The following is a 144,179-nucleotide window of genomic DNA, read 5'->3' as shown; positions in this document are numbered from 1 at the left end:
CTTCTGATGGTAGCTATCATATATGTCTTACCTACAGTAATCACATGATGTGTTCTGATGTGATTACTGTAGGTAAGACATATATGATAGCTTCTGATGTAATTACTGTAGGTAAGACATATATGATAGCTTCTGATGGTAGCTATCATATATGTCTTACCTACATATATGATAGCTTCTGATGTGATTACTGTAGGTAAGACATATATGACAGCTTCTGATGTGATTACTGTAGGTAAGACATATATGATAGCTTCTGATGTGATTACTGTAGGTAAGACATATATGACAGCTTCTGATGTGATTACTGTAGGTAAGACATATATGATAGCTTCTGATGTGATTACTGTAGGTAAGACATATATGATAGCTTCTGATGTGATTACTGTAGGTAAGACATATATGACAGCTTCTGATGTGATTACTGTAGGTAAGACATATATGATAGCTTCTGATGTGATTACTGTAGGTAAGACATATATGATAGCTTCTGATGTGATTACTGTAGGTAAGACATATATGATAGCTTCTGATGTGATTACTGTAGGTAAGACATATATGATGTGTTCTGATGTGATTACTGTAGGTAAGACATATATGATGTGTTCTGATGTGATTACTGTAGGTAAGACATATATGATAGCTTCTGATGTGATTACTGTAGGTAAGACATATATGATAGCTTCTGATGTGATTACTGTAGGTAAGACATATATGATGTGTTCTGATGTAATTACTGTAGGTAAGACATATATGATGTGTTCTGATGTGATTACTGTAGGTAAGCCATATATGACAGCTTCTGATGTGATTACTGTAGGTAAGACATATATGATAGCTTCTGATGTGATTACTGTAGGTAAGACATATATGATGTGTTCTGATGTGATTACTGTAGGTAAGACATATATGATGCTTCTGATGTGATTACTGTAGGTAAGACATATATGATGCTTCTGATGTGATTACTGTAGGTAAGACATATATGATAGCTTCTGATGTGATTACTGTAGGTAAGACATATATGATGTGTTCTGATGTAATTACTGTAGGTAAGACATATATGATGTGTTCTGATGTGATTACTGTAGGTAAGACATATATGATGTGTTCTGATGTGATTACTGTAGGTAAGACATATATGACAGCTTCTGATGTGATTACTGTAGGTAAGACATATATGACAGCTTCTGATGTGATTACTGTAGGTAAGACATAAATGATGTGTTCTGATGTGATTACTGTAGGTAAGATATATATGACAGCTTCTGATGTGATTACTGTAGGTAAGACATATATGACAGCTTCTGATGTGATTACTGAAGGTAAGACATATATGACAGCTTCTGATGTGATTACTGTAGGTAAGACAAATATGATGCTTCTGATGTGATTACTGTAGGTAAGACATATATGATGTGTTCTGATGTGATTACTGTAGGTAAGACATATATGATAGTTTCTGATGTGATTACTGTAGGTAAGACATATATGACAGCTTCTGATGTGATTACTGTAGGTAAGACATATATGATAGCTTCTGATGTGATTACTGTAGGTAAGACATATATGATGTGTTCTGATGTAATTACTGTAGGTAAGACATATATGATAGTTTCTGATGTAGTTACTGTAGGTAAGACATATATGATGTGTTCTGATGTGATTACTGTAGGTAAGACATATATGATAGCTTCTGATGTGATTACTGTAGGTAAGACATATATGATGTGTTCTGATGTAATTACTGTAGGTAAGACATATATGATGTGTTCTGATGTGATTACTGTAGGTAAGACATATATGATGTGTTCTGATGTGATTACTGTACGTAAGACATATATGATGCTTCTGATGTGATTATTGTAGGTAAGACATATATGATAGCTTCTGATGTGATTACTGTAGGTAAGACATATATGACAGCTTCTGATGTGATTACTGTAGGTAAGACATATATGATGCTTCTGATGTGATTACTGTAGGTAAGACATATATGATAGTTTCTGATGTAATTACTGTAGGTAAGACATATATGATAGTTTCTGATGTGATTACTGTAGGTAAGACATATATGATAGCTTCTGATGTGATTACTGTAGGTAAGACATATATGATAGTTTCTGATGTGATTACTGTAGGTAAGACATATATGATGTGTTCTGATGTAATTACTGTAGGTAAGACATATATGATGTGTTCTGATGTAATTACTGTAGGTAAGACATATATGATGTGTTCTGATGTGATTACTGTAGTTAAGACATATATGATGTGTTCTGATGTGATTACTGTAGGTAAGACATATATGATAGTTTCTGATGGGATTACTGTAGGTAAGACATATATGATGTGTTCTGATGTGATTACTGTAGGTAAGACATATATGACAGCTTCTGATGTGATTACTGTAGGTAAGACATATATGATGTGTTCTGAAGTAATTACTGTAGGTAAGACATATATGACAGCTTCTGATGTGATTACTGTAGGTAAGACATATATGATAGTTTCTGATGTGATTACTGTAGGTAAGACATATATGATAGCTTCTGATGTGATTACTGTAGGTAAGACATATATGATGTGTTCTGATGTGATTACTGTAGGTAAGACATATATGATAGCTTCTGATGTGATTACTGTAGGTAAGACATATATGATAGCTGCTGATGTAATTATTGTAGGTAAGACATATATGATAGCTTCTGATGTGATTACTGTAGGTAAGACATATATGATAGCTTCTGATGTGATTACTGTAGGTAAGACATATATGATGTGTTCTGATGTGATTACTGTAGGTAAGACATATATGATAGCTTCTGATGTGATTACTGTAGGTAAGACATATATGACAGCTTCTGATGTGATTACTGTAGGTAAGACATATATGATAGCTTCTGATGTGATTATTGTAGGTAAGACATATATGATGTGTTCTGATGTGATTACTGTAGGTAAGACATATATGACAGCTTCTGATATGATTACTGTAGGTGAGACATATATGATGTGTTCTGATGTGATTACTGTAGGTAAGACATATATGATGTGTTCTGATGTGATTACTGTAGGTAAGACATATATGATGCTTCTGATGTGATTACTGTAGGTAAGACATATATGATGTGTTCTGATGTGATTACTGTAGGTAAGACATATATGATGCTTCTGATGTGATTACTGTAGGTAAGACATATATGATGCTTCTGATGTGATTACTGTAGGTAAGACATATATGATAGCTTCTGATGTTATTACTGTAGGTAAGACATATATGATGTGTTCTGATGTGATTACTGTAGGTAAGACATATATGACAGCTTCTGATGTGATTACTGTAGGTAAGACATATATGATAGCTTCTGATGTGATTACTGTAGGTAAGACATATATGATGTGTTCTGATGTGATTACTGTAGGTAAGACATATATGATGTGTTCTGATGTAATTACTGTAGGTAAGACATATATGACAGCTTCTGATGTGATTACTGTAGGTAAGACATATATGATGTGTTCTGATGTGATTACTGTAGGTAAGACATATATGATAGCTTCTGATGTGATTACTGTAGGTAAGACATATATGACAGCTTCTGATGTGATTACTGTAGGTAAGACATATATGATAGCTTCTGATGTGATTACTGTAGGTAAGACATATATGATAGCTTCTGATGTGATTACTGTAGGTAAGACATATATGATAGCTTCTGATGTGATTACTGTAGATAAGACATATATGACAGCTTCTGATGTGATTACTGTAGGTAAGACATATATGATAGCTTCTGATGTGATTACTGTAGGTAAGACATATATGATAGCTTCTGATGTGATTACTGTAGGTAAGACATATATGATAGCTTCTGATGTGATTACTGTAGGTAAGACATATATGATGTGTTCTGATGTGATTACTGTAGGTAAGACATATATGATGTGTTCTGATGTGATTACTGTAGGTAAGACATATATGATGTGTTCTGATGTAATTACTGTAGGTAAGACATATATGATAGCTTCTGATGTGATTACTGTAGGTAAGACATATATGATGTGTTCTGATGTGATTACTGTAGGTAAGATATATATGACAGCTTCTGATGTGATTACTGTAGGTAAGACATATATGACAGCTTCTGATGTAATTACTGTAGGTAAGACATATATGACAGCTTCTGATGTGATTACTGTAGGTACGACATATATGATGCTTCTGATGTGATTACTGTAGGTAAGACATATATGATGTGTTCTGATGTGATTACTGTAGGTAAGACATATATGATAGTTTCTGATGTGATTACTGTAGGTAAGACATATATGACAGCTTCTGATGTGATTACTGTAGGTAAGACATATATGATAGTTTCTGATGTGATTACTGTAGGTAAGACATATATGATAGCTTCTGATGTGATTACTGTAGGTAAGACATATATGATGTGTTCTGATGTAATTACTGTAGGTAAGACATATATGATAGTTTCTGATGTAGTTACTGTAGGTAAGACATATATGATGTGTTCTGATGTGATTACTGTAGGTAAGACATATATGATGTGTTCTGATGTAATTACTGTAGGTAAGACATATATGATAGTTTCTGATGTAGTTACTGTAGGTAAGACATATATGATGTGTTCTGATGTGATTACTGTAGGTAAGACATATATGATGAGGCCTGCGGGTGTCGCTGTTGGACAGTGTTTTCTCTACTTCCTGTTGGCCTTCTGTAGCAAATTGTAGCTCCGTGTAGCTGTTTTTATTTTATTTTTTTCTCTACAATCTTTATCTTACTATCACTCTCTGTTTTTTAAAGTGGTAAAATATAACTTAATTCACACCATATTTCTGATATTATCGATCAATCTTATCAGATTAACTTTGATCGTTCACTTTTATTTTATTTACGTGAGTGCAGTACACCTGCAAAGCGTTAGCACTCGTTAGCTTGTCATTAGCGTTTTCATTCGAACCTATCGCTGTTTTCTTTTCTCCTCTCCCTCGCTCCAGTTTTTCACAAGTTCATCAAACAACCGCAGTATAGAAGTTTCATCAAGCACGGTGAGTAATGGCTTCTCCTATCATTGTTTCTTGCACCTCTTGCCACATGTACAGTTTATCTATCTCTGTCGCTGATGAGGGATTCACATGTGATAAATGCAGGGAAATAGTTAGGCTGACAGAGAAGATTTCAGAATTAAAGACACGCATCCAAACTTTAATTGAGGACAGTAAGAATGTTAGGGCTCTAGATACGGCTTTGGATGCGTCTAGCTCAGGGATTCCTGTACATTGTTCGGTTCCGGAAACAGAGCCCCTGCAGCAGGGCAACTGGGTGACGGTGAGGCAGCGTAGTCGTGGGTCAAAACACCGCTCTTCTGTTCCGATCAAAACATTAAACACGTTCTCCCCACTCAGTGATGCACCCACTGAGAAACCTGATGAAAGTGCTCTATTTAATTATTGGTGATTCTATTGTACGGAACGTGAATATAGAGACACCAGCCACCATAGTCAAATGTTTACCGGGAGCCAGAGCGCCTGACATCTTGGCAAATTTAAAAGTGCTGGCTAATGCTAAACGTAAATACAGTAAGATTGTTATTCATGCCGGCGCTAATGATGTTCGACTTCGCCAGTCGGAGATCACTAAAAATAACATTAAAGAGGTGTGTGAACTTGCAAGCACGATGTCAGACACTGTAATATGCTCTGGTCCCCTCCCTGCTTACCGTGGTGATGAGATGCATAGCAGATTGTCATCACTCAATGGCTGGATGTCTAAGTGGTGCCCACAGAATAACATAGGTTTCATAGACAATTGGACGAGCTTTTGGGGCAGACCTGACCTGTTTAAAAGAGATGGTCTTCATCCCTCCTGGGGTGGCGCCACTCTTCTCTCTAGAAATATGGCAAATAGTCTTAGTGTTTATACTTGACTAACTGGGGCCCAGGTCAGGAAGCAGACAGACTGGCTAAACCTACCGTCTGCTAGCTGCCTCCCGTCACAGAGGTCAGTTAATTCTCAGCACATAGAGACTTTTTCACCTAGATATCACACTATAGAGACTGTGTCTGTTCCCCGAACTAGAAAATACAAAAAACGTCCAAACCAAGTTAAGATTAACAATTTAATTGAGTTTCAACAAATAAAAAACAGAAGCAATATGGATAAACAAATGATAAAGCTTGGCTTATTGAATATCAGATCCCTTTCTACGAAAACACTTTTTGTAAATAATATGATCAATGATCATAATATAGATGTACTCTGTTTGACAGAAACCTGGCTAAAACCTGATGATTACATTATTTTAAATGAGTCCACCCCCCAAGATTACTGTTATAAACATGAGCCACGTCTAAAAGGCAAAGGTGGAGGTGTTGCTTCAATTTATAACAACGTTTTCAGGATTTCTCAGAGGGCAGGCTTCAAGTATAACTCATTTGAAGTAATGGTACTTCATATAACATTATCCAAAGAAACAAATGTTAATGATAAATCCCCTGTTATGTTTGTACTGGCTATTGTATACAGGCCACCAGGGCACCATACAGACTTTATTAAAGAGTTTGGTGATTTTACATCCGAGTTAGTTCTGGCTGCAGATAAAGTTTTAATAGTTGGTGATTTTAATATCCATGTTGATAATGAAAACGATGCATTGGGATCAGCATTTATAGACATTCTGAACTCTATTGGTGTTAGACAACACGTTTCAGGACCTACTCATTGTCGAAATCATACTCTAGATTTAATACTGTCACATGGAATTGATGTTGATAGTGTTGAAATTATTCAGCCAAGTGATGATATCTCAGATCATTATTTAGTTCTTTGCAAAATTCATATAGCCAAAATTGTAAATTCTACTTCTTGTTACAAGTATGGAAGAACCATCACTTCTAACACAAAAGACTGCTTTTTAAGTTATCTTCCTGATGTATCCAAATTCCTTAGCATATCCAAAACCTCAGAACAACTTGATGATGTAACAGAAACTATGGACTCTCTCTTTTCTAGCACTTTAAATAAAGTTGCTCCTTTACGCTTAAGGAAGGTTAAGGAAAACAGTTTGAAACCATGGTATAATGAGCATACTCGCACCCTAAAGAGAGCAGCCCGAAAAATGGAGCGCAGCTGGAGGAAAACAAAACTAGAGTTATTTCGTATTGCTTGGCGGGAAAGTAACATATCCTACAGAAAAGCATTAAAAACTGCTAGATCCGATTACTTTTCTTCTCTTTTAGAAGAAAACAAACATAACCCCAGGTATTTATTCAATACAGTGGCTAAATTAACGAAAAATAAAGCCTCAACAAGTGTTGACATTTCCCAACACCACAGCAGTAATGACTTTATGAACTACTTTACTTCTAAAATCAATACTATTAGAGATAAAATTGCAACCATTCAGCCGTCAGCTACAGTATCACATCAGACAGTGCACTATAGATCCCCTGAGGAACAGTTCCACTCATTCTCTACTATAGGAGAGGAAGAATTGTATAAACTTGTTAAATCATCTAAACCAACAACATGTATATTAGACCCTATACCATCTAAGCTCCTGAAAGAGGTGCTTCCAGAAGTCATAGATCCTCTTCTGACTATTATTAATTCCTCATTGTCATTAGGACATGTCCCCAAAACCTTCAAACTGGCTGTTATTAAGCCTCTCATCAAAAAACCACAACTTGACCCCAAAGAACTAGTTAATTATAGACCAATCTCGAATCTCCCTTTTCTGTCCAAGATACTAGAAAAGGTGGTATCCACACAATTATATTCCTTCTTAGAGAAAAATGGTATATGTGAGGATTTCCAGTCAGGATTTAGACCGTATCATAGTACTGAGACTGCTCTTCTTAGAGTTACAAATGATCTGCTCTTATCATCTGATCGTGGGTGTATCTCTCTATTAGTTTTATTGGATCTTAGTGCTGCGTTTGACACAATTGACCACAACATTCTTTTGCATAGACTTGAATACTTTGTTGGCATCAGTGGAAGTGCATTAGCATGGTTTAAATCGTACTTATATGACCGCCATCAGTTCGTAGCAGTGAATGAAGATGTATCCTATCGATCACAAGTGCAGTATGGAGTACCTCAAGGCTCAGTACTAGGGCCGCTACTCTTCACGCTTTATATGTTACCCTTGGGAGATATCATCAGGAAACATGGTGTTAGCTTTCACTGTTATGCTGATGATACTCAGCTCTATATTTCTTCGCAGCCCGGTGAAACACACCAATTTGAAAAACTAATGGATTGCATAGTCGATATAAAAAACTGGATGACGAGTAATTTCTTACTGCTAAATTCTGAAAAAACAGAGGTGTTAATTATAGGACCTAAAAACTCTGCTTGTAATAACCTGGAACACTGTCTAAGACTTGATGGTTGCTCTGTCAATTCTTCATCATCAGTTAGGAACCTAGGTGTGCTACTTGATCGCAATCTTTCCTTAGAAAGCCACGTTTCTAGCATTTGTAAAACTGCATTTTTCCATCTCAAAAATATATCTAAATTACGGCCTATGCTCTCAATGTCAAATGCAGAAATGTTAATCCATGCATTTATGACCTCAAGGTTAGATTATTGTAATGCTTTATTGGGTGGTTGTTCTGCACGCTTAGTAAACAAACTACAGCTAGTCCAAAATGCAGCAGCAAGAGTTCTTACTAGAACCAGGAAGTATGACCATATTAGCCCGGTCCTGTCAACACTGCACTGGCTCCCTATCAAGCATCGCATAGATTTTAAAATATTGCTTATTACTTATAAAGCCCTGAATGGTTTAGCACCTCAGTATTTGAATGAGCTCCTTTTACATTATAATCCTCTACGTCCGCTACGTTCTCAAAACTCAGGCAATTTGATAATACCTAGAATATCAAAATCAACTGCAGGCGGCAGATCCTTTTCCTATTTGGCGCCCAAACTCTGGAATAACCTACCTAACATTGTTCGGGAGGCAGACACACTCTTGCAGTTTAAATCTAGATTAAAGACCCATCTCTTTAACCTGGCATACACATAACATACTAATATGCTTTTATTATCCAAATACGTTAAAGGATTTTTAGGCTGCATTAATTAGGTAAACCGGAACCGGAAACACTTCCCATAACAACCTATGTACTTGCTACATCATTAGAAGAATGGCATCTACGCTAATATTTGTCTGTTTCTCTCTTGTTCCGAGGTCACCGTGGCCACTAGATCCAGTCTGTGTCCAGATCAGAGGACAGTATCCAGACCAGATGGTGGATCAGCACCTAGAAAGGACCTCTACATCCCTGAAAGACAGCGGAGACCAGGACAACTAGAGCCCCAGATACAGATCCCCTGTAAAGACCTTGTCTCAGAGGAGCACCAGGACAAGACCACAGGAAACAGATGATTCTTCTGCACAATCTGACTTTGCTGCAGCCTGGAATTGAACTACTGGTTTCGTCTGGTCAGAGGAGAACTGGCCCCCCAACTGAGCCTGGTTTCTCCCAAGGTTTTTTTCTCCATTCTGTCACCGATGGAGTTTCGGTTCCTTGCCGCTGTCGCCTCTGGCTTGCTTAGTTGGGGACACTTCATCTACAGCGATATCGTTGACTTGATTGCAAATAAATGCACAGACACTATTTAACTGAACAGAGATGACATAACTGAATTCAATGATGAACTGCCTTTAACTATCATTTTGCATTATTGACACTGTTTTCCTAATGAATGTTGTTCAGTTGCTTTGACGCAATGTATTTTGTTTAAAGCGCTATATAAATAAAGGTGACATTGCCATTGATGTGTTCTGATGTGATTACTGTAGGTAAGACATATATGATGTGTTCTGATGTAATTACTGTAGGTAAGACATATATGATGTGTTCTGATGTGATTACTGTAGGTAAGACATATATGATGTGTTCTGATGTGATTACTGTACGTAAGACATATATGATGCTTCTGATGTGATTACTGTAGGTAAGACATATATGATAGCTTCTGATGTGATTACTGTAGGTAAGACATATATGACAGCTTCTGATGTGATTACTGTAGGTAAGACATATATGATGCTTCTGATGTGATTACTGTAGGTAAGACATATATGATAGTTTCTGATGTAATTACTGTAGGTAAGACATATATGATAGTTTCTGATGTGATTACTGTAGGTAAGACATATATGATGTGTTCTGATGTGATTACTGTAGGTAAGACATATATGATAGCTTCTGATGTGATTACTGTAGGTAAGACATATATGATAGTTTCTGATGTGATTACTGTAGGTAAGACATATATGATGTGTTCTGATGTGATTACTGTAGGTAAGACATATATGACAGCTTCTGATGTGATTACTGTAGGTAAGACATATATGATAGTTTCTGATGTGATTACTGTAGGTAAGACATATATGATGTGTTCTGATGTGATTACTGTAGGTAAGACATATATGATAGTTTCTGATGTAATTACTGTAGGTAAGACATATATGACAGCTTCTGATGTGATTACTGTAGGTAAGACATATATGATGTGTTCTGATGTGATTACTGTAGGTAAGACATATATGATAGCTTCTGATGTGATTACTGTAGGTAAGACATATATGATAGTTTCTGATGTGATTACTGTAGGTAAGACATATATGATGTGTTCTGATGTGATTACTGTAGGTAAGACATATATGACAGCTTCTGATGTGATTACTGTAGGTAAGACATATATGATAGTTTCTGATGTGATTACTGTAGGTAAGACATATATGATGTGTTCTGATGTGATTACTGTAGGTAAGACATATATGATAGCTTCTGATGTGATTACTGTAGGTAAGACATATATGATAGTTTCTGATGTGATTACTGTAGGTAAGACATATATGATGTGTTCTGATGTGATTACTGTAGGTAAGACATATATGATAGCTTCTGATGTGATTACTGTAGGTAAGACATATATGATGTGTTCTGATGTGATTACTGTAGGTAAGACATATATGATGTGTTCTGATGTGATTACTGTAGGTAAGACATATATGATGTGTTTTGATGTGATTACTGTAGGTAAGACATATATGATAGCTTCTGATGTGATTACTGTAGGTAAGACATATATGACAGCTTCTGATGTGATTACTGTAAGTAAGACATATATGATAGCTTCTGATGTGATTACTGTAGGTAAGACATATATGATGTGTTCTGATGTGATTACTGTAGGTAAGACATATATGATGTGTTCTGATGTGATTACTGTAGGTAAGACATATGATGTGTTTTGATGTGATTACTGTAGGTAAGACATATATGATAGCTTCTGATGTGATTACTGTAGGTAAGACATATATGATGTGTTCTGTTGTGATTGCTGTAGGTAAGACATATATGATAGTTTCTGATGTGATTACTGTAGGTAAGACATATATGACAGCTTCTGATGTGATTACTGTAGGTAAGACATATATGATAGCTTCTGATGTGATTACTGTAGGTAAGACATATATGACAGCTTCTGATGTGATTACTGTAGGTAAGACATATATGATAGCTTCTGATGTGATTACTGTAGGTAAGACATATATGATGTGTTCTGATGTAATTACTGTAGGTAAGACATATATGATAGTTTCTGATGTAGTTACTGTAGGTAAGACATATATGATGTGTTCTGATGTGATTACTGTAGGTAAGACATATATGATGTGTTCTGATGTGATTACTGTAGGTAAGACATATATGATGTGTTCTGATGTAATTACTGTAGGTAAGACATATATGATGTGTTCTGATGTGATTACTGTAGGTAAGACATATATGATAGCTTCTGATGTGATTACTGTAGGTAAGACATATATGATGTGTTCTGATGTAATTACTGTAGGTAAGACATATATGATAGCTTCTGATGTGATTACTGTAGGTAAGACATATATGATGTGTTCTGATGTAATTACTGTAGGTAAGACATATATGATAGTTTCTGATGTAATTACTGTAGGTAAGACATATATGACAGCTTCTGATGTGATTACTGTAGGTAAGACATATATGATAGCTTCTGATGTGATTACTGTAGGTAAGACATATATGATGCTTCTGATGTGATTACTGTAGGTAAGACATATATGATAGTTTCTGATGTGATTACTGTAGGTAAGACATATATGATAGCTTCTGATGTGATTACTGTAGGTAAGACATATATGATAGCTTCTGATGTGATTACTGTAGGTAAGACATATATGACAGCTTCTGATGTGATTACTGTAGGTAAGACATATATGATAGCTTCTGATGTGATTACTGTAGGTAAGACATATATGACAGCTTCTGATGTGATTACTGTAGGTAAGACATATATGACAGCTTCTGATGTGATTACTGTAGGTAAGACATATATGATAGTTTCTGATGTGATTACTGTAGGTAAGACATATATGATAGCTTCTGATGTGATTACTGTAGGTAAGACATATATGATAGCTTCTGATGTGATTACTGTAGGTAAGACATATATGATAGCTTCTGATGTGATTACTGTAGGTAAGACATATATGATAGCTTCTGATGTGATTACTGTAGGTAAGACATATATGATAGCTTCTGATGTGATTACTGTAGGTAAGACATATATGATAGCTTCTGATGTGATTACTGTAGGTAAGACATATATGAATGCTTCTGATGTGATTACTGTAGGTAAGACATATATGATAGCTTCTGATGTGATTACTGTAGGTAAGACATATATGATAGCTTCTGATGTGATTACTGTAGGTAAGACATATATGATGTGTTCTGATGTAATTACTGTAGGTAAGACATATATGATAGCTTCTGATGTGATTACTGTAGGTAAGACATATATGATAGCTTCTGATGTGATTACTGTAGGTAAGACATATATGATAGCTTCTGATGTGATTACTGTAGGTAAGACATATATGACAGCTTCTGATGTGATTACTGTAGGTAAGACATATATGACAGCTTCTGATGTGATTACTGTAGGTAAGACATATATGTGTTTCTGATGTGATTACTGTAGGTAAGACATATATGATGTGTTCTGATGTAATTACTGTAGGTAAGACATATATGATAGCTTCTGATGTGATTACTGTAGGTAAGACATATATGATGTGTTCTGATGTAATTACTGTAGGTAAGACATATATGATGTGTTCTGATGTGATTACTGTAGGTAAGACATATATGATAGCTTCTGATGTGATTACTGTAGGTAAGACATATATGATGTGTTCTGATGTAATTACTGTAGGTAAGACATATATGATGTGTTCTGATGTGATTACTGTAGGTAAGACATATATGATGTGTTCTGATGTAATTACTGTAGGTAAGACATATATGATAGTTTCTGATGTGATTACTGTAGGTAAGACATTTATGATAGTTTCTGATGTGATTACTGTATGTAAGACATATATGATGTGTTCTGATGTGATTACTGTATGTAAGACATATATGATAGCTTCTGATGTGATTACTGTAGGTAAGACATATATGATAGCTTCTGATGTGATTACTGTAGGTAAGACATATATGACAGCTTCTGATGTGATTACTGTAGGTAAGACATATATGATAGCTTCTGATGTGATTACTGTAGGTAAGACATATATGACAGCTTCTGATGTAATTACTGTAGGTAAGACATATATGATAGCTTCTGATGTGATTACTGTAGGTAAGACATATATGATAGCTTCTGATGTGATTACTGTAGGTAAGACATATATGATAGCTTCTGATGTGATTACTGTAGGTAAGACATATATGATAGCTTCTGATATGATTACTGTAGGTAAGACATATATGATGCTTCTGATGTGATTACTGTAGGTAAGACATATATGATAGCTTCTGATGTGATTACTGTAGGTAAGACATATATGATGTGTTCTGATGTGATTACTGTAGGTAAGACATTTATGATGTGTTCTGATGTGATTACTGTAGGTAAGACATATATGATGTGTTCTGATGTGATAACTGTAGGTAAGACATATATGATAGCTTCTGATGTAATTACTGTAGGTAAGACATATATGATGTGTTCTGATGTGATTACTGTAGGTAAGACATATATGATGTGTTCTGATGTGATTACTGTAGGTAAGACATATGATAGCTTCTGATGTGATTACTGTAGGTAAGACATATATGATAGCTTCTGATGTGATTACTGTAGGTAAGACATATATGATAGCTTCTGATGTAATTACTGTAGGTAAGACATATATGATGTGTTCTGATGTGATTACTGTAGGTAAGACATATATGACAGCTTCTGATGTGATTACTGTAGGTAAGACATATATGATGTGTTCTGATGTGATTACTGTAGGTAAGACATATATGACAGCTTCTGATGTAATTACTGTAGGTAAGACATATATGACAGCTTCTGATGTGATTACTGTAGGTAAGACATATATGATGTGTTCTGATGTGATTACTGTAGGTAAGACATATATGATAGTTTCTGATGTGATTACTGTAGTTAAGACATATATGATAGCTTTTGATGTGATTACTGTAGGTAAGACATATATGATAGTTTCTGATGTAATTACTGTAGGTAAGACATATATGATAGTTTCTGATGTGATTACTGTAGGTAAGACATATATGATAGCTTCTGATGTGATTACTGTAGGTAAGACATATATGACAGCTTCTGATGTGATTACTGTAGGTAAGACATATATGATGCTTCTGATGTAATTACTGTAGGTAAGACATATATGATAGCTTCTGATGTGATTACTGTAGGTAAGACATATATGATAGTTTCTGATGTGATTACTGTAGGTAAGACATATATGATAGTTTCTGATGTGATTACTGTAGGTAAGACATATATGATAGCTTCTGATGTGATTACTGTAGGTAAGACATATATGACAGATTCTGATGTGATTACTGTAGGTAAGACATATATGATAGCTTCTGATGTGATTACTGTAGGTAAGACATATATGACAGCTTCTGATGTGATTACTGTAGGTAAGACATATATGATAGCTTCTGATGTGATTACTGTAGGTAAGACATATATGACAGCTTCTGATGTGATTACTGTAGGTAAGACATGTATGATAGCTTCTGATGTGATTACTGTAGGTAAGACATATATGACAGCTTCTGATGTAATTACTGTAGTAAGACATATATGATAGCTTCTGATGTGATTACTGTAGGTAAGACATATATGATAGCTTCTGATGTGATTACTGTAGGTAAGACATATATGATGTGTTCTGATGTGATTACTGTAGGTAAGACATATATGATAGCTTCTGATGTGATTACTGTAGGTAAGACATATATGATAGCTTCTGATGTAATTACTGTAGGTAAGACATATATGATGTGTTCTGATGTGATTACTGTAGGTAAGACATATATGATGTGTTCTGATGTGATTACTGTAGGTAAGACATATATGATAGCTTCTGATGTAATTACTGTAGGTAAGACATATATGATGTGTTCTGATGTGATTACTGTAGGTAAGACATATATGACAGCTTCTGATGTGATTACTGTAGGTAAGACATATATGATGTGTTCTGATGTGATTACTGTAGGTAAGACATATATGATAGTTTCTGATGTAATTACTGTAGGTAAGACATATATGACAGCTTCTGATGTAAATACTGTAGGTAAGACATATATGATAGCTTCTGATGTGATTACTGTAGGTAAGACATATATGATGTGTTCTGATGTGATTACTGTAGGTAAGACATATATGATAGCTTCTGATGTAAATACTGTAGGTAAGACATATATGATAGCTTCTGATGTGATTACTGTAGGTAAGACATATATGATGTGTTCTGATGTGATTACTGTAGGTAAGACATATATGATGTGTTCTGATGTGATTACTGTAGGTAAGACATATATGATAGTTTCTGATGTGATTACTGTAGGTAAGACATATATGATAGCTTTTGATGTGATTACTGTAGGTAAGACATATATGATAGTTTCTGATGTAATTACTGTAGGTAAGACATATATGATAGCTTCTGATGTGATTACTGTAGGTAAGACATATATGATAGCTTCTGATGTGATTACTGTAGGTAAGACATATATGATAGCTTCTGATGTGATTACTGTAGGTAAGACATATATGATAGCTTCTGATGTGATTACTGTAGGTAAGACATATATGATAGCTTCTGATGTGATTACTGTAGGTAAGACATATATGATAGCTTCTGATGTAATTACTGTAGGTAAGACATATATGATAGCTTCTGATGTGATTACTGTAGGTAAGACATATATGATAGTTTCTGATGTAATTACTGTAGGTAAGACATATATGATAGCTTCTGATGTGATTACTGTAGGTAAGACATATATGATAGCTTCTGATGTGATTACTGTAGGTAAGACATATATGATAGCTTCTGATGTGATTACTGTAGGTAAGACATATATGATAGCTTCTGATGTGATTACTGTAGGTAAGACATATATGATAGCTTCTGATGTAATTACTGTAGGTAAGACATATATGATGTGTTCTGATGTGATTACTGTAGGTAAGACATATATGACAGCTTCTGATGTGATTACTGTAGGTAAGACATATATGATGTGTTCTGATGTGATTACTGTAGGTAAGACATATATGATAGTTTCTGATGTGATTACTGTAGGTAAGACATATATGATGTGTTCTGATGTGATTACTGTAGGTAAGACATATATGATAGTTTCTGATGTAATTACTGTAGGTAAGACATATATGACAGCTTCTGATGTAAATACTGTAGGTAAGACATATATGATAGCTTCTGATGTGATTACTGTAGGTAAGACATATATGATGTGTTCTGATGTGATTACTGTAGGTAAGACATATATGATAGCTTCTGATGTAAATACTGTAGGTAAGACATATATGATAGCTTCTGATGTGATTACTGTAGGTAAGACATATATGATGTGTTCTGATGTGATTACTGTAGGTAAGACATATATGATGTGTTCTGATGTGATTACTGTAGGTAAGACATATATGATAGTTTCTGATGTGATTACTGTAGGTAAGACATATATGATAGCTTTTGATGTGATTGCTGTAGGTAAGACATATATGATAGCTTCTGATGTGATTACTGTAGGTAAGACATATATGATAGCTTCTGATGTGATTACTGTAGGTAAGACATATATGATAGTTTCTGATGTAATTACTGTAGGTAAGACATATATGATAGTTTCTGATGTGATTACTGTAGGTAAGACATATATGATAGCTTTTGATGTGATTACTGTAGGTAAGACATATATGATAGCTTTTGATGTGATTACTGTAGGTAAGACATATATGATAGTTTCTGATGTGATTACTGTAGGTAAGACATATATGATAGCTTTTGATGTGATTACTGTAGGTAAGACATATATGATAGTTTCTGATGTGATTACTGTAGGTAAGACATATATGATAGCTTCTGATGTGATTACTGTAGGCAAGACATATATGATAGTTTCTGATGTGATTACTGTAGGTAAGACATATATGATAGCTTTTGATGTGATTACTGTAGGTAAGACATATATGATAGTTTCTGATGTAAATACTGTAGGTAAGACATATATGATAGCTTCTGATGTGATTACTGTAGGTAAGACATATATGATGTGTTCTGATGTGATTACTGTAGGTAAGACATATATGATAGCTTCTGATGTGATTACTGTAGGTAAGACATATATGATAGCTTCTGATGTGATTACTGTAGGTAAGACATATATGATAGCTTCTGATGTAATTACTGTAGGTAAGACATATATGATAGTTTCTGATGTGATTACTGTAGGTAAGACATATATGATAGCTTTTGATGTGATTACTGTAGGTAAGACATATATGATAGTTTCTGATGTAATTACTGTAGGTAAGACATATATGATAGCTTCTGATGTGATTACTGTAGGTAAGACATATATGACAGCTTCTGATGTGATTACTGTAGGTAAGACATATATGATGCTTCTGATGTAATTACTGTAGGTAAGACATATATGATAGCTTCTGATGTTATTACTGTAGGTAAGACATATATGATAGTTTCTGATGTAATTACTGTAGGTAAGACATATATGATAGTTTCTGATGTGATTACTGTAGGTAAGACATATATGACAGCTTCTGATGTGATTACTGTAGGTAAGACATATATGATAGCTTCTGATGTGATTACTGTAGGTAAGACATATATAATGTGTTCTGATGTCATTACTGTAGGTAAGACATATATGATAGTTTCTGATGTAATTACTGTAGGTAAGACATATATGATAGTTTCTGATGTGATTACTGTAGGTAAGACATATATGATAGCTTCTGATGTGATTACTGTAGGTAAGACATATATGATGTGTTCTGATGTGATTACTGTAGGTAAGACATATATGATAGCTTCTGATGTGATTACTGTAGGTAAGACATATATGATAGTTTCTGATGTGATTACTGTAGGTAAGACATATATGATGTGTTCTGATGTGATTACTGTAGGTAAGACATATATGACAGCTTCTGATGTGATTACTGTAGGTAAGACATATATGATGTGTTCTGATGTGTTCTGCAGAGAGCTTTAGTTGAGTTGGACTGCAGGCTAGTGTTGTGTTGCCATCTATTGGAGTAAAAGCTCATCTTATCTGCAGCAGAAGAATCACGCATGTGATGTGATCGTGAGGGAAACAAAAGACGTTTAGAAATAGAAGTGAGTTGATCTTTTTGGATAAGCAGTTTATAATTAAGTGTTGTCTAAGAAAATGTATTTGTAAAACGCTACATTAGCAAATTCAGTTTTTCGACAGATACTATTTAAGGAGTGGAATTAAATGCTAAAACATTTGACAGCTATTATATATGTTATACAGTATGCTATATGTAGATTTAGACTTATTGACGTAAATCTAAATATGAGAAATATGTCACTGGAGTATATTTAAGCACCTCAACAATCAAAATATAACAAAAAATATAATGAAATAATAATACATTTTAAATACAATAATTAACTGAGCATTATTAATTTCATAAATAGTTATCTTTAAATATATGGCTTGTATATTCTAAATAAATTATAATGATAATAAAATATGAACCTATTCTCTATGGTGTCAGATTTATATTGTTTACATGTATATGGCACACAATAAGCAAACAGCAACTTTCTTCTTCTAGTCTATACTGTAGGGGGCACTGCCTCCATACTAATATGCATCATGGCTAATTACCTAGCTTCATTAATTAGACTGAAGCTGGCAAGAGCAGTCAGACAGCAGTCCTGTGTTTGTGTCTGTACTGCGTATTACTTACTGTATTCGACTGTCTGACAAAATATCACAATCAAAAAAATGTAAAATCATAAGATTTATGAGGGGAAAAAACAATATGTAGAAACTGTATTTCAACCCTCGATATTATGGGTTCCTTCCATTTACAATGTAATGACTGAATGGTAAGTAATGTAATATATCAATGATGTGTAACTTCTCACCTGTGCTAATTATTTAATCAGAAATAAATATTTACTCATATAACAATTAAAAGCTATATAATAGTTAAAGCAAGACAGAATAAGATTTTTGTTTTGTTTTTTAAATTTTTCTTCCTTTTTTCAGACTAGTATACACATTTCAGTGTTTATTATCTGTAGATATATATATATATATATATATATATATATATATATATATATATATATATATATATATATATATATATATATATAAAGGCTGTTTTCTTAAAATTAGTTTGTTTTCTCCATTTTAGCAGAACTTACATTCACTAAACTTTACCGTTTTATTCCTAACTATATCTTATCTTATCTATATTCTGTACATATATTCTAAAACATTTTATTTCTAAAAAAAAAAAATGGTGAAAATTGACATTATCTTCTGATGCATGGAGTAAAAAAGAAAAAAAAATCCCCTCTGTGAAAGCCTTTAAGTCTACACACACATTATTAACCTGTTTTAATTCGATCTTCAGATTACCGTTCTGAACGTTTATGCAAATTAGTGCATATGTAATGAGAAACTGCCTCATTTGCATATTTAAAGAAATATTTCAGAAACAACAGAACAAATCAATTGTCTAACTGTTTTTAATCGACTGGAGAAAGTGTAGTGATATCTATTTATTAAAGTCCTATAGTCTATCTCCTTAAAATTAATATTTGTTTTTAAGAAAATAACTGGACATTTTGAATGTTTACCATTACATAATGCATCTTTTCACACAGAAATAATGTATTTAGTCAGTAGTAAGAAAGGATTCGCAGCTGGAGAGAGAGATATCAAAACCTGACACTTCCCCTCGGCCAAGCGGCCAGTGGCTTGATTTCTAAATTGACTGGCGTGTGATTGGTGCAGTCCATTTAAAGGCACAACGGGCCGCCCGGATCGATCCCTCTCCCAGCTGCCTTTTATTTCAATCATACGCTGATAGAGGCCTGACATTAATTGGTGAAAGATGTGCAATTATCTATGTGTTTGGGTAGGGCAGTTCTGGCTGAAGACTGCTTACAGCAGGGACAATGGCTCTGAAAGAGGCCAGACAGATAGACACCAAATTACCCATGAAGAGAAACAAGAGCACGCTCTGAGTGGACTCTATATTGATGGCTACTTTACTACAGCTGTATTATAAGTATATTATTACACTCACAGACAGCATGAGATAGATGAAAAACACGAATAGTTCAACAACTGGCAGTGAGAGGTTTCTGGAGCGGCTCTGAAACATCTCCAAATCAGCTGGACCATTTAGGGATGGAGTCTCTCTTCTCCCGGGAGTGTAGCTTGTGACAGCTCGTCGGCCATACTGTTTAGCAGTTCTGGAATGTGAATGGCACGAAGTGACCTCACAATCTTCTGACTCCAAAGGAGGAGGTAGCGGACGAGTTGTGACATGTGACGGGAATGTAGACCACCTTGTCGGTTGATGTACACAATGGTCGCAGTGTTGTCCGTTCGCAACCATCAGGTACTTGCCTTGTAAGCACCCTTTGAGACAGTTCAAGGCAAGGTGCACTGCTTACAACTATAAGCAATTGACATGACAGTGCAGTTGGGGGCCTGTCCACACCCCTGACACTGCATGCCCATTGTACATGCCCCCCCCCAGCTGGTGGTGGAGGCATCCGTGTAAACCACAACATGCCTGGAGACCTGTTCTAGGGGCACTTCCGCCCAGAGGAACGTAAGGTCTGACCACGGGGTGAAGGTTTGGCGACAGGCTAATGTAACTTGGTAACCTGGTGAGTGCAGCCCTACAATGCCCACCCCGGGACTCGGCCATGAAGCCAGTGCTGAAGCGGTCTCATATGAAGCAGCCCCATTGGCATAACTGCCGATGCAGCTGCCATTTGCGCCAGAAGCATCTGAAACTTTCCTGCCATTCAATGAATTCAAGTAGTTCAATAAGAACTGTGCATGTTCCTCTGTGAGGCATGCTGTCTGTTCGATAGAATCAAACTCCAAACCAAGAAGAGAGATCCTCTGTGTCGGCGAGAATTTGCTCTTTTCCCAGTTTACCTCAAGACCCAATTGTCTGAGGTGCCAGAGCACCAGGTCCCTGTGCTCACACAACTGAACCCGAGATTGAGATAGTATAAGCCAATTGTTGAGATAGTTGAGGATGCGAACACCCTGCTCTTTTAGGGGAACAAGAGCCCCCTCTGTGACTTTTTTGAGGCAAGGGGGAGACAGGGACAGCCCGAAGAGCAAGACCTTGTACTGATATGCACGTCCATTGAACGCGAAAAGCAGAAATGGTTTGTGGCGCGGAAGGATTGACACATGAAAATAAGTGTCCTTCAAATCAATCACTGCAAACCAATATCTCTGTCAACATCTTGAACACTTACCAGCGAAGGGCCTAGTTCAAGACACGCAGGTCCAAGATGATCCACAGAACCCATTGAAAATGGGTGCCTTCACCATCCCCCAAAGAGCAGCTACCTCCCTCTCTCAGTTGCTCGTCCCTGGGCCTCTTGCTCTTCCTCTCACGACCAGGTTTGACGGGGGCAAGATGGGTGGGGTGGACTGCCTAGCCATGGCTTCACTTGCTAGAGGTGGCTGAGGATGTGGCGCTGGAGCAGGGGCGGATGCAGGGGGTCACCATCTGTGACTAGCAGTCTGGGGAGCTGCGGCCTGTGTACGGGTGGAGGCAGCAGCTGGTGTGATAAACCGCCTCAGTCTGCTTTTGTGGAGCGGAGAGCTGCTGTAACATTTCACATTACAGTACTAAGAAGCTGGGGTGTAAAATAAACGAAATGTCATGAAAATGAAATCTTATCCAATATATAATATATATTTGTAACCTTAGGTTACATTTTGACAGAGAGAAATCCATCATCACGTGTGCATCAAAATGATAACAACACTGATGCAATTTATAATAGTAAAAGAGCAGTCAAATACAGCAGTGGCACTATGTTTTAATTTGTAACTACTTGAGTAATACAAGATATGTGCAGGTTCAACGTTACCTAGTTATTACCCACTTATTACTATTAATTACAATATAAGTATGTACACCATTGCAAGAGCTGTGCCAAGTGTGCAACTGCACAGAGTCTCGTGCTTCTATAGGGCCTCGCTCTTGGTGTATTTTATGTTGTTTATGTCAATTTTTTTTTTCTGTTTTTCCACCCATTTTCTCCTTTGAAAGACTAAAATAGTTATAGCTGATAGACAGTATAAGACTTTTTTACGCCCCTGGGGCCGGGCTTCGGGCTAATTTTCACGCCAAAGTTCAGATGTGGGCCAGGCCTCAGGCCTGTTTTAGGCTTCTCCTTATTTTTATATTTTAGACATCCATCAGTTAGAAATGAAAACAATTGCCGTGCTGGTGGAAACAACACAAGAGCGTGCTACTGCGACTGACAAGAGCGGCTGGACTGTGTTTATTGTCCGGCAGCAGCAGCACAGCTGAACAGTTCTAAGTTCTAATACAAGCACTAGACTTAAGCTTGCCACTAAGCATCTGCAAAAGTAATTACCATAAATGTGTCAGGGGAAAAGAGGAAGGTAATATTTAAATCATTTACTAATAAATAGTGTTTTCTGATTCGGTGTCGCAACAATGAAGTTGCTGATCCTGACTCTCCATCTCTTCATTAGACATGCCTTTAGAGAGAAGTTCATCTTTACGGATTATGTTTATAAAGAAAAAGGTTTTGTTTTTGATCTGTTTTATTTTGTTAAGTAGTCATTTAAGGCTTTCTATAGATATATTTATCATGTCTGTGAGGCATGTATTCACTGAGTTTCTGTTCATTTTTGTGAAGCGCTCCTGCCAAAGACAAGACGGCAGAAAGCGCATCATGTTTGTTTTCTTTATTTTATAAAAGCGCAACATTTTGTTGATATTGTGAGTGCACACAAATAAAAGTAGATGCTTTACAGTTACGAATGATGCATTGCTCTTACCTTTATGTGCAAAAATAACGGCATATCCACTGAAAAAAAAATGCTAGTGGTTGCGCTGGTGCCTCCATGTCCTGTAAAGCGTGCATTAGCTTGCACTCTCCGCACAAACTATTGGATATTGCGCACATTTATCTAGGTTTAACGTTTAAACATGCTTGAACTGTTTTATATCTATACATTTTATTTTAGGCAAGTCGTGATGATTTGAGAAGGTTAAATTGATCAAATATAGGTTCACTGTCTGGCGTTGGCTGCTTAAAAAAGCAAAAACGGATATTTAATGAACAAAAAAAAATGCTCCAAAAGTTTTTCTAAATTAACTTAAAGATAAACAAAATGAAATATGTTCACTTTGGACTCGGGCCAGTAATTCTGATAAGCTGTCATTCAGGGGCCGGTCTATGGTCTGAGCATCTCGGGCTTAAATTTGAAGCCCGTGCAGAGCTCTAGGCTGGTCTGCTTCCGTGGACCAACAGCGCACATCAAAATGATGTAGACAGCCAGTCAAATCAAAGAATGCAGGTCTTACTGTCAATGTCACAATGCAACTAGAGTTCGTGGAAAGATGTAAGTAGTACTGTATTAGAAAACTGTTTTACGATAAAAATGTTCAGCGACCGACAGTAACAGACTATCTAGTGATGCAAACTACTCAATTTTTTATGAAATTTTGCTGTTTTGAATTGAAAATATGCGATCATGATTCATGTAGCCTAAATCATAAATTAATGTGGCAAGAGACGTTTTCATTTTTGACTATTGACAAGAGTGAATGTGCACATTTTAAAATACAATTTCATTTTGAAATAGTGTAAATTGATTACTACTTCATATGAAGAGTTCAGATGCAAAAGTCTCTAAGTGCCGTTTGAAAGTTTTTAAGGCTCCCATTTGTATGTTCAGTCATTTAATTTTAATGGCAATGAATAGTTTTTTTTTAATTCACACTGCAGTAAAATAACTGAACATAAACATAGGAGCATGAGAAAAGGATCATTTTGGAATAAAATTTTGGATGTTACTTAGAGGCTTTTGCATCTGAACTCTTCATATATAACTACAAACCTAGAACTTTTAGCATTCTTATTTGCTTAATTAGTTGCTTTTTTATTATTATTATATTATCATCATTAATATAATTATTATGCAGTAGATCCTTATGAGTGTGTGCGTGACCCTGATTCGTGGCAAGCATGTCAGTGAGCACGGCATCACAATCAATCAGATGCTTGTTAAACTTGCATTTAACACACACACACACACACACACACACACAGTTGAAGGGCCTACCACGTCAACTTTGCACAGAGCCTCGCACTCGCCTTGTGATGGCCCTGTATACAGTACATGCAGACAGGACTGTAAATGAATGCTACCAAAATTGCAATCAGTATTGCAGTAATGTGTTTTTTTGTTATACCTATTATTAATTTTAGATGTTGTGTTTATGTGTATCTGTTATGCATGTTTAATTGTACCTTTCTTGTGGTCTCATTTATGATTCATTACCTGATGATTACCTGCTAAATATAAATACATACACACATATTTGTTAAATATGTCATGTATTTTTCAATTGAATTGTGAATTTATATGTGCACACTAAATCTGAGTGTACACAAAATGTTAGTGTGATCACATTGCAATGCTTCTTTAAAATGTCAGTTTAAAAATGTTGTATAAACATTTTAAAATTTCTACATCTATATATCTCATCTATAGGTCTAACTATAAAGGTTGTAAAATCAAATGTTATCTCACTAAAAACAACATTCCCTGAAAATGTTCCCGTGAGCCGATGTTTGTTGCATGTTTCTGGCTGTTATTTTGTGGCTGTCATCCACAGAGCATGTCTACGACAGACAATTCCCACATCTGTACTGAGCCAACCTATAATCAGCATTATATTATTTTTTTTTAATGCACACTGAAATATCACTGAAAATAATACCAGGAACATACATCAAGAACATAAACCAGGTCAATTTCACCACCAATCTCACAATGTTGCTGTCACAGTGTCTGGGTTGTGTTCCCTGGGTTTCCACTAGGTGTCCTCAGTTCCCACAGTGTTTATCATTTATCACTTCCTGTCTCCTTATTTGGTCACCTTCCTCCTTGTTTAGTTAATTGATTGTTCCCCACCTGTCTCCTGTTTCCCCATCATCCTTTTGTGTATTTATACCTGGTCTGTCTGAGTCTTAGTCACGGAGTCCTTGTTTAATGTTAAATGTTAATTCATGTCCGTCAATGCCTTGCCTTGCCTTGCCTTGCCTTGCCTTGCCTTGCCTTGCCTTGCCTTGCCTTGCCTTGCCTTGCCTTGCCTTGCCTTGCCTTGCCTTGCCTTGCCTTGCCTATGTTATGTTTGGATTTACCGGTTTTGACCCTGCCTGGACTGTGTATTCTCTTTGGATTTCCCTTTATTAAAGACGTACTCGCAATTGGTTCTCTCTCCTGTGTTTTCCATAACACCGAACGATGACAGAAGGACTCCGTCACTGCAAGAGCCAGCGGTATGTCGGCTTATGTCTCCTCCCCAGCCACAGTGCGGGAGAGGAGTGGATTTGAAGGAACTCGCCTGGTGGTTTTCCGGGGAACCAGAGGAGGTCGCCGAGGAGGGAGTGGTCGAGAGGATACTCAGCACCGCTCTCAACCAGGGCCGCCCTTCGACCCGGGGCTCGTGTGGGATGGATTAGAGCCACCGTCTCACCATGGCGGACGGAGAGGAGAGAGGAAGCGCACGTCCACCACAGTGGCGTCACTGCCCATGATGGCCGCTAGTCCAGCGCCACGAGGCAGGATGGACGCCAACACAGCACCACAACCCAAGGCGATCACGAGTCCAGCGCCACGGTGCAAGATGGCCGCCAGCTCAGCGCCAACGCCCAAGAGGGCCGCTGACTCATTCTTGGACTATTTCGCTACGCTGTCCAAGATCCTAGAGATTCCCAAGACGGTTGACGTCATGGCTGCTGAGCCAGCGCCACAGCACAAGATGGCCGCCAGCCCAGAGCTACAGCACAAGATGGCCGCCAGCCCAGAGCCACAGCTCAAGATGGCCGCCAGCCCAGCGCCACAGCACAAGATGGCCGCCAGCCCAGCGCCACAGCACAAGATGGCCGCCAGCCCAGCGCCACAGCACAAGATGGCCGCCAGCCCAGCGCCACAGCACAAGATGGCCGCCAGCTTGCAACCACAGCACAAGATGGCCGACTCAACGCCTGAGTCTCCAGACAAGGTGTCACCGACTCGCCAAAATAGAGGGCGGAGGAGGAGGAGACAGGCGTCTACCGTTCCTCAAAGCCCAGAGGACGTTCCCGAGGCGGTGCCCGATGCTGTTCCGGAGACCGAGGCGGTGCCCGATGCTGTTCCGGAGGCCGAGGCGGTGCCCGATGCTGTTCCGGAGGCCGAGGCGGTGCCCGATGCTGTTCCGGAGGCCGAGGCGGTGCCCGATGCTGTTCCGGAGGCCGAGGCGGTGCCCGATGCTGTTCCGGAGGCCGAGGCGGTGCCCGATGCGGTTCCGGAGGCCGAGGCGGTGCCCGATGCCGAGGCGGTTCCCGATGCTGTTCCGGAGGCCGAGGCGGTGCCCGATGCTGTTCCGGAGGCCGAGGCGGTGCCCGATGCTGTTCCGGAGGCCGAGGCGGTGCACGATGCTGTTCCGGAGGCCGAGGCGGTGCACGATGCTGTTCCGGAGGCCGAGGCGGTGCCCGATGCCGAGGCGGGACCCGATGCTGTTCCGGAGGCCGAGGCGGGGCCCGATGCTGTTCCGGAGGCCGAGGCGGTGCCCGATGCTGTTCCGGAGGCCGAGGCGGGGCCCGATGCTGTTCCGGAGGCCGAGGCGGGGCCCGATGCTGTTCCGGAGGCCGAGGCGGTGCCCGATGCGGTTCCGGAGGCCGAGGCGGTGCCCGATGCCGAGGCGGTGCCCGATGCTGTTCCGGAGGCCGAGGCGGTGCCCGATGCTGTTCCGGAGGCCGAGGCGGTGCCCGATGCTGTTCCGGAGGCCGAGGCGGTGCCCGATGCTGTTCCCGATGCGGTGCCCGAGGCCGCTCCCGAGGCCGTGACCGAGGCAGTGCCCGAGTCCGTTCCAGAGGCGGTGCCCGAAGCCGAGGCGTCTCAAGTCTCCACAGGCAGTCCAGAGTCGAGTCAGGTTCCAGTTGACCCTCCAGAGGCGAGTCAGGGGCCAGTGAACTCTCCATAGTCGAGTCAGGTGCCAGTGACCTCTCCAGAGTCAGGGCCAGTCACCGTTGAACTTTCAGAGTTAAGTCAAGTCACTGGGTGGTCTGCTGCTCCGCCCTGTTGGACTCCGGCATCGACCACAGGGGCGTGGTGGTCATCCGCTCCACCCTGGAGGACTCTGGCCTTGACCACAAGGGTGTGGTGGTCTTCCGCTCCGCCCTGGGGGGCTTCCGCTCCGACCACACGGACGTGGTGGTCTTCCGTTCCGCCCTGGGGGGCGTTTGCCCTGACTACACGGTTGTGGTGGTCTTCCGCTCCGCCCTGGAGGACTCTGGCCTTGACCACAAGGGTGTGGTGGTCTTCTGCTCCGCCCTGGGGGGCTTCATGTTGTTTTTTTTTCTCCTTTTGTTTTTGTGTTAATGTCGGTCCCTGTTCCTTTCTGTTAGTCTGGCCCTCCGTCCCTCTCCCTGAGCCTCCACCTGTCCGCCTCCCTCCTGGTCTCTGTTTTGTGTCTGTCTTGGAGCGTCTGGGAGCCGCTCCTTAGTAAGGGGGTACTGTCACAGTGTCTGGGTTGTGTTCCCTGGGTTTCCACTAGGTATCCTCAGGTCCCACAGTGTTTATCATTTATCACTTCCTGTCTCCTTATTTGGTCACCTTCCTCCTTGTTTAGTTAATTGATTGTTCCCCACCTGTCTCCTGGTTCCCCATCATCCTTTTGTGTATTTATACCTGGTCTGTCTGAGTCTTAGTCACGGAGTCCTTGTTTAATGTTAAATGTTAATTCATGTCCGTCAATGCCTTGCCTTGCCTTGCCTTGCCTTGTTTATGTTATGTTTGGATTTACCGGTTTTGACCCTGCCTGGACTGTGTATTCTCTTTGGATTTCCCTTTATTAAAGACGTACTCGCAATTGGTTCTCTCTCCTGTGTTTTCCATAACACCGAACGTGACAGTTGCAGAAATAAAACCTGACCAGCTTTACTAGCATGTTCTAGTACTCATATTTCCTGACAAGAGCGGCCTTGAAAGTCCATTTGCAGTCACGCAGCTGAGACTTTAGCGCATGTTAGGGTCAGTCAGCATATCTTATGGTTCTGTTTGCAATTTTAGTCACTTAGTCGCAGCAAACTTGGTTAAAATCTTATTTCTCGCGGCGTTAATGAAACATCACAGCTGAAGAATTGAATTTTTTGTGGCGAGGAAGATAAATTTGAACTGCTAAAACCAGTAAATTTAATATGAAACTGCCGTAGCAAATGTGTATTAGCCTACACATTAGCCTGCTAACTGCTCGCTATCACTGGTCCTGTATTTCACGTATCAGGTGAACCTGAAAAACCAAGACTGACCTCCTAATTCTGCAGTGTCTCCTGGACGTCCGGTAATTTCAGCACTAAAGCCCTCATTTACATTTGAAGATAACAGAGAGGTTAGACTTCAGTGGGTCTTTGGCCCTATTAATTACAGCTTTCCAGGTGGAAGCACTACTTCTGGGCTTAAATGCAGGGTTAGGGTCCTCTTTGCAGGGGTTTGTCTATAAATCGTTTTAATTTCTGGTTTTAAGGCAAGTAGGTGCTCGAGACGCCATGCCCGGAGAGCTCTGAGAGAGACAGAGTGCTCTCAGATTAGTCCTCCATCAGTGATCCTGTAGTCTAATCGCACAGGCTCCTCTGATTGCTCCTGCTAACCCACACCGATCGTTTCGGTACATTGGACTAGAGTCTGTGTTTGATGAAATGAAGAACGCTAGCTTACATGTTGTTATGCCAAAATTATATCTTGCTTTCTAAAAACAAAGCCTGCTTTTAGGATCAGTAATATTTTTGCATTGTGACATTGTTATAATATTGTAACTAATATATATATAACCATACATTCTTTCTTTCTTTCTTTTCTTTTAAACGCCATACCAGCTTCTAAGGCTATATTCATGGCAAGAATAAAGCGCAATCAATCAAAGGAAGATTAGAAAATTTTTGTTTAAAATGTTTTTCTTCTAGAAATATTAGAACCATGTTCGGATGTAGTGTCTTGCCTCAAGTAGATTTCCCCCACATTACATTAAATGTAAATTCCATCAAAATGTATTACTTTGCACTACATGATAACATTCTAAACTTTAAATCACTGCTACAATGTAAAACTGACCCAAAACCGCCCTTTCAAGCTACTATATTTGATATAGTTAACCCATTATTAGATTAACATACTTCATAGGAGAATCAGAATAAAGTGGCCTGGGGGTCAGACGGTTGAACCCAATATGGACTGCGAGGCGATGGGTCCTGTGTAAATAGACTGTGATCAGCAGCAGTTGACTGGCCGTGGCTCATTGGGCTGTAATAGGTGGTCAGCGCCGCCCACTCCCTCCTTTAGCAGCCCATTAAGGCATTGGCAATGACGCCCCTGAGGGGGATGCGTTCGTGACACATGATTGAGACACACTTATCCGATGAACCTCCACCGGGTGACACATGATTACACACGTTAAGGCATGCAGCACTCATTCATCAGATTGTATTAGTGTACTGATGAATCACATATGGGGAATGCCTTCTTAGCAGCTGAAAATGAATGAAACACTTTTATGTCGAGAAGTGTGTTCAGCTGAAATGTAATTTATACGTAAAAAAATAATATTCCAGTTAAATATAAGTCTGTCAAACACCAAAAGCAGTCATTTTAACCCATAACTCAGTTTGTAAAAAAAAAAAAAAAACATTTAACAAATATGAAACATATTTGAAACAGATATTTCAAACATTGTACAAAAGGAATATTCCAGTTAAATACATTGACTTGCATTGCAAGGGCATTTCTATACACGTTTGTTTTGAACATTTTTAAGCATGAAATGAAGAGTAAAGGCATTGTAACCCTGTATCAATGCGGATTGCATAATTCCTGCTATAATGCACACATGAATGATCCCAGAATGCATTCTGTACAGAATGAGCAGTAAATGATGCACTCCTATGTCTCCAGTCTCCTATGGGCGGCCCGACGCGGGAGACGCTTATGCTTGGGTGGCGGTAGAGAGTCGACTTATTTAATATAGTCTATTCAGACTCAGATTGAATTTTGCCCAGTTTTTGTTCCAGTGCAAATTCTGACATTTCAATATACAGTCTCATTTAAATATGCCGCAGTTTGTCTATTGTTAAGAGAGGCGCGAGAGCAAAACTACCGCTATGAAACTTGGCTAATAAAAATAAATGTAGTGAAAACTTTTGCCAATGAAAAGGTGAATGATGAATGGTGTGCATATGCATTAAGCATTGTTCAGTGCCATTTAATGTTATAAATATGTAATAAGCACTGTCAATCTCAAACTCCCAAAGAACAAAAAAAAACTTTATAGTTAGAATTCAGGGTCGTTTGGGAATTCATTCTCGAAATGAAACCACTAAACCGAAAACAAAAGTCCTACTTAATAACTAAACAAGAAATGTTTGATTTCCCAACAACCCGTGTAAACTTTCCAATACTAATTGTTAAGTATTTTACGACTAATCTTAGTGAAGAAGACATTTTTGCGAGTCGGTAGCACTGAAATACCATAAGTATGTTAACTTCAGTGAAATAATCAACATATTGATTTGTAATTTGACAGATTGTGGTAAAAGCCCTTGAAATAAGAGGTTACCCGCTCTGCCCTCTACAGCCAAGTGAAGGCTCCCCACACTCCTGAGCCCAGCCATAAATCACTGCTCATCTTAAAAAAAAAAAAAACTCATTTACATTTTGGCGCGAACTGACAGGAATCATCAGGAGAAGAAATCCCGAGGGACTCACCTTCCGGGAATATTCCACCATGAAGCAGCAGGAGCAAAAAAATGAAGAACAGCTCCCTCCGTAAGGCTCAAGTCCTCTTAGATTCCCACATGTTTAATAACGGTTTCCAGCTGAAAGCGTGCGTCCTCCTTCGCCGACTCGCCCCGCGTCCGTACCACGTTGAAGACTGGATCTGCTCTCCCCACAAAACAAACACACGCAGGTTTTTTAGCACTGTAACCCTGAGTCAGGCCTGCCTTTGAAATGCTCTCTAGCCCACAACACAGACGACTTTCATTATCTGCCGAGTAGCAGCAAGGCCTAGCTTTAAAAGCTACTGATTTCTTTTTTCCTTTAGCCTCCCACACAAAGGAAGGGCAGTTTGTAAATTACTTGCTCGTTTCAGCCCAACAAAAGGTACTTTCATTGAAACTCCCCCCTCCATTTGATTTTGCTCAAATTTGATTACAAGGATTGAAAACGGAGAAGAAAAAGAGGAAATAGAAAGAAAAAAAAACAGATGGCGTCTGCATTCAGCGCCTTGAATGGCTTTATCTGGGTGCCTTTTTAAACTGTGGCAATCCACAAGCATTTCGGTCGGCTTCAGAAAAGATCTTGACAAAAAGGATCGGTTTGCCATTTCTCGTACGGAAAAGCGCAAAGAAAAGCCTTTTCTCCCTCTTCCCTCCTTTTCTTCTACACCACAGCCCGCCTGGATCAAAATAATGGAGATTAGGTATTTCATTAGAAATTATAGCTGGATATGGAGTAGGCTGTCATATTAATAGCAACCTGCCTGTGGCCCTTCACCATGTGCAATTCACCTAGACAATAGACTGAGGGAGACCATATATTGAACCTCTGATTCAAGCCTGATCAATTTTCCATCATCAAGACGTTTAACAAAGACGTCGCATGCGGCTGGCCCATCGAGAGCCCCCTCCTTGCCAAAATAGTTCAAACTAAACTAAACACACATTCTCCGCCACAAAAAGAAGCATTCTTTCTGCAGAGAAAGGAAAGCGTCGTGGGCTATAATTCCATTTCTATGGCCCAATGGGCATTTCAGCATGCACTTGTTTTCAGCTGTAGATAATTACAGGCTGTGGCAGACGGAAAAATAAGTGGGATTAACCAGAGCGCTGGGCTGCATTATTCTGCATTTGTGTTGAGCAGAGGATGGTTGCACACTTGAATACGGAGGGCTGGTGGCTACAAGACCGGCAAAACGCACCACTGATAACAGGAACGTTCAAAACCATATTTGGCAGGTGCTTTTATCTGGGGTGACCGAGATGTCCATCTTATCAACATGTGTGTCCACTGGGAATCAAACCCAAGAACTTGCAGTTGCAAGCACCAAGGAAACAATTATTTGGTTACTTCAAGGGTAGTTTCGTTGCAAATCATCTAAAACATTCAAACTTTACCAAGAGTTCGTTCATCTGTACTCACAACCAATGGGAAAACAGAGAGTTTCCAAGTTAGTATTACTTGCAGCATGTTTTGCAGAAACCAGCTGGAATGCTATTGATGTTTCTGATATAGTAGTTTTGGTGGCTTTATAGCAGGAATATACATGGTTACATGATGTTCTGAAGTAATAACAATAAAAATGAACTGGGTCATGCAAAAGCAAATGAGATCACGGCACATATTAGGCTTTTTGGTGGGGTGTGGTAATACTGATTTTGAGGGACGATAATTGCAACAGAATATGTTATATGTGCGATATATGTGCTTGTAGAGACATTTCTGCAACATCGATATTACGTGTATTATTGCACATTTCGAGGCAATGAAATGTCCATCAAGTGGCACTAAAATGTGCCTTCAGTTTTCTCTGAAACAGATATATGTGATCGTGGCAACGTTATCTTCCTTCAACACAGGTTTGAACTGTTTTGTTAAGCCATGGTTTCATGGGATTCGTACCAGAGCACTTCACCTCACAAGTGCAACGCTGGATCATGTGAGTACCGATCAAACCTGCTGCGTTAGCAAACCCATCCATACGAAGCTCCATACATGACGCGGACATTCAGAACATCAGTTCTCAAATCTCGCAGCATGTTAAAATAGTTTTGAGGTCATAACATAATATTGTGAAAGGAATTAGGTTTTCTTAATCAAATCTCTAGCCCTGTAAATCATACTTTGTGAAAAGGAATAAAAGTTGTTTGTTTTAATGCTTCTAGTGTCCATTTCAGCTAACTGCAGTGATATATACGAATACAGTAGATACATTTTTTGAGTTCTGCAGAAATCTAGCTTGATAAAAATCTAATTGATAAAAACAACCATTGTGAGTGATGCCACTTTATAGTAGTGAAAACACCTAATCATTTGAGCGAAAAGTGCTCATATAAATAAAAATAAAAAACTGCAGCGGCTTGTCTTCCAAAGCATGGGAGTATGTTACATTAATGCTTCAAAGATGTGAGCATTTCACTTGTTTAATAAGTGTTTAATTTCATGTGACCAGTATGTTGAGTCGAACTGCTATATTCGTAACAGAAATATGATAAATTAATTGAAGTAATCAACAAATTAATATCAAAATAGTTGTTAACTGCGACCCTAGACTGAGGTGCAATGTTAATTTGTGGTCACATTTACCGTTGCTTGGTGAAATTAAGAGCGCAACACAGCTGACAACAGAGGGGGTTTTTTATTTTTTTGTCAGATCACAAAACTTTGCAGAAATTTAGTAGCAATGCTACTAATTTAACAACATTTTTTCAGAAGTGTGACAGCTGTCAAAACAAAGCAGCTTTTTCCACTTAAAAAAACGATATTGTCTTTTCAGCTAGTAGAGATGTAGCACTTCAAAACGCTACATCAATGGTTTAAATCTGATATTGTTTTGCACATATAGCTTTAGAGCTGCACAAAGCAGTAATAATTCATTCTAGTGAATCAGTTAGCAGACATTGCCTCTTAAAGTAGCTTCTTCTTTTAAACTTGTTTTTCTAAAAAGCAATTTGACAAATTATTGTGCAGTTTGTAACATTAAAAAAATATAAGCAGAATATAACTGGACGGATCTATATTTCCCCTCTAAGTAGCATTAGTATAGCTAGATACTTTTTGCTAGCAGCTAGTCGTGTAGCTAACTACTTTTCTAAAAAGTAGTTTGACAAAATAATTAAATTATTAGCAGTTTGTAACTTGACAAATTATGAGTGGCCCATCAGTGTAGCTAGTATTATAGCTAAGTAGTTTTCTAAATGACAGCTTGACAAATTCAACAAATCTTGATTAGCTTGTAGCCCGACAAGCTCCAGTTTCAACGTAGCTTCCACAACACTGACAAAATGATGATTTTTCTTACTTGTCATCACTTGAAAAACCCGATATACAGCAACGCAAAGAGAGAAGTACAGGGCCAGTGATCAGCCAGTGAGAGGAACATCCACGTGACACTTCCTGTTTGACAGGGCTGAATCAACGGCTGATTCAATAGGACACCTGAACGACGCTCACTTACAGAAGGTCGCGCTGGCAAACACTGAGCAAAGCGAATGCGGCAAATTGAATTCCTATAATTACAGACTTTTGCCTTCGTCGCCATTAGCACGAGCTTTTGATAAGCTGAATGGAAAAAGGTCCAATTTCATTGGCCGGCATTCTCATTTGGATTCTTTTCAAATCGTACGAGCCACAAATGTGTCATTCTGAGGAACAGCTGTTCGGATGTTGTTCAGATATGTTCTAGCACATGACGGAGAGTGTGACAGATACGACTGCGGTATAAGGACCTGGAAAGAGTGGCTCAGTTTGAATTTTTCAGTGGAGTGGAACAATGTCAGTTTCAAAACAATGAACCAATCAGATGAATCTGGGGGCGGGGCAAACATAATTGCACATGGATAGATGGTTTGAATGTTTATCTGCCTTATGTTCTGTTGAGCTTCATCTAATAGTTTTTGATCACAAGTAGAGGTACGCGTCCTGTATGAACGCCCCCTTGAGGTGTGGACCCACTTATCGACCCATTCTGTTTGGGAAATTTTTACAGGCAAATTCCAGTCGGGAAAATTGACATGTTTGGGACTTTTTGGATAAAGGACTTTTTTGCCAGCAAAATTTTGGCGAAATTCATAAATGTGTCCGTACCTTTAGACTGACGTAGTTAGTTTATTAAAAGTCTCACTAACTTGATCATGATGTCATTGTGTGAACTACAGGGGGTCGGAGGCTTAAACTTCCCCAATATAAGTCAAAATGTAAGTTTGAGAGGTACTTATTAAACAGTTTTAATTCAACACAACACATACACGTTTCACTATTTTTTCCCAACATTTCTGTACTGACATGTTTTACTAGTCATTCGGTGCACATGTTTTCACAAATGCTGCTGTTGTTAATGGAAGTAGCCACTAAACAGTACCGTTTCCATTACGTTATCAGTATCGAGCTGTATTTTCTAAACATTTGTACCGTCATTATTTAGCAATCTGTTGTAGGATTGCATATCCCAACTTGGCTGTATTACAAGTTTCTTAAAAAAATAATAATAATTTAACGCTTGTTTAACCTTTGTCATTTTGAGCCATTAACACAGAATTGAGTCGTCAGAAATACTGGTTAACCTAGAAATTATTTATTTATACTTTTGAGACAATTTTCTCCTTTAGGGTCATGAACATATGACCTATACATATAAATATATTTTCTTATGTCAGGTTCTCAACTACATTCTGAAGGTACTTACATTTACAGGTATGCATTTGGCAATGCTTTTATCTGAAGATAAAATTTAAATTAAAATTATAATAATAATTTAAAAAAATGTATTTAATTTTAAACCAAAAATTTTAAACACAGTTTTAAAAATCAAATGGTCTCATGCTTATTTTTGTTGTAACATAATATGATTCTTATTCATATTTTTTGCTAGCTAGCTCTAAAGGTCTTACGAATGACCTACAAGTGTGTGTGTATATATATATATATATATATATATATATATATATATATATATATATATATATATATATATATTAAAAAGACAGTTCACCAAAAAAAAAATATATATATGTATGGTTATATGTATGTTTTTATCTTGTTATGTGTGAAATTATTTGATAAATGTCCTATCTACTGACACACTGTCTATCTTATAAGTCTGATATGAGGATATGAAGTTTATTTAACACAAACAGCATGTATCTCATTATTGTGCATGATTTATCAGTTCTAAAACTGACAAGCTGAAACTCTCATTTTGAAGAGAGTCCCTCACAAAATCTTGAAAAACTACATAAATATGTGAATTAAGTGTCACATATTTGAAATCTCAGTCATTTTGTCTCTTTAGATTAAAAAAGCTGCACTTCTAATATTAATTTGACTAGGTGATAGTGTTATTTTTTTTCTGCCAGCTTCAAGTAAAGGCACTTAATCGTAGTATTATATAAAGGGATTATTGAAGCACATTACGCTGCTGCAGAGAAATCAGCAAATTTGATTTAAATATTTCCTGTTTCCATTTGCGCACACGTGGCAGTAAAATTCAGCATAATGTGAGCCTGACGTGTGTGTAAGAGTTTCTCATGACCTGAGGTTCAGCCATTATCTGTGTAAAGAGAGACTCTCCGATCTATAACACAGACAGCAGACGTTGACGTGCTGGACTCCTTCCTCCTCAGACCGGCTTCAGAAAACTCACTGAAGTAATGACCTACACTTCACAACTTAATGTAATGTTCTATGGCTTTGCCAAAATTTGCCATCAGTTTTTTTATTTGTATTATTATTTCATGTAGATAAAACGATTTATTACACCTTTATAACTTTTTTCAAGATGCAAGCAATAATAATAATAAAATCACTTGTAAAGTTGTAAACTCATACATTCATAGCTCCATACTAATACATATTGTCAAAATATTTATAAAAATATCAAATTATATATATATATATATCCACATGCATATAGAGACGAGAGAAAGAAAAATGTGTTTAAATAGAGTTGAGCATTAAACATAACCCTATGTTTAGTCTTTTGCATTCCTTGTGAAGCTGAAATATATATATATATATATATATATATATATATATATTCCTAACTGTGCACCAAAAACTGCTATTCTGTCCTTTTTAGTCAAATTACAGAACCAAATATACTGATACCTAACCCTCACTTTACTCCTAACCAGATCTAAGTTCTGATCTGAATAACTGTCTGTGATTTGAGAGTTAATAAACCCCGTCGCCAAACTTCCACAAGTAAACACGCGTGCAAACAGCAAGGCCTTAAAGATGTCCTCCGAAGCGAAAAGCATTTCCAGAAAAGCTCCCCACAGCAAGAGCCTTGGGCAAACGGCAAATAAACACCTCGCGTCCCCAAAGTCACATCGTCAAGCCCAATTATCAAAGTGTGCATCATAAACAAGCCCAGAACTTTTGATTTGCACTCCATTCAGGCGGCTCCCCGGCAGGAATAGCCTTTGATATTAAAGCAAATAATTATCCAAACAAACAACAAACATACAAAAAAAGATCCCCAAATACCTTGAGATGCCTAAAGGAAGCCTGGGGCCGGAGAGATGGGGCGATACATTTCTTCCTCTCATTCTCAGCAGCTTCCTCTCTCTGCGGCAGAAAGCAAATGCTTTGAGACTCGGTGGCATATTTAATCAGAAGCAAGCTGTTTGCACTATCAGTGTGAGAATCTACCTCGCCAATCTCTCCCGAGTCAATCTTCCCCATCTCTGATTTTCTTTTATATTTATGCTGGAATATTTAATTGTAGACAAAAGGTTACTCGGGCTGCATTCACTGCACACAGGCAGAATAATCTGCTTTAAAAGGCTTGACATTTCAGGCTTTTGAAAAAGGCTGGAAAAAAAAATTATATCCCCGCTTTTGTTAATCAATGAAGTAGAACTCTCCTGAACAAAAGAATTTAATTGCTTGGTTGGTTTAATAAAACCAACAGAAATGGCTGCTTCCTCTGGGCTTTTTGTGTGGAGATGCAGTGCATGCACCCTCCACTGTAATTCCATGTGATTTGGGGGCAAAACTCTCATTGGTGTTGGCTTTTGCAATCCCTTTGAAGCTCCAGCCGGCATGCCAGGAGTTTGCAGGGGACGCGTTTGTCATTAGATGTGACTTTCGCCCCATCCACTACAATTTACAATTTCTATACTGTCCTTTGCTGGAGAAAAAGCACTGTAATTATGCAAATGATGGGGGAAATAATTAAGACCTTCAACCGTTTATTTGTTGCTGGAGTGAAATCCATCCCAATGGGAAGAACCCTCTGAGTTTTGTCTTGTGTTTACTGCGAATTTCCTGGATAAACCTACAGTTGATCATTTCCAGGAATAACTTTAAATGAAATTATATTTTCTGTGGAAGCACGTTCCAACCACATTGAAGGGGGTAATAAATGGTTTGGTAAATTATCGTTATAATATTAAAGCTCAAAGTTATGAGCCATGACTATGAGATAAAAAGTGAACATTATGACACACGAAGCCATAAATATGGCAAAAAAAGTCTAAATTATGACAACAAAAACAATTATGACATATATCGAAGTCAGAATTATGAAAATTAAAGTATCTCATAATTATGAAATAAAACGTCGAAAATATGAGTCATGATTATGAGATAAGAAAAAGTGAAAATTGTGATATACTAAGTCAAAATTATGAGATAAAACGTCAAAATGATGAGATGCTAAGTCAATTAAGACATAAAAGGTTTAAACTATGAGTCATGATTATGACATAAAACGCAATAGTGACATAAGTCAAAACTATGATATACTAAATCATAATTATGAGATAAAGTCATCATTTTAACCAAAAGTCAAAATTATGACAAACAATTACGACATATGAATTATGGGTCAGGCTTATTAAATGATAGTTTAAAAAAAGTTGTATTCCCATTATTGTTTTTATTATTTTCATGGGTATGTCACAAACACGCCAGGTTCCACCTCCACACAATCACGGCGCACACCCTCACCTGAATACTAATCATCACCACCTGATCCGCATCACCTACCATCCACCACAGCACCTCAAAAGCCACACACACGCACCCAGTCATTGTCCGGTCACGTTCGCGACAAGATCATTCCTGCGCTAACTATTAGGACTAACTCCTCTTTACCTTCTCTCCAAGGATAACCTCCGAAGACTCTCCTTCCATCTTCTCTCCAAGGATTACCTCCAAGATCCTCCTAAAACCCCACGGTGCGTGTGTGTGGTCCCCTCCTTCCCGGCACAGATCCCAACACCCAACCACTCCTCACTTGCCGCTCCTCTGCTTGTGTCCATTCAATAAATACCATCTTTCATCTGTTACTCCTCTGTCTCTGAGTGATCCGTAACAGATGACCGGACCAGCACCGAGAGACACAAGCATGAGCCTCACGGATCCGTTCCAAGAATTAGTTTATGCACTCCGCCGTACACTAATGTCAGCACCTGCATCACCACCACCAGCGAGCACTTCCGCGGATCCCATCATCCCTCCTTCACCAGCCGTGCACGCCAGTCCCATGGCACGGCCAGCGCCCTACTCTGGTTCGGCGTAGGAATGCAGCGGATTCTTGCTTCAGTGTTCACTGGTCCTGGAGATGCAACCACTCTCTTACCCTACGGATCGAGCTAAGGTAGCTTTCATTATCTCCCAGTTACAAGGCAAGGCTTTACAATGGGCAGATTCTCTCTGGACCCAGAATAATCCTGTAACCCAGTCATATTCTAGCTTCATCGAACATTTCCGGGAAGTTTTCGGCAAACCTGCCTGGGACTCCTCAATAGGTGAGAGATTATACAACTTGAAACAAGGGAATATGTCTGTCAATGATTATGCCTTGCAGTTCAGAACTCTGGCGGCCTCTAGTGGGTGGAACGAACAGGCCCTTCTCACTACCTATCGCCAAGGATTGGAGCCCAGAGTGCGGTTGCATCTCGCTGCATGCGAGGATACCATCGGCCTCGAGCGATTCATCCAGCTGTCCATCCGCTTCGCCACTCGTATGCAGTCATGCTTAGAAGAGCATCAGGGCCAGGCGCATTCCTCCTCTCCGCTCTGCCGACCAGAGAACGTCAGCTCCCCAGAACCAGCCAGCGAGCCCATGCTCGTGGACTCCTACCGCCTCACTATGGCGGAGCATCAAAGACGGCTGGCCCAGAATCTCTGTCTGTACATGGGACTGTGCTATAGATCTGCTGCCGGGTGAACCAGTGCCTAGGGGACGGATCTATACCCTAGAACATCTCCGTGGTGCCACTGTATTCTCCAAGTTGGACCTCCGCAGCGCGTATAACCTCATCCGGATACGCGAGGGGGACGAGTGGAACACCACCTTCATCACCCCTACTGGCCACTACGAGTACTGCGTGATGCCGTATGGGCTAGTAAACGCCCCCTCCGTATTCCAGGATTTCATGCATGAGGTGCTCCGGGATTTCCTCCATCAATTCGTCCTAGTGTACATCGACGACATCTTGATATACTCCCGGAGCCAGGCCGAACATCGACGCCACGTTGCGGAGGTCTTGCAACGCCTGAGGGACTTCCAGCTCTACCTAAAGGCAGAGAAGTGCTCATTCCATCAGCCCTCAGTGCAGTTCCTTGGCTATACCATCGACCGCAGTGGCATCCGGATGGATGAGGGGAAGGTAAGCGCCGTCCGGGATTGGCCCATTCCTACCACCATCAAGGAACTACAGCGATTCCTTGGCTTTGCAAACTTTTACAGACGATTCATTCAGAACTTTAGTACCATCACCAGTCCTCTAACCAACCTCCTTCGTCAGAAGCCCAAGTCCCTGTCATGGACTCCTGCCGCCACCGAAGCATTCCAGGCCCTGAAGCTGGCCTTTACGACTGCCCCACTCCTCGTGCATCCTAACCCTGATTTACCTTTCGTCGTGGAGGTGGACGCCTCTACCACCGGAGTGGGTGCGGTCCTGTCTCAGCAGCAGGGGACGCCCAGCCGTCTCCATCCATGTGCCTTTTTCTCCAGGAAGCTCAATCCGGTGGAGGTAATCTACGACATTGGCAACAGGGAGCTACTTGCCATCAAGCTTGCCCTGGAGGAGTGGAGACATTTGCTGGAGGGAGCCAAACACCCCTTTCAAGTTCTCACTGACCATAAAAATCTGGAATACCTTAGGGCAGCCAAGAGACTCAACCCCAGACAAGCCCGCTGGGCGCTATTCTTCACCCGCTTCCAGTTCTCCATCACTTACCGCCTTGGGGCGAAGAATGTTAAGGCCGATGCTCTGTCCAGATGCTACTCACCCGAAGAGAGGTCTGAGAACCCCGAACCCATCTTCCCAGACAAGGTTATAGTTGCCCCTATCACTTGGTCTGCTGAAACCCTACCTCCAGCCAAAACTCCTACCAACGCTCCGCCGGGTTGCCCACCAGGACACCAGTACAATCCCTAGGACACGTCACACTCCTCTCATCCACGCCACCCATACATCACTTGGCACTGGTCACCCGGGGGTCAATGAAACCCTCTCGTTGCTACGGGAACGCTTCTGGTGGCCCAACATGGCCTCGGATGTCAGAAGGTACGTGAGTGGATGTAACAGCTGCGCCATGTCCAAGAGTCCTCGCCATCTACCATCTGGCAAACTCCATCCTCTGCCCATCCCCAACCGCCCGTGGTCACACCTGGGAGTGGATTTCATGACCGACCTTCCTCCCTCTGATAATAACACATGTATTCTGATTGTTGTAGATAGATTTTCTTAGGCATGTCGTCTTCTTCCTCTGAAGGGTCTCCCCACTGCCATGGAAATGGCAGAACTGATGTTTAACCATGTCTTCAGGTACTTCGGCATTCCAGAGGACATAGTGTCGGATCGGGGCCCCCAATTCGTCTCCCGGGTATGGAAAGCATTTCACTCCCTCCTAGGTGTGGCCATCAGCCTGTCCTCCGGCTACCACCCGCAGTCCAACGGGCAGATGGAAAGGAAGGTCCAGGAGATCGGACGCTTCCTCCGTACCTTCTGTCACGGCCACCAGAACTCCTGGAACCAATTCCTGGGGTGGGCCGAGTACGCACAGAACTCCCTCCGTCAACCCACCACCGGGCTCACACCCTTCCAATGCGTACTCGGCTACCAGCCACCCCTGTTTCCCTGGTCTGGAGAGCCCTCTGACGTTCCCGCGGTCGACTATTGGTTCCGGGAGAGCGAGAGGGTCTGGGACGTGGCCCATCACCAACTACAACGGGCGCTCCGTAGACGCAGGACGGCAGCCGACCTTCGCCGTTCCGAGGCTCCCCAGTACCAACCCGGTCAGAAGGTCTGGCTGTCTACCCGGGACATCCGTCTGCGTCTACCCTGCCGCAAGCTTAGTCCCAGATTCATTGGCCCGTTCACTATCACTCAGCAGATCAATCCGGTCACCTACAAACTGCAACTTCCTCCCGAGTACCGGATTCACCCCACTTTCCATGTCTCACTCCTGAAACCTCACCATCCTTCTGTTCTTCCCTCCACAGAACCTGGCGAGATGGAAGCCCCCCCTCCTCTCCTCCTAGATGGCGGCGCAGCCTACTCGGTCAAGGACATCCTGGACTCCCGGCGGCGTGGTGGGCAGCTGGAGTATCTAGTGGACTGGGAAGGATACGGTACAGAGGAACGCTCCTGGGTCCCACGCAACAACATCTTGGACCCCTCCTTGCTGGATACCTTCCACTCAAGACACCCCAACCGACCAGCTCCCAGGGGTAGAGGACGCCCACCACGACGTCGGGGTCCCCGGCCCTCAGGAGCGGGCCCTGGGGAGGGGGGTACTGTCACAAACACGCCAGGTTCCACCTCCACACAATCACGGCGCACACCCTCACCTGAATACTAATCATCACCACCTGATCCGCATCACCTATCATCCACCACAGCACCACAAAAGCCACACACACGCACCCAGTCATTGTCCGGTCACGTTCGCAACCAGATCATTCCTGCGCTAACTATTAGGACTAACTCCTCTTTACCTTCTCTCCAAGGATAACCTCCGAAGACTCTTCTTCCATCTTCTCTCCAAGGATTACCACCAGGATCCTCCTAAAGCCCCACGGTGCGTGTGTGTGGTCCCCTCCTTCCCGGCACGGATCCCAACACCCATCCACTCCTCACTTCCCGCTCCTCTGCTTGTGTCCATTCAATAAATACCATCTTTCATCTGTTACTCCTCTGTCTCTGAGTGATCCGTAACAGAGCAACACTGTAATATCTATATTATGTTACTAAAATTATAATAAAAAATAAATAAATCAGTGTAAGTTACAGTAGACTAAGTACAACAAACAGTACCATGATGTAGAAATACTTTACAATTATGTTTATATATATATATATATTTTTTTTTTTTTACTGAAAAAAAAAAAGTTAATTTTAAGTTAATTTTATTTATTTATTTACTTATTTTAAGCTTTGACAACAAGTTTGGCTCTTTGCATCAGTGTAAATAGACACTGCCTAACTGTGCATCTGAGACATCTGAGAAACTGTCACGAAAATATAATATATCATGTCTTTTATATACTTTCATATTGATTTAGGGGGAAATATAACCGTTGACATATGGCACTCGGTCATAACGTTTGATTTTGTGTGTTTAAATGATTTCACTCATTTAGGGGCTGGTTGCATAAAAGATAGTCATCTTTTTTTTAAGGCTGGTCATATGTATTTAATTTTGTTACATACAAGCGTAGATAAGTCTATGTTGAACTAAAAAAATAAAAAAATAAAATAAGTCCGATTACCACTTGGCTAACTGCTAGTTGGTCAGATTAGTTTGTATTAAACACATTGGCTTAGTTTTTGAAAATAGGCCCAGGTCATATAGAAAGTCTAGGCTTATATTCTATTATCTTTAGTTTACATGTAATGTGTTTCTATACAAACAAGTTTCCATTTTTTAAACACAGCTGTTCATTAATTATTTCCATCAGATAGTTGTCACTGTTACTATCATGAGACCAAGGAGCTCTACAAAAAACTTGTGACATGGGCTGTGTTCGAAATGCCATACTATCATACTACTCTTACTATTTATGCAGTATCCAGTGTGTATGTTGTGCATATTATGCACATGTTTTTTTTTTTTTTTTTTGTATGCATGGATTACCTGGACGACCAGAATCTGCTAGATATAACTCAAGTACAATGAAACCTTCTGTGTTCATAATGGCATACTACCACACAACTCCTACTATACTGAAGTACAGTATATACTGTGAATAGTAAGTGAATGTTCTGTATGCATGGAATGCCCGGATTACCTAAATTTGCTGAAATTAGATGTACAGTACGCATCTGAAGACACTGCATGGAATACTGTTTCACAGAATGCAATGCGCTCATGTGATGTTTTAGGAGATAAAATGTACTTTAATCTCTGCGGCACGTTTCCGATCAAGTCAGATGACATTTCCTTTATCATAACGTTTTATACAGTACAGATTGTTTCAAAGACTTTAAATAATAATATTACAGCAATATAATATATACATATAATATATAAAAAACAGAATTCGATTCCACTGTCAAGCAGCTCTAAAAAGAAACGGCGTGTATTTACTTTAAGGTAAAAGACTCATTCTTCTTCTTTTCCCATTACTTAGCAGATCAGAAAGGCATTTATTTTCAATAAAAATTAAGTAAATATTTCAAAAGTGGAGATAAAATGCCTCATTAATAATACAGCGTTATGTATGCTTAGCTGTAGTTAGGTTTTTGTCCCATTAAAGTGGCATTTATCTAATAAAATCTATGGTTTCAGTATGTTATTGCGTAGCCTACTGTTTTATAATGCAGGCCTACTACAGTACTGATGTATAAATATCTGCCTGTTGCTAAAGAAAATGCTGCTATAACAGAATGTATCATGATTTCAGTTAGTGTAGAATATATTACTTTTTCCACTGCCAAAAATATCATTGTTCAGTTAAAGAGAGCTCAGTTCTGTCCAATATGTAAAGTTAATCAATTATGAAATGAGTTAAGTTGGGCAATATGGCATTATTTGGTACTATGAAGCCTTATGAGCCTTTGTGAAAAGAAGGGTTGGCACATTTGTTTGTAAGATAATATTTCATGTGACAACACTTAAACATACTACTCTGAAACATCTGCTGCTTATTGTATACTGTTTGACACGCTTCCTTAAAAAATAGTAGGGCAGTATGCACTGTGTACTTGGTAGTAAGCAGTAAGTATGGCATTTCATACACAGCCACATGAGCAGCCATGCTTTTGCGCCTGACGATTAGACGTCAGCAGAGACATTCTCTGACGTCAGTTAGTTCGGGCTTTGCGACGTGCTGGCTCGTTTTGCGGCAGCAGGTCGCTCTATGAAGTTCAGAAGTCACCATAACAACAACAACACGTGAGCCTGACATTTAGCATTCAGATATGAATAAAGTTATGATTATAGACGATCACAACACAGGACCTTAGCAGAGGAAAGCAGAGAAAATGGTAAGTGTTTCCTCTTTCACTTTAACCCAATGTGACGCGATTTTTTATGCTTTTATCAAGCAGTTTAAAAGCAAAAGGGACATAGCATTAGCATATTGCTAACTGATAGTGACATACAGTGCTGTTTTAGATTGACAGCCTGAGCAAATCATCCATGTTTATAGATATTTGACATATGAATATATTCCACGTCTGTTTATTTAACATAGAATATTTTTACACTATAGAACATAAAGCTTCAAGTGAAACTTGTGCAATCTTAAATGGGTTAATATTGTATGCTACTGTCAGATATGATTATGATATATATATACAAACCGGATTCCAAAAAAGTTGGGACACTTTACAAATTGTGAGTAAAAAAGTAATGGAATAATTTACTAATCTTTTTTACTAAATTTACTAAATAAAATTTATATTTTATTCACAATAGAATATAGATAACATATCAAATGTTGAAAGTGAGACATTTTGAAATGTCATGCCAAATATTGGCTCATTTTGGATTTCATGAGAGCTACACATTCCAAAAAAGTTGTGACAGGTGGCAATCAGAGGCCGGAAAAGTTTAAATGTACATATAAGGAACAGCCTGGGGAACAATTTGCAACTTATTAGGTCAATTGGCAACATGATTGGGTATAAAAAGAGCCTCTCAGAGTGGCAGTGTCTCTCAGAAGTCAAAATGGGCAGAGGATCACCAATTCCCCCAATGCTGCGGCGAAACATAGTGGAGCAATATCAAAAAGGAGTTTCTCAGAGAAAAATAGTTTGAAGTTATCATCATCTACAGTGCATAATATCATCCAAAGATTCAGAGATTCTGGAACAATCTCGTAAGGGTCAAGGCCAGAAAACCATACTGGATGCCCGTGATCTTCAGCCCTTAGACGGCTCTACATCACATACAGGAATGATACTGTAATGGAAATCATAACATGGGCTCAGGAATACTTCCAGAGAACATTGTCGGTGAACACAATCCACCATGCCATTCGCCATCGCCAGCTAAAACTCTATAGATCAAAAAAGAAGCAATATCTAAACATGATCCAGAAGCGCAGGCGTTTTCTCAGGGCCAAGGCTCATTTAAAATGGACTGTGGCAAAGTGGAAAACTGTTCTGTGGTCAGACGAATCAAAATTTGAAGTTCTTTTTGGAAAACTGGGACACCATGTCATCCGACTAAAGAGGACAAGGACAACCCAAGTTGTTATCAGCGCTCAGTTCAGAAGCCTGCATTTCTGCTGGTATGGGGTTGCATGAATGCATGTGGCATGGGCAGCTTACACATCTGGAAAGGCACCATCAATGCTGAAAGGTATATCCAAGTTCCAACCATATCCAACATATGCTCCCATCCAGACGTAGTCTCTTTCAGGGAAGACCTTGCATTTTCCATCATGACAATGCCAGGCCACATACTGCATCAATTACAACATCATGTCTGCGTAGAAGAAGGATCCGGGTACTGAAATGACAAGCCTGCAGTCCAGATCTTTCACCCATAGAAAACATTTGATGCATCATAAAGAGGAAGATGTGACAAAGAAGACCTAAGACAGCTGAGCAACTAGAAGCCTGTATTAGACAAGAATGGGACAACATTCCTATTCCTAAACTTGAGCAACTTGTCTCCCCAGTCCCCAGACGTTTGCAGACTGTTTTTGAGATGTGTCGATGCCATGAAATTTAAAATCAACTTATGTTTCCCTTAAAATGATAAAAAAAAATTCAGTTTAAAAATTTTATATGTCATCTGTGTTGTATTCTGAATAAAATACCGAAATTTGAAACTTACTCATGATTGTATTCTGTTTTAATTCACAATTTGTACAGTGTCCCAACTTTTTTGGAATCAGGTTTGTAATCAATGCTGTTGATGAGAAATAGTCTGTATATAAGTAATGTGTTATGATTGACATGTAAGATGTGTGGTTGCGTTAAATAATGCAAATTGCCTCTCAATTAATGCAAATTGCACAATCAAGGGTTATTGTTTTGTGTATTTTAGGCCAGTACCATGGTGGCCGTGGGCATTACCCTAGCAGCAGCAGGGTTTGCAGGTAAGAATCCAGTACAATATGATAAATCTGCACAGGAACATGACACATTCCACATCTGCTGATTAATTATGCCTGATTGTTTTCTAATGGCCCATTTTTTACAGGTCGCTATGCAATGCAAGCCATGAAACATATGGAGCCGCAAGTGAAACAAGCTCTGGAGGCATCCAAATCTGCAAGTTATATTCTTCCTATACTATAATCCATACTTTATCTTAATAAACTCAGACAATTTTATTTTAACAGACACAGTTTACATGTGTGTGACAGGCATTTGGTAGCGGATACTACAGAGGTGGATTTGAACCAAAGATGACCAGGAGAGAAGCTTCTCTTATTCTTGGTGTCAGGTAGTCTGTTTTCACAAATTATGTCTTTGTCAATGAAAAAGAAATATCATGTTATACACTAAAACTGCTCATTTCACTGCATCTTTCTTTGTATGAACAGGTCTGTATGTTATGGCAGTAGTGAGGACCCCACTATTCTCATAGAACTCATTTCATCATAATTTCATAGTACTTCTAGGATTATTAGAACTTCACATTTATTATTATAGTTAACGTCTTCGGTGTGAATGAGCCTTTAATCTGCTTTCTAAACATGTTTACGTAAATAGTAATCTAATACATATTAAGTATCATAAGATTAAAGGAAATGTACAAAGCTTGACCCATGTGTATTTCTTAACAGTTTTCATTCTCTTGTTTAGTCCTACCGCTAACAAAAACAAGATCAGAGACGCACACAGAAAACTGATGATATTAAACCATCCTGACCGAGGTGAGACCACGTTTCGTAAAATGCATTACATACAAAACTCTGCAGGATCTGAGTTCCTCTGAGCTGTCAGTGTATGTGTTTCTTCGGCAGGCGGAGCCCCATATCTGGCGGCAAAAATCAACGAGGCTAAAGATTTACTTGACGAACAGATGAAGAAATAGATCTTCGTCACATGTTTGAATGAGCCCTGTCTGATGCACTTGAATTCTTACATGATCATTAAACACCATGTTGTCCTCTAGATCTGACCTCTTGTATGAAAATGAATCAATTTGGACCACTGCTGAATGTGGCAAAAAACTGATTCATTACCTGTTAATTGTTGCAAAATCTGCATTGGGAATCTTTTGCCCTCATGCAAAATTCTCAACACCGTTCAGATTCCCCAAATAATTTCAGAAGTTACCACACCTTTACACAAAGGAAAGCTGAAAGATTCAGGAGCCTTGTTTGAACAAGAAAGACCAAAACAACTGATACACCAACTTTGGCTGGAAGATCAAATGTTTATTTATGAACTACCTGCATACAAAACATATTGCACATCAAACAACCAGAATGATCTTAAAAAAAAAAACAAGGACTAAAGAACGTAGTTTACAGAACAAAACATCTGAAAATTGAGCTTTCAGTAGCCCAGATTTGTAATCTGTGTGCTAAGAAGTTCAATGCAGTTTAGTGTTAAAAACCACTGCGTTGTTAACTTTAAATACTGTACAGTTAAAAATAAATAAACCAAAAAAAACCGTCTTGGTTGCCACCATTACAACAACCCAACAGTCAAAAGATGAACCCAATGCAATCATTCAGGAAGTGTTGTACATACAGCATTTAAAATGGACAGTTAGCAGACCAGTTTCCAGACTAACATTATTCTAAAGGTCAAGAAATTACTTCAGTGCAAAACCTCCTTGTTTCCCCATAACCCCTCGTGAAGAAGTGGTTGCATATTAAAAACGTAACAAAAAGCAGCTAAGGATGTCTGCAAATCTTTCTGTATTCAGACAAGTGTTTTTTTTTCAGTTTGTTTGCTCTATAGCCAGCCAACAAAATGTTGAAACTATGCTCTGAAGGCACAACATCCGATCAGGAATACAGGTGTGACGTAAGTTTATTTTTTTCATTGTAATTATCTGTTCCATAGTGAAGGAACTGAAAAGTGCAATCGAGAATGTGGAAGTCCGTACGTCTATCTTTGGCAAGCTTGTACAAGCACTATTGTAAAACTGTAAAGGTTATGAGTTTGGAGAAATGAAGCGAACGGATTAGGAGACTCCGTTGACGACGGCTGGCTTGGCTTTGGGTGTCTTCTCAGCAGAAGCTCGCGGCATTTTGCTCTGATCGTCTGCTTTGGTGGGGCCGTTGCTCACGGCTTCAGCGGGGCTGTGCTCCGATATGAGCTCCACTTGACCCTGTGGATGACACAAAACATTTCAACATGTTCATTTGAAAACTAGTCGCTCAGATGCATAAAAGAAGAAATCTAGAGTCACCATGTGGTTTTTGTTCTTCCTCAGATCTCTCGCGTTTCTCTGTCTGCTCTCAGATTCGGCTCGTGATATGTAGTCAGCCACAGTAACTGCAAAAGACATCAGTAATTTCATTAACCAAAGAGCTTTATAGTTCTAAAATGAAATAGCTTTGCGTGAGGAACAGACCAAAAGTCAAGCTCTGAAAATGTTCCTCTGCCGGAGCTCTCAGATCTACCCATCTATCTGATAGCGGGACGCAAGAAAGCTAACCATGATCCGACACGTGAAGTTTGAGTATGTGCACGAACAACAGAGATATGAGAGCTGCGGCGGAGAGGAGGATTCAGCTGGACGATCACTCTCTGTTCAGGGTTCGGAACGACACGTCAGTAAATAAACATCAGAATCCTCCTTTGAGTTAAAGACTGACATGTGTTTACTCAAAGCATGCAAATCAATGCCTAGAGTATTAAAAACAATGTCATTTACAATTGTGAAACCAGTTTAAATTCATAAGCTCCAGATGAACGTAAACTCAGTTTTTGGATGTTATTTCATGCAAATGCCAGTTATCAGTGTAACAGACCACTGAAAAGAACTTCATTCAGGAGAAAACTTGATTTATTTGCCACATGATGTTGTGATCTGGATTGTTTGATGGTGTGGCTTTAGTTTGAAGTCCTGATGTTATTCCAGGCGATTAGTGCCATGCAGTTTGGATTAAGTGTAAGTGTGAGCGTGAGTGTGAAGTGACATTCAGCCAAGTATGGTGACCCATACTCAGAATTCGTGCTCTGCATTTAACCCATCAGAAGTGCACACACACTGTGAACACACACCCGGAGCAGTGGGCAGCCATTTATGCTGCGGCGCCCAAGGAGCAGTTGGGGGTTCGGTGTCTTGCTCAAGGGCACCTCAGTCGTGGTATTCCCGGCCTGAGACTCAAACCCACAACCTTAGGGTTAAGAGTCAAACTCTCTAACCACTAGGCCATGACTTCCCCACTAACACTCGCTCGAACACAAACCCTGTGTTAATTCCTACCGGTGCTCGGCTGTCTCTCTTCAGGAGGCTGGAGATGGCGGCGGCTACGATTGTGCCGCTGGGGTTTAGCTTCAGCATCATCTACAAGAGACCAGTGAAAAGCCTGACCTTAAATACCCACAGTCGTTTTGGAAAAAGCCTTGAGCTAATTGCAATTTGTGGAATTGGTCATGTTATCAACTCCAACTAATCGAAGAAGTCCTATGAGAAAGTGTTGAGGAGCGCCTGACCCGATCAGCTTATCTAAATATGTAAATAAGAGATTCATTGTGCATCACTGCAGGATTTTTAAGCTCAAATTTAAGAGTTTTTAAGACCTGCACAAATGAAATGAATACCATTTGAACAGGGTAGGACAATGTCTATCTTCACATATTAAACTGTGAAATGTTCCCATTTACAGCTCTGCGTGTTTGCAGGGTACATGGATCGAGTTTCACATCGATCTGAATAAAAACAACCTCGATACTAAGTGAATGTATTGCAGTTGAATGTTTCTAGACTTTATTTGAGACGGTAAGATGCAGTGAAGCGGGTCGTACCGAGGCCGTTCTCGCTGAGGGAGGCGTTGTCAGACTCGCTCATGCCATCCATGACTGTGCTGTCTTCATCTGTGCGGCGGCGACGAGAGCGCCTGCGACGGCTGGGGTTCACCTGGGACTCACTGCCATCTGTGTCTGCGGTCTGATCCGTCTCGGTGTTGTCCAGCAGACTGTACGGGTTTCCATCTGGATCCTTCAGGACTGACAGGAAACACAACAACTATAATTAATACTTACTGTGCAATGCAACATGCAAGGAACAAACCTTTTTTTTTTCTTCTTCCATGTGATATATGTGGCTCTGTAATGTCTGAGTAGAAATTTGTCATGCACAGAGACCTTGCACACTGAGTGCGATGCGTATTAATGAATACGTTACAAAAAAAACACAAAACAATACAAAATGTCTTTAAGTATTGAGGATGATTTTTTTTGTCCTCTCTCTTCTTAAGAGAAAAAGAAAGAGCATCCACTCCTGCGATTGTTTAGAGAGGAAGGAGAGTTCCACCTCCAAGAAGAGAGGGATTATCCAGACCGATTAAAGTTTACTTTCGAATGTCAGTGGCTCAGTTTGATGTTTTGCTAGCGATACTGGAGACACATATTAAAAAGAAGACCACCAATTTCTGTGAATCAATTGGTCCTAAACAGAGACTGGCAGTTTGTCTAAGGTACGAATTGCAGGAATCTGAGCACTGGCGATTCATTCACCACCATTGCCAGCAGTTTTACGCTGGCTGAGTTGTTGAAACGTCTCTCACAATGCGTTTTTATACAGTCTATGGTTTTTACGGATGCGAAAAACGAAGAAAATCGAACCCGTTCCGAATTTTATTTTTTTGACGGACGAAAGTTTCGGAGGCAGTGTCCAATCGTGATTGACATAACGTGAGGTCGAATTTATTTTTTGACGTGCGAAAATTTAGCATGCGAATTTCGGTAAATTCTTAAATGTCAAAGTTGAATGAATATTCGATTAGACCGATAAATAGATTCCAGAAAAAATTAAAAATGAAAGGAGAATGCAGAATTTTGGGTAACATGGAATATCGGACGTAACAAAGCTCTAAAATCTATGCTGGTGAATCACGTGTTCCTGATGAAGGGCAGAAAGGGGACCAGTATACCTGAGCTGATGGAGTCGGACGGCCCTCTTCCTGATCCGCGTCCCCTGCCCCCAGGTCCTCTGCGTCCCCGTCCCTCTCCCGGTCTCCTCCGGCTCTCCCTCTGCTGTCTGGGGATGTGCTCGGCCTCCTCTCCTGCCATGGACCAGTCGCTCAGCTCCTCCCTGCGCTCCGAGTCCGTCTCCGAGGCGTACGAGTGCTCGGAGTTAGTGCCTGCAGAACAGCTTTCACTGAATCTATGACTTCCTCTAAATGTGTGCTGAAGCTTGACCTGGACGTGTTTATTTAGAGAGGTTCACCGTACCGTAGCCGGACATGTGTGCGGGCCCCCGGCGGCCACGGCCCCTGCTGGAGTACGAGCGGTTGATGTGGGTGCTGCTCTCTTCAGCGTTGGGGCGGTTTGGGACAGGCCTGTAGCCCATCCCGATCTGACGCAGCTGCTCGTCAATCTGCAGCCGCTCAAGCCGCAGCTGCTCCACCTCCTGCACCACAGACAAGCGCTTCAGCTCCTCCAACACTTTCAGCACTGCGCGGACAGCCTTCTCATACTCACGTTCAGATAAGATATATGGTACTCCAGCAGGGCCTGAACATTGCTGATGCTCTCCTTCGTTCCAACAAATGTAAATGGCACCATTCCCTAAGAACAACAATACATTATTGTATTTATATATATATATAGATCTGGCTTCTTCTTTGTGCTACTGTCAGATGTCTTACTTCCTGTCGTGGGAGTTTGTTGTCGTTGTCTCCTACGATGCGTACTCTCACTACACCAGATTTATCCACAATCTCCTGGATAACCTTGCCACTTTTTCCAATAACCTTCCCTACAAAGAGAAATGATTTGTCAGCATAATTTTGAAAGTTAAAGTTAACATGATAAAAAAAAATAAACTGACTCTATTTGAATGCTTTTGTGTTCTCACAAACCTTGAGAAACTTTGTGCTTCCCTCACTAATCATTTACATTATCTTTTTTAAGATGATCACGTTCCCACCTCATATTATAAAAAGTTACGTTTTGCGAGTGAACTCCTGTGTAGAAATTCAATTAAACTTATTTTAGAAATTTAAACTTTAAATGAAAACTTGAATGAGAATTTTTACCTTGACAACGAACCAAAACAAATTTGTTGAAATACATATATAAAATTAAAATAAAAGAATCCGGTTGCGAACAATTTCCTGTTGCACTAAAATGTTGTTACTGGTAAATAAAAAACAACAACTTTCAAAATAAATTCTGTCATATACATAAAATACAATAGAGTGAAGTAAAATATAAACATCATATGAAAAACTGATGAAATGAAAAACTAAAAAAATCATTTAATAAATTGGAAACTATCTGAAATAAGTTTGTTGAAATATTAAAATTACTAAATCTGAAATAAGAATAAACACAAATCTAAAGCTTAAACTAGAATTAAACCAAAAACTGAAAAATCTAAAGCTAAAAGCATTAATAAATACTACGTACTATATAAATCTAAAACAAGGGAAGTGCACTCTAAATTATTTTACATTCATTTTAAGCTTTGTACAATTTGTTTAAAAAAAAATACAATAAAAAATGCATACCAACAAGATTGCGAGGAATCTGCACTGCATCTTCCAGAAACTCCAGATAATTCCTTGCTTTCTGTACCGCCTCAGCAGTCTGCGATGAGACATTGAAGAGTGCATGGTATCCGTTAGACAGCGCCTGTATAGCGTGATGAGTGTGTGTGCAGGGGGCGGACGCACCTCTCCGTACACCCTGAAGGTGCGCGTGTCCTCGTCCAGCTCGACGGCGGTAACTCCAGGCACCTTTCGGGCCTGCTGAATGTTACTGCCATGGCTTCCGATGGCCAGACCCATGAGGTCCTCTCTCACGGTGAACTCCTCCTGAAACGCCGAGGCCAGCTGCTTCGTACTCTACAAACACAGAGCTTGTCACGTTTGAAAGAGTAAATCAAAGTTCACTTTCAACCCTGGTTTAATACTTCCAGTTGCACACTGCATGGTTATTATTATTAGGTTTCACTAAAATCATAAAAACACAAACTTTGTAACATTAACTGACTAAATAAATAACCGAGCAGTATCCATGTACCTCCAGATGTTTGGTGGCCTCCTGGTTGCGGGACATGAGCAGGAGTTTGGTGCGGATGCTGCGTAAGTGCATGTCACTCAGCAGAGAGACGCGCTTGACAGTGGCTTCACTCATGGACTACAGGTGTTTGGGGAACAGTGTTGGTTAAGCTTTCGTCAGGTTTAAACCTACTCTCAGAAGTGCAGAGGTTAACTGGGACTCACCAACACAACCAGTTCACTTTGCTCCGGGCTGTAAACGATCCGAATGGCTCCGACCGCCTTTTTGAAGTCCTTGTGGGCTTGTTCGTTCTCACATCTAACACGAGCCAAGAAGAAACCAGCTCATGGGTTTAATCAACGCTCTCGCGATTATAAATGTGTTACGTTCACACCAAAATGTAATGTGAAAAGATGTTTACACAAAAGATAAGCACATTTCACACCCAAATTGTCATTGATATACAGTGGTGACCCTCATTACTGAAATAGTCTTTTTACGTGAATTTATTATTATTATTTTATTTATCATTTATGATCAAATACATTTAAAATCCAATTCTTATGATTAAATGTGTGAAATTGTGGGGAAATTATGCATGTGTACATATATATATATATAGTTTGTTATATATTTTATTAACTTTTTAATATTTTTCTATTTTTTATATATATTTTATTAACTTTCTTTTTAGGAAAACTTGAAAACAACTGGAAATTAAAAAAAAAAAAATCTAATTCGAACATTTACAAATTCAAATAATTTGTTTTTAAATATTTGTGTTACATTTTTTAAATTTTATTTGAAAATATTTATTATTATTACTATAGTTTCATATTTTGACATACATTTTATTAACTTTTTAAAAATAAAACTGGAAAATAACTGGACATGAATAAAAAAAATTAAAAAAAAAGAATTAAACGGAAATTAAAGCCAATTCAAAAAAAAATAACAACATTTGAATAATAACAAAAAATAATAATCCAAAAGTTATGCGATAAAAAACAAACACACCAAATACAAATGCCAGCTTCTATTTTGTTTAGATATTAATAGTAGTATTAGTAGTTATTTATTATTTATTTGTAATGCCATGTCAGCATCTAATGCTATCTTCATGACAAAAACCGAATTGGTATAATACAAGAGTTTTTGTTTAGATATTACGTAAACATCAATATCCCAGGATGCACCTCAGTAGGTATGATATGGTTGTGCTAGTGTGAATGATTGCTGGTCTTCAACACCAGTGATGTGTCCGTTCTGAGGCTGTACTCACGCTGCTCTGAGATCATCTGGGACAGGAACGCTGCACTTGAAGAACGTGTTCTCCGTCACAGCTTTACTGCGGTTGACCGGGCGGAGGCGCTCGAACGTCACAATCTCGTTGTAGGTAGCGTCACACGCCACGTACTCGATAACGTAGAACTGCAGGAAGCAGAAGTGAAAGTGAACTCAGATCTCTTCAGAGGAAACGGAGAGTTTAGCGCGAGACACTTACGGCTCCTTTCATCATGCGCACTTTGGCCAGCCACCAGCCGCAGGGCTCCTGCTCGTTCGCTCGCGACAGAATCTGAACGCAGAACAACACGTGTTAAGAGCTTCGAGGCTGTACGGGGCTCTAACAGAAGCACGTCTGACTTCACCTCCACTTCCTCTCCCTCGCTGATCTCCTTCTTGCCGTCAGCAGGAGGAGGTAACCGCACATCGCTGAAGGGAACTTGTCTTTCAGGCTGCCAGCTGAGAAAAACATTGATATAATGATGCTCGTCTACCAAAGCGCATTACGAAAGCTATGTCATGATTGGAAACAATTAGCTTCTACTCACTTATTCTCAAACGAAACGGAGAGCGAGTCATCGTGAACGTCTTTGACAAAGCCCTGGAATAACGAGATTTATATAAAAAAATATATGTATAACTTATTTATTGGTTATTTAGATTTTTTGTTTTGTTTTATTAAAAGTGGATCTACTAATGCTATTAAACAAGTTGTGAATTTTGCAGTGCAAACAGGGTTACAATCGTTAACTAAAACTGGGGGGAAAAAGTGATATTTGAATTAAAGCTGAATTCAAATAAAGTATAAAAATTAGTCAGAAAAAAAAAATAAAGAAACGATGCCTTGGTACCTAACTGAAAAAAAGTGTAAATATAAAATGTATTTAAAAAAGAAATTATATACAAAACTAAAATAAAAATAAATTCAAAACATCAATAAAAACTATAATAGCATTTAAATAATAATAAAATAACAAAAGACTAAGCTCTATTGAATAGAATTTGCTAATACAAATATATTATGAAATTGCGGTTTGAAATAGTGTTAACTAAAACTTCAAAATACTGTTATTAAAGCTGGAATAAATATAATTCTTTCACAAAATAAACAAATAAGTAAATAAATGTTCACATGGCAGCTAACGGAAATTATTAATTAAAAATAATTTTCATTTATAAAGAAAACTCAATCAAGTTTCAATTTCAAATTATTTCAAAATAACAATAATATTTGAAAAATACTAAAATAACACTTGTCCAAAAGTTAAGAGATTCAAAAGAGCAAACACTACAATATAAATATTTTTTTTTAAAGTATAACAAATTTATAATACAAATTGCAAAAATGTATAAAGCAAACAAACACTGTAAACTTTTCCAACACTATATTAAAAAAAAAAAAAAAACACTTTCTAATTGTGTTTTCGCAGCTGAACTTTTCAATGAATAAAGTTATTTGAAGTGTGGTTAAACATAAAACTCATTTTGTCATAATGGCAATAATAGTATTCTTTCTGATGAATAAAACATTAAAACAATATTTCAAAAAGGAGTGTTGTTTTGTTCGGTGGGATCGATCAAATATAAACTCAGTGTATGATATACAAATAAACTCTCTAAACCTCCTCTCAAAATAGAGCGGTGTTAAAATATCTTCTGATGGACAGAGAACAGCTGACATGAGCTGAGATAAACCTGAGCGAATAACTGAAGGATGAGATGGAGAGGGAATAATAACTTCAGTTAGACTCTCCAGAGCCACTATAGAGATATACTCTAGGCAGAAAGCTATAGACTCATGTATACATGTTAAAACTACACTACCACACACTGCTTGGATGTTTCTTGAGAGAAACTCAATCTGGACTGGGAATACAAGATCTGATCATTTCTGACCACACCTTAAATTATGAATATGGGCTTCCTGGCATCTTTTAGTTCAGCTGAACCCACACATCCATCTCATTTGTTCAGATAAACAGATTATTTTCATTATAAATGGCTCTGAATAGTTAACAGATCATAATGTGCTTCACTATAATGATAGTAAAACCAACGAATATGACCGAGAGCATGCTTGAAATGAACAACAACGCCTAATTACTGATTTTGATATTAGTGTTTAAGTAGTATTGTCTTTTATCTAAGCATTCATTATGGTTTTGTTCATATAAATCGCTGAAAGACGATTATAACCGAGCGCCCGACTGAATAATATTCAACACTTAGTTAGCAGATAAACAAACTGAAACCAAAAGTCAGTTACTCTAAACTTAAAACTCAGTTTCTCCTAATGCAAACCACTTTTGTATTTGAAGTCGAAGTTAAACAAACGTTAGCATTATTCTTGTGCATTGTTTTTGTTATTTATATACCATCCTCGCGCTGCTGCTAACCGGCTAACGGCTAACAGCCACCAAGTCGAGTATGTTACTATTTATATGCGTCGAAAGTAACGCAAAGATGTGGCTCGATTTCCAATATTTTCTGCAAGGTTTTATCATCCTCGCTGTCTTAAGAAATGAATGCGTGTGCACAGTAAAAGATAATGGAGTAAAGTATTTACCTTATAATAAGCTCCATTGGAGCCACGGACCTCCACCGTCAGTTCCTCCATGTTGAGCTCGAAAAGGATGCTGGGTACAGTTCTAGAACTCTGCTGGGCTCAGGAGTGAACCCTGCGGAACTCCTTCATACTACATACAGTATTTTAACCTGAGATGATGTATTGTAAAGAACTATAAACAAACGTATGCTATATATCAGTATTTTTATTTTTTTACTTAACTCAAGTATAAATGTTTCTGTTGACTTTTACTTTTACTTTCACTACACAAACAGCTTATGTGATTTGTTTTGTGAATCGCAAATCTGAATCCAAGACAAAAGGGTTGAGGGGAATCCAAACAAAATATACTTAAACTTTAGCCTGTGTTTTGTATGTGTGTGTGTGTGTGTGTGTGTCTGTGTATATATTAGGGGTGTAACGGTAAGCAAAAATCAGGTTCGGTAAGTACCTCGGTTTTAAAGTCACGGTTCAGTTCATTTTCGGTACAGTAAGGGAAAGAAATGCAAACATTAAACTGCAGGTTGTTTATTACTATAAACATTTTTTTAACAATTTTTTACACTTTTTTAAAATACTTTTTTAAATAAAATAAATAATAAAATATAATTTATAATAAAATAAAAAAAGAATAAGAAATAAAATACTGCTGCAAAGTTCTCCACTAAATAAAATACTCTCAGTCTCAAACCAATATCACATAATAAAATATTATGAAAAATATAAATAAATAACTATGATTACAGTGCAGCATTACCAATCCCAGCTTGTAGGCCTGCTCATATTAAAAAAATATATAACTTTTCCAAAGTGTAAAGTGCAGCATGAACGGTTTCAGTTTTTAGACCTGCTCAGATTTCGTTATTGCGTTGGACCGATCGGAATTAAGAGCAAAGGTCTGTTTAAATGCCGATATATATATATATATATATATATATATATATATATATATATATATATATATATATATATATATATATATATATATAAATTATAATATTTATTGATTATATAATTATGGATTTTTTTAAAGCTTAAGCATTATACATTATGAAAAAGTTAATTCATTTTCATTGAACCTCTGAAAACCGTTCATATTTGTAATATTTAGCATATAGCGGGCAGATTACTTACAGTATTAAATCGACAATTTTAAGACATGTAAATCAGTGAAGACTAGAAAATATCTGCAAATAACACTTGAAAAATCATTTAACCTGAAACAGATAAATTAACACTCACTTTTCTTCAAACATATTGCACTAATAAACAAAGTGTATATGTGGCACATGCATAAAAAAAGACAAATTACTGACAGTATAACAATGAAACAATTGCAAAGAATTGGCCAAGGTGTTCTCCTGTTTAAGTGCATTGTTTAGTGTTTTCATGGTGTTCTGGGTGGCTGCTATGGCATTACTAAACATGTGTTAAGGTGTTCCCAGTGTTTTTAGTTCATTGTTATGTGGTTGCATTAATGTGATGAGTCACATGCTGGAGTTTAACACTTATGGTCAGGCATTTGTTCAGATCACTCAGCTATCTGCAGTAGTAATAGTGTTGCTTACCTTATCAAGCACTCTTAACTATAAATCCAGCAGCTGCAATGCAAACTGGGAAAACATGCATCGCTCTAGACTTATACATATAAAATGAAGCAGAGGCATGCTACCATATTTTATTCGCCAATTATTTTTTCCCATGGGCTACTATAAATATATCCCCATGACTGTATCATTACATTTACTGGTGCATATGAATTTTACTAATTAGTAATTAAAAGTCTATTATATACACTTTTTTTCACACATTTACATCATGCATTATATATTTAAATAATCACTTAAAATTTTCTCAATATTGTTATTTTAATTATCAAATTATATTATAAAGAGAATACCAGTAACCAAAGCAACCAAATTCTTCAACCAAATATTCAGTTTTCTGAATATGACACATTTAAAGTTATTAAATATAACTTTGAATGTCACTTTATTACATCAAAATTATAAACACTATCCCTTCTTTCTACTTTTTATTTTTCTTTATTATTTCTTTAATTTATATATTTTAAATTGTGGCTGGTACAAAACTGCTATGCTATGACAAATTCACCAATAAAAAGCTATAAAAATTGCAAACCATGCATTCAGAATTTCAGAAATTCATGTTGACTTGTTTGTTAACTTTTTTATTTATAAAAAAAAAAAAAAAAAAAAAAAAAAACCTGCCTTTCACTAACAGAATGAGATCACAAAATTAAGTGCAAGAAGTTGAAAAAATAAGGCAAATCTGATACTGACATCTAGTGGTGAAATACCAATAATTTCATTGAGATATTCTCACACTGTACACTGATTTTAGCCACTAATATTAGATAAAAATAAATAAATAAATAAAACCTTTTCAAGCAAAACAATGGCCTCTTAATATAATACTATATTAGTTGTTTAATAATATGTAGTTACATACATTTATATTAATGTCTGTTACTGTATATTTACTAGAAATTATATTTAAACAATTATCATAAATATAAAATAATATAAATCGTAGTCTTGTAGTCTGTTCAAACACTTGAATTGGCAAAGTCACATTAAACTAAAGTTAGCCGCATGTTTTATTTACACAACACTCGTCCATTATAGATTGATATTCATATTTAATATGCATTAAGCATTTACATGCATTAACATGTTTGGGTGCCCAAAGCTCAGGCAAATTTCTTCAGCAAATGTTATTCATCATGAGCGCTTCATGTTTTTCTGGGAATAAATATTTGGGGCAAGGGTTCCTGCAATCACTCTCACCCCACATGTGTAAAATCTGCAGGCAATATAACCCACAGTGTGTCCCGCAGCAAACGTCTGACGGGCTTCTCCATATAAGCGTTTATGGTCTGACTGATAGTATAGCCCGTGTTCAGACTTAAACCAGTTTACCAATTCCATTATGCTAAGCCCGAGCACTCTCACCGCTGATGAATGATTATAAAAATACATAATCTCCAGAGGTACCATCATTGCACTACTACAGGGAAATTTCATTCATTCTATCCAATTTTTCCCTTATTTAAAAAAGAAATTACTGGCCCCCAGTAATCAGATATACAGGCGGGCTGTTTCTGGAGTTAAGCCCAACTTCTATTAGGATTTCGTCTTCTCTCATTTTTAGCAAACACGTACACACCGAGATACTCGAGGGCTCATTTGGACAGGCCCCTTCCTTAGTTTCAATGTTTTTAATGCATTTATATGATGAAATCCATCTTTAATACTTGAGTTAGAATGCTGATTGTCTCGGATGCTAACACAATTCATACACTAGCTATATATTACTTTTTTTTACACACGTCTTTCCATGTGAAAATGAAGTATAGTTGACAGAATTGCTAGTATTTTAAAAGGTTTCATTAACATTAATTAACTAGTTAACATGAACTAAGAATGAATAAGCATTCATAAATCTTAGATAATGTTCATTTTAACATTTTAACTGTTAATATTAATAATAGTAATGCACAGTGAACATGAACATTTTTGTTAACTAACATCAATAAAGGTTGATAAATGTTAATACATTAACAAATGAGACCTTAACGTAATAATATATATGATTATTGCAATTAAATATCAATTTATATACAATGCAACTTAAGAGTTCTTTTTTGTTTTGGCTCACTTAAGTAGGACTTGAGCATATCTTTGTACACAATTATTTATAATAATTTCTATAGTCTTGGGTATATTGGTTATATTGTCTTGGAAATATGGATAAAACTTGTACTGCTGAATGCACTGACAGGCATTTATGGTAAAAATAATTTTAACATACTGTAATGTAATTTCTATCAAAGTTGTACATCATGCATTGTACTTACAATTTGCAATGATGGAGTTGCAATTTAGTACATTTAAAATATATTAACTTTAAATGTAATATCAAATAACAATAGATTTAAAATTTGAATCAAGTACTTCACATGTTAGTCAACACATCAAAATAAGTGTACTTCTTTAAAGCACCACAAAATATAATTAAAACAATGATTTAAAGTGTACTTTTCATTTTAGTGCACTTAATGTACTTAAGTGTGTAAAAAAAAAAGAAAAAAGAAACACTAACCCCCGGTTTCACAGACCAGGCTCAAGTCTAGTTCCAGACTAAAATGTAAGTCTGAGCGGTTTCAACTAAAAGAAACTTGCACTGATTGATCTTAAAATAGGTCAGCACCCTTGTTTCGTCTCAAGATGCACACCAGTAATGTGTTTTTTATTTTATTATTATTTTTTTTAAGGCACGTTTATAAACATTACTTAAATGTCTTAATTAAACTATGGCCTAATCCAGGCTTAGTCTAAGCCCTGTCTTTGAAACCAGGCCTAAATCACTTAAGTGGGCTTTTATTTTATTAATATTATATTAACTGCAAGTACAGTTTTTAAATATATATATATATACACACACACACTCACCTAAAGGATTATTAGGAACACCTGTTCAATTTCTCATTATTGCAATTATCTAATCAACCATCACATGGCAGTTGCTTCAATGCATTTAGGGTTGTGGTCCTGGTCAAGACAATCTCCTGATCTCCAAACTGAATGTCAGAATGGGAAAGAAAGGGGATTTAAGCAATTTTGAGCGTGGCATGGTTGTTGGTGCCAGACGGGCCGGTCTGAAATATTTCACAATCTGCTCAGTTACTGGGATTTTCACGCACAACCATTTCTAGGGTTTACAAAGAATGGCGTGAAAAGGGAAAAACATCCAGTGTGTGGCAGTCCTGTGGGCGAAAATGCCTTGTTGATGCTAGAGGTGAGAGGAGAATGGGCCGACTGATTCAAGCTGATAGAAGAGCAACTTTGACTGAAATAACCACTCGTTACAACCGAGGTATGCAGCAAAGCATTTGAGAAGCCACAACACGCACAACCTTGAGGCGGATGGGCTACAACAGCAGAAGACCCCACCGTGTACCACTCATCTCCAAATAGGAAAAAGAGGCTACAATTTGCACGAGCTCACCAAATTTGGACAGTTGAAGACTGGAAAAATGTTGCCTGGTCTGATGAGTCTCGATTTCTGTTGAGACATTCAGATGGCAGAGTCAGAATTTGGCGTAAACCGAATGAGAACATGGATCCATCATGCCTTGTTACCACTGTGCAGGCTGGTGGTGGTGGTGTAATGGTGTGGGGGATGTTTTCTTGGCACACTTTAGGACCCTTAGTGCCAATTGGGCATCGTTTAAATGCCACAGCCTACCTGAGCATTGTTTCTGACCATGTCCATCCCTCTATGACCACCATGTACACATCCTCTGATGGCTACTTCCAGCAGGATAATGCACCATGTCACAAAACTCTACACAAATGACCCCCACAGTCACCAGATCTCAACCCAATAGAGCATCTTTGGGATGTGGTGGAACGGGAGCTTCGTGCCCAGGATGTGCATCCCACAAATCTCCATCAACTGCAAGATGCTATCCTATCAATATGGGCCAACATTTCTAAATAATGCTTTCAGCAACTTGTTGAATCAATGCCACGTAGAATTAAGGCAGTTCTGAAGGCGAAAGGGGGTCAAACACAGTATTAGTATGGTGTTCCTAATAATCCTTTAGGTGAGTATATATATACTTTTAAGATTTCAAGTACATCATAAGTGCACGTTAAAGGGTTCATCTGCTCAGTATCTGTCAGAAAGTTGGAGACTGTTTAATACAAATAAAAAAATTTTCTATCATTATTAAATAATCTCAGTTTATATTTTCTCAGATTTCCATTCTGTGACACTCTGGTTTGGTGTCATAAAGTTTGTAAACATCAGTGTTTTGAGCTAGACCCATATAGTGCACGTAACTCTTCTAAAATCCTCCTGAATGAAAAATTATAACTATCTTCTCATAATCAGACAAAACTGAAGAGGCTGACACGGGAGCGAGTGTATCTATTAGTTTGCGCCCCGCACATGTCCAATTTCTCTTCAATCTGTGTTGCTTTTTTTAAGCTATAATTGAAAATTAGCCGTACATCTTTTTTTTTGGAGAAGGGTAATTTATCACGGCCCATTGTTCCTCCATGACACTTTAGCCCTGCCACTAACAAGGCTTCGGGAGACAGCGGATCTGCTGTACGGATGGATTTTTTACTGCTTTGTTGCTAATTGTGGCCTCCTTTCTATTGAATGGTGAGTCGAGTAAAAGAGCTTGTTGGCTCGATGCAGTGGAGCTCTCTGGCCCTCTCAGACTATTATCACAGATACTCTTGATCTTTTCAAAAGCAGGAAATATATTTTTTTCCCTCCTGTACAGGAAAAAATGTAATTTGCAATGCATCCATTAGTTCTTCATTAAAGCAAGATTAAATTGCACTGCAAATCACATCTGCCTTTGGATGATTAAAGGGTGGCATTTTATAGGCCAAAACTAATTACTAGTCCAAATGAATGAGAGAAAAAAAAAACAGGCATGTTTTTACATTAGATAGTGTGGTTTGTAATTAGATTGAAGCTAATTCCACTATTTCATCTCTTTTAATGAGATGAGCCTGTCCTCATCTTTCCCCTCATTCTTGTCAACCGGCACTATAATGGCTCCAAATGTATAATTTTGATAATACAGAGAGTTTATAATAATGAAATTTCCAAGTAACCTGCTACAAGTGACTGTTCCATCCTGTATTCAATTATTATACAAGGAGGTGGTGAACTGATGTCTAAAAAGAACGATTTCTGAGTCCCAGTTTTACGAGGAGTCTTCATCAGTCTGTAAGTTTGTATTGAGTCATGATATGTGCTTGTTATGATGCACTTGGTGGTGCTAGGGCACTGATATTAGTTCATAAGGTGTTCAGAGTGGTTGCTAGCATTTGCAAGTTCATGCGTTGCTTCGTGGTTACTAAGGTGTTCTGTGTGGTTGCTAGGGTGTTGCTAAGTTTGTATGGTATCCCGGGTGGTTGCTAGGCTGTTGTTATGCTCAAGTGTTTTTGAGTGGTTACTAAGGTGTTCTGTGTGGTTTCTAGGGTGCTGCTAAGCGGTTGTTATTGTGTTTAGGGTGGTTGCTAGGACTTTGCTATAATCAACAGTTTTAATCAACGAACTAGAAAAAACTAAAAACGTCCAAACCAAGTTAAGATTAACAATTTAATTGAGGTTCAACAAATAAAAAACAGAAGCAATATGGATAAACAAAAATAAAAATCTTTTATTAAGTCTTTAATAAAAATACTGATCATAATATAGATGTACTCTGTTTGACAGAAACCTGGCTAAAACCTGATGATTACATTATTTTAAATGAGTCCACCCCCCAAGATTACTGTTATAAACATGAGCCGCATTTAAAAGGCAAAGGTGGAGGTGTTGCTTCAATTTATAACAACGTTTTCAGGATCTCTCAGAGAGCAGGCTTCAAGTATAACTCGTTTGAAGTAATGGTGCTTCATATAACATTATCCAGAGAAACAAATGTTAATGATAAATCCTCTGTTATGTTTGTACTGGCTACTGTATACAGGCCACCAGGGCACCATACAGACTTTATTAAAGAGTTTGGTGATTTTACATCCGAGTTAGTTCTGGCTGCAGATAAAGTTTTAATAGTTGGTGATTTTAATATCCATGTTGATAATGAAAACGATGCATTGGGATCAGCATTTATAGACATTCTGAACTCTATTGGTGTTAGACAACAAGTTTCAGGACCTACTCATTGTCGAAATCATACTCTAGATTTAATACTGTCACATGGAATTGATGTTGATGGTGTTGAAATTATTCAGCCAAGTGATGATATCTCAGATCATTATTTAGTTCTTTGCAAAATTCATATAGCCAAAATTGTAAATTCTACTTCTTGTTACAAGTATGGAAGAACCATCACTTCTAACACAAAAGACTGCTTTTTAAGTTATCTTCCTGATGTATCCAAGTTCCTTAGCATATCCAAAACTTCAGAACTTGATGATGTAACCGAAACTATGGACTCTCTCTTTTCTAGCACTTTAAATACAGTTGCTCCTTTACGCTTAAGGAAGGTTAAGGAAAACAGTTTGACACCATGGTATAATGAGCATACTCGCACCCTAAAGAGAGCAGCCCGAAAAATGGAGCGCAGCTGGAGGAAAACAAAACTAGAGTTATTTTCGTATTGCTTGGTGGGAAAGTAACCTATCCTACAGAAAAGCATTAAAAACTGCTAGATCCGATTACTTTTCTTCTCTTTTAGAAGAAAACAAACATAACCCCAGGTATTTATTCAATACAGTGGCTAAATTAACGAAAAATAAAGCCTCAACAAGTGTTGACATTTCCCAACATCACAGCAGTAATGACTTTATGAACTACTTTACTTCTAAAATCGATACTATTAGAGATAAAATTGTAACCATTCAGCCGTCAGCTACAGTATCACATCAGACAGTGCACTATAGACCCCCTGAGGAACAGTTCCACTCATTCTCTACTATAGGAGAGGAAGAATTGTATAAACTTGTTACATCATCTAAACCAACAACATGTATGTTAGACCCTATACCATCTAAGCTCCTACAAGAGGTGCTTCCAGAAGTCATAGATCCTCTTCTGACTATTATTAATTCCTCATTGTCATTAGGATATGTCCCCAAAACCTTCAAACTGGCTGTTATTAAGCCTCTCATCAAAAAACCACAGCTTGACCCCAAAGAACTAGTTAATTATAGACCAATCTCGAATCTCCCTTTTCTGTCCAAGATAAAAGGTGGTATCCTCACAATTATATTCCTTCTTAGAGAAAAATGGTATATGTGAGGATTTCCAGTCAGGATTTAGACCGTATCATAGTACTGAGACTGCTCTCCTTAGAGTTACAAATGATCTGCTCTTATCATCTGATCGTGGGTGTATCACTCTATTAGTTTTATTGGATCTTAGTGCTGCGTTTGACACAACTGACCACAACATTCTTTTGCATAGACTTGAATACTTTGTTGGCATCAGTGGAAGTGCATTAGCATGGTTTAAATCATACTTATATGACCGCCATCAGTTCGTAGCAGTGAATAAAGATGTATCCTATCGATCACAAGTGCAGTATGGAGTACCTCAAGGCTCAGTACTAGGGCCGCTACTCTTCACGCTTTATATGTTACCCTTGGGAGATATCATCAGGAAACATGGTGTTAGCTTTCACTGTTATGCTGATGATACTCAACTCTATATTTCTTCGCAGCCCGGTGAAACACACCAATTTGAAAAACTAAAGGATTGCATAGTCGATATAAAAAACTGGATGACGAGTAATTTCTTACTGCTAAATTCTGAAAAAACAGAGGTGTTAATTATAGGACCTAAAAACTCCGCTTGTAATAACCTAGAACACTGTCTAAGACTTGATGGTTGCTCTGTCAATTCTTCATCATCAGTTAGGAACCTAGGTGTGCTATTTGATCGCAATCTTTTCTTAGAAAGCCACGTTTCTAGCATTTGTAAAACTGCATTTTTCCATCTCAAAAATATATCTAAATTACAGCCTATGCTCTCAATGTCAAATGCAGAAATGTTAATCCATGCATTTATGACCTCAAGGTTAAATTATTGTAATGCTTTATTGGGTGGTTGTTCTGCACGCTTAGTAAACAAACTACAGCTAGTCCAAAATGCAGCAGCAAGAGTTCTTACTAGAACCAGGAAGTATGACCATATTAGCCCGGTCCTGTCAACACTGCACTGGCTCCCTATCAAGCATCGTATAGATTTTAAAATATTGCTTATTACCTATAAAGCCCTGAATGGTTTAGCACCTCAGTATTTGAATGAGCTCCTTTTACATTATAATCCTCTACGTCCGCTACGTTCTCAAAACTCAGGCAATTTGATAATACCTAGAATATCAAAATAAACTGCGCGCGGCAGATCCTTTTCCTATTTGGCGCCTAAACTCTGGAATAACCTACCTAACATTGTTCGGGAGGCAGACACACTCTTGCAGTTTAAATCTAGATTAAAGACCCATCTCTTTAACCTGGCATACACATAACATACTAATATGCTTTTATTATCTAAATCCGTTAAAGTATTTTTAGGCTGCATTAATTAGGTAAACCGGAACCGGAAACACTTCCCATAACACCCTATGTACTTGCTACATCATTAGAAGAATGGCATCTACGCTAATATTTGTCTGTTTCTCTCTTGTTCCGAGGTCACCGTGGCCACTAGATCCAGTCTGTGTCCAGATCAGAGGGTCACTGCAGTCACCCAGATCCAGTACGTATCCAGACCAGATGGTGGATCAGCACCTAGAAAGGACCTCTACATCCCTGAAAGACAGTGGAGACCAGGACAACTAGAGCCCCAGATACAGATCCCCTGTAAAGACCTTGTCTCAAAGGAGCACCAGGACAAGACCACAGGAAACAGATGATTCTACTGCACAATCTGACTTTGCTGCAGCCTGGAATTGAACTACTGGTTTCGTCTGGTCAGAGGAGAACTGGCCCCCCAACTGAGCCTGGTTTCTCCCAAGGTTTTTTTTCTCCATTCTGTCACCGATGGAGTTTCGGTTCCTTGCCGCTGTCGCCTCTGGCTTGCTTAGTTGGGGACACTTCATCTACAGCGATATCGTTGACTTGATTGCAAATAAATGCACAGACACTATTTAATTGAACAGAGATGACATAACTGAATTCAATGATGAACTGCCTTTAACTATCATTTTTTCATTATTGACACTGTTTTCCTAATGAATGTTGTTCAGTTGCTTTGACGCAATGTATTTTGTTTAAAGCGCTATATAAATAAAGGTGACTTTGACTTTAACAGTTGCCAAGGTGCTCTGTGTGGTTGCTAGGGAGTAGCTAAGTTGTTAGGGTGTTCCAGGTGGTTGTTAGGCTTTGCTGTGTGGTTTCTAAGTGTGTGTGGGTCGCTTTTCTAGCAATGATAAGTGGTTGTTACAGACTTCGTAGTGGTTGCTAGGATATTAGTAGATGGTTGTTATGGTGTTCAGAGTGGTTGCTAGGCTAAAGCTGTGCTAAAGTTCACAACACTGCAGTGACGCTGCTGGAGTGTTATCTCTGTTATTTGGCGCACCAGAAAACACGTCAGCAGTGTCACTGCGGAGTCGTGAACTCTCTCACAACAGACACGGAAGAGAAGACAATGCTGAATAAAGTCGTCGTTTTTGCTATTTTTGGACCAAAATGTATTTTCGATGCTTCAAAATATTCTAACTGACCCTCTGATGTTACATGGACTACTTTGATGATGTTTTTCTTACCTTTCTGGACATAGACAGCAGTGTTGGGGAAAGTTACTTTTAAAAGTAATGCCTTACAATATTGCGTTACTCCCTAAAAAAGTAACTAAATACGTTACTTAGTTACTTTTTATGGAAAGTAATGTGTTACATTACTTTTGCGTTACTTTCACGTTACTTTTTAAATATGAGCAGGGCTTGATTGTTTTTAATATAAGAAGTTCTATTTACAGCAAATGTAAAAGCCCTTTCACACCAAAAAGTGTAATGAATAAACCTCAGGCTGAAGGAAAAGTCAATTCACGTCTGTACAGTAGAACACAGGAGAAGAAGGTTCAACACTCTTCAGCAATAAAAAAAAAAACAATGAAGCACAATTGTTAGTTTATCTTAAGTCATTTTTTAATTATTAGTATGGTTGAACTGGATCATTAAAGGTCAGCAGCAAAGACACTGTTAATAAAATGGGAATAGATACATGTGTTATTTAATATATTTAGTTATTGCAGGTTTGCGTCATATTCTGAGTTTGCATTTCACTGTTTTGATTAATTTTGATGAATAATAAATCTGTTTTGTTTTTTGTTTTGTGAGTGGGATGAATTAATGCACATTCACATTTAGTCTAGAACTAAAGTAACATGTTCACACAGCGCACACAACGCCTCTGTACTTCCGATTTCTCCCAATATGGGAACAGGAGGCTTGTCAGTCAAAAAATGGGAATACAAAGTAACTGGCGTTACTTTTTTGAAAAAGTAACTCAGATATTTTCTTGTAAATTAAAAAGTAATGCGTTTACTTTACTTTACTTGAAAAAAGTAATCTGATTACATAACTCGCATTACTTGTAATGCATTACCCCCAACAGTGATGGACAGTATACCGTACACACAGCTTCAATGGAGGGACTGAGAGCTCTCGGACTAAATCTAAAATATCTTAAACTGTGTTCAGAAGATAAATGGAGGTCTTACTGGTTTGGAACGACATGAGGGTGAGTTATTAATGACATAAATATGATTATTGGGTGAACTAACCCTTTAATTATTTACTTTTTATGGAAAGAAATGCATTATGCTACTTCCATGTTACTTTTTTAAATATGAGTAGGGCTTGATTGTTTTTAATATAAGAAGTTCTAAGAAGTTCTATTTATAGTAAATGTAAAAGCCCTGTCATGCCAAAAGTGTAATGAATAAACCTCAGGCTGAAGGAAACATAAATTCACATCTGTAGAGTAAAACACATGTTCAACACTCTTCAGCAATAAAAAACCACACACACACACACAAAGTAATTTTTGCTTATTAGTATGGTTGAACTGGATCATCAAAGGTCAGCAGACAAATTAACATATTTAATTTAATTCACTGTTTTAATTCATTTTAATGAATACTAAATCTGTTTATTTTATTTTATTATTTATTTATTTTTGCTAGTGTGTTGAATTAATGCACATTCACATTTAGTCTAGAACTACATCATGTTCACACAACACACACAACGCCTCTGTACTTCTGATTTCTCCCGATATGGGGACAGGAGACTTGTCAGTCAGTGAATGGGAAAACAGAAACAACTGGTGTTACTTTTTTGAAAAAATAAATACATATATTTTCTTTTAAATTAAAAGGTAATGCATTACTTCACTAGTTACTTGAAAAAAGTAATATGATTATGTAACTCGCGTTACTTGTAACGCATTACCCCCAACACAGCTGCTGCGTGATTACTAAGGTTTTCTGGGTGGCTGCTAGGAAGTCGCTAAGTGTTAGTTATGGTGTTTGGGGTGGTTGCTAAGGCGTCCTGGTTGGTTGCTAAGGTAGTTATCAAGATGTGCAGGGTGGTTTCTTGCGTGATTTGCTATGCATTTGTTAAAGTGTGTAGGTTAGTTCCTATAATGTGGCTAAATAGTTGCTAGGGGTTGATAAGAGGTTGTTATGGCATTATTGGTGGCTTCTAGGGCTTTGTTATTGGTCAGGTTGTTCTGATTGCTAGGGCAGTGCTGGATGGTTACTTTTTTGGAGGGGGGTGGAGTATCCCATTAAGTGTTTGATCAGATAAAACACCTAATACATAAAAATACTACTTTCTAACTTACAGTACCAGCACTAAATATTGATAACATAATCTACATTGATCTAATTGATTAATTTGCTATTTTTGTGGAATAAAAATGTACTAACTCAAGCAAAATTCATCACAGTAATGATTACTGTGGGAAAGAGTTGACTTTCCCCAAATGTATAAACATGGCAGTTTTCCAGCAAGGTCCAGACTACCTTTCCTTGCAAAAAATATATGCAGTAGCACTAATTTTTAGAGCCGGAATCAGCCCATTTCTGCTGAAGTGAGATTTTGTGCCACCGTCCGCAGTTGTTCCAGGAATTCAAACCTCATAAGGTTTCAGCAGGAGCTTATGCTAAGCTTGTTAGTGTTTCTGATGCCACGTGTGACAGCGCCACAGAATTACCATAAATCAGCAGAATTAAACTATGATCTTCAACAGCATGTTTCAAACTGGCCAACACAAGTTTGCAATATGCTGCACAGAATATTATGATAACAAACCATTCTAAATACCCATAATCTGCTTATGTCCCAGGTTCATATATATGTATATATATATATATATATATATATATATATATATATTCCGAAGTAGCACTTTTCTCCATCCCACACATGTTCCCGCACAACATCAACAGACGGAAACATTCGCATTTGATATAAAAACAAGTTTTTAGATGGCACAGTTTCAATGTTGACACAGATGAGATAATGCATAATGTAATAGGAATGTTACTGCTGGCCGAGGTTCAAATTTGCATGTCTTTTGGAGGCGGCATTCAAATAATGATACAAAGGACATCCTGCATTTCATCAGATGTGAATTCTAATGTCGCTTTAACTCAGAGCAAATGATTCTGTGCTGTAATAAGAAGCTTTCAGAATTATGTTGGGGGGGGCAGAAAATTGCAAGTACCTGGCACTTTTATCTTTGAATTCACTTGTGCACAAGCCAAAAAAAAAAAACCTTTCTTTGGTTACATTCCATCAGTATGAGTAATAACATTGTGAAAATTGTATGCATGCTAATGATAAACAGAAATCCACCTACTTTTCGATAAAATTAGTTTAATTTTCCCATGCCCAGTGCTAGCTGGCCTTTCATAAATTACTTATGCACATCTATTATTAAAAAGGGGAAATCAAATTAGAAAGTGTTCATATCTCTTCACTGGATTTAACCAAGGCCGGTCCCAGCAACCAGAGTCAGCACTTTTTCTCTATCCTGTCTCGAGAATTCTGCTCTCTTGAAATTCCCATCCGCGTGTTTGAGTATTTCTATAGTGCTGTTGTAGACTCAGAGACTCTGGGTTTGCCAAATTAACCCAAATCTTTTCTAGGGCATGAGTGTAATGCAATTCACAGGCTTTTCTAAGCTTGTATATTCAAATGCGTTTGAATACATGGGATGGCGCAGTACCAAATGTCAACTCTCAGAAAAGCATGTTCGGCGCTAATCGTGTTGTATCATCAGTTATTGCCACAACAACAAGCCTAGAGACACGGCGCACAAGGATGGCACAATATCCACTCATTTGAATAGTGATTTGTTGCAAGTGAATTTGCTTACTGTAATTTTTCTTAAGTTGGATTGGATGTTTTTTTTTTGCATTGTTTAAACTAAAATGTCTGAACGTAGCCTTTTGAAAGTGCCGAGTAAAATAGTGTTTAAAGTCACTTCCACCACATAATTTCATTAAATACAACAGTCCTACATCGCTTGGGATGTGGTGGAAATGACAGAATTTCATGGTTACGTGTTAAAACATTTATTCCCGCTCTAATGCCTCGCCTCATAGGTTTACATTTAGGCCTACATTACTGTAAATATGTATTTTATTTTCTATTCTGCAGTCTTTGCATCACTGATATATTAAGCTTACCTTGTATTCAACCCAGAACATTTCTGTAAATAGCCTAAATAGTTTTTGTAAGGTGGGGCGGCAGTAACCGTTGCTGTTCGAAATTTCGCGGGCGATTTGAATTCAATTAAACCTTTTGAATGGTTTCGCGTGAGGGCGAAAAACCAATTCCCTGGCGTGATTTCATTCATGTTATAGTTGGTCACGCGAATTCGGACTCTGACCAATAGAAAGCTGTTTCTTTGGTCTAAAAGTTACTTCTGTGCGATGTGCTTCAGTAAAATTTGGACTGTTTTTTGCCTCGAAATTTCGCGTTGGTACCATGGTTGGTACGTGTGACTGCACCTAGGTCACAGCCACATGTTCTTATGAAAATAAATGATTAAACAAAAATACAAACACACAAGGATTGGATGGGCTACAGCTGGAAGATTACAATTATTTATTGTTATTCTAATGAAGGTCTATTCCTTTAAAGGAATTGTGCAAGAAGTTTAAAGAGTCTGTTATGTTCTAATTATTCAAAAACTTAAGGCACTGGTAGGACTTTATGTTCATTTTCGAACATGAAGTCATGCTCCAAGAACTCAATACTTCCTTTAGCTCAACCAAAAGATGTATTTTTCCTGTTTCGGCTTGAATTGAAAGCCTCTTCATAGTCAGCATGTTCCTCAGTCTGATTATCCCTTCAGAGAATAGCTTCGTGCAAACCAAATTTCTCCCCTGAAAGAGCCTGGCCAGTTTTCCATCACTGAGTGGCACAGAGGGATGATGGGTAATTCCTGGCTGGAAAATCTGCCATTTCATCAAACGCAGTCATGTCTGTCCTAAGCCCACAGCCATTATTACCACTTACTCAAGGACAAGTGGACCTTCAGGGCCACACATCTTCTATCTGTATAGGTATATGTGTGCGTGTATTGATTATATATTGCGTATAATTGAAAAAAAAAAAAATCTCTATACACTTTAACCATATTTCAAAAACAACAAAATTATGCAATTACATACAAAGATATACTAAAGTGGGTAAAACGTACTCTAAAGTCCATCTAGCTGCTAGCATGGGCTACAAATTGTAGTCCATTACTGATTCCAAATTACATGACAACACATTGTAGTGAGTAACGTAATCCATTACAAATTTCAGGTTATGTAATCAGACTACTTTTAGATTACTTTCCACCTAACTCATTTACTACATAAATTTGAAAAGGATACCATATAATGTACCATATTGATTTAAAATACAATTAGAATGAAAATATATTCAATTTGTTGTTAGTGACAACATGAAGTGCATTAAACATAAAGGCTTCCCAAACCGTTCATGAAGGAACTGCAGGGAGTTTGTGAGTTTAATAGAAATCTAACACTTAGCTAAATCATAATGTAAGATTAAACGAAATAATTTTAAAATATCAAAACAAAACACTGACTAAAAAGATGAAATATTTTAGTTGTTTATCTGCAGGTCATATGACCATTAACCAACATCAGAGAATCGTGAACACGCAGATGTGTTCCCTTAAATTCTCAGTAAATATATTGGGTGCGAGGCTCGGCTGACAAAGAGTTTGGAATTCCCTGCTTTATGGAAATAAGAAATAGTCGTGCATTTTAATGTGTTTCAAAGACAAAAGCCTTTCAAAGACAGACACTTTTGGGAATATCATAATCATGTAATCAAAAGTAACTAATGAATCTACTCTATCAAGTATTTTATTTTGTCAATGAATAAAATCAAACTTTGATAGTCTTTTTCTTTGTTTCTCGCTTCATTGAAAATGACCTGCGTGTGTTGTATCTTGACCTTAATGGTCTGTGTTTCAGCTAATGTAAGGCTGAATTATTATAATATTATGTATGAGGCAAAAGGACATTAAAAGTCCATTACAGAGGAAGCCCAGTATTATACTGCCCTCTGATGGACTGCACAATCAATTTGAAAAAAAAAAGTGACTTTCCTATTAATATTTCTTATGTACGGTAGCAATATCTAAAACATGAATCCAATAAATACATCAACTATATGACTATTCATAGTACTTTCTTTAAACTCTCCATCTTTAATGTTTTTAGATGTTTGTACGTGTTTTTTTCACACACAAGCATGGATTTTAATACATTTTAGTTATTTTTTTTTAATCATTGAACCTTAAGTTGTTCAGCTTGACCAGAGCATATTTCTCCAAGTCTGCATTACATTTAAGTGTGCAAAGTCCAAAAACTTGAATGTGGCTATTAGTTGATGATTTGGCTTTCTGAAACCCTGCTGGAAGACCACTTTGCATTCATAACCTTTAATACACAGGGTTTCAACAGACAAAGAGCAAACCATGACCATTACATTCATTTATTTGAACACTGACATTATACTGAATGCAAATTATAACACCGAGGCATCATCCACCTCACAAATTTTGGCTTTGCTTGGCAGTTTTTATAGGCAGGCTCTCTCCCAAATTATGAAAATAAACAGTTCTGATCAAGTTCATCATTAACTATCATATATATTTCAATCACTATACTTGAGGGTTAAACCTGCTAGTTCTAGTAATGAAAGCACTACTAGTGTTACTCCTCACAGCCACGAAGAGCAACTCTTACTTCTTCAGCTTTTTTTCCTTCTCAAATTCAGCAATTTGACTGAAAATGTTAAACAAGTCGGAAGGGACATCTTTTTTCAGGGTTACACCTGAAGACTTCCCGCGGTCTTCTTGATCTTGACTATTTCTCTCCGCTCGATCCATCTTTTCATTCCCGCCTCGTTCCGATTCACAACGTTTTCTGCCTTGCAAGGAAAATTCCTTGGAGTGTCGATCAGATTTGAGGGAATATTCGGACTGGGTTGAGGAGGAAGAATCCCTCCGGTTTCTGTGTTGATCTGTAGCTTGGCCGTTCACTTCAGGACGTCCCAGTCTAGACTCTTCAGGCTGGGCTCCATACTTGACGTTCTCCAGGCTTCTGTCGATAGCATCATCTAACCTACCTCTGCCGTCTTCGTGTCGGCTTTTGCCCCAAGACGGTTCTCCTTCGCTGATGAGTTTGCTTATGGATTGCTTCTGGTTGATGTATGAAGCGGACGTGTTAGCAGGAGCTGGAAACCAATCATCTTCCACCGTTTTATCGCTACAAGACGACTCTCTCCTCTTGTGTTTCTTACTGCTGTGAGATGAGCGCCGGCGTTTGTGTTTCCGTTTCTTCGATTTTTTGCGACTCGATGCAGGCGAGTCTTCGCTCGTAGTTGAGGACGTATCAGAGGATGTAGAGGAAGAGGTCGACCGCTTCCTTTTCTTCTTCATTCTAGATGGAAGCAAACATCACACTGAAACGAGCAGGGCACTGTGAGCACCCATCAGAAAATGGGGCAGGATAAAACCATAAAATAGAAGAGTTCTTACCTTGTTTTGATGGAAGAAATACTCTAGATTTCAGTGGTCACATACACACTGCAACGTTTGTGTGACTGATTTTATAAATCAAGGCTAGGCAATATAGTTTAACACTTTCAGGCTTTCTGTGTTCTTTTCTTTTATTATGAAACTTGTACCCATATTCAAGTGTTGACATATATATATATAAACTATATTATAAACTAACGCACCAAGTAAGAATTATTTTTCTTTTTGCTAAAAAGCAGTCTCTGTTCTTGCAATGCATGATCAGATTTATACCAAAACATATTCTGGGGGCCATGGAAATTTTGGGGAAAATTATAAAAAATGCGGGCGGTGACTGAAAACAACGCTCACAGGGAAAGAATAAATAAAATTTTTATTATTTTTCAATTTTGATGATATTCAATATATGTATCTCAATATTTATTTATGTTACATTTATGTTTATAGTAATGCACAACAAGTGATGCACCAAAATCTTTCACTAAACAAAAGTTTCACTGAATTTGGGTAATTACACTTTATAATATTCACAGTTCTGTATTCTCAGTTGATAAATTAAACTATTTGCATTAAATTAGCCAAAGAGCCTTTTAATATTTCAGCCGAACAAATTTTTTACATTACTACTATAGAATGTTTTTTTTTTTTTTTTACTCTTAGCAAAGTGTGAAACAAATCAAATATTGCCCAACCCCATCTTAAAAGTTGTTAACTGCTGATATGTCGTCTGCTGCTTTAAATGCTTAAGCTCTTTTCAATAGTATGTTTTAATGCTTGGTGTGAACAGGCCTTTACTACCTGCTTTCTGTAAATAAATGAAGTGTGTACACAACTTTATTTAGCTGCAGTGTGTATGGGACCAAAGATGTGCTTAACAGGAATAAAAAGGTGAAGAAACCAGTGCGGTTGACGTTACCTTCTCTCTTCTTTTAGGATCTTACGCAATTTCTCTGCGCTTGTTTCCACAGTCTTAGTTTTTTCCTGCTCTTTGGCAGCTTCCTGTTCTTTCAGTTTAAGCGATTTCTTTAAAGCAGTTCATTGACATGGTAAAATTTGAATAATTTTCAGGAAAATCAATCAAGCATGCATGCGTGCAGGCATGAGCAATTTTGTTGCCGTTTTCACACCCCAGGCATCAGGATGTTAAAGCAATGGAAAAAATGTGAGACAACATGTTATATTTAGCAATGATCATGAGATGAAATTACCGTTGTACCAGGAACAGAATACAAACCAAAAGTGGAGGGGTTTTATTTCCACATGGGGCATTTTTGTCAACCCAGTGCAATGAGTGTTAAAGGTCCCATCAGTCAGGTTTCACAGATCCAAGATCAGATAGACACATAAATAACAAAAACACTTCATCAGTACTCCAATAACTGTCAGTTAAAAACTACTTTTTGAGAGTAAAAAACGGCAGACTTGATTTATGAACAGTGCACAAAAAACGAATCGCTGCTGAATATTAACTCACCCTCAGGTCATCCAAGATGTAGATGAGTTTGTTTCTTCATCAGATTTGGAGAAATGTAGCATTACATCACTGGCTCACCAGTGGGTGCCGTCAGAATGAGAGTCCAAACAGATGATAAAAACACCACAATAATCCACAAGTGATCCACACCACTCCAGTCCATAGGTTGATGTCTTCTGAAGACAAAAGCTGCGTGTTTGTAGAAATCAAGTCCTTCATTAAGACTGATAGAAAAATACAAGTCTATAATCCATAATAAAGCTTCCTCTAGTGAAAAATTTCCTGTTGTGTCTCGCAATCAAAATCCAACCCTCATATTTGTTTAGAGCTGTTTTGGCTTGTAAACATTGCTTGATTTCTCTCCTGTTAATTGATGCACTGGAGTGGTGTGGATTACTTGTTGATTGATGTTTTTATCTCATTCTGACGATACCCATTCACTGCAGTGGATCCATTGGTGAACAAGTGATGCAATGCTACATTTCCCCAAATCTGATGAAGAAACAAAAGTCATCTTAGACCGCTTGAGGGCGAGTAAGGACTCAGCAAATTTTCATTTTGAGCTGAATTGTTCCTTTAAAACATGACACATCTGTGTACACGAAACACTGAGGCTACTATTCTGACTAAATTCGCAGTAGCAGCCAACCATGTATTCATGACAGGCAGGTTTATCCAGCTCACCTGGATACGTAACTGAAGTTTCGCCAAGGCTTCTGAAGCCTCTTGAAACGTGTCGTCTAACACGGTGGCTCTTTTGTAGAGACCCTCAGCAGTCACCAACTTTTCTTCCTCTTCAAGTCTAAGCAGAAGAAAAAAAAAACTGAGTTAAAGGCATACAAAACTATTATAAAACAGCCAATTCACCTCTGCACAAGAGCTGAATTTGACATTAATGACTCTTCCTATCTACAAGATCTATTATATTGTATTGATATTCTTGAAGGTTCATGCAGTACACGTGTTGTTGTTGTTACCACATTGTTAAATGGCGTTTTAGTAGCATTCATTTTGGATATTTATAGGTGATTTCTAGGGTGCTTTGGGTAGTTGCCCAAGTTTCTATGATGTGCTGGGCTCTAAAGCTGCACTCACATTGTAACGTTTAAAGGGGTCATATGTTGTGTTTTTGGTGTAATGAAATGTGTTTGTGGTTTAAGGTTAAAAAAGAACATTATTTTCCACATACTGTACATTGGTTCTCGTCTATGCCCCACCTTTCTGAAATGTATTGGTTTTTTCAAAAGCTCATCGTTCTGAAAAGTGAGGTGTGCTCTGATTGGCCAGCTCTCCAATGCGTTGTGATTGGCTGAATACCTCAAGTGTGTGATCGAAATGCTAAGCCCCTAACCATACTGTGATGCTCTGTCCCGGTGTTATAACAAATAATGCTACATATCAGATTATGATATGGGTTTAGTGGGAGAAGGGTGGTTTAGGGGGTTAAGATGGGTGGGTTTAGGGGTGTAGATGGGTGGGTTTAGGGGGAGAAGGCTGGGTTTAGGGGTGGAGATGGGTGATTGAGGGGGAGAAGGGTGGGTTTAGGGGTGGGGAGAAGGGTGGGTTTAGGGGTGGAGACGGGGGTTTAGGTGGGTTAAGGGATTGAGATGGGTGGGTTTAGGGGAGAAGGGTGGGTTTATGGGCGGAGACGGTTGGGTTTAGGGGTGGAGACAGGTGGGTTTAGGTGGGTTAAGGGGTTGAGTCAAGTGGGTTTAGGGGGAGACGGGTGGGTTTAGGTGGGTTAAGGGGTGGAGATGGGTGGGTTTAGGGGGAGAAGGGTGGGTTTATGGGCGGAGACGGTTGGGTTTAGGTGGGTTAATGGGTCGAGACGGGTGGGTTTAGGGGGAGACGGGTGGGTTTAGGTGGGTTAAGGGGTTGAGACGGGTGGGTTTAGGGGTGGAGATGGGTGATTGAGGGGGAGAAGGGTGGGTTTAGGTGGGTTTAGGGGTGGAGACAGGTGGGTTTAGGGGGAGAAGGCTGATTTAGGGGTGGAGATGGGTGATTGAGGGGGAGAAGGGTGGGTTTAGGGGTGTAGATGAGTGGGTTTAGGGGGAGAAGGCTGGGTTTAGGGGTGGACACGGGTGGGTTTAGGGATTGAGACGGGTGGGTTAAGGGGTGAAGACGGGTGGGTTAAGGGGTGAAGAAGGGTGGGTTAAGGAGTGAAGACAGGTGGGTTTAGGGGTGAAGACAGGTGGGTTTAGGGGTGAAGACAGGTGGGTTTAGGGGTGAAGACAGGTGGGTTTAGGGGTGAAGACAGGTGGGTTTAGGGGTGAAGACAAGTGGGTTTAGGGGTGAAGACAAGTGGGTTTAGGGGCGGAGACGGTTGGGTTGGTTTAGGTGGGTTAAGGGGTTGAGACGCGTGGGTTTACGGGTGGGTTTAGGGGGAGAAGGCTGGTTTAGGGGTGGAGATGGGTGATTGAGGGGAGAAGGCTGGGTTTAGGGGTGTAGATGGGTGGGTTTAGGGATTGAGACGGGTGGGTTAAGGGGTGAAGAAAGGTGGGTTAAGGGGTGGGGTGGGTTTTGGGGTGAAGACAGGTGGGTTTTGGGGTGAAGAGAGGTGGGTTTAGGGGGAGAAGGGTGGGTTTATGGGCGGAGACGGTTGGGTTTAGGTGGGTTAATGGGTCGAGACGGGTGGGTTTAGGTGGGTTAAGGGGTTGAGACGGTGGGTTTAGGGGTGGAGATGGGTGATTGAGGGGGAGAAGGGTGGGTTTAGGGGTGGAGACAGGTGGGTTTAGGGGGAGAAGGCTGATTTAGGGGTGGAGATGGGTGATTGAGGGGGTGAAGGGTGGGTTTAGTGGTGTAGATGAGTGGGTTTAGGGGGAGAAGGCTGGGTTTAGGGGTGGACACGGGTGGGTTTAGGGATTGAGACTGGTGGGTTAAGGGGTGAAGACGGGTGGGTTAAGGGGTGAAGAAGGGTGGGTTAAGGAGTGAAGACAGGTGGGTTTAGGGGTGAAGACAGGTGGGTTTAGGGGTGAAGACAGGTGGGTTTAGGGGTGAAGACAGGTGGGTTTAGGGGTGAAGACAGGTGGGTTTAGGGGTGAAGACAGGTGGGTTTAGGGGTGAAGACAGGTGGGTTTAGGGGTGAAGACAGGTGGGTTTATGGGCGGAGACGGTTGGGTTGGTTTAGGTGGGTTAAGGGGTTGAGACGCGTGGGTTTACGGGTGGGTTTAGGGGGAGAAGGCTGGTTTAGGGGTGGAGATGGGTGATTGAGGGGAGAAGGCTGGGTTTAGGGGTGTAGATGGGTGGGTTTAGGGATTGAGACGGGTGGGTTAAGGGGTGAAGAAAGGTGGGTTAAGGGGTGGGGTGGGTTTTGGGGTTAAGACAGGTGGGTTTTGGGGTGAAGAGAGGTGGGTTTAGGGGGAGAAGGGTGGGTTTATGGGCAGAGACGGTTGGGTTTAGGGGAGAAGGGTGGGTTAAGGGGTGTAGATGGGTGGGTTTAGGTGGGTTAAGGGGCGGAGACGGGTAGGTTTAGGGGTGGAGACGGGTGGGTCTAGAGGTGGAGACGGGTGGGTTTAGAGGTGGAGACGGGTGGGTTTAGGGGGAGAATGCTGGGTTTAGGGGTGCAGATGGCTGATTGAGGGGGAGAAGGGTGGGTTTAGGGTTGGAGATGGGTGGGTTTAGGGGTGGAGATGGATGGGTTTAGTGGGAGAAGGGTGGTTTAGGGGGTTAAGGGGTTGAGACGGGTGGATTAAGGGGTGGAGATGGGTGGGTTTAGGGGGAGAAGTCTGGGTTTAGGGGTGGAGATGGGTGATTGAGGGGGAGAAGAGTGGGTTTAGGGGTGGGGAGAAGGGTGGGTTTAGGGGTGGGGAGAAGGGTGGGTTTAGGTGGGTTAAGGGATTGAGACAGGTGGGTTTAGGGGGAGAAGGGTGGGTTTATGGGCGGAGACGGTTGGGTTTAGGGGTGGAGACAGGTGGGTTTAGGTGGGTTAAGGGGTTGAGACAAGTGGGTTTAGGGGTGGAGACGGGTGGGTTTAGGGGTGGAGATGGGTGGGTTTAGGGGTGGAGATGGGTGATTGAGGGGGAGAAGGGTGGGTTTAGGGGTGGAGAAAGGTGGGTTTAGGGGGAGAAGGGTGGGTTTAGGGGTGGAGATGCGTGATTGGGGGGGAGAAGGGTGGGTTTAGGGGTGAAGATGCGTGATTGAGGGGGAGAAGGGTGGGTTTAGGTGGGTTAATTGTAAATTGTAAATGCAGCTTAAATCGGGGGAAAGTCACTGCAACGCATTTTGGCACATGTAAGCATTAAATTAATTTCTACCGGAGAACCAGAAGAAGCAAAACTATTTCTAGATAACATACTGTCCTCCTCTTTCCACCAGTGTCTGGCAGAGGTATTTCTTAGCATTCCTGTGTGTGGGGCAGTTCTCCAACGCCAGTTCAAAGTCATCGATAGCTTTTATCAAGCTTCCTTTGGTTGCATATCTACAAAAAAAAAAAAAAAATTAAAACTGCTCCAGTAATTATGTAACAAGCTAGAACAATAAACATGTAAATATTACTCCTGTATAATAATATATATATATTATATATATATATATATATTATATATATATATATATATATATATATATATATATATATATATGAACAAGTTTTTATCATGACTCACAGAGCTCCACGTGCCACAAGAGCCTCCACATTGTTTGTGTCGATCTCTAAGGCCTTGTTGTACTCATTCATTGCTTCTACATGACGACCCGATTTGAAATGGTCAACACCAGCTTTAACACTGTAATGATATATATAGAATTCATGAAGTCCCTATTAGTTTACCAGTCTTAGGGGCAATGCATTACAAGTAATGCAAGTTATGTAGTCAGATTACTTTTTCAAGTAACGCATTAAAAATTTACAATTAAATATCGGAGTTAGCTTTTCAAATATGTAACGTCAGTTACTATGTTTGCCCATTTATTGTTATCGTTTATTATTATCTCCTGTCCTCATGTTTAGAAAAATTGGGAGAAAGTGCAAAGGTATAGGCACTTCCATCAGCTGGAGCTTTAATTCATTTCATTTTTTTCATTGTAATGCACTACTTTTAAAAGTAACTTTCCCCAACATGGTATCTTATAAAAGTGCTAGTTTATGATAGTTTGATAGTTATTTAGTGTATATATAGCAGATATATTTATTAAATGAGTTATTACAGCATCCACAAAAAAGAAAAGGAACAATGTAAAAAATGTGAAGAAATGTTGGTTTTTCAAAAGCATTTTCAAGAAACATTTACTTGAATAACTCTTAAATGTCAAATAACTTCCTTGCAGCTAAAAAGCATGAGTGCACACATCGTAATCATTCAAATTATTAATATTTATCCTCCTGGCAATTTGAATGTAATGAATGTAAATTCAGAAATGAAAAACACGACATTAAGAACCTCTGAATGCATTTTAAAATAAAACAATAATTAAAAATTGTGCTGATTTAATGGAACACAAGGGAAAATGTGCTTAATACAAACCATTTCAAGGCCCAGGACACCGACTGTTTCTTCCGAATAGCTGTTGCAAAATCATCTTCCTTGAAGCGTTTACTGTATATACACACACACAAAAAATGCAATTTAAATTAAAAAAAAAAAAAAACACCACCATGAAAACTGGGAAGCAAATAACAGCCACAGTACCTCTGCAAGCCCCTCATGAGTGAAGGAGTTTGTGTATCACTTATTCCCAGCTTCCCAAGGAGAAAGTGCACATTTAAAGGGTTGGACAAACCAAGAGAGCTCTCCAAGAGCTTCTCATACGTCTGGCTGCTGTCTGCGACCACCTTTTCACCACGGCTGAACGAGCGGAGGAAATGATCAACAACAGGAAGTCTGAGACGAACCAGTCAATATTCATTTTCTTGTCTTTACGTACATATAATGAAGAGGAAGATCTTCTTTGCTTATGACTCCCAGCTTAACTTTATCCAAGTGAAGAGCCAGTGAGGATGAAAACAGTGATAAGGTCAGCTTCTCGTGATAGCGGTCAATGTCCTTCACCCCAGCTGTGCCACAAAACATCCCTTTATTAAATCTAATCATTTTACGAGCAATATATAGACATTCATTTTTTAAAGAGCTAAAAGAAGGCTCATACCTCGAATCAAATCCCCAATTTGGTAGTAAGACAGAGGATCATCGTGATTTCCAGTAGAAGGAACTTCTCTTAATGGACAGAGGGCCTTTAAATGGATAACATTTATTTTTAGAATCTTAACTAAAATGAAAAGCATTTTAAAAATAGAGTTTAACATTTCTTTAAACCATCTTATATCGTTATATGAATGAATGAACAATTAAAATACAAACAATAAAATAATTATGATAAAGGTCAAAGATGAAAATGGTTTATTTTTTATGTGCATCAGAACGTGTCCTTTTTTTCCCCCTAGAAGGAAATCATAACTCGTACATTTTACAATATTTGCGGAAGAATTGTTTTTGAAGTCTAGCAATAGTTCATATAACAATAAATCTTTTCAGGCATATTTAGATCAAGAACCATTAGACGACATTAAACAACAATTTTTCAGGATCACAGAATTTAGTATGATCATTTATATATTTATATATATTTATCAACCATAACTCCTTCAAAAACAGCTAGAAACCTTGGAGTTATGATTGATGATCAGCTGACTTTCTCAGACCACATTGCTAAAACTGTCAGATCCTGCAGATTTGCTTTATTCAACATCAAGAAGATCAAGCCCTTTCTTTGGGAACATGCTGCACAACTCCTTGTTCAAGTCCTTGTTCTGTCCAGGCTGGACTATTGCAATGCCCTCTTGGCAGGTCTTCCAGCCAATTCTATCAAACCTTTACAATTAATCCAGAACACGGCAGCAAGATTAATTTTTAATGAGCCAAAGAGGGTACATGTCACACCTCTGTTTATCAATTTGCACTGGCTACCAATAGCTGCTCGCATAAAATTCAAGGCATTGATGTTTGCCTACAAAACTACCAATGGCTCTGCACCCATTTACCTAAATTTGTTACTTCAGACTTATGTGCCCTCTAGAAACTTGCGTTCTGCAAGTGAAGTGATATATATATACACATACGTACACTTCGGAGGGAAATAAATAACTTTGATCCCACCTTTATCTCCAGATCCTCGATATCTCGCTCCAGTCCTCCAGCAGTGCAGAGAAGAGTTACGAACAAGCCGAAGTCTCGCACTGAATTGATTCTTCCGATAAGCATGTCTCCTCGCTCCACGTCCCTGTAGAAGAGCTCACGTCTCTCCTCAAAACACACCCCCATGAACTGCTCCAGCGGAGGCATGACGGCGTACGCCTCTGAAACAACACATGCATTATTAGAAGAGTTCAGCATTTAATCGCCCGCATGCCATTCCCATTCACTTTCAGGAAACGGGATGTTCTTCAAAAAAACCTTTTGTGATGGGTTTGGAGCAACATGATTGCATGATACAATAAGACTTTGAATTTCATGAGAAATGAATGAGGCAGTTCACCTCCAGGTTCCTCCTGCCATTCATCTGCAGGTGTAGAGGTTTTCCATGATGCTGCAAACAGAAGATCAGCTTTCCTTGCTATGAACTGCTCCAGAACAGGACTCACTTCTTCTTTATCCCTGTTTCAAACCAATGTCATAACGCTCATTTATTGTCCATAGTAGCGATGCACCATATATCGGCCACCATATCGATATTGGCCGATAAATGTACATTTTCCTTTTACCATTATCAAACCGACAAGAGAATTTGGCCGATATCTTAGAGCCGATAAATAATGCATTATTTCCTGCAGAGACACTTCAGATGCTCACTGTTCACCATGATGGTTTTTAATTGCTTGAAATATCATTGGAAACACTTCAAAAATTAAAAATGGGTGAACTGCAACATGTGCAGGGCAAGTCTGTAATATTATAATGAGATTATTAGCTACTGTAAAATAATGTAATGGAATCTTTGTTCGCCCGTGTTTCAGTGCGCATCCACAACAGATCCTCACGACTAGCACAGTTAAGTTCGCTTGTGCATTTACAGTATTTTGAGCAATTGTACATTGTAATATTGTGTTTATCTTATGCATATAAATCAGATTTTTCTTATATAGAATGCGTTTGGTTAAGCTATGAGGGTTAATCAGTTTGCTGGTGATCATCTTTAGCTCAGCGCACGCAGCTCAAACAGCAGCTTACAACATTAATAACTATGATTGAGATTGTTATATATATATATAACATTATAATGAGCCGCAACAGAAGTTATACATTCTGATTAGCATGCAACTTAGTTTGAGTTCACGTGTGCATTTGGTCTTTTTGTACGTATATAAGTTGTAATATTATATTTATGTTGTATAAATATCTGAATATATGATGCATTTTCCTGTGTTAAATAAGATGGCAGCACTTCAGTTTACCAGTGTTCGTTCAGCTCTTCAGCTTCAGCACACACAGCTTGTGCACAACAGCAATGCACAACATTAATATGTATAATTGGGAATGTCATCAACATAATATTATAAAGGGAATATTACCGTAATAAAAAAAGTTGTGAATTATTTGGGTTTATATGCCGTGTTACAGCACGCTCAGAGCCCGAACATAGTGAAAACAATGAGAATAAACCTTATTTGTGCTGAAAAGGTTGTTCAGTGCATAAAATAAAGCTGCTCTTTTGTTTAATTGATAAAGTGTTACTGAAGTGAAACAGTTTTATTTGGGATAAAGGCCTATAATTCATTGTAGGCTATAATAAACCTGTTTTAAAAGACATTTTTAATACATTTTCATTGCGGAGTATCCTAAGCTAATAGCCTGATTTTTAATTTTATCATGTCTGTTACGCGGTGATGCGCTATGAAATTTTTGCGAAGCAAATTAATTGTAATATAAATTTAATAATAAAAGTAACCCAATAATAATAGCCTAAAAAACAACAGGTCTACATTAAATGGATTAATTTATACTCTTAATAATGACGATATTTAATGCTTTTGACAATATCTCTGGCTGTAGTCCATACATGCTGGACCTCTTCCAACACCATCGTCTTATTGCCTTAAATTAAAAGAATTAAAAAAACGTATAGTAATGTTGTCCAGTAACTTGTTTCCATTAAGCATTATTTTAGTTATTTGTAAGGCTGCTTTATGATTGATTTATGTTGAAGTGTTTAATGCCTTTTAAATGATGAGACTTTTTAGGTAATTAGGCGGTCAAAATTATGTAAAAATGTGGATTTAGATTTATCGGCCAACATATCAGTTATCGTCTTTCATATTTAAAGAATTATCGTATCGGTGCATCCCTACTCAATACATTATCAAAATACGATATGAATTATATTCTCACTTGACAAAATGGTCCATGGAAGCCTTTTACCACTCCGGCATTAAATAAATAAATAAAAACAACTTTTAATCTCACAATTCAGACTCTTTTCTCTCAGTTCTCAGATATAAACAGTGTACTGCAAGAAATGCACTCTATAAACACTTCTGAGAAGAAACGGTGTGGAAAAGAACAGCGCAAACATTCTGTTAAATATCTCCACAGACAAAGTCAGTCTGTAGCCACTTGCAGGCGAGTAATTCAAGCAAAAACTAATAAAATAAGTGTTGCTGGCTATTTAAAGGATATCTGTCAACACAAACATGACGGATAAAAATACTAATGCGCGTGCAACTATTACCAGATCGTCTCTTACCTTTGATTGATAGTTTTGGAGAGATCAGCAGCCACATGTTTAAAGTCTGGGTTCTCGCTTTGCTCGCACTTTAACAGTGACAGCAGACTGTCCCCATGATAGGACACAGACTGTCGGAGTAGATCTCTCTCCATCATCAGTGTCTCCAACAACACATACTCACACTCGACGTGTGCAGGACGATACTACACCAGCACTGCTCTCGATTCAAACAAGACGTGAAGTACCTGCTTAACTAGGTAACTAAATCATCAGCTAAGATCGCGAACATTCGCTGAGACTCGAGAAGTTATAAAAGTGTGTGAATTTGAGCAGAAATGGCTGCAGCTGCAAACGTGCTCGTGCCAGAAGCGAGACGTGGAAACCGGAAGTGAACCGGAAGAACGGCTTGACTCTAACCATTTTTGGGCATCCTTAAAAATTATGTGTGTTAAATTCGTCGACAATGCATTAACGCTGTTTGTTTTTGGTGGACGGAAGCATTCGCCAAACAAGCGGCGGTAGTTAACGTGAAACGTTTAGTTGTTGAACTCGGCGATTAAAAAAATAATTTAAAAAAATAATCAAACATCAGGTCCGGTGGTTTTCAAAATAAAGGTCATCATACAATAGCAACAAAATAGTTCACGCTTGCACACACACACACACACACACACACACACACACAACATACATCTTATATTATTGAGAAGGACATTGCATGACATCCTTTGATTTTCTGTCAGGTTAATGATATTTTCTTTCAGCTTACCCATCACAGAAACAACCCTTATGAAAATTAACCATGGTTTTACTACAAATAAAACCAAAAAACCATGGTTACTATAGTTAAACCATGGTAATCACAAATTAACCATGGTTTTGCTATATTAACCATAGTTTAACCATGGTATATGTAGTAAATCTGTGGTTATACAAATGGCAGTCAATACGCCAAAAAACCATGGGTTACTACAGTTTTACTATAATAAAACCATGGTTATTTTTCCTAAGGGAATATATACATATTATTGTCTTAAAACATAATTAAGACTTTAGAAACTCTCTCTCTCTTTAAAATATAAATAAAAAAAAAGTTATGAATGTTTTGTGGAGCGATGTGACCAAACTGCAACTTCTGGACCCATGGATCTGCGTTATTGTCTGGTAAATTAAAGGTAAAGCTTATAAACAGGAGAACAGCATCCATGGTCAAACATTGAGGGGGACCAGTCAGGGGGGGTGTTTTACTGGTGCAGGACGTGAAAATCATGACTTTATGACATTGTGGATTCATTGAACTATCAGACCATTTTGGCAAGAACTGTGATGCCTTTAGTGCGAAGAACACATCCAAATCTACTTCTGCTTGGCTCAGGGATCAGTCATAGAATGTACTCGAGTGCCCTGTTCAGTCTCCAGATTGAACTCTCATTGAAAACATTTGGTTAGATTTGAAAAAAGCAGTGACACTATGAAAACCAAAGATTAAAAGCTTTTTCAGGTGAGGAATGGGCAGTAAAGAGGTGACCAAAGCTTCTGAGCACTTATAGTTTTAAACAATAAAATATTCTGCACAAAATTATCATTATTAAGTCAAGTCAAGTCACCTTTATTTATATAGCGCTTTAAACAAAATACATTGCGTCAAAGCAACGGAACAACATTCATTAGGAAAACAGTGTCAATAATGCAAAATGAGAGTTAAAGGCAGTTCATCATTGAATTCAGTGATGTCATCTCTGTTCAGTTAAATAGTGTCTGTGCATTTATTTGCAATCAAGTCAACGATATCACTGTAGATGAAGTGTCCCCAACTAAGCAAGCCAGAGGCGGCAGCGGCAAGGAACCAAAACTCCATCGGTGACAGAATGGAGAAAAAAACCTTGGGAGAAACCAGGCTCAGTTGGGGGGCCAGTTCTCATCTGACCAATTATTAATCAATGTTACATTCTCAAAATCAATCAAATGTGTTTGTTCACCTTTGTTGAATTGTTTTTTTTTTTTTTTTATAAAATTCTGTTCTCTGCAGATCAAGGGGGTTGGATAATGTTATTATATATATATATATATATATATATATATATATATATATATATATATATATATATATATGTAACAGCAATTGTGATCAACTTAGTTTATAATATGCCAAATTCCATCTTCTAATATCAAAGGTACTTGCTGGGAATCTGTAACAATGAAGAAGCTTATTTATAACAGAAAACAATAGTCAGCTGGCTCTCTGTGTCTGCAGAAAGCATGCATTGACAGAGTCTGGAATGCAGGATCCACCCGTGACCCAGAATCTCATTCATTCTATCAACAGAAACACAAAGCACTGATACATTTTTAATATTCACACAAACCAGGAAATAAAGTGGTTTCTCCACTCCTGAACAGGTTATCAACACTCTACAACAATTTTATATTTATTAGCAGTGGTAAATTATATACATACATACATGCAAACATACATACATATGTGTATATATAACTAATAAAAAAATTGATATTTGAAATGGTAATATGCATGGGCATCTCTGTTTGGGTTATGAGGGCACTTCTCTGTTCTTTGCCATAAAGGAGGTGTGATGTTGTTGTAATCAAGAGCAGTCAGAGAAAGTGTTACGTTGTTTCAGGAAATTAAGAGTTACATTGGTGGGTGGAGATTAAAAGGCAGTATTTTAATCTTGCATTACTCATGTTAGGTTACCTCTCAGAATTCACTTTCCTGGCATTAGGTTCGGTAGCAAAAAAACTTGAAAGATGTTTGGATTTATTATATTTATTGGATTGGCTTTACTGATTGGTAGATCAATACCAACAGGTAAGATGTCTATTTAAAGCAAAAATATTTGTATGTAAGTATGTGATGTACACTGAAAAAAAAAACCTGTTGGATTAACATAAAAAAAATATGTACATCGGTTGCACATAATAAAGTTAGGTTTACGCAACATGATTTATACATGTTAAAGCTATATAATTTGTGCTTGTTAAACGAACATGATTTTTATATGTTCAAGATACATAATTTGTGCTTGTTAAATAAACATGATTTATATATGTTCAAGATACATAATTTGGGCATGTTAAATAAACGATTTATATATGTTCAAGATACATAATTTGGGCATGTTAAATAAACATGATTTTCATATTTTTCCATTCATATATAAATAAAACTAACCTGATTAGGTTTTAGAATACTATAAGCTGACTTTAATCTATAAATGTATTTTTTACATCCACTAGTTTTAAGTACATTAACAACATTACTGTACAGCTTAAAAGCAGTAAGACAAGCAAACACGTTTCTTAAATCAAATCGCTGTATTCTTTTTTAAAGTTAAATTTTTTTACACTAAGTGCTATTAGAACATTTTTGAAGTTAAAAATAGCTTAGATTCCATGAACAAATGTCAATGAACAATGACAGCACATCAGTACTCATTTAATTTACTCATAACTTTAAGTCAAAGACAAGGCACTGTCAAACACGTTGTGTAAAAGTTTAACAGTAATGACCATTCCTACAGTAAACTGCAACAAAACAAACATAAAGACAAATACACCGTCAAACAGGTGTAGAGGAAAAGTATCAGTATCAAGTAGTCAAAAACATACCTTGACATTTTTGTTTTCAATTTTAAAATCATAAGTCAAATTGATGCATTTCTTTGAACAGTACAACTCATTTTTATGTATGTCCTACAGAAGTGAACAGTATCAAGTAGTCTAAAACATAACATTTTTGTTTTCAATTTTAAAATCATATGAGATGTCAAATTGATGCATTTCTTTGAACAGTACAATTCATTTTTATGTATGTCCTACAGAAGTGAACAGTATCAAGTAGTCAAAAGCATACCTTGACTCCTATCAGAGTGTCCTTTTAACCAATAGACCATGGAAACAGCTCACTCATAGAGTCTGTTTCTGAGAACTTGTGCTTTCTTAGATAGAGTGGAGCCATCCAGCTCCATGACTATCTTCTGCAGTACCTCAAATGTACTTTTCATTTCAGGTGGGTAGTTCAGATTCAAGGCATACATAAGGCCAAAAAGCATTGCTGTAGCTAATGCAAAGTTGTCTAAGCCTTGTAAGATGTTCTGGCCTTCCAGGACAATCCCGATGTCGTCTGATCTGTCACGCAATTTGAGAATGTATATTCCCACTGTGGTCTCCTCTGTTGATTTTTGGAAGTCTTCGTCACCATCCTGCAGAATGCACAGACAAAATAAGATTCGACAGAACACCGGGCACTGCTCTAGTAACATTCAAACAAATGCAATTTCAATAATTTAATAATGTAGATATCATGAAAAATTTGAACTTGTTCATAACCATACAAGACCAAGAAAGACAGATGACTGATTACAGATTACTGATAGACCTCAGTTCTAGGATTGTGGATGGTAGTCCTACAAGTTTAGATCCAAGATATCCAATTGTGCAGTGGTCAGCAACCTTACCGCAGGCAGATGGATAATCACAGAATGGTTTGTTGGATCTGTCCTTTCTGAAACTTTATTAGTATCTTTTGCACCTAACTTAATAAAACATGCTATTTGACGATGTGGAATAATTCTCAAAATATACGTCCATATGCAATAGGGGTGTCGAAATTAATTGTTTCTACGATGCATCGCGATGCAGACAAGGACGATTTGGTATCAGTTCAGTAACAGACCATAACCAATAATAATGTACCGACGTGCTTTGTCGCGGTAGCATACAATAGCAGAGGGAGTTGAGACGCGAGTAATTAAAGCAACAATGTGTAATAGTTTAAGTTGATTTTTTTTTGCCAAAAAAACTTTGTTCTTCCAAAATTGTTCTCATTAATGTGTAATCACTTCAAACAACTAATTAAGTATTCTCGTAAACGTATAAGTTGCCATTTAAAATACATACGAGTGAATCGTTCGAATGGCCAAAGAGGGACATACCTCGAAATTCAACCTTTGTGTGCATCTCTAATGGTAACGTAATACACTGATGAATGAGCACTGTTTTTAAACGAAAATTTATTTTAAAACAACATTTATTTGACCAAATTTAATTTCCTAATGGCATAAACAGGCTTTACACCCTTGAAACTTAAACTGCAATGTACCTGTCTATGTCACTGCAACTTCCTGAACAGGTGAACACAAGCACACACAAATCACTTTGTGAAGTAAAATTGAAAATTGAGGATGCAATTGAACTAACCTTGTGTGTATTTGACCGTATTAGCACAATAAAGACTCGAAAGATAACTTAGTCAAGTATCCAGGCGCTATTAGACAGGCTTTTAGTGCGTGAGCTTCACACGTTAGAACAGTGCATCAGTGCGCAAATTAAATGTTTAACTGACAAGGCATTAAAGCACATGCAAATTATGAACTTTTGTGAACTGCAGTGTCCCGTTCCTCTGCGTTAACATTTAATGTGAATATACGTTGTGTTGTTCAGTATGTTGGGACAGAGGCGCCAGCATGCACGACACTACGATATTTCTTCAGAAGCAGATTGTGGAGACATTTTAATCATCCACGATCAAAAATTGTCATATTGCACACCCCTAGTTCAGCTTAACATTAAATCTTGTAGGCTCTTTAATAAGCCAGAGTATCCTAATTGGGGCTTAGACTTCGAACTTCGTTATTCGAATATAATTCGAATATTTAAAAAAATTATGATATTTGAACGAATATTAGGCAGCCTTTAATATTCAAACCTTTTATGGGCATTATTTTATGTAAATGTGTTTGCTTGTAAACGTTGTTTTCGATTCAGATTGCGAGGCTTTTTCACGCATGGTGAAGTTGTGAATCGCGAGCTCATTAGCAAGGCTATTATTGGCCATCTGGGCTCCAGTAGGTGACGTGAAGCCTTGTTTATACTTTCGCCTAGATCTGCAGACTGCGGCGCGCACCGTCTATGGCGCGCACCTCCACAAACAGACGAGACATTAGCGCCTATTTTGTATATATATATATATATATATATATATATATATATATAAAAAAACAAACAATGGTCGCGCACCAGCGCCTACGACAATCGCGTCTGACGAGGAGTTCGAAATCTACTCTTGGTAATTGCTGTCAGATCGCTGAACAATGTGTCAGTAATGGCCTCTATGGTAATGGCTGGCTGGTAGAATATGTGAGGGAAACAATCTGTTAATGGGCCATAATGGCTGGTGGGATGTGCTTGTTTTGAGGTCTACCGAATAGGACATAACTTTATTTATTTTGTCTTTTCAGTAGCCTACTTAGCCTGACTGGCTTATTTTATTTATTTTTGATAAGAATAGTGGATAAAACCTGTCGAAAGCATACTGTTTGTGTTTAATCCAGGGTCTGATTTTTTATCAAAATAAATAAAAAAAACAGTCGTGACTGTGTTAGAAGGCATTTTAATGGTCAAAATATTATTAATAAATATTCAAATATATTCGGATATTCGTTTTAATATACAAACGAACTTCGAATATGATTTTTGGGCAAAAGTCAAAGCCCTAATCATAATATGGATAGTGTTCTCCATAAGGCCTGTTTTTAAAGGCCTATTAAATTGTAAAAATATTTGTAGTGCTTTTTTATTTGATTCTCAATTAAAACCACAATCTATAGCATTACTGTAAATAAAATGTAGTATTACTTGTTTGAGGAAAAAAAAAAAACAGAGCATTGACATTCAACAGAGCACTTAAGTATAACTTATTAATCCTGATCGGAACATCCCTACTTGCAATGGTTAATAAAAGTAATAACGTGTTATCTGTGGTATATTTTCACAGCAAATTCAGTCATTTTAAACCGTGAAAAAAAAATCCTGTGAAAGGGACTGATCAATTATCTAACTAGCAGGTTGATTAATGAGCTTTTTTTTTTTTTAAGATAAATTGAACTTACCACATACTCTTTCACTAAATTGTCTGGGTCCTCGTTGAGGTATACGCAGAGCCCCTTGATAATACACTCTCGGCCTATATCGACATCATCATCCTGGCCATGGGTGACAAGCAGAGCAGAGGTTTTTTTAATACATTTTTACCCCCACTGATCTATATAAATGACTGGATTGCTCATGGAATCCTAAACTCAAAAAAAGCACGAGGTTAAGCCACCCGAAGTGTTCGAGTGGCCATATTGCTATTCCCAACTGACTTAATATGCTTTTACGTACAACCTAGTCTTACAACTGGGTGTGCATCCAGATGGTGCAACCAGCCCCAGTTCTCTATTATATATCAGTGTTTTCCCCAATAAAATGTGTATACACAAACCAAATCCTGACATACTTGAGCCATGGGTTCCATGATGGTCTGCAATCTTCTTCCCATCTGCCCTCCTCGCTTTTGAAAGACTTTTAGAAGTTTGTCAGACAGCAAATCGATTTGTGACAAAAATCTGGACTGTAGGGATATGGTGGTAATACGCTTAAATTCAGCATTTATCTGAAAAGAGAATAAATAAATAAATGCATTTCAAAATACAGTTGAAACGCAATTTGTAAAGCTATACACTGAAAAAGGGTTAAAAACTATTAGCATTAACAGTTTTCATTAAAGACATACCTCGCTTACATCAAAAAGAGCTGGCCATCTTGCCCTGAAGTCTTGGATCATGGGTGTGTCACGAACCACCTCAAATCTTCTACATGAAAATGTCTTGTCCATTTTTATCCCAATCACCTTCCTGTTGTTGGTTTTCTTCACATCTGAAAGAAGCGCCACTCTCAGATTCTCAAGGCTCTCATCAGATTCTCCAGTGGGATGAGGGGGGCAGTAGTTAACTTCCGATCGCCGTGGTCTTTTGATGGCAGAAGCAGCACTTGTTTTGCCCTCTGGCTTATGCTTAACAGAGTTTACAACTACCTCAGGGCATCCCAGTTTCCTCAAGTGAGTGCGGTAAATTGCAAGTTTATTCTTTAAGCTAGCTTTCCAACCAGCATATCCTGTCAGGGAGCCTTTTTCGGTTAAACAAGGATGTTTCGAGGTGAGGGCCTCCCCAACGGCGTTAAACTCTTTATCAGTGACATAAACTTTATATTTCACAATTTCTTGAACCAGGCCTTCAAGAATGTTCGACTTCAGTTTAGGATCGGGAATAAGAAATGTACCCTTCTCTTTGTATGCTGCATTGCCTCGCTCAAGTTTCAGCTCTGCATCAAAGGACAACTGAGGGACACGGAAGACAGTGGGCCAAAATTGTCTAGAACTGGATGTCTCTAACTCTGTTGTGGAGAGTGTGTCAGTTTCAAGGCACATACTAGACATGGATAAGGATTCATCCAAAGAGGGATGGCAGAAAGCAGTCTCTGAAGTTGAAGGGATATCAGCACACTGTGGAGCTGAGGCCTCTGTCATGGGAATAATTCTGATTGTTCCTCTGTCCTGAACTTCATCAATTGAAATGAGGTTCATGAACTCGTTTCCAAATAGTGCATCCATAAACTGAAGCCTAAAGTTAGTTTTAACGCCACATTGTCTTTGTACCTCTGTAACAAGTTCACTGAGAGAACCTGGAAGTCCATTTTGAAAGTTCATTCTTTGACTGCTGTTGTCTCCAAGGATCACTTTAAGAATGGCTGGGGCCGTCATTGTCTGTCTCAATCTGTGAAGATGGAAAAAGATTTAGGTTTTAAATTTTTTTTTTTGCATATATATATATATATTTATCACAGTGCATGTGTCGTCACTTCCAATGGCGAATAGTAGGGTAAACGGACTTCTGGTCTAGTCTGTAGCAATGGTGGCGAGCACAGCGAGGAATTGTTGTGTTCCTAAATGTTGTAATAGTTCTACAAAACAGCCATATCTCAGTTTGCATTCTTTTCCGACTGATGAAAAAGCGAAGAAAATGTGGATTCATGCTATTCGGCGGGATGAAGGCAAACGTTTTGCAGTTTTAAAAGGGAGTACGTATGCGGGCAACACTTCACAAAATCTGACTACTCGTCAACAGCCAATCGTAAGTCGGATTCTGTGAAGTGTTGCCCGCAACCGAAAACAAACTATTACAACATTTAGGAATGCAACAACAATTCCTCACTGTACTCGCTGCCATTGCTACATTGCGACTAGACCGTAAGTCGGTTTACGCTACTATTCGCCGTTGGAAGTGACGACGCACACTGTGATAAAGGCCTATTAATTTGTTGATCTTCATTTTTTCTTCTAATGTTAACATGTATGTAGAGATAGCAGGTTTGTCAATTCAAATAACTAAGCTATATAGAACGGGAAATCAAACAGTAATAATTTTAGGACTGCAACTAATGATTATTTTCATTATCAATTAAACTGATTATTATTTTACCAATTTGTTGTTTACTACCAAAGAGGTCAAATATTGTGGGGGAAAACCCCTATATCTTTTTTTTTCTTTCTTAAAACCATTAAAACAATACCATTTACATCCAAACAGATGACTAGTTGTAGCTCTACATCATTTCAAATTCAACCTGAAAATTTACATTGGTGCCTGAAAAAGACAAAAAACATGGCCCACATGGAAGTTAGTAAATTAAAGTTAAATTGATTTGTTACACAATAACTCCTAAATTCAATATGCAACAACAAATATACTGAGAATATAAAGTGGCATGCTCATACAAGTCTAGCAAGTCAATGACAGACTAAGACAGAGCCCTTGAAATTAGTTGTCAGCATGCACACTATGACTTTGTATCTCTTCAAGGCCAAACTTAACCAACATATTGCATGCATATACCAAAAATACATGAAAACAAATTAATTGCCACTAGGTTAATTAACCAACCTTTTAAGAGGATATGCCTTTTCAAGGTCACCATACGGTCTGATCCCACCATGTAATCGGCCAATCGATAGGTGTCAGTGAGTTCACTGAGTGCCAAAAGCTTGACTTCTCTTGAAGGCGACAGGTTCAGTTCAAAGGCTCTATAGTGTTCATTGTACCACCCCAACAGCACTTTCACGATGAAGAACAAGTTCTCATTGATGATACACATCTGAATAATTTCAGCAAATTCCGCTAAGCCACTTGCTGATCCATGAGCAACTATCATACCTTTGCTGTAGGTTATGCCACAAATTTTTGCATTCTTTGCAAGATGCACTTCACATGTATTAGGGCATTTAGACTTAATAGCCAAAGCCACTTCATCTTTCAGCACATCAACTGGGACTGTGGACACATTAGGTACATCTAGGCTAGATTTACCATAGGATGGTGAGTTGATGTGGAAAGCGATCATCAGCTGATGTTTTGAAGCCAAAGTCAAAGGTATATTCTTGAAGCAACTGGTGTGTTTCACAATCTTCTTAAAGAAACCATGCTTGGCTTCGAATCGCATTGTCCAGACAGCCGTTAGAGGGCCAAAATACCTTAACATCTGAGGGTAGTGTTCAAGATAGTGGTGTTTTGGTAGAAGTCTCACATCAGGGAACAGCTCTAAGTACCTCTGTCGGTGTTCCACTATTTTACTTTCAAGGTATGAGATGGATTCATCGTTATGCACAGGAGCAACTACTAGCTCAACAATATCTTTTAAATCCATCAATACAAGCCATGCTGGTTCATTTTCTGGCACACAATGTCCATGTCCGCATGAGCGCGAAAATGACGTCATTGCAGTGTGGCCGTTTGTTTTTGTGTGTGTGTAACAGCGCGCGCGCCTCCGCATCCGAAGATGCACAACTTTGAGCCGAATCTGCCCGAGCAGACGGATATTAGTAAATCTCATCACACCGGCACCCAGTTTGCACATCTAAATCAGTTGCTTATATTTACAAAAATGAGCCTACAATAGCATTATAAGCCTTTTTAATTAACATATTAATAAAAACGTTCACGAAACTTAACGAAATGTTTAGTGAAATAAGAAAACATTTAACAGATTGTTATTAGCTGTACATGTTCTCATATCCATATATTTTGTTCTACTAATAATCTCAAGGTTTACTGGGTTTTACTTTTGCACGATTCTTTTCTAGTGTGATATTTGTGGATGTACTAAAATAAACATTGTCACGCGTGTTCTTACTTCTCACCGCACCGCTGATTCCTGGTGGTTTAGAGGACAATTACTTGAGTTGCCCCCTGTCGTTTCAAAGAATAGTACAATGGCGAGCGTGTCAATGCCTTGTCCGTTTGGGGAAATGCACGCGCAGTCAGCGGAGGCTCGGGCTGCGGTGCCAGGCGAAAATATAAACAAGGCTTCATGCAGCACGCCCACTCACAGCTGCGCCTCTGCTACCGCGGGCGTGTTTTTCCACATTCAAATATTAATTTTCACCTTTGAAATTCAGTTTTTTAAAACTATTCGAATATATATTCAAATTTAGAATATTCGTTGACAGTCCTAATGCTCATTCATGTTTATTTCGCGCTGTAACTGGTATTATTGAGGAAGAGAAGATCATGTGCTTCTCTTGAGCTGAGTGATCTCACGCCACAGCACCAAAACTGTATTTATGTTTTTGAATTTCGTAAGAAGACGGACGTATTTGAAATCTGAGACTTTTTTTTTTATATCAATAATAACAAAGCACAAAGATTATTGTGAGTTATTGGATGCGATGTGCGCTACAATGTTCCATTCATTCGTCAACTGAAAACAGGAATCCTGGTATTTAGGAATCGATATCGGTTCGTAAAAATTAGAATCAATTAAAATCAAGAAATCGATATTTTTTACCCAGCCCTAATAGAGAGAAATACTGAAAATAGAAAAAAGCAATCAAATATACTTGCAGTAGATTTACAAAAATACTCACCACTTCTATAGAGCATTTGCCAGTCAAATTGCACTTGACTAGATGAATCTGATCTCTGTAAAATATAAAAAATAATGCATTAGTTTTAAAGCAATAACATCTCCCCAGAGGTAGGCTAGTTAAGGATTTTAGAGAATTGAGCAATTTCCTTCTTAACTTAAAAAAAAAAACTGATAAATTCTTATTGTAACAGTGTTAACAATAAGTCTTAAAATGAGCTTTCATTAGTGAACAGTAGTTAATGTTTTTAACAGATCGTAGTCTATCCGTGATTCGTACTGACTAGGCTTTCGGCAGGCATGTGATTTGCGGATTAATTGCAATTTTAACCGCCATAGTTTTGTTTTGATAGTTTACACATTCAATAGATTTTAAACCCTTCCTGGGCTGGAAGAGGCAAAAGAGAATTTAATACTCGCGCGCACAGCCGCAGAGGCGCACACACATAGATGTGACACACAAAATTATGATTATTATTATTTATTTCAATTTGGATAGCACGTGAAGGCAGCATTAGAGAGCCAAGCATGTCACTGCAACTGGAGCTAGAGGCTTCATTTGCCATAGAAACAGTGTCCTGAGTCACGCATGGGTATTGGTTGGGCCAACCTGAAGCATTTTTTTTTTTTACATTTTACTTTTTTTTCCCAGCATAAAACACAATTTTAAGACCATGTAAGATTTTTTGTGAGGATTTGAAATATGACAATAAATTTGAGTGTGGAATGCATTTTATGAGATTTCAGTATTTCCCAATTTAAGTCGATTACGTTCTGTAACATCCCCTCCCCCACCCCTTTGGCTCAACTCACTCCCTGACAGGATTTTTCCATTCGTTGCAATTAAGGCGTCAAGTGAAATTACTTGCTTTGAAGGAGAATTCGCAATAAACGGAGAATAACAATTATTTTCTTTTTTGATCAAGTTTAAAATATTATACAGTTCAGCCAGACGGCCTTTTAACGTTCTGTAAGTATCCCCTCCCTCCCCCACCCAAAAGTATTTGGCGCCATCCCTCCCTGACGCGAATTAGTTGTCATACACAGAATAAAAAACGAAAACATATGCCTTAAGGACTGTAACTTGCACAATTTGAAAAACGTTCATACAAGTCATGATGTAAAACAGGGGTTGCTGTTACCGTTAACGCGAACCAGCGTTTAACATTCGCACTAACTTTTGCCTTTCCATAAAATCAGTAAGGTAACTACATAAAAACGTTTACCCAAGTGAAAATACGTTCAAACGGACTACTAACTGTTTCTCAATGACATTTCAGTTCAAAATATTAATTACCTTCAGGGTTTAACGTTCCACCACGATAACTTGCAGATTCCACCTTCCAAATCGAGAGAGAAAATGGTGGACTGGCAAGCAGCAGAGCAGTTACCTTTGCGTGACGTGTTCGCAGGGGGCGGAGCTTCCAGAGAAAACATAACTAATTTCTTTCATTTAAACATGATTATTTCTAAAAGGTTGAACATCCTTCAGCATTAAATGAATGGCACAAGACTAAAATATGTTTAGATGAGAAACATAAAATAATCATGTAGGAAATACGAAATGCATTTGTGCAAATTCAACAATCTGCCCATTGCCATTTTTTCAGTGTATATGTATTTGTGTGTGTATCTATCTATCTATCTATCTATCTATCTATCTATCTATCTATCTATCTATCTATCTATCTATCTATCTATCTATCTATCTATCTATCAATCTATCTATCTATAGGATGCCTCTATGATAGCAGATGTCTTGTGTATTGAAGAAGGACTTCTTTTCCCACTGACATTACTCTGTTTTATTAACTGAAGTTGAGGAGCTCATGCCTGTTTGTTTGTTTTAAGTGGCTATATCCCTCACTATCCTTTCTTCCATTTTTTCTTTTTTTTATACTATAGGTCACTGTTGCCTGCCATCTATAGATGCTTTTCTTCTGTCTCATCTACTGATGTTATTTTCTTCTACCTCACTAGCTGCAGAAACATCTACAGCTCAATCAATAAATTCAACAGCCCCTGCACTAACATGCATAATAGCTACAGTGGCATCTATGGCTCGATTAACAAAAAATCCTGCACCAACATGTATATCAGCTACAACAACATCTACAGCTCGATCATCGATAACAACCCTTGCCCCACTGTCTACATCTCGCTCAGCAGTCACTGAACCATCATCTACAACTCAATCAAGACCTCCTACACCAACTTTAGGTTCATCTGTACTAACATCAACCACTCTGTCATCAACAACAATTGCACCATCAACTACATCAACATCGATATCAGCTGCATTAACATCTACTCGAATACCAACATCTTCTTCTCAAATGACTGCTCAATCTTCAACTCAACCAGCAAGTCAGTTTACATCTTCATCTCCAGATTCTGTCCCACAAAGTAAAAAAGCTATTTTATTTTGCCTGTTCATACATTTTTATTTATCACCATTCAGATTTTGTTATTAAATTGGAGTTTTATTCACCTTATCTAATATGAATCTAATATGAGCTTTCATTTAACAGATAGGACAGCATTAGCTCATGCAACTTTTAGATTGAGATGCTTTGTTGAGCTGAACAATGATGAAATCATTACATACATTGAAAAGGTGAGCTATTATTTTGTTAATTTTATTCTCTCTTTTTTTTGTGTAATTGTAAGCATTACGTTGTTGCCGAACTGTTGAAGAATTAACAACAAAACATGCATCAAGCATGCAATTATTTAAATGTAATGGCAGACAACTCTCTGTTTAGAATGTGACATTTGAGGAAGAGTTGGCTGACAGCAGAATAATTAGATGGAGAAGCTGTTGTTTTATTATGGCTGTAAATTACCAGATGTTACCATACTTATTTCCCATTACAGTTTGTCAAGCACTTTCAATCAAGCATTAGTGGGACCATCAGGATTACTGTGAAGAAATCAAGAAAATTGTTGGCCTAAGGATCTTATGGAAAACTTGTGACCTTCCATAGTCCCCTCGCTTCCCATAATATTGGTTGCCATCTTGTGTCTGGACCATACACACTTCCCCCGAGGTGGTGGCAAACCCTACAAACTGCTGTCTATGTATCCATTTAATTATCGTCTTTGTATCAATTTTTTACAAGTTTCCTCTGTATACTTGCAGTTTTACTGTTGTAATTAAATAATACTATACAATGATCACATATTATTGTTGTCAGTTTTCTTGCAAAGGTTCTGCACTATTCTCTCGTTCGGAAACATTCTCAGGGACTGAATCAGGTAAAAATGAACACCATTGTTATTATTCACAGCTGAAACTCGCGGATATGGAAAGAAACATGACATTTCCGAAACACACTCTAAGCGATTCGCTAATCATAGCGCACTGGTCCAGCTAACCAGCAGTTCTCACTTAACACATCCGAGATGATTTGACAGATGCCAGATCTTTCAGTCATGATAACTGATCTCTGGCTAATTTGGTTCTTCAAACAAGCTTACTTGAAACCATGAACAGTGCAGTGATTGGCTGGCAGCAAGACAGAAACATAATGACATCTTACTATTAAAGGGTTAGTTCACCCAAAAATGAACTCTGTCATTAAATTCTCACACTCATGTAGTTTCAAACCCATAAGAAGTTTGTTCATCTTTGGAACACAATTTAAGATATTTTTGATGGAATCTGAGAGTTGTAGTAGTCCTAGTAGTCACTAGTACCAGCGAAATTAGCCATCAGCCTGTCCATACATACATAAATACATACAATATGACAAGGGGTAGACAGGACAGGAAGACATGGAATTGAAGAAGAAGAGACGCAGACGAATGCATATCTGTATATATGTACATATGTGTGTGTGTGTGTGTTTGTGTATGTATGTAAGAGTTTGTGTATTTGTAGGCCTGGAGAGTTGCGATCCAATCTAGGTGCCTCAGTCCGCAGATTGTGATAGCATCACAGCAAGTTGCCATAGAGACAGCCTTGGTCAGGTCGTAGACAGAGTCAACAATCAGCAGGTGTCTGTGGAAGAGGGGGGAGGAACGCTAGAGTGCCTCACTGCAGTGCTCCTCCGGGGGAGTTTTTATTCCCAACATTGACCTTGGCCAATAGCTGGTAGAGGGAGCCAAAAGAAGATAAGATTCCAATAGACTCCATGCACGATTTCTTACGCATTTTGTCTCAGCCCGCTCATCTACATCCGGTGTTGCGTCTGTGTGAAGTATTCGGTGGAGATTATGGCAAATTACACTCACTGTTTACAAGAGCTTCCCGCGATTAACGTGAATGATGCTAATCGTATTGTGAGGCAGTCTGCTGTCACACCCAACAGTAAGAAGGAGAAGCGCTTCCAATTATATATTTCGAGCTACATCGACAACTTTGAGGGTGAGTATTCTCTCATTTCATGCTAAATCCGTCTAATGTTAGCGTCTCCGTTTCTGAACTGTCATACCGGTCTTTGTATTACTCACCATGAAGATGCCCCACCACTGCCACCTCTGCCACTAGTTGGTCACAGCCTTGACACATCTGTTTGCTTGTTTGTTCAAAATGAACATGGACAACCACACATGAAGTCACTGGCAGTAAGTTTGGATATGGCACACACGATAGAGCATGCCACCAAAGAACAGAGTGCATCAATTGATTGGCACTCTGTCTGAAAGCCCTGGGTAACAGAGTCACGTTTTAGGGAGGTTTGTCATGTGTGTGGCCAGAGCTCAGCTGAACACCTGGCTGAAAGAATCTAAAAGGGAACTTGCCAGACAGCAGACATGAAGAGAGGTCTTGAAATGGAATCTGCTGCAATTGAGGAATACTGTCTGCTGCAAGAAGTAAACTATCACCCTTGTGGATTCTTAATTCACCCCGATGCACCTTGGCTGGGAGCCTCTCCTGATGGGATTATTTTTGACCCTAAAGAGCATCATGTTTTTGGTCTTTTCGAAATCAAATGTTAAAATGTCAAAGGTTACCTGGACTGTCCTTATCTTAAATTTAACAATGGCACACCAGAACTGAAACAACAACATGCATACTATTGGCAAGTTGAAGGACAAATCCTGATTTTAGGATTGGACTGTTGTGATTTTGTCATTTATGCACAGGATGAAATGATGGTCCATTGCATCTACAAAGCGCAATCATTTAATAGTGTTTTAATATGTATCAAAGTTTTTTGTATTTACACCAAATCACTGTACAGGAAATGTTTATCAAAGTTATTTTTATTTACATGTTAACATTTCTGCTTTGCAGGCAACACTGTACAAAAGTTATTTATATTTACATGTTTACATTACTGCAGTGCAAATGATCAAAGTTATGTTTATTTTGTTTCTATTTGAACAAAAATAAATCCAAATTCAACCCCCAACCAATTGTATCTCATCTTTAATCCTTTGCCCATGCTTTTACTAAGGGGCCATTTTGGTAATTTACAAGGAGGCAAGCAACTGTGTACAGCTGGTTGATACTCCCTGTGATGGAAAGAGGGATGACTGTGTTGAATAGCTTGTGTTGCTTCACCCTGTGGATGAGACGCTCAACGTGGACCCTTAGCCAAGCAATGGACTGTGTCTCCCTCAATTCATCAGCTGACATCTGTTCCCGCATCGACAGGTAAGCAGGTCTGTAGACTTTGCAAGGCACACAGTCATCAACAAGAAAACCTTTGTCGACCATTATCACCAACCCATGTTTCAACAGAGACACAATCCCAGACTGCTTAAAAAGCTCTTTGTCACTGACAGAACCTGCATACAGGGATGACACAAAGGTGATTGCACCATGTGGTACCATGCCGGTGATTCCCTTGAAGGTGCAGTGGGACTTGTAAGTGGAGAAGACATCACTTTGAAGCAGGAGAGAGGATGGAGTTTGGCAACGCAACTCTGTGCAGTCGATCACGTCTAGTGTGTCTGGGTAGTCTTGGAACTCATTTGGTAGATAAGCATTGACTTTCTCCTCAGACATTCATATGCGGACAGACCCAAGAAAAGTGTACAAAAAATTGGCCCAGGTTGTAATAATTCTGCCAACTGTGGACTGATGGATGTTGAATCTGTGGGCCAGATCTCGCTGTTTTAGACCAACTGAGAGGTGGACCACGAAGAGGAAGAACTCATCAATGGGCTGCAGAGACTGACCCTCTAAAAATAATAAGGTTCGCAATTAATTTACATATAATGTGTTAGCTTCCACTCAAAATGTAAAGTTAAGTTTTGTTCTTCTATTTCTTTATTTACCCATGCACTGCCTGTTGTTCCAGCTTCAGTCCTTGTTGTAGTTGCTCTTGCTCTTGACACACGAATCATGTTGTGGGATGCAGGTTCAATGAGTTTCCAGAAAGCCATTAAATGGCTGTTAGTCACAAACCTAAATGAGATGTAGGACATTTTTTTTTCATTAATATAAATCATAAAATCACAAACTAAAATTAATTGCTTGAAGGAAAACACACACACGCATTCATGCTGGTGCTAATGATGTTCGACTTCGCCAGTCCGAGATCACTAAAAATAACATTAAAGAGTTGTGTGAATTTGCAAGCACGATGTCAGACACTGTAATATGCTCTGGTCCCCTCCCTGCTTACCGTGGTGACGAGATGCTTAGCAGATTGTGATCCCTCAATGGCTGGATGTCTAAGTGGTGCCCACAGAATCACATAGGTTTCATAGACAATTGGATGAGCTTTTGGGGCAGACCTGACCTTTGTAAAAGAGATAGTCTTCATCCCTCCTGGGGTGGCGCCGCTCTTCTCTCTAGAAATATGGCACATAGTCTTAGAGTTTATACTTGACTAACTGGGGGCCAGGTCAGGAAGCAAACAGACTGGCTAAACAGACCATCTGCTAGCTGCCTCATGTCACAGAGGTCAGTTTATTCTCAGCACATAGAGACTCTTTCACCTAGATATCACACTATAGAGACTGTGTCTGTTCCCCAAACTAGAAAATACAAGAAACGTCCAGATCAATTTATGAGTAACAATTTAATTGAGTATCAACAAATAAAAAACAGATGCAATACGGATAACCAAATGATAAAGCTTGGCTTATTGAATATTAGATCCCTTTGTCACAGTGTCTGGGTTGTGTCCCCGGGTTTCAACTAGATGTCCCCCTTTCTCACGGTGTCTGTCACCTTATCACTTCCTGTTCCCTTATTTGGTCACCTTCCTCCTTGTTAGTAATTGATTGTTCCCCACCTGTCTCCTGTTCCCTCATTATCCTTCTGTGTATTTATACCCGGTCTGTCTGAGTCTGTGTTACGGAGTCCTTGTTTAATGTTGAGGTTATTTTTTTATGTCCGTCATCTTGCCTTGCCTTGCCTTGCCTTGCCTTGTCTTCGTGTCTTGTATATTTGGATATTCTGGTTTTGACCCTGCCTGGACTGTTTACCCCTTTGGATTACCCTTTAAATAAATATCATACCCGCACTTGGTTCTATCTCCGTGCCTCATTGGATCCCTGCCGTGACAGAAGGACTCCGTCACACTAGGAACCAGCGGTATGTCATTTTTCCGTTCCCCAGCCAAGATGGCGGAGCGGCGAACCAAGTACCTTCGGTTGATCGCCCTCCGCCAAGAGGGCAATGAAGTGGGTGCCCTGGCTCAGGTGTTCTGGTCCCTGGCCGAGGGCATGGGCTACAACGATGCGGCCCTCAAGGACTATTTCAATGGCGGGCTGGATGATCCAGTGTCTCATGAGGAGATGGCGCAGTTAGAGACACTGGAATTCTGGGAATTCGTGCGCTACCTGCAGCATCGGCTTTGGTGGGATGCCCCAGCCACTTCGGTCTCTTCCGGCGGGGTGGTCGTCAGCCCAGCACCACTGCCCAGGATGGCAACCAGCCAAGCGCCACAAGCCAAGATGGCCACCAGTCCAGCACCACTGCCCAGGATGGCTAACAGCCAAGCGCCACAGCACAAGATGGCCGCTAACCTAGCCAATGCCCAAATTGGCCACTTTTCCAGCGCCACAGCCCAAGATGGCCGCCAGCCCAGCGCCAATGCCCAAATTGGCCACCGGTTCAGCGCCACAGCCCAAATTGGCCACCGGTCCAGCACCACAGCACAAGGTGGCCGCTAACCCAGTGCCAATGCCCAAATTGGCCACCGGTTCAGCTCCACAACCCAAGATGGCCGTCAGCCTAGCGCCACAGCACCAGATGGCCGTCAGCCTAGCGCCACAGCACAAGATGGCCGTCAGTCCAGCGCCACAGCACAAGATGGCCGCTAACCCAGCGCCAATGCCCAGATTGGCCACCGGTCCAGCGCCACAGTACAGGATGGCCGCCAGCCCAGCGCCAATGCCCAAATTGGCCACCGGTTCAGCGCCACAGTACAAGATGGCCGCCAGCCCAGCACCACAGTACAAGAGGGCCACCTGTCCAGAGTCATGGCCCAAGATGGCTGCTTGCCCAGCGCCGTTGCACAGGATGAGAGTCTCAGTTGACCCTCCGGAGTCGAGTCAGGTGCCAGTTGACCCTCCGGAGTCGAGTCAGGTGCCAGTTGACCCTCCGGAGTCGAGTCAGGTGCCAGTTGACCCTCCGGAGTCGAGTCAGGTGCCAGTTGACCCTCCGGAATCGAGTCAGGTGCCAGTGAACTCTCCAGAGTCGAGTCAGGTGCCAGTGAACTCTCCAGAGTCGAGTCAGGTGCCAGTGAACTCTCCAGAGTCGAGTCAGGTGCCAGTGAACTCTCCAGAGTCAGGGCTAGTCACCGCTGATCCTCCAGAGTCAGGGCTAGTCACCGCTGATCCTCCAGAGTCAGGGCTAGTCACCGCTGATCCTCCAGAGTCAGGGCTAGTCACCGCTGATCCTCCAGAGTCAGGGCTAGTCACCGCGGATCCTCCTGAGTCAGGGCTAGTCACCGCGGATCCTCCTGAGTCAGGGCTAGTCACCGCGGATCCTCCAGAGTCAAGTCAAGTCACCGGTGATCTTCAAGGACTGAGTCAAGTCACCGGTGATCTTCAAGGACTGAGTCAAGTCACCGGTGATCTTCAAGGACTGAGTCAAGTCACCGGTGATCTTCAAGGACTGAGTCAAGTCACCGGTGATCTTCAAGGACTGAGTCAAGTCACCGGTGGTCTTCAAGGACTGAGTCAAGTCACCGGTGGTCTTCAAGGACTGAGTCAAGTCACCGGTGGTCTTCAAGGACTGAGTCAAGTCACCGGTGGTCTTCAAGGACTGAGTCAAGTCACCTCTGATCTTCAAGGACTGAGTCAAGTCACCTCTGATCTTCAAGGACTGAGTCAAGTCACCTCTGATCTTCAAGGACTGAGTCAAGTCACCTCTGATCTTCATGAACAAAGGCAAGTCACCTCTGATCTTCATGAACAAAGGCAAGTCACCAATGATCTTCATGAGCAAATGCAAGTCACCAATGATCTTCATGAGCAGTGTCAGGCCAGCACCAATCTTCTGGAGTCCAGTAAGGACACCAGGGGATTACCAGAGTTTCGTTGTCCCATTGATCCAGCCGCACGGAGGTCTGCTCCGCCTTGGGGGGCTCTGGTCCTGACCACATGGCTGTGGTGGTCTTCTGCTCCGCCCTGGGGGCCTTCCGCCCTAACCACACGGTTGTGGGGGTCTTCCGCTCCGCCCTGGAGGACTCTGGCTTCGTCCACAAGGACGTGGTGGTCTTCTGCTCCGCCCTGGGGGGCTTCCGTCCTGACCACACGGTTGTGGTGGTCTTCTGCTCCGCCCTGGGAGGCTTCCGCCCTGACCACACGGTTGTGGTGGTCCTCTGCTCCGCCCTGGGGGACTCCAGTCTCCACCACACGGACGGTGTGGTCTTCTGCCCCGCCCTGGAGGGGCTTCATGTTGTTTTTTGTTTTTGTGTTCACTCCTGTCCCTGTTCCTCTCTGTGAGCCTGGCCCTCCGTCCCTCCCTCTGAACCTCCTCCGGTCCGCCTCCCTCCTGGTCTCTGTTTTGTGTCTGTCGTGGAGCGTCTGGGAGCCGCTCCGTAGAGGGGGGGTACTGTCACAGTGTCTGGGTTGTGTCCTTGGGTTTCCACTAGATGTCCTTTTTCACGGTGTCTGTCACCTTATCACTTCCAGTTCCCTTATTTGGTCACCTTCCTCCTTGTTAGTAATTGATTGTTCCCCACCTGTCTCCTGTTCCCTCATTATCCTTCTGTGTATTTATACCCGGTCTGTCTGAGTCTGTGTTACGGAGTCCTTGTTTAATGTTGAGGTTATTTCATGTCCGTCATCTTGCCTTGCCTTGCCTTGTCTTCGTGTCTTGTATATTTGGATATTCTGGTTTTGACCCTGCCTGGACTGTTTACCCCTTTGGATTACCCTTTAAATAAATATCATACCCGCACTTGGTTCTATCTCCGTGCCTCATTGGATCCCTGCCGTGACACCCTTTCTACGAAAGCACTTAATAAATTTAAATAATATGATCAATGATCATAATGTGCTCTGTTTGACAGAAACCTGGCTAAAACTTGATGATTACATAATTTTAAATGAGTCCACCCCCCAAGATTACTTATATAAACATGAACCGTGTCCAAAAGGCAAAGGGGGGAGGTGTTGCTTCAATTTATAACAATGATTTCAGAATTTCTCAGAGGGCAGGCTTCAAGTATAACTTTGAAGTAATGGTGCTTCATATAACATTATCCAGAGAAACAAATGTTAATGATAAATCCCCTGTGATGTTTGTACTGGCAACTGTATACAGGCCACCAGGGCACCATACAGACTTTAGTAAAGAGTTTGCTGATTTTAGAGATAAAATTGTAACCATTCAGCCGTCAGCTACAGTATCACATCAGACAGTGCACTATAGATCCCCTGCGGAACAGTTCCACTCAATCTCTACTATAGGAGAGGAAGAATTGTATAAACTTGTTAAATCATCTAAACCAACAACATGTATGTTAGACCCTACTCTAAGCTCCTAAAAGAGGTGCTTCCAGAAGTCATAGATCCTCTTCTGACTATTATTAATTCCTCATTGTCATTAGGATACGACCCCAACACCTTCAAACTTGCTGTTATTAAACCTTTCATAAAAAAACACAACTTGACCCCAAAGAACTAGTTAATTGTAGACCAATCTCGAATCTCCCTTTCCTGTCCAAGATACTAGAAAAGGTAGTATCCTTACAATTATATTCCTTCTTAGAGAAAAATGGTATCTGTGAGGATTTCCAATCAGGATTTAGACCATTTTATAGTACTGAGACTGCTCTCCTTAAAGTTACAAATGACCTGCTCTTATCATCTGATCGTGGTTGCATCTCTCTATTAGTGCTATTGGATCTTAGTGCTGCATTCGACATTATTGATCACAACATCATTTTGCATAGATTAGAACACTTTGTTGGCATTAATGGAAGTGCATTAGCATGGTTTAAATCATACTTTTATGACCGCCATCAATTCGTAGCAGTGAATGAAGAGGTATCATATCAATCACAAGTGCATTATGGAGTACCTCAAGGCTCAGTACTAGGGCCGCTACTCTTCACGCTTTACATGTTACCCTTGGGAGATATCATCAGGAAACATGTTGTTAGCTTTCACTGTTATGCTGATGATACTCAGCTCTATATTTCTTCATGGCCCGGTGAAACACACCAATTTGAAAAAGTAATGGAATGCATAGTCGATATAAAAAACTGGATGACGAGTAATTTCTTACTGCTAAATTCTGAAAAAAAAACAGAGGTGTAAATTATAGGACCTAAAAACTCTGCATGTAATAACTTAGAACACTGTCTACGACTTGATGGCTGCTCTTTCAATTCTTTGTCATCAGTTAGGAACCTAGGTGTGCTATTTGATAGCAATCTTTACTTAGAAATCCACGTTTCTAGCATTTGTAAAACTGCATTTTTCCATCTCAAAAATCTATCTAAATTACGGCCTATGCTCTCAATGTCAAGTGCAGAAATGTTAATCCATGCATTTATGACCTCAATGTTAGATTATTGTAATGCTTTATTGGGTGGTTGTTCTGCACGCTTAGTAAACAAACTACATTTAGTCCAAAATGCAGCAGCATTTCTGGTTACTAGAACCAGGAAGTATGACCATATTAGCCTGGTCCTGTCAACACTGCACTGGCTCTGTATCAAACATTGTTTAGATTTTAAAATATTGCTTATTACTTATGCCCTGAATGGTTTAGCACCTCAGTATTTGAATGAGCTCTTGTTACATTATAATCCTCCTATAGTCTGCTGCGTTCTCAAAACTCCTAGAATATCAAAATCAACTGCGAGGGCAGATCCTTTCCCTATTTGGCGCCTAAACTCTGGAATAACCTACCTAACATTGTTCAGGAGGCAGGCACACTCTTGCAGTTTAAATCTAGATTAAAGACCCATCTCTTTAACCTGGCTTACACATAACTGACTAATATGCTTCTAATATCCAAATCCGTTAAAGGATTTTTAGACTGCATTAATTAGGTAACACTTCCCATAACACTTCCCATAACAGGCTGCATTAATTTGGGAACATCTCCCATAACACCCAATGTACTTGTTACATCATTAGAAGAATGGCATCTGTGCTAATATTAGTCTGTCTCTCTCTTATTCCGAGGTCACCGTAGCCACCAGATCCAGTCTGTATCCAGATCAGAGGGTCACTGCAGTTACCCGGATCCAGTACGTATTCAGACCAGATGGTGGATCAGCACCTACAGTAGAAAGGACCTCTACATCCCTGAAAGACAGCGGAGACCAGGACAACTAGAGCACCAGATACAGATCCCCTGTAAAGACCTTGTCTCAGACGACCACTGGGACAAGACCACAGGAAACAGATGATTCTTCTTCACAATCTGACTTTGCTGCAGCCTGGAATTGAACTGCTGGTTTCATCTGGTCAGATGAGAATTGGCCCCCCAACTGAGCCTGGTTTCTCCTAAGATTTCTTTCTCCATTCTGTCACAGATGGAGTTTTGGTTCCTTGCCGATGCCGCCTCTGGCTTGCTTAGTTGGGGTCACTTCATTTACAGCGATATCGTTGACTTGATTGCAAATGAATGCACAGACACTATTTAAACTGAACAGAGATGACATCACTGAATTCAATGATGAACTGCCTTTAACTGTCATTTTGCATTATTGACCACTGTTTTCCTAACGAATGTTGTTTAGTTGCTTTGACGCTATGTATTTTGTTTAAAGCGCTATATAAATAAAAGTGACTTGACTTGTGTTATGACCCGTGAGGTCTGTGTGCGTGTTTTGTGTGTGTTGCTGTGTTTTCTGTCTCTATTCTGCAGGTGTCCCGTGTCTTGAGGTTGACAAGGTGAGAATCCCGCAGGTGAAACTGATCAGTGGCAATTAGTAGGGGTTTATAAGTTGAGCCAGTGAAGTGCTCTCAAAGTTGTTTTGCCCTGGGCAGCTTGCGTCAGACTGTGTGGACTTCTGTGTGAATTACTGTGTTGAATTCTGTGTGAATTACTGTGTGGACTTCTGTGTGGATTACTGTGTGGTTTACAGTGCAATCTGCTGGGTGCTGATCTTAGTTTCTCCCTGTACCATCTGACAAGTGACTCTGTGGAGGCAGCTGTTGGACCGTGGTTTTCCAATCATCTGGAAGTCGGTATGGTGAGCGGCGGGCAATCTCCACGTACGTTTCAGTAATGCAGTGGGAGCTGTGAAGACTGTCTATTGTGTTGTATGTTTTGTTTTTGTAGTTTACTTTACGTGTGTTTGAAGTAAATGAATACATGAACTTGACACGTTTTGAGTCATCCTTGGTTTTTCCACCCTGGGTATATATGTTTGTTAGTCCCACACCCCAAGACAAATCCGGGGACTTAACACTTGACTTGACATATATATAGTTACACTTTATTTTAAGGTGTCATTGTCACAGTGTAATTATAAAATATTAATAGTAATATTAATTAACAACATGTACTTACTATAGTACTTAAATACTTCATAATTTACTGTTATTACTACGGTAAGTACATGTAACGTAACGACACTGTAAAATTGTTTTACCACATATATATACACACACACATACATACACGTATATATGAGTCATATATAGTTATATCATATAAATCACAAACTAAAATTAATTACTTAAAAAAAGCACATACACACACAAACATATATATAGGGTTTAAATCATACCTAGTGTAGAACCTTACATCATCATCGGAAGCAGCAAATCACCCCAAACAAAACCTTTGACTGACCGACAATTCCTCCACCTGTCTCCTTATTCGGTCCACCTCTTTACAGAGATTCTAAGTTTAATTCAGTGCATTATCAACTGCCGTGGGTTCTGGAACTGAACAATAATCATGTTGCAGATGCTGGGCATCTATTTGCACAGGATCCTAATCCACTGGAGTGTAATCCTTCCTTCTTTGCCATACCCCAGTGTGCATTGGTTCAGCAACAGAGTAGCCATTCCACTGGAATAAGATTGGTACAACTCCCTTCCTCAGCAAGTGGCGCCCTTTAGGGGTTGGTGGCTCGATCAGGTCATCAATTATAAAGTGACTACTGCAGACCCTTGTATGAGATGTGATGTTAAATCGCTCATGTCGAATACTGTGAATCCACTTTCTGCGTGTTTCTTCGCCCATAGGAAAAGTGTGGAAACTCACTGTCTTCACGCCGTTGATATTTAAACTTTCTGGAAGTCATTAGTAATGCTTAACTATATGATACTATAATATAATACAATATATATATATATATATATATATATATATATATATATATATACAGTGTTGGGAAGGTTACTTTGGAAATGTAATAGGTTACAGATTACAAGTTACCCTGTTTAAAATGTAATAGTAGTGTAACTTTTTCAATTACTTTATTAAAGTAATGTAACTAATTACTTTTGAGTACTTTTTGATTACTTTTCTAAATTTGTGAAAATTAAAGAATAATAAATCAAAGCATATACATCAACTTAAATACATTTATCTAATAAGCATGTGACGTATTCTGTGTAATAAACTCCTGAAACATTGGTGTTTTTTTTAAACTGCTGTCTCTTTGTATATGATGATAGTTTTCTCAAAATAAGTAAAATGCACATGAAGTGACACAGAGCAGTTCTAGAAATTATGTTTATGTGCTCGTGTACTCCTACAGTATATTGAGATGGAAGAGGTTGAAAACACTGCGAGCTTCAGGCCAATGTGTAGTAAATGAAACCATGTCTTTGCCATTAATTTACAGGAGGGGCGGACTGGGAAAAAAATTCAGACTGGAAAATTCAAACTCATACAAACAAATTCATGGACAAAACTATTTTTTTGTATGGACCTGACATAAAAAAAGGTTTAAATCTTTAATTTGGGGAAATGCAAAATAATTAAAAGTTCTCTCCTGAACTGCACTTTCACTTCCATTTTTCTCTTCAGTCTTTTTATTTTGCCCTGTTATCCATCTCTCTCATGACTTTAATACTCAAGATTGAACAAAAATATACTTTACAATACAATACTCTACAATACTACAATTATCTTTATAGAAAAATCCTAATACTGTACACGAGTCATGTTTTTCCCTTACAAAAAATTACCATGCTTTTATTAGCCTATATAAAAGTAAAATAACCTTGTTGTTTTTTTTTTGTTTTTTTGCAAATGGATTTGTATTTATGTTTAAATAAATACATTTGTAAAATAATTTTACATTTTTGGTTACCACAGTTAAACAATAGTAACCATTTTCTCTGGATTTATAGTTAAATATTAAAATGTTAATTTTCGTAAGGGTTGTGGTGTTGTCTGTCGTAGCTCCCCCTAAACCTATAAAAAAAAATCTGAATTTTTTTCAGCTAAATTCCTACTGTAACATTACAACAGATAATAATGATGTCCTTTATATAGTATTTTGAGTGATGACTGATGAGCAACGTGCTGCTGCTTGATTAATTAAATAAAAAAACAAAGACAAAAAAGCATCTTTACAGATGAAACTGACCTAAAACCCTGAACAGTAGTTCTGCTTCTCTGATCCAGCTGTGCGCTTCCACAGTCCACTCTTTTCTCTCTCTCTCTCGCATTGATTACTCTGAGTCTGATCCAAACCGTTTGGCGGAGGCGCGGAGAGCGCGCGAGTCATGACTAACAATTCATGACTTATTAGAGATTTAATTATCAAATGGCGGATTCGCAAATGATCGCTTTAGTATACAATAATGATATTAAATAGTGGGGCAAAATCGGCTGCCAGGCCACCGGGAATTGTCCCGGATCTCCCGGTGTCCAGTCCGCGCCTGATTTCCACAGACACGCAGAATGTGCAAGTCATATATTGCATTTTTGGGGCTTAATATTCACAGACACTAGTCGATGTCATGTTTTGATTCGAATGTACTGACCTACTTTTGATTTAGTCATCCAAAATGTGGCATATTCCGTCCGCGTTAGGCATTCCGTTTTTATGACTGGATTCTACGAACCAGACTGTATTTCCGCATCCCGGAAATTATTAGGGCGGTAGGCTATGTCTCAGAATAGTCAGTGGGAAAGAAATCTGTTAAATCTGTATGTGGATGTGTGTAAATATTCAAATGTAATCCCCTTTGTAATCGTTAAAAATTTCATAAGTAACTGTAATTTAATTACTCATTTTTTCGTAGTAACTGTAACTAATTACAGTTACAATAATTTTGTAATTAAATTACGTAACGCCGTTACATGTAACTAGTTACTCCCCAACACTGTATATATATATATATTACTTAAATTATAAATCGCTGTTTTATGAATGAGAAATTATCAATGAGTTTTGCCGGTAGTAGCTACACTTCGTTGTAGAATGCGCTAAGCGGAAGTAAAGATGTGGTCTGAGATTCTACCGGAAATACGTAAACAGAGTTTGTGCATAGAGTGAATTGTTTGGTCTTGGGACAAGGAGCCACATTTCAATTTCACGGTCACTCTCTTTGTCCATTCTGGTATCCAAATCCAGAACACACAAGAAAGCAAGGCACGGGTTACAAACAGGAAACAATGCTCTCACGAACACAAGACGCTAGACAAGCCATTATATAGGGATGGGAAATGAGTGACAGCTGTTGCTGATGACAATTAACGGAGACGCCCACAAACTAATTAGTGCTGACGCGTGACACACAGACTTCACCCACAAAGTGCAAAACCCAGAGATCACGGTTTACCAACTGTGACAATTAGTGTATGTTGGTGTTTAAGTTAGAAATAAAATAAAATAGACTATGGTATTAGATTTACATAGGTAAAATATACATCTAAGTAATACAATACAGTAATATGGCATAACATAATCTTACAAATATTGGAAACATCAGATCAGGGCAGTGTTTTCTCTAATATCATGACAGGCAGACACATATTGAGCAGCAAACACACAGCAGTTCTTGTGTTCTCCTCACAGATACAACAGTTTCTCATGGTTTGAGAGAGTTTTAAATGTCTGATGGATCTGCTGTATTTTATCTTAGAACACTGTCCATATGTCTGTATTTGGGGCATTCTTTTAGGAAGTGCAGTTCTGTTTCCATCTGATTCAGATCACAGTGTGAACACAGTCTCTGCTCCGCTGGCAGCCATGTTTTTCTGTGTCTGCCCGTCTCTATCATCAGCTTGTGTCCACTGAGTCTGTATTTGGTCAGCATGCTTCTCAGTTTCTGATATGGCAGTAATTGATTCTGATGTGATTCAGACCATCAGTAGATGTTAGTGAAGCATCAGGACGGAAGCTTTGGATCAGCTGAGGGAGGGGACTGCTTTCTTTGCTCATCTCTTGGTGTTGCAGGGCTTTATAATGATATGAGTGGGGGTTACTGAGTTTCAGATGTTTCCAGAATTTAATTGCCCTTTTTGTATCTTTATGAATAGAGGATATTTGCCTAATTCTGCCCTGCATGCGTTATTTGTTGTATGCCGGTGAACATGTAATATATTTTTACACAGTTCTGCATGCAGGGTCTCAATTGGTTGTTTTTCCCATTTGGTGAAATCTTGATTTGGATTGGTCAGTGGACCCCACATCTCACTGCCATAGAGTGCAATGGGCTCAATTACTGATCCTAATATTTTCAGCCATATTCTAATAGGGATTACTATAGGAAATTGCTGTTTTATGGCATAGAAGGCCCTGCATGCTTTATCTCTCAGTTCATTCACAGCATGATTAAAGATTCCTGTGGATGTGATTTTCAAACCCAGGTAGTTGTAGTGTGATGTGTGCGTTATCGGGTTAGTGCCTAATGTAAATGTGTGTTGTGTTCCCTGGGATCTGGATCTTCTCTGGAAGATCATGATTTTGGTTTTCTTCAGGTTGACTGTCAGGGCCCACGTCTGGCAGTATTGTTCTAGCAGGTCCAGGTTCTGCTGTAGACCATGTTGAGTGGGAGACAGCGAAAACAGATCATCTGCATACAGCAGGCATTTGATCTGTGAGTTGTGTAGGGTGAGGCCGGGGGCTGCGGATGTCATGGTTCATGAATTCACTGTCTCACCTTTTCTGTGCGTGCAGTCATGTTGGAGGCGTGGTTACTGATTACCTATCACTCTGATCACTGCCACCTGCTGCACTCATCACCGGGGCTATTTAAACTTTCACCCAGCCTTGTTGTCAGTTCGTTTCAGTGTGTTTGGGGTTCTGGCTGTACATGTGCTTCCTGGTCTACACTGTCCATTTCGGATTCCTGGATACCGCCGGTTTGGTTCGCCCATTGCTTCCCTGCGTCGCTGTCCTGAGTGGTGGTATCCTCAGCCTGCCTGCCTGCCTCAGAGCCCATCTTCACTCGTCTGTGCTTTGTCCAGTGAAACTGTCATTGTCATTTCACGAGTGCTTGAGTATAATAAACCTCTGTCATTTACTCGCTATTGGATTCTCTGCCTTTCTTTCCGCACCAGACGTAACAGAATGAACTGACCATTGATGGATCCAGTGAGAATGGCAGAAAGGTCAATCAACATATGGATTGTCAGGAGGAACAGGTCTCCGCCACCGCTCAGGCAGTACAAGATCTAGTGGCGCAGGTGTCCGAGCTCACTACCCAGATTCAACAGCTAAGATTGCCCGCTGCGCCCAACCCACCGCCTGTTTCCCTCAACCCTATTAACATCACCAGCCAGCACAAGCCCAGGATACCAACGCCGGAAAGATATGGTGAGCCAGAGCTGTGTCGAGCTTTTCTGACTAGATGCTCATTATTCTTCTCCCTGCAACCTGTAACCTTTTCCACTGAGAGATCCAGAGTGGCATTGGTGTTAAACCTGCTGTCGGGGCATGCGGCTCTTTGGGGGACGGCGGTGTGGGAAAATAACGATCCTTGCTGTTCCTCGTTCCAGGCACTCCAGGAGGAGACGAGACGAGACTGGTATTTAATTGCGCTAGGCGGCCCGCAGACTCTCTGATCTTCACCAAGGCAAGCTTTCAGTTTCTGACTACATGACAGAATTCCGCTCCCTGCCTGCCAAGTGCAACTGGAACGAGGAGACGCAGTGGGACAGATTCCTGCATGGGCTGGCTGACCGTGTCCAACGTGAAATATATACATTGGATCTTCCCAAGAGCTTGAACGGACTTATGGAGTTAGCATTACGGTTCGACTCAAGGTTGGAACAGTGCTCTCAAGTAGAACAGTGCTCCCGAGCCTGAAGACAACTCGAGCCATTGGGCTTCCTCGCCGAAGACACGGTCAGTCCATCCAGAGATCCCGAGCCCATGCAGGTGGGTAGAGCTCGGCTTTCCCAGGAGGAAAGGGAACGTCGACAAACTGAGGGACTATGTCTTTACTGCGGCACAGCGGGGCATTTCCTCAATCGCTGTCCGCTAAAAGACCAAGCCCGGCAGTAGGGATGAGGCTACTGTCAGGTGGAGCAGCATTGGGGAAATCCTCGTCCGCGAATCTCCTTCCGGGAAGATTGCAATGGGCAACCAGTTCTTACGATTGCCAGGCCCTGGTGGATTCCGGAGCAGAGGGTAATTTCATGGACTTCTCATTTGCCAATCACCTCTGCATCCCCATCACTTCACTCCACAAACCCATTGCAGTTCATGCTCTCAATGGTCAGACATTACCCACCATCGCGCACACCACGGATCCCATCACATTGACGGTAGCATCCTCACTGACACTCCCCTCAGCCCCATAGTTCTCGGGCACCCCTGGCTTATCAAACACAACCCCAGGGTGGACTGGGTCCCAGGCTCCGTTTCCACCTGGAGTAATCAGTGCCATGCCTCTTGTCTTGTGTCTGCTCATTTGTCTGTGTCTAGTTCTTTGTTTCAGGAGGAGACGGTGGATTTGTCTAACATGCCCAACGATTACCTCGACCTGAAGGAAGTGTTCAGTAAGTCCCGGGCTGCTTGTCTTCCTCCCCATCGTCCTTATGACTGTGCTATAGACCAATGCCTAATGCCAGGTACGTCTCCGCCTAAGGTCAAGTTATATTCATTTTCTACTCCTGAAAGGGAGGCCATGGAGAAATATATTTCTGATTCGCTGTCTTCCGAGTTCATCCGCCCTTCCTCTTCTCCAGCAGGGGCGGGATTCTTTTTTGTGGGTAAGGATGGATCTCTGCGATCTTGCATTGATTACCGAGGGCTGAACAACATCACGGTGAAGAATACCTATCCTTTGGGAGCATCAATATTCACAAAACTGGATTTACCTGATGATTATCATTTGGTCCACATAAGCAAGGGGGATGAATGGAAGACAGCATTTAATATCCCCGGGGCCTTTTTGAATATTTGGTCATGCCTTTCGGGCTGTCCAACTCCCCTGCTGTCTTCCAAGCACTAGTCAATGATGTGCTGGGAGACATGGTAGATCAGTTCATTTATGTCTACCTGGATGACATACTGATATTTTCTTCTTCTCTCCAGGAACATGTTCAGCTTTTGTCAGACTAGTGCTCCAGAGGTTGCGAGCAAATGGGCTTTTTGTCAAGGCGGAGAAATGCGTTTTTCACGCACAGTCAGTTCCATTTTTTGGGTACATTGCGGAGGTTTCTGGGGTTCGCCAATTTTAACAGACGTTTCATTCGTAATTACAGCCAACTAGCCGCCCCTCTGACAGCGTTGACCTCCCCCAGAATGACGAAGCTACATTTTCCAAACTGAAGAGCCGCTTCGTTTCGGCTCCCATTCTTGTGGCCCCGGATCCATCACGTCAGTTCAAGGTGGAAGTGGACGCGTCAGAGGGTTCAACATAGAAGAAGACAAGCAGAAAAGAGCACTGTTACTACATCACATGGGACCCGAGGTGTTCGACATTTTTGAAACGCTGCCAGAAACTGGAGAAGACTATGCTACTGCGGTGAGAAAACTAGACACGTATTTCTGTCCAAAAGCCAATCCAGAATATGAAACATATTTATTTAGGCAAGCAAAAACAACATGAAGATGAAACATTAGATGCGTATCACACTAGATTGAGACAGATGGCAACAAAATGTGAGTTTGTGAATGTGGACAAAGAGATCAAGTCATAAATAATTCTAAGCTGCAGTTCATCGCGTCTCCGCAAGATGGCACTACGAGACGGCACAATGACGCTTCAACAATTACTAGATGCAGGAAGAGCTCAAGAAACAGCAGATAAACAAGCAGCTGGCATAGAAGAGATGCATGCAAAGTTGTCCAAATCATTTACAACACACGCAATTGTGGGAAAATAACGATCCTTGCTGTTCCTCGTTCCAGGCACTCCAGGAGGAGATGAGACTGGTGTTTAACTGCGCTAGGCGGTCCGCAGACTCTCTGATCTTCACCAAGGCAAGCTTTCAGTTTCTGACTACATGATAGAATTCCGCACCCTGCCAGCCAAGTGCAACTGGAACGAGGAGGCGCAGTGGGACAGATTCCTGCATGGGCTGGCTGACCGTGTCCAACGTGAAATATATACATTGGATCTTCCCAAGAGCTTGAACGGACTTACGGAGTTAGCATTACGGGTCGACTCGAGGTTGGAACAGTGCTCTCAAGTAGAACAGTGCTCCCGAGCCTGAAGACAACTCGAGCCATTGGGCTTCCTCGCCGAAGACATGGTCAGTCCATCCAGAGATCCCGAGCCCATGCAGGTGGGTAGAGCTCGGCTTTCCCAGGAGGAGAGGGAATGTCGACAAACTGAGGGACTATGTCTTTACTGCGGCGCGGCGGGACATTTCCTCAATCGCTGTCCGCTAAAAGACCAAGCCCGGCAGTAGGGATGAGGCTACTGTCAGGTGGAGCAGCATTGGGGAAATCCTCGTCCGCGAATCTCCTTCCGGGAAGATTGCAATGGGCAACCAGTTCTTACGATTGCCAGGCCCTGGTGGATTCCGGAGCAGAGGGTAATTTCATGGACTTCTCATTTGCCAATCACCTCTGCATCCCCATCACTTCACTCCACAAACCCATTGCAGTTCATGCTCTCAATGGTCAGACATTACCCACCATCGCGCACACCACGGATCCCATCACATTGACGGTAGCATCCTCACTGACACTCCCCTCAGCCCCATAGTTCTCGGGCACCCCTGGCTTATCAAACACAACCCCAGGGTGGACTGGGTCCCAGGCTCCGTTTCCACCTGGAGTAATCAGTGCCATGCCTCTTGTCTTGTGTCTGCTCATTTGTCTGTGTCTAGTTCTTTGTTTCAGGAGGAGACGGTGGATTTGTCTAACATGCCCAACGATTACCTCGACCTGAAGGAAGTGTTCAGTAAGTCCCGGGCTGCTTGTCTTCCTCCCCATCGTCCTTATGACTGTGCTATAGACCAATGCCTAATGCCAGGTACGTCTCCGCCTAAGGTCAAGTTATATTCATTTTCTACTCCTGAAAGGGAGGCCATGGAGAAATATATTTCTGATTCGCTGTCTTCCGAGTTCATCCGCCCTTCCTCTTCTCCAGCAGGGGCGGGATTCTTTTTTGTGGGTAAGGATGGATCTCTGCGATCTTGTATTGATTACCGAGGGCTGAACAACATCACGGTGAAGAATACCTATCCTTTGGGAGCATCAATATTCACAAAACTGGATTTACCTGATGATTATCATTTGGTCCACATAAGCAAGGGGGATGAATGGAAGACAGCATTTAATATCCCCGGGGCCTTTTTGAATATTTGGTCATGCCTTTCGGGCTGTCCAACTCCCCTGCTGTCTTCCAAGCACTAGTCAATGATGTGCTGGGAGACATGGTAGATCAGTTCATTTATGTCTACCTGGATGACATACTGATATTTTCTTCTTCTCTCCAGGAACATGTTCAGCTTTTGTCAGACTAGTGCTCCAGAGGTTGCGAGCAAATGGGCTTTTTGTCAAGGCAGAGAAATGCGTTTTTCACGCACAGTCAGTTCCATTTTTTGGGTACATTGCGGAGGTTTCTGGGGTTCGCCAATTTTAACAGACGTTTCATTCGTAATTTCAGCCAACTAGCCGCCCCTCTGACAGCGTTGACCTCCCCCAGAATGACGAAGCTACATTTTCCAAACTGAAGAGCCGCTTCGTTTCGGCTCCCATTCTTGGGGCCCCGGATCCATCACGTCAGTTCATGGTGGAAGTGGACGCGTCAGAGGGTTCAACATAGAAGAAAACAAGCAGAAAAGAGCACTGTTACTACATCACACGGGACCCGAGGTGTTCGACATTTTTGAAACGCTGCCAGAAACTGGAGAAGACTATGCTACTGCGGTGAGAAAACTAGACACGTATTTCTGTCCAAAAGCCAATCCAGAATATGAAACATATTTATTTAGGCAAGCAAAACAACATGAAGATGAAACATTAGATGCGTATCACACTAGATTGAGACAGATGGCAACAAAATGTGAGTTCGTGAATGTGGACAAAGAGATCAAATCACAAATAATTCTAAGCTGCAGTTCATCGCGTCTCCGCAAGATGGCACTACGAGACGGAACAATGACGCTTCAACAATTACTAGATGCAGGAAGAGCTCAAGAAACAGCAGATAAACAAGCAGCTCGCATAGAAGTGATGCATGCAAAGTTGTCCAAATCATTTACAACACACGCAATTAGTAAACCAACTTTCAATAAACACAAGCAGAGAAATTAAAAAAAAAGACTCCGTTTGAAAATACGACATGCAACAATTGCGGAGGACATTTTCCACATGAAGGTGGACAAAAATATTGCCCAGCAAAAGGAAAAATCTGCAAAGGCTGTGGAAAGCTGAATCATTTTCAAAAATGCTACAGGTCAACATGCTACACAACCACTAACTCAAACCCATCTAAGCCCAAATTTCAAATGGTAAACACTGTGCATACAGATGACACGGCACGCAAACAATGCCCTGCAGCATCAACAAGTTCAGATGAAGACTATATATATGTCATACACACTGTTCAACATTCAACACAACCTCATTCACAAGTGGAGATCGCAGGAGTGCCAGTGAAGGTCATCATTGATTCTGGTGCTAGCGTAAATATTTTTTGATGCCACTGAATATCACAAACTAAAACGCAACATCACAATAAACTCATCTGATGCAAATATTTTTGCATATGGCTCTTCCACTCCACTTCCTCTAAAAGGAAAGTTTCAAGCCAAAATTAACTCCAACAACAAAGATACAGTAACCACATTCTACATAATTGACGGTCACTCCGGTTCTCTGCTGAGTTACAGCACCGCAACAGAACTTGGAATTCTTCAAAAAGTCAGCACAGTGTCTAACCAACTAACTGAAATTCCCACTGTATTTCAACTGCTAGATAAGTACAAAGATCTTTTTCAAGGCATCAGAAAGCTAAAAGATCTTCAAATGAAGCTACACATAGATGAGTCTGTTAAGCCAGTCGTGCAACCACACAGACAAATTCCATTCCATATCCTAAAAGAAAGTGGAACAAGAACTTGAAAAACCTGAAAAACAAGGCATCATTGAAAAAGTCAGTGGTCCAACTCCCTGGGTATCACACATAGTTGTGCACCAAAACCCAAAAATCCTGACAGTGTGCGCTTATGCGTGGACATGCGAACTGCCCAAGCATTCTGGATCTGAATGCTGGGTATCATCAGCTTGAATTACACCCAGACTGCAGGTACATAACAACATTTACAACTCATGTAGAGCTCTGGAGGTACACTCGTTAAAATTTTGTAATTAGTTCAGCTGCCGAGGTGCTCCAAAATACAATTCAACAAGTCCTTCATGGCATCCCAAATGTCAGGAACATGAGTGATGACATCATAGTCTATGGGAAAACATGAGACGAACACAATGCCAGTCTACAAGCTGTATTCAAAAGACTCAGAGAGAAAAACCTCAGAGAGTACAGCAAGAATAAATTAGATTTTTTTTGGATATGTGTTTTCAGACAAAGGAATTTCTGCAGATCCGGAAAAAATAATAGCCAACGAGAACCTTTCAGCCCCACAGAATGTGTCTGAACTACGCAGTCTGCTTTGAATGACAACATACTGTTCACGTTTCATTCAGGACTATGCAACGACCACACAGGTGCTGCGTGAACTTATTCATAAAGACCACACTTGGAACTGGGGACCAGAACAACAAGCAGCACTGGACAAGCTGAAATCTCAACTTATCCAGAATGCTACAATGTCATACTTGGATCCACAGAAGACATCAACACATTTTGTTGATGCAAGCCCAGTTGGTCTTGGGGCGATACTAAGTCAGCCAGGCACAGACAGTTCTGGAGACAAAGTAATTGCATATGCTAGTAGAGCGCTCAAATCTGTAGAACAATGGTATTCACAGACAGAAAGGGAAGCTCTAGCAATAGTCTGGGCATGTGAACACTTCAACTTATATCTATATGGTTCACACTTCACCGTCATTACGGACCACAAACCACTGGAGCTCATTTTCAATAACCCTCGAGCATCTCCACCAGCCAGGCTTGAACGCTGGAGGCTGAGATTGCAACAGCACACATTTACAGTCCAGTACAAAGTGGGAAAAAGCAATCCTGCTGATTACATGTCAAGGCATCCTGTACACGGACAACATTCAGAAAACTGTTTAGAAACTGCAGAAAGTTACGTCAATTTCATAATTGACAACACAGTTCCAAAAGCAATGACTGTGGATGAAGTACGACGTGAAACAGCAAAAGATTCCATCCTGCAAACAGTGATAAAAGAACTGAAAGGAAAAGTCTGGACACACTTGAAACAGACCATGTCAGATGTAGAACACGCAAAGCTAAAAGCGTTTCATAAGCTGAGACATGAGCTCACGGTCAGTGCATCACAGGACATTGTCCTCAGGGGAAACAGACTTGTCTTGCCTACCTCTCTGTATCAAAAAGCCATCCAACTTGCGCATGTAGGACACATGGGCATCGTGAAGACTAAACAGCTGATAAGAGAAAAGGTATGGTTCCCTGGTATCGATGCAGAAGTGGAGAAAGCTGTGCAAGGATGCATTCCATGTCAAGCAGCCACACTCCAACATCATATAGAACCCCTTTAGATTTCCAATCTGCCAGTAGAGCCATGGCAGGAAGTCTCAGTGGATTTTACTGGTCCTTTTCCATCTGGTGACTACTTGCTAGTAGTAGTTGATGATCACTCCAGATATCCAGAAGTGGAGATAGTCAAGTCTACAGCAGCCAGTGCTGTGATTCCCAAACTGGACAAAATATTCTCAACTTTTGGCATACCCAAAATAGTCAAAACCGATAATGGCCCACCGTTCAATAGTCCCTCCTTTGCAGATTTCAGTTTGTACTTTGGTTTCAAACACAGAAAAGTAACTCCATACTGGCCTAAAGCAAACTGAGAAGTTGAGCGGTTCATGCGAACACTCAAAAAGACAGTCATGACCACAAATGCAGAGGGCAAACCATGGAAACAGTGCCTGTATAGTTTCCTGAGAAATTACAGAGCAACCCCACATGGAACCACCCAAAAGTCTCCAGCAGAACTACTATTCGGAAGAAAGATCAGTATCACACTACCTTCAAACCCACAGGTTAGACAAAAAACTGACCTCAGCAATACAGACCGCATTACAAAGCAAAGAATTAAAAGACATGCAGATCTTCGGAACAGAGCGAAAGACTCCAGGATCAAAGACGGTGACACTGTACTCTGCCAACAACCCATGACAGGAAAGCTGACAACTCCATATGAGACGAAACCGTACAAAATGATCAAGGTCAAAGGGTTGATGGTGACAGCAAGTCGCTCTGAAAGATGCATTTCAAGAAATTCATCATTTTTCAAACGACTTTCATCTCATCTCACAGTTGAGAAGAATGAAACCTCTGATGACGAAGATGACATCAGAGCACAGGCATCAGATTCAGACAGGTTCCAGGAAAATGTGCCACAAGGCACACGGGACACAACCACTGATCTGAGACACTCTGAACTTTCAAATACCCCTCAATATTCCCTTAGACCAAATCGTAGGGCACCAAGATATCTGATTAATGAAATGTGAAATGCTGTTTTTCAATATGCTATTACTAGCAGTTTGTAAGCACTGATTTGATTTGGTAAATATTCCCGTCCTCAGGTTTTAACAGTGGTAGCTTGAGGTAATATACAGACTTTAATCTTAGTTTGTCTTTCAGTTTGTTTGATTATATAGAATGTAATCTGCAATTTAAGATTCTGTGTTGGAAGTACGTTCTCGTTCTACAATAAGGGAGGGATGGAGTGTTTGCATGTAGTCCTGTTCCATGTTTTATGTTCAACAATAGAACTGTGACGTAAACACGTACTCACGGAAGAAAGAGAAAACAGGAAGCTAAGCCTGTGTGATTGCCAGGGGGGCAAGGAAACAGTCTAAGAAAGTAAACTACACATTTGATAACAATGCTTCCTGTCTCAATTGTCTTTTCTTATATCAAAGAGATGCTACAATGGGAGATCGAATCGAAGGTCAGTTTGTCAGTCAGTTTGTTGTTGATGTATTTGCTCCCTTGTGTGTCGGTGAAGTCCGGCTGTAGTCCTGTTCTTGCGTTCAGGTCTCCACAGATGAGCACATTTCGCTGGGCCTGAAAGTGGCTTGTCTCTTCCTCTAATATGGAGAACGTGTCTTATCTGTAGTAGGGGGACTCTGATGGCAGGATGTATATGGCACACAGGTATATATCTTTTCTCGATGGGAGCTTTTCCTTGTGTATTTTTAGCCAGGTGTAGTGGTGCATTGCTTTACTGTGTTGATGTGGTTGTGGAGTTTTGATTTGTACCAGATTATTTGTCCTTCTGAGTCTCTTCCCTGTTGCACTGTGTTGAGTTTTTGTGATGGTAGGATGATTTCTCTGTAGTTGGGTGGGCAGTGGGTGATGGTGTCTGCCCTGCTCCATGTCTCCTGTAGAATTATAATATCTCTTTGATACTCTTCTGGAATTCAGTGTTTGAGCTCTTTAGCCCAAAGGCTGCTGAATTCAATCCTTGAATATTCCACATTGATACTGACAGAGTCATTTTAAGAGTTGCACTGTATTTATCAGTGGGACAATATTCATACAATACTACAACCTAGAAATAATTTGCAGGTCGCAGCAGCACGAATTATGTGCCCAGCTACATCTGATTCAAATATTATGCTAATTAACAGTGAGTGTAGTTTCAGACATTACAGTGCTTTACTCTCACTGACTCTTATTCTGCCTGATAGAATGAAAAGACCGAGCTGAAGCTTGAGCGATTCGACCAATCAGATGAAAGCAGCGTTTCAGCTCCGCCCACAAGTGCGAATGAAATATTGAAGCCATAAACCGAAATGATCAAAACGTACACGGGCCAACTGTCTTGTCCATGTTCTCTCACGTGAATCCTCTTCTTGAGATTTGAGTCTCTGACCTTATGCAAGCCCCGCCTTGTTCACGCAGTGATTGACATGGCGGGAGGGGGCGGAGACGTGATCGGCTCGGAATGCATTTTCAATGTGCACATTGAATTTTGCTACATTCATTGCGGGACACTGAATGAAAATGCAATCGTAAGTGTCTTGACTGTGAGTGTTAATGCATTTAAGAAAAATAGCATTTAAATGATCATTTTGCCACAGTTTTTGCTTGAACATGTTATACATATCTTATCATTTCTGTAATACATTTTCATTTTAATTTTGCAACTTATAAAGCGTTACAATTAGTATTCATTTTACATATTAAAACTGGTGTATGAAATGGCAAATGAAAATTATGTAATTTAATTTTCATTTTCATTTTGCACCATTCATTTTTCACTGAACAAGGCGGGGCTTGCAGAAGGTCAAGAGACTGAACACTCAAGAAGAGGATTCAAGTAAGAGAACATGGACAAGACAGTTATTCAGTGTACTTTTTGATCAGTTCGGTTTATGGCTTTAATATTTCATTTGCACTTGTGGGCGGAGCTGAAACACTGCTTTCATCTGATTGGTCGAATTGCTCCACCTTCAGCTCGGTCTTTTCATTCTTTCAGGCAGAATAAGAGTCTTATAAGAGTAATTTCTGAAACCACCACTCACTGTTAATTAGCATAATATTTGAATCAGATGTAGCTGGACACATAATTCGTGCTGCTGCGACCTGCAAATGATTTATAGGTTACAGTATTGTGTGAATATTGTCCCACTGTAAATACAGCGCAAATAGTTCTGTCTCTTTGGATAAAAGTGAAGTGGAAATAAAAATCAATAATAGACTGAACAGTTCCATTTCTGTTCCATGTTTGCATTTAAACAGCGCTGTCTCTTCGCTAGTGAGAAATTTCATGTGTAACGTTAACCTTTAAGTTGCTAGACTATAAAGGCTTACTGATAAAATCATCAGGACAGCACTGACACCTTTTTGAGCAAAAATATAGCTTACCTTTTAAATAAATAAACTCTAAACTGTAGGCCTATATTTTAATTTCGAACTCAATTCTAATTGCCCTATCTCTTTATGCTCTCCTCATGTTTGCTTTGGTGTGAATGACGTATGCGTGACGTACAGGGTCGCCATGATTTTGCCAAGTAAGACATGATCCTGGATCAACATTTTTGTTCAAAAATACAGACTAAACCCAATCCCTACCCCTAAACCTAACCTTACCCATAATTCACTCTCGCTAGAACAGCACGCGCACCAGTATGCTAAAGAAAGATCTAAGATTTAATTTATCATACAGCAATTGTCCAGCACTGAGATGCAGGACTGAGATGGGCCGAAGCATTATGGTTTCAAGAATCAACTATCACTTCATCCTTACAGAATTTCATCGCCCATTTCAAGGAGGTATTCAGACGTCCGGTGGGAGATTCCTCGATCAGTGATCAGCTGTTAAATTTACGTCAGGGCAAAAGGACTGTTTCAGAATATTCCCTAGAGTTTCGCACTTTGGCCGCAGCAAGCGGATGGAACGAAAAGGCCCTACTTACTGTATACCGACGAGGACTAAATCCCACACTCAGACTCCAACTCGCCATTTACGATGACAGTCTAGGGTTGGAAAAATTCATGCAGCAAGCTCATCGTGTGCATTTACGGTCACAGTCATGCTATCGAGAAACAAACTAAATGAGCAATTCTCTTCGCACAAGTATAACTGAAAAACCTCCAGAGCTACCGCCTGAAAACATGCAAGTCGACTCCCAGCGACTATCTCCTGAAGAACGAAACCGTCGTAGGGAACAAAGGTTATGCCTGTACTGCGGGGGAGGAGGCCATTACATACGTGCCTGTCCATCTTGTCCTCCACGGTTAGTGTTGAGTTCGGTCACTCCTCAATCTTCTGTATCGACACCACTAATCATATCTGTGAATTTGAAGTTTAGAGGCCTCGATGTCAAAGCTACAGCCATTGTTAATTCCGGATCAGCTGGAAATTTCGTTTCAGGGAAGTTCGTCAAGACCCACCATCTCCAAAGGACACAGACTTCAACTCCCTAGTCCATCTACGCAGTCACAGGAGAAGCTATAAATAAAGGGTACGTAACCTTTCAAATCACCCCGATTGTTCTTAGTGAGGAACCTGATCACCAGGAATCATTCTCACCATTGATATTAAGCGATAGTCATGCTGAAATAATACTGGGCTGACCATGGCTGATTCAACAGGGGAAGATTCGACTGGGAAGATACTCAAATGGGGTTGTAATTGTCAAAACACCCACGTAAGTCACCCTATGTCTCACATTGAAAGTCAGCAAGTCACGCTACCTATTCATTCCACGTCTATTGAAAGCCCCAAGGAGAATCAGACTGTCAATATACCACCCTGTTATGCCTCATTTGCAGATATTTTCCACCCCTTAGCAGCTTCCAAGCTTCCGCCATATCGTCCATGGGATTGTTCTTTCAATCTGGTTCCTGGTGAGAGTATTCCTAAGGGTCGGATTTACTCGCTCTCCATCCCTGAACAGGAAGCGATGAGGGAATACGTGGAGGAAGCCCTAAACCAAGGATACATCCGGTCCTCCACATCTCCAGCCGCAGCTAGTTTCTTCTTCGTTGCTAAAAGGTTGGAGGGTTGAGGCCATGCATTGACTACAGAGCCTTGAACAAGATAACGGTAAAGTTCAGTTATCCTCTTCCGTTAATCCCATCTTCCCTCGAACAGCTCAAGGATGCCCGTATCTTCAAGAAGTAGGATTTACGAAGCGCATATAATCTCATAAGAATCAGAGAAGGAGATGAGTGGAAGACTGCTTTCATCACCCCTGCTGGCCACTACGAATATCTCGTAATGCCGTATGGCCTTGTTAACGCTCTATCCGTCTTCCAGAGTTTCATGGATGAAGTCCTACGTGAGTATCTGAACCATTTTGCTCTAGTGTACATTGATGACAGTCTCATATATTCCTTGAATGAACAGGATCACCAGGGCCATGTGGCCAAAATACTCCAACGACTTCTCCTTATTTGTAAAGGCCGAAAAGTGTGTCTTCCATCAGCTGACTGACCACAAAAACTTGCAATACCTAAAGAAAGCCAAGAGACTTAACCCTCGCCAGGCCAGGTGGGCTCTTTTCTTCACTCGTTTCCACCCCCACTCTTCCCCTGGTCAGGCGACCCGTCAGAAGTTCTAGCAGTCAATACCTGGTTCCAGAATAGTGAGAGGGTTTGGGAGCAGGCTCACCAGCATCTCCAACAGGTAGTGAACCGGCAGCAACGCTTTGCTGATCGCCACAGAAAGGAAAATCCCACGTACCAACCTGGTCAGCTAGTATGGTTCTCTACCCAGGACATTCGTCTGAGGCAACCCTGTAAAAAGCTCAGGCCTACGTATATTGGACCATTCCCCATCGAACACCAAGTTAACCCTGTCACGTACCGCTTACGATTACCTCCACAATATAGGATACACCCCACTTTTCATGTGTCTTTGCTCAAACCCCATCACGCTCCTGTCTCTGTTCCCTCCACAGATCCAGTCCCGTTGCCACCCATTGACGCCGATCCTATATACACAGTATGTTAGATACTGGACTCCTGACGTTGTGGTGGGCGACTGGAATACCTGGTTGATTGGGAGGACTATGGGCCAGAGGAGAGATGTTGGGTACCATGTCAAGATTTCCTAGACCCCAACTTACTCACGGACTTTCATAACCAGAATCCCGAAAAACCCACTCCACGACCAAGAGGTAGACCCCTACGATGTCTGAGAGTTAGATCCGCCGGCACGGACCCTGGAGGGGGGGGGGGGGGGGCGTGTAGTGTCAGGGATCTGGCAAGCCCAGGCCCCACCAATCATCAATGAACTCAGTCACCTGACTATTAACCAGTCACACCTGCCACGTATCACGGACTTAATCAAGAGCACTATAAATGCACTCACCCGCACCTCAGTTCCCTGTCAAGCCTCCAACAGGAAAGATCCTCGCAGTTGTCTGCCAACGCCTTCAAGTCAGACGTAACGTATACTCACCTCAGTGTTACGCTAACCTGTGTTCTTGTTCTGCTATTCCCAGGACTGTGGATCATCGTGTGATGCCATGTGATCCAATGGTCGCTGTATTCTCCCATGATCATTCCAAGTGGATACTGTCTTTGGCTTATGAGAAGGAAGCGAAGATCAGTGAGCGACCTAATACCGTGGCTGTGACATCTGTGATCCAAACTCTCGCAACTGTGCAATTCCCCTGTCCTACGAACTATACTACATACACTGGAGAAATGGAACTTGACTGTGCTACTAGCACCACCCATACACTGCGCACTTGAACTCTTAATAAACATCACCATTCTGAATTCACCTTTACCTTTGTGCCCCGAGTCATACCTGACACTAACCCTGATTTTAAGCTTAAAACAGATATTTCCTGAAAAGTTATATCTCAATTCTGATTGATCGGAATGTTGTTCCAGGATCAATAAGGATGTTGATCCAGGAACATGTTGTACTTGGTGAAATCAGTCGCCTGACAGACAGATTATTATTGGCTGGTTTATGTGGTGATACAGTGCCTACATCGAGCAGGGCATCCAAAAGACCACTTATCATTCATAGACCTCAAATATAGCTTTTCATCTAAAAGATGTACTGTATGTAGTAACAACTTTACATGGCTGCTCAATCTAATCTTACACTACAGAAATGTGTGCTACTGAAGTGTGTGTTGAAACTGAACAGCAGCACGCTCACTGCAGGACAGATGGAGGCCCCGGTGCTTTCACTTGCTCTTAAAATATGATATAATTTTTGGTCATACAGATAAAAGTAATACATCTTTTGAATCCGTCAAGACTCTACATTTATTTGTGTGAACTCAGAATAACAACGAAATGTTGCGCTTCTGTAAAATAACTAAAGCAAACAATATGTGCTTTCCACTCCAGTGTCACCCTCCACCTGGAACTACGTTCACTGTGCGTTTCACTTAAGATAACTGCACACTTCAGAACTTTCATCAGGCAATCAGATTCAAGGATTCAACGGCCCCGTAGTATAAATACAGCTAATACCACCATTTGAAAGAGCAATAAATATATCACTCCATTTCCCTTGTTCATCAAACACACTAGAATACAACTTTTCATATTAGCAAATAAATACTGTTCAGTTTAATGCTGAAAGGATCATGACAACATTTCTGTAGAAAACTTGGATGTTAATCAGTGTGACATTTTGTGAAAACATGTTACAAGATTATCAACATTATCAAAAGATCTTCTGTAACACATGAGGTACACTTGTATGTCATTAATCATGATGTTTCTAAAGATCTGACCACAGGTTTGAGGAAGTCTTGAGTCTTTAACACACTCTGTGTCTTTAACCGTCTGACATCATTCAGTCAGTATGGAGCTCAGTCCACTTCCTCTTCTGCTCTGTGAGTATTATTTTATCTTAATGTGTATCAGTGGAATTGTTATTATATTATGAAAATTATCAAGTCTTTTACTGTTCCTAGATTTATGTATTTTCTGGCTGATCTCAGAGTTTCAAATCCAGCTGTAGTTCATGATATATGATGTATTCAATAAATTCAAATATGAGTGAAGGATGAGTTTGAGAGAGGAAGTGTGCAGTTAGTGCTGTTTGTGAAAGAGAAATGCTCTCTGTTGTGTTGTAGTTCAGTGTGTTTGGTCAGTGATTCAGTTTTGTGATGTGTAATGCTGTTCAATCAGTTCTGTTGGTTTGTTTTGCGGTTATTGTTGTTGTAATATTCACTCGTACACAGTTAGTAAGAGTTTGTCTTTATTCTTCTGCTCATGATCAGACTGTTGGAGTGAAGTTCCCTAAACACTTCTCTGCTGTTGCCAGATCTATGAAATACCAGTCAGATGATTTCATGTTTATCTAGACACATATACAGACCCAGTTAATCTTTATAATTATCAGCTCAATGTTCACATTATAATGAGGTTTCTCTTTGTGTTTTTAGTCCTGATTTCAAACATCTTCTCTCAACATACTGATGGTGAGTCGATTTGATTAATATATTTCATGATATATGACTGATTCTACAGTAACTGTTACAAACTAGTTGAGAAATTACTTGTAAGTAATTGATTATAAATGCATCCTTTTAACAAGTTGACTTATTAATGTGACAATCTGAGGCGTGACAAGATCAGTCTATCAAAAGCAGCAGATATGTTTCTTATATTCTCTGTAAAATCATAATCGAAACAATGAGAGACAAAACATTTTACAATTCATGTTTCCAAATCCTCAGTGATTGTATATTATCTTTCATAAATGACTATAACAGCAATAGAGAACAACACTTCAGTCTCATCTGATTTAGCGTGTGTGTTTTAGACTCAAGTAACTGTTCATACAGAAAAAGCATTATGTTATTTTTATTGTGAATTGTTGTCATTGTACTGTACAGAAAAACCAAAAGCCACAGTGAGCATCAAACCTGATCAACATGTGTTCAGAGGAGAGACAGTCACTCTCAGATGTGACGTATATAGTGAAGGAGTCAGTAGCTGGCAGTACAGCTGGTATAAACACACTTCAGTCTATGTTATTAGTGAACTACAGGAACACACATTCAGTTCTGTTACTGAGTCTGACGCAGGTAAATACTCCTGCGGTGCAGAGAGAGAAGGATCACGAACATCACGCCGCAGTGATGAAGTTACACTGACAGTATCAGGTGAGTTTGATCATCTCTTCACATACACACACACGTTTAACATGTTATTAATGAGTGATTTCTCATCTTCAGTTCCCAGAGCAGTGTTAAGTGTTTCTCCACAGAAGTGGTTGACTGAAGGAGATTCAGTGACTCTGATCTGTCAGGTTAATGGTTCCTCTACAGGCTGGACATTCAGCTGGTTCACTCAAACTGTATCATCAGGTAAGATATCATGTGCTTCATGTAGTAACATCTGAATACACTGACTTCATAAAGAAACAGAGAGATTAAAAATATTGAATCATTCTGAATACTCTGATTATACCTACAACGGTCATTTATAAAACTCTCATTTCTCGAGGTTACTGCACTTTTTCACTTCATACAGACAACAGCAATCATTATAAGCGTCTCTCAGACAGCAGCAGAGGAGCTGGAGGACACTACACTGTCAGTTCCGCTGATCTAAAACACACAGGAGTTTATCTGTGCAGAGCAGAGAAAGGAAAACCAGCCTATAACTCAACCATCAGCAACACACAGCTACTGTGGGTCACTGGTGAGTTCAGACTGAACACAGAATGAATGAGACACTCTGGAGATTTTCATTGATCTTTTCAGAGCTTGATGTGTCTTGAAATGTTGTCCTGTCATAATATACAGCTACTTTTTACCAACCAGCACAACCTTGATTCATGGGTCAGCTGCTGAAATGTAAAGCAGTTAAATCTTATACTGGAAAATCAGGTAACACTTTAGATTACAACCCGCTAAGAACTAAGTTAGTATACTGAATTTATGGTTTACGTTTTTGAAATTATAGTGTACGTGTAGGTATAAGGGAACAATGTTTGGGTAATAAAGGGTTAATATTGCAGATATTGCAGGTTGCATATAATATGCAGATATGCAACTTGCTAAGAACTGCGTAAGTAAACTGAAGTTACAGCATAATTATTTGTAATTTGTACCTATTCAGTACCTCAGTGAAGGTATAGGAGAATAATATGCCACGTTTTGGGAATAAAGATATAACAACCTTTAAAATTACTCATCATTTATACAGTATTTTGAAACCTATTCTAATATTACGTGGTATGTATGGACTAAACAACAATATTGTGTTTGATATTGATTTAGAAAGACTTTTACTTATACTTTAATTTTATATTGATATTTTATTATAGGCCTAGGTATTTTAAACTATTCTATTATTAAATTATACATGATGGAGACTGAATAATAAAACTGGACATCTAGTGAAATGAGTTAATGAGTTTCTGCTATGATTTATTATTCACGAGTCTACTTACTTCATGAAAGCTTATTCGCCGATCTCAGCAACTTCACACGAGCAGCTTCATAACACAACTATCACCAAATAATGTGTATGACATATCATCAAGCTTCAATGCAGTTTAAAACAAGCTTACCCTGTATACTGTGATGTTTTATAGCAAAAAATAAATAAATAAAATAATAATAATAACAATAAAAATGTAGAGGGTTTAATTTGATTAAATTAAAACTAGTGCAATATTTTTCTCTGTAATTACTGTGCAAATATACACTTGTTCTGTGTCTAAATCCAGAATTGTACAGTAAATTCTGTTCTGTAAATTCTGTTTACTGTCGTAGTTCTTTGCGGGTTGTAATCTAAAGCATTACCTAAAATATAAGTACTGTGGCACAAAAGTGTTACTTACACAAGTGGACTTGAGAGAAAATAATTAAATTTATAATCTGACCTATTTAATAAACAGTGTTTTCATTGAGAAATTTTATGTCATTGACCAGACCTTGATTCTAGGTAAATTATAGGTTGACTAGTAACAGCTTATGGAGGTTTTTGCTGGCTGTCACAGTTGTCTTTGACTTGCTTGCCGATGGCATAATGACCGTTACATTACAGTGCAATTTAGATTATGAATTTTAAATAGAAATACTCAGTGATGACTTATGGATTTTCAGATGTTAGAACTTTAATATTTATCTGAAAAGCTGCTCTGAAACTATTTAGGCTGTGTGAAGTGTTAGATCAATAAAAGTGTCTTGAGTTGATTTCTGAAGTGTAGTTGTGTTTGTCTTCTCAGGTGTTTCTCCTCCAGTCTCTCTGATCGTCAGTCCCAGCACAACTCAACACTTCTTATCTGTCTCTCTCTCTCTGAGCTGTGAGGGGCAGAGTAACTCTGGTGTGTGGAGAGTGAGAAGATAAACAGACAGATTGGGGCTGGAAGACTGTTCATCATCTCTTTGGGGATCACAAACAGGATCCACATGTACAATCAGATCCACCAGCACAGATGACACTGGAGTGTACTGGTGTGAGTCTGAATCTGGAGAGAACAGTCATCCTGTTAATATCACTGTACACCGTGAGTCTGTGTTTTGTATTTATTCAGTTCACAAAGCCCTCAGTTTATGATTCAGATGTAAATGAATTGTGATGTAAATTTAACCATTCAATCTCATTCCTAAATGACAAAGAGTCCGCAAGACTATTAAACCATTGCTCAACCTCTGAGTCATTAAAAAAATAAAAATCATTGTGATTCTCAGTTTATCCAGAACTGTGCAGCTCTTGTTTGTTTATTTTCCCTCATGTCATGTAAACTAATAAATGTTTATTTGTTATGTTTACATATATTTCATAAACCCCTCTCCCCTCTCCACTAAGATCATTTGCATCTATTCGCATCTTTGTATTGACTTTGTGTGTACAAAGTATCTACTCTTGCAAATAATTAAATTAGCTTTTGGTGTGCACATACTATTAGATCTTCCTCATCTGTTTCTCTTGTTATTCCTGCTGTTCATTTCCTCCTGTGCTGCTCCTCGACTCTGGAACTCCCTTTTTACACCGTGTTTGTGAAAGTGATTATTTAAAACTCATCTTTTTAACCCTTGTGTGCTGTTCATATTTTTGTTACCCAGCCAGTGTTTGTGGGTCTGGTGGAAAACAAAAAATACTCAACAGATGTTTACTTCATCCAGATTACAAGCAATATAAACAGCATATATGGTCAAAATTGGCCCTTTACCTTTGTTAGATCACATTTATGAATTAAAGTGCTACAACATTGTGAAGAAACGGCGGGGGCAGAAACATAAATACACTTACACACACAGTCTCTCTCTCTCTCTTTCTCTCTCTCTCTCTCTCTCTCTCTCTCTCTCTCACACACACACACACACACACACACATATACTGTCAGGGTTTTGCACTATCACCTTGTTTCGTTTGTTTCTTGTGTCTAGTGTCAGCACATGGCCTTGTTATTTTATCAGCCATGTGCTCCTTTAGCTCCTCCTCCTTGTTTCCTCTTTACCACACCCTCTTGTTAGCCTAGTTGGACTAATTGTGCTAACCTGGCCCTCATGTATTTTCCTCCCTATTTATAGTGCACCTTACCCTTTTGTGTTTGTTGGTTCATGGTCATTCTCACCCCCCTCTGTCTCTGTCTCTGTCTGACTATGTGTCCGTGTCTCCCTCCCTGTCTAGTTGGTCTTGTGCCCTTGTTTTGTTTAGTCTTTGCAATTCCATGTTCTTGTCTGGCTCCTTATTTTATTATTTTATTATCCAAGGCCAATGAGTCTGAATTTGAAAAAAATAATTAATAGTATCATTTTTCTTTTGATAAAAAGTGAAAATGGGTCCCGCAGACCTGAATACCATACAAGGGTTAAATGATCTTTTCCTGATTAATTTTATTTTGTGGATTATTTTAATGTTGAATAGATGTTGCTTTGATTGTATTACTGCCTTTTATGATTGTCATTCATTTGTAAGTTGTTCTTGAGTGTTTTGAATGGCACCTCTAAATAAAATGCATTGTTATTTTTATTGTTGTTGTTGTTATTATTGTTGTCACCACATTGATTCTTACTATTCATCAGTTGATGTTTGCTCTGTTTCTGTAGTTGGTGTGATTCTGGAGAGTCCTGTTCATCCTGTGACTGAAGGAGAGACTCTGACTCTACACTGTTTATATAAATTTACAAATTTAACAAACCTCAGAGCTGATTTCTATAAAGATGGTCACTCATCCAGAGTCAAACTACAGAGATGATCATCTCTACTGTCTCAAAGTCAGACGAGGGTTTCTACTCCTGCAAACACAGAGAGAAAGGAGAGTCACCCGAGAGCTGGATCTCAGTCACAGGTGAGAGTAGGAACTGTAAACACTATTGAAATGTTTCTGTGTAATATACAGCACTAATATGACTGTACAATGTGTTGATTTCAGCTTCCTCCAGAACATCAGGATCTGATGATCTCAATCCTGTGATAGTTGGAGTGACTGCTGGATTCACATTTTTGATCATTGTCGTCTTGGTCCTGCTGCGGCGCTACAGAATCAACAAAGGTTCATCGTCTGCCATATTAAAATTCAGTTACACATTTCCTAAACCTGTGACCTGTCATCCTTCAACAGCTGGTTATCTAAATGTAGCCGGTCTCCGAAACTGACAGAACCTGTGTGTTGACAGATTTTAAAGTGTTTTTGGATAGTTTTCTGCTGAGCAGGTACTACTCCAAATTATAGACTACTACAAATTAGCAAATTTATGCTTAAAGGTGATCTTTTATGCCCCTTTTTACAAGATCTAAAATAGGTCTCTGATGTCCCCAGATGTTGTTTTAGCTCAAAATATGCCGCAGATAATTTTTATAGCTTGTTGAAATTGCCACTTTTAGGGTATGATCCAAAACTCACTATTTTTGTTTTTGTCCCTGTAAATGCAAATGAGCTAGTGCTCCCGTCTCCCTTTTCAGAAAAGGTTGGAGTTGTAATTTCATGTTCTGATGATATATGCTACCATATCAGATTTTACTACCTCCCATTGAAACAGTAGGCAACAATGTGACAACAATGAACTCCTACACCTACAGTACCCTTACAGTACTGCAAATATAGTAAATATGTATTGTTTAGCATGAGAAAATGTATGCAATATTGATGTGCACACGTGCAGTAAGCCCTGGTGGGACAGTCTGACGGGGTAAGATGAAATGTTCAATCCTGGACATTGCAAATAACCACTATGAATACAAGCCTGTTATCTTTACAGAAAAAAAATACTGTACTGTACTGTGCATAATAAATGCATGTTTATGAATCACACGGACAGGGAGCATGGAGAGAGAAAAAATATTGACAAAGCTGGACTCATGGTGCCTTCCCGTGCTATAGCACACTTTATAAGTCCCACTTGTGATTATGAGCTCGACAGATTCAAGCTAATTAACATAGCTTTCATATGCAATTTTTAACAACTACATTCCTATATATGATCATTCTGGTAGCACGTGAAGGCAGCATCAGTGAAATCGGCCAGAGACAATGGTAGCGTTACCTTTATCACCCCAACACAAGACACTTGAAATGCCGCTTTGGCGCTAATATTGTATCTCCATCAGATACAGCAAGAAAACAGTAATGTGGACTGCTTCTTCTCCTTGAGGCTTTCTGGCAGTGTAGATGCTACTAGACATATTACTGCCCTCCTAAGGTCAAAGTTTGAACTATATTCTTATATACAGTCCTGTATAATACAAGGAACTGAAGAAATGCCTCAGAGATCAGTCTATGCTTGTCACTATGACCAAACAAAGAAGTAACAGAAACCACTTCAACTCCAATTCCTGCCAATTTATCAAAAAGTATTTTTCTGTCTACATTAAACTTTCTGCACAGGTAAAATCCTTTCTACTGTTTGTTTTTATAGATAAATAGTTTCTACCCTTAATTTCCTTTTGCCACCCTGTATGGCATTCTTTTATTAACCCTTATGCGTTATTGGGGACGTTTTCGTCCACTAGGGGGTAAAGTTGAGTCTTATTTTGGCCAACTTTCTCTGTGTTTCAGCAAATGGAATGATTTTTGGTGACAAATCTTATTTTGAATTTTTTCAAAAACAACAATTGTGGGCAGACAACACTGTGGGCAAATTCACTACCCTTTCGTTATGTTCATGTATGGAAATATCCACTAAATTAAACTGCTTTTTTTTATAAAAAATTACAAATGCATTGCGTTGATGCATTGTCAGTTTTTTTGCAGCATTAGATTTTAATTATTTTTTCCCTCATTTATTGATCGTGGCTGTTTTTGCCCCATTGACTTCCATTATAACGATATTTTTTGATTGTAAAGCCATGACAACATATAATCATGCATTCTTGATTGTTTGTGGTTTTCCCTTTGGGAAGAGGTAAAATTAGTTATTTTTTACAGTTTATCACTAGGGATGGGTACCGAAACCCGGTATTAAAATGGCCCTGGGGCTAAATTATGAAAGACCGTAGTATCAGTAAGATCTGACGGAATCGGTTCTGCTTTCGGTACTGGAGGGGAAAAATTAATGTACTATGTATTTTTGCTTAATAATGTAATCGTGCACATTTTATCACACCAAACATTTCTAATGTGCGATCATATTAAGACATTTGTCTGTGAGATCTGCGAGATCTCTCATGCGTGCCGCGGAGGCTGTCTGTCAGTCACACAAACACACCACAACGAGCGCGGCGCAAGCACAGACATAACAGTATGAAAACTCCCGCTTAATAATAAAGAGTGACGATGGCGAAGAGATTTGCTTAATAATGTTATCGTGCACATTTTATCTTACCAAACATTTCTAATTTGCAATATTATTAAGTCGTTTATTTGTGAAATCTGCGAGATCTCTCATGCGCGCCGCGGAGGCTGTCTGTCAGTCACACACACACACACACAACAAGAACGAGCGCAGCGCACACACACGCATAAGGGGCCATTCACATATCGCGTCTGTTGCGCGCTCAAGTTCGTTATTTCAAATGTAGGCGCACGTTATGCGTGCTCATAATGGAACGGAATGGAATTCCAAGCGCGTTCCCACCGCATCGAGTTAAAAACATCTCAACTTTTCAGAATGCCGTAAGCGCACCGCAGGTCATGTAACTTCCTCACCTTTTCCGTAACAACGTTGAAAGCTCAGCCAAGATGAAGGAACAGCTGATAGCTGTTTGTGGATTTTTAAATTAATTTAGTAGCAGTGCTACTGCAAGCAGTTTTTAGTGCTGCAAATCTATTTATCCATTGCTGAAATTTCCGCGTCTTCATGGAGAGAGCAGGTCATGGTTGCTTAGCAACAGCAGACTCCTCAGGAGCGCAAGTGCCCGAAGGCTTTGGGGGAAAAAAATCAGAAAGCGGCGTGCCTAGCGTTTTCCACGCGTTTTTAGACGCAATATGTGAACGGCCCCTTACAGTATGAAAACTCCTGCTTAATACAAAGAGTGACGATGGCGGAGACAGCAAAACATTCCAAAGTGTGGTTAAACTTCACTAGAGTTGATGCAAGTGCAACAAAATTTTTGCATGTAAGGGCGGAAACACAAGCAATCTGTCAAAGCATCTTTCAAAAGTGCATTATGTGCAGACAGAGAAATGCAAAGTTTTCGACTGCCTAACACAACACAAAGTAACACAACACAAAGTACCGATAAGAATACCGTTAAAGTTCCGGACCGTTGAGCAGTATCGTAAGAGTAGTAATACCGTTAAAACCTTAACGATACCCATCCTATCACTAGGTGGGACCATTACCCCTTTAGATAGGCCTGTGCAAAAAAAGGCTTAGTTTCTTGCTTATATATGGAGTTATATGGAGGATAACAGCAAATTGTAGTGTGGGTGTGTGTGTGTGTGTGTGTGTGTGTGTGTGTGTGAGAGAGAGAGAGAGAGAGAGAGAGAGAGAGTGAGAGAGTGAGAGAGACCTTTGTGCACTTACCTTGATGTATCTGAAAAAATCAAAATATGCACCTCAGCTCTCAGAAATACATGGAGTAAACAATAAAAAAAGAAGTGTGTTTATGCACCTGCTGCCTTTTGATGGTGAAAAGTACGGATGGCTTATGTGTGAAATGCTTGTCTTTTCTTGATGGTAAAGCCAGTTTAAAACCTTAAAATCCTGTTAAAAAAATCTACTTTGCATCAGATTTATTAACATAATGAATTTTGTGAACCAAAATGCAATACCAACTTCAAATAAGCTGTAGCTCACTGGAGGGGTCAAGCTGCATAATCATTTCTAAAACTTCGGTACAAGTCAAGCCCTTTCTCGTGTCGTTTGCTGCTCTTCTCACCATCAAATGACCAGCAGGATGGCATGCAAGCGTTTAAATCCACGTACCTTCGTTTTGTTTAGTCTATATTTGTCAACACCATCAAAAGCCAGCAGGTGCATAAATACACTTTTGTTTACTCCATGTAGTTCTGAGAGCTGAGGTGTACATTTTGATTTTCTCAAATACATCAAGGTAAGTGTGTAAAGGTC

The 144,179-nt window shown here is 39.4% G+C and overlaps 3 protein-coding genes, 2 long non-coding RNA genes and 1 pseudogene across 6 annotated transcripts; 3 read left to right on the top strand and 3 right to left on the bottom strand.

Annotated features, from left to right (window-relative positions):
• The first annotated feature begins 45,812 nt into the window (after window positions 1-45,812).
• LOC132131074 (mitochondrial import inner membrane translocase subunit TIM14-like) lies at window positions 45,813-49,061 on the top strand. The gene is made up of 6 exons (XM_059542999.1): window positions 45,813-45,971; window positions 47,986-48,037; window positions 48,142-48,212; window positions 48,308-48,387; window positions 48,750-48,820; window positions 48,911-49,061. Exons 1-6 carry the CDS (start codon window positions 45,969-45,971, stop codon window positions 48,979-48,981), a joined length of 348 nt encoding a protein of 115 aa, XP_059398982.1. The 5' UTR covers window positions 45,813-45,968; the 3' UTR covers window positions 48,982-49,061.
• Window positions 49,062-49,306: 245 nt separating this feature from the next.
• LOC132131073 (RNA-binding protein FXR1-like) lies at window positions 49,307-59,034 on the bottom strand. Its single transcript, XM_059542997.1, has 17 exons — window positions 58,930-59,034; window positions 56,912-56,964; window positions 56,729-56,822; window positions 56,584-56,655; window positions 56,362-56,510; window positions 55,304-55,397; window positions 55,101-55,217; window positions 54,752-54,922; window positions 54,587-54,665; window positions 53,723-53,832; window positions 53,556-53,642; window positions 53,307-53,484; window positions 53,006-53,215; window positions 51,879-52,079; window positions 51,337-51,417; window positions 50,314-50,399; window positions 49,307-50,232 (listed from the first exon to the last, which is right to left on the bottom strand). Exons 1-17 carry the CDS (start codon window positions 58,978-58,980, stop codon window positions 50,086-50,088), a joined length of 1,980 nt encoding a protein of 659 aa, XP_059398980.1. The 5' UTR covers window positions 58,981-59,034; the 3' UTR covers window positions 49,307-50,085.
• A 17,415-nt stretch (window positions 59,035-76,449) lies between these two features.
• On the bottom strand, window positions 76,450-89,116 carry ttc14 (tetratricopeptide repeat domain 14). Of its 2 annotated transcripts, XM_059544117.1 has the most exons (12): window positions 88,663-89,106; window positions 86,458-86,576; window positions 86,079-86,278; window positions 85,072-85,156; window positions 84,850-84,979; window positions 84,615-84,770; window positions 84,450-84,521; window positions 83,592-83,711; window positions 83,282-83,404; window positions 79,672-79,789; window positions 78,430-78,536; window positions 76,450-77,415 (listed from the first exon to the last, which is right to left on the bottom strand). In XM_059544117.1, exons 1-12 carry the CDS (start codon window positions 88,797-88,799, stop codon window positions 76,716-76,718), a joined length of 2,067 nt encoding a protein of 688 aa, XP_059400100.1. In that variant the 5' UTR covers window positions 88,800-89,106; the 3' UTR covers window positions 76,450-76,715. The 2 variants fall into 2 exon arrangements, with proteins under 2 accessions (XP_059400100.1, XP_059400101.1); XM_059544118.1 differs by lacking the exons at window positions 76,450-77,415; window positions 78,430-78,536 and adding an exon at window positions 79,386-79,496 and having other exon boundaries at window positions 79,657-79,789; window positions 88,663-89,116.
• A 13,175-nt stretch (window positions 89,117-102,291) lies between these two features.
• Window positions 102,292-103,379, top strand: LOC132131887 (uncharacterized). Its single transcript, XR_009428965.1, has 3 exons — window positions 102,292-102,768; window positions 102,933-103,018; window positions 103,279-103,379. It is a non-coding gene; the product is annotated as an uncharacterized LOC132131887 (long non-coding RNA).
• Window positions 103,380-106,359: 2,980 nt separating this feature from the next.
• Window positions 106,360-114,764, bottom strand: LOC132131635 (uncharacterized). The gene is made up of 3 exons (XR_009428909.1): window positions 114,513-114,764; window positions 106,633-106,762; window positions 106,360-106,534 (listed from the first exon to the last, which is right to left on the bottom strand). It is a non-coding gene; the product is annotated as an uncharacterized LOC132131635 (long non-coding RNA).
• Window positions 114,765-134,343: 19,579 nt separating this feature from the next.
• LOC132131634 (neural cell adhesion molecule L1-like) overlaps window positions 134,344-144,179 on the top strand; it is an 11,912-nt pseudogene continuing 2,076 nt past the window's right edge.

The sequence above is a fragment of the Carassius carassius genome, chromosome 48 (assembly GCF_963082965.1).
Source record: "Carassius carassius chromosome 48, fCarCar2.1, whole genome shotgun sequence".
Lineage (NCBI taxonomy): Eukaryota > Metazoa > Chordata > Actinopteri > Cypriniformes > Cyprinidae > Carassius > Carassius carassius.
This window is presented reverse-complemented; position numbering and strand designations above follow the sequence as displayed.

What these genes read in the sequence shown, in the direction of transcription:
- LOC132131074 (XM_059542999.1), top strand. An exon ending in TCTCTTATTCTTGGTGTCAG is followed by an intron (nt 48,388 to 48,749) that starts GTAGTCTGTTTT and finishes TCTCTTGTTTAG; the next exon opens with TCCTACCGCTAACAAAAACA. An exon ending in ATTAAACCATCCTGACCGAG is followed by an intron (nt 48,821 to 48,910) that starts GTGAGACCACGT and finishes TTTCTTCGGCAG; the next exon opens with GCGGAGCCCCATATCTGGCG.
- LOC132131073 (XM_059542997.1), bottom strand. Translation starts at nt 58,980, where the DNA reads ATGGAGGAACTGACGGTGGAGGTCCGTGGCTCCAATGGAGCTTATTAT. An exon ending in ACAAACTCCCACGACAGGAA is followed by an intron (nt 53,643 to 53,722) that starts GTAAGACATCTG and finishes TGTTGTTCTTAG; the next exon opens with GGAATGGTGCCATTTACATT. An exon ending in AGAGAGACAGCCGAGCACCG is followed by an intron (nt 50,400 to 51,336) that starts GTAGGAATTAAC and finishes TGTCTTTTGCAG; the next exon opens with TTACTGTGGCTGACTACATA.
- ttc14 (XM_059544117.1), bottom strand. Translation starts at nt 88,799, where the DNA reads ATGATGGAGAGAGATCTACTCCGACAGTCTGTGTCCTATCATGGGGAC. An exon ending in ATGGCAGGAGGAACCTGGAG is followed by an intron (nt 86,279 to 86,457) that starts GTGAACTGCCTC and finishes GTGTTGTTTCAG; the next exon opens with AGGCGTACGCCGTCATGCCT. An exon ending in GTGTCCTGGGCCTTGAAATG is followed by an intron (nt 83,712 to 84,449) that starts GTTTGTATTAAG and finishes ATATCATTACAG; the next exon opens with TGTTAAAGCTGGTGTTGACC.